At 34.5% G+C, this 122,404-nt stretch overlaps 9 protein-coding genes across 14 annotated transcripts; 5 read left to right on the forward strand and 4 right to left on the reverse strand.

Moving 5' to 3' along the window:
- The first annotated feature begins 4,502 nt into the window (after positions 1 to 4,502).
- LOC121243463 (beta-amyrin 28-monooxygenase-like) lies at positions 4,503 to 7,681 on the forward strand. Its single transcript, XM_041141579.1, has 4 exons — positions 4,503 to 5,115; positions 5,213 to 5,631; positions 6,622 to 6,809; positions 7,092 to 7,681. The coding sequence occupies exons 1-4, from the start codon at positions 4,580 to 4,582 to the stop codon at positions 7,389 to 7,391; spliced, it is 1,443 nt and encodes a 480-aa protein (XP_040997513.1). The 5' UTR covers positions 4,503 to 4,579; the 3' UTR covers positions 7,392 to 7,681.
- Positions 7,682 to 10,279: 2,598 nt separating this feature from the next.
- On the reverse strand, positions 10,280 to 35,478 carry LOC121242548. 3 transcript variants are annotated; one of them, XM_041140424.1, is made up of 28 exons: positions 35,318 to 35,478; positions 34,975 to 35,226; positions 34,579 to 34,638; positions 34,381 to 34,473; positions 33,366 to 33,594; positions 25,759 to 25,865; positions 23,319 to 23,381; positions 22,669 to 22,769; positions 20,509 to 20,603; positions 20,349 to 20,369; positions 19,270 to 19,365; positions 19,063 to 19,183; positions 18,728 to 18,871; positions 18,366 to 18,562; positions 16,892 to 17,163; positions 16,436 to 16,537; positions 15,326 to 15,502; positions 15,023 to 15,211; positions 14,227 to 14,468; positions 13,974 to 14,120; positions 13,482 to 13,698; positions 12,344 to 12,472; positions 12,025 to 12,168; positions 11,547 to 11,621; positions 11,223 to 11,384; positions 11,073 to 11,132; positions 10,855 to 10,877; positions 10,280 to 10,784 (listed from the first exon to the last, which is right to left on the reverse strand). In XM_041140424.1, exons 1-28 carry the CDS (start codon positions 35,321 to 35,323, stop codon positions 10,733 to 10,735), a joined length of 3,576 nt encoding a protein of 1,191 aa, XP_040996358.1. In that variant the 5' UTR covers positions 35,324 to 35,478; the 3' UTR covers positions 10,280 to 10,732. The 3 variants fall into 3 exon arrangements, with proteins under 3 accessions (XP_040996358.1, XP_040996359.1, XP_040996357.1); XM_041140425.1 differs by having other exon boundaries at positions 10,280 to 10,762; positions 10,833 to 10,877; XM_041140423.1 differs by having other exon boundaries at positions 10,280 to 10,717; positions 10,803 to 10,877.
- LOC121242550 lies at positions 31,751 to 33,359 on the reverse strand. Its single transcript, XM_041140426.1, has 2 exons — positions 32,815 to 33,359; positions 31,751 to 32,425 (listed from the first exon to the last, which is right to left on the reverse strand). The coding sequence occupies exons 1-2, from the start codon at positions 32,822 to 32,824 to the stop codon at positions 31,833 to 31,835; spliced, it is 603 nt and encodes a 200-aa protein (XP_040996360.1). The 5' UTR covers positions 32,825 to 33,359; the 3' UTR covers positions 31,751 to 31,832.
- Positions 35,479 to 48,474: 12,996 nt separating the features above from the next.
- Positions 48,475 to 50,397, forward strand: LOC121242445 (putative F-box/LRR-repeat protein At3g18150). The gene is made up of 3 exons (XM_041140299.1): positions 48,475 to 49,647; positions 49,763 to 49,969; positions 50,185 to 50,397. Exons 1-3 carry the CDS (start codon positions 48,475 to 48,477, stop codon positions 50,395 to 50,397), a joined length of 1,593 nt encoding a protein of 530 aa, XP_040996233.1.
- A 2,828-nt stretch (positions 50,398 to 53,225) lies between these two features.
- On the forward strand, positions 53,226 to 57,274 carry LOC121243248 (serine/threonine-protein kinase STY13-like). The gene is made up of 3 exons (XM_041141344.1): positions 53,226 to 53,417; positions 54,321 to 55,321; positions 56,683 to 57,274. The coding sequence occupies exons 2-3, from the start codon at positions 54,411 to 54,413 to the stop codon at positions 57,020 to 57,022; spliced, it is 1,251 nt and encodes a 416-aa protein (XP_040997278.1). The 5' UTR covers positions 53,226 to 53,417; positions 54,321 to 54,410; the 3' UTR covers positions 57,023 to 57,274.
- Positions 57,275 to 58,655: 1,381 nt separating this feature from the next.
- Positions 58,656 to 71,512, reverse strand: LOC121243249 (autophagy-related protein 18b). 3 transcript variants are annotated; one of them, XM_041141346.1, is made up of 12 exons: positions 71,321 to 71,510; positions 71,038 to 71,111; positions 69,320 to 69,393; positions 69,121 to 69,230; positions 67,635 to 67,726; positions 63,990 to 64,097; positions 63,224 to 63,339; positions 62,600 to 62,745; positions 61,366 to 61,479; positions 60,619 to 60,684; positions 59,022 to 59,197; positions 58,656 to 58,868 (listed from the first exon to the last, which is right to left on the reverse strand). In XM_041141346.1, the coding sequence occupies exons 1-11, from the start codon at positions 71,395 to 71,397 to the stop codon at positions 59,059 to 59,061; spliced, it is 1,116 nt and encodes a 371-aa protein (XP_040997280.1). In that variant the 5' UTR covers positions 71,398 to 71,510; the 3' UTR covers positions 58,656 to 58,868; positions 59,022 to 59,058. The 3 variants fall into 3 exon arrangements, with proteins under 3 accessions (XP_040997280.1, XP_040997279.1, XP_040997281.1); XM_041141345.1 differs by having other exon boundaries at positions 63,224 to 63,343; positions 63,985 to 64,097; positions 71,321 to 71,505; XM_041141347.1 differs by lacking the exon at positions 69,121 to 69,230 and having other exon boundaries at positions 63,224 to 63,343; positions 63,985 to 64,097; positions 69,294 to 69,393; positions 71,321 to 71,512.
- A 2,489-nt stretch (positions 71,513 to 74,001) lies between these two features.
- LOC121243247 (probable LRR receptor-like serine/threonine-protein kinase At2g23950) lies at positions 74,002 to 79,496 on the reverse strand. Of its 2 annotated transcripts, XM_041141342.1 has the most exons (11): positions 78,600 to 79,496; positions 78,338 to 78,470; positions 78,170 to 78,241; positions 77,699 to 77,842; positions 77,108 to 77,179; positions 76,873 to 76,932; positions 76,654 to 76,754; positions 76,428 to 76,556; positions 75,992 to 76,333; positions 75,092 to 75,471; positions 74,002 to 74,724 (listed from the first exon to the last, which is right to left on the reverse strand). In XM_041141342.1, the coding sequence occupies exons 1-11, from the start codon at positions 78,700 to 78,702 to the stop codon at positions 74,329 to 74,331; spliced, it is 1,932 nt and encodes a 643-aa protein (XP_040997276.1). In that variant the 5' UTR covers positions 78,703 to 79,496; the 3' UTR covers positions 74,002 to 74,328. The 2 variants fall into 2 exon arrangements, with proteins under 2 accessions (XP_040997276.1, XP_040997277.1); XM_041141343.1 differs by lacking the exon at positions 77,108 to 77,179 and having other exon boundaries at positions 78,600 to 79,050.
- Positions 79,497 to 106,967: 27,471 nt separating this feature from the next.
- LOC121242713 (S-adenosylmethionine decarboxylase proenzyme-like) lies at positions 106,968 to 109,295 on the forward strand. Its single transcript, XM_041140649.1, has 3 exons — positions 106,968 to 107,184; positions 107,465 to 107,618; positions 107,706 to 109,295. The coding sequence occupies exon 3, from the start codon at positions 107,926 to 107,928 to the stop codon at positions 109,081 to 109,083; it is 1,158 nt and encodes a 385-aa protein (XP_040996583.1). The 5' UTR covers positions 106,968 to 107,184; positions 107,465 to 107,618; positions 107,706 to 107,925; the 3' UTR covers positions 109,084 to 109,295.
- Positions 109,296 to 114,803: 5,508 nt separating this feature from the next.
- LOC121243191 (putative GDP-L-fucose synthase 2) lies at positions 114,804 to 116,365 on the forward strand. Its single transcript, XM_041141268.1, has 2 exons — positions 114,804 to 114,964; positions 115,199 to 116,365. The coding sequence occupies exons 1-2, from the start codon at positions 114,946 to 114,948 to the stop codon at positions 116,155 to 116,157; spliced, it is 978 nt and encodes a 325-aa protein (XP_040997202.1). The 5' UTR covers positions 114,804 to 114,945; the 3' UTR covers positions 116,158 to 116,365.
- The last annotated feature ends 6,039 nt before the right edge of the window (positions 116,366 to 122,404 follow it).

Below are 122,404 nucleotides of genomic sequence, written 5' to 3' on the forward strand. Positions count from 1 at the left end.
TGTGAAAATTTTAAAAAATTATAATGATAAAATAAGAAGAGATAAAATATTTTCACTATCAAAACGGGCCAGGTCTTTTAACTACCAAACAACAAAACCATATCTTTCTGATCTGCTTACATATAATAATCTTATATATGATGCCGGATGATTGATTATTTCTTTGATGTGAGATTTTAGCTAATATATAATATGCATGCACCGCAACGAAGATCATGATAATCGATCGATCTGCATTTAACGTCCAATATTTAACTAATTTTGTGCATACTTGCACGAATTAACAGTTAATTACAAACTATCGTTTTCTACACCTACTACTACTTGAACTACCTTCCACGGCACTGCCAAACTCGTGTGTTTTCTTGATCTGCCAAAACTTAATAATTCAGAAAAGATAACATATATATATATATATATAACAATTAATATAATTAATATTAATCATGTAGTACTAGTTCAATGAAAAACCATTTATTGTGCAATGAAAAACCATTTATTGTGCTCAAATTAAAGATTTTTATTTTTGTTTCAAACCCTAATACTCCATGCAAAAAATTATTTTAAGTTATTTTGTTGTTTTAATTATAATTATTTTTAAAATTGACTTCGTCTGCATGCAGCATGCCAGTAGTACTTACTATATATCAGCCATTGAATTTATTAATTTAGAAATAAAAACTAACCTAATGCTTATTAAATAATATTGTCACATGGGTACAGTACTGTGTGATAAAAGCGAGATTAAAATAAATATAGAATTTAGCGTAACTCCATTAATTAATAAAGCTAGCTAGCATATATATAATTTACGCATGTTATATTATAAGTTCTGTTTTGTGTTTTTTTTTTTTTTTTTTTTTTTTAATCTTAGACATGTACAGCAAGTTTCACTGTATTGTCCATTCATCCAAATTAATAGAGAAAGAACTATTTATCTATGACTAGTTATTTTCAGCAAAAATGATTATTTCCTTCTAAAATGAGTCTGTTTTTGTTGCAAATAGTCGTTATCGTCGCAAATAATCCGTCACAAGCATACAAATGCTTATTTTTATTGTAGATAGCTGCATGAACAGAATTTTGGAAAATAAAGTAATTAGTTGTAGTTAGAGCACAACTAATTATATTATAATATATATTATGATTTCCCCTATGAATTAAATTATTAACCACGTTTGGTTGACTCTTATATATAAAATTATAAGCGAGATATTGTATCCCCTTTAAAATACACCTATTATTGCTTAGCAAGCTATATTGATTTGACCGATGATCACAAGATATATATAATTTTTTTTTTTATGCAAAGATATATATATATATATAAATTAAATCTTATTTTTTAAGTAATGTGAATGGTATTAATTTAAAAATAAAATAACATAATCAACAATAAATTATTCTGAACCACATGATCGTATCAGGTTGCAAAATATAAAATTACATATGTAGCATGGCATGCATCTAAAACCATGCATTGCCAGCTAGACCATTTGGTATACATACCTGTCTTTTTAAGTTTTGTTTCATGCACGTACTCCTACATGATGATCATTACTAATGATCCATTTTTTATTTGGGACATCCTAATATTATTAGCTTTTGAATCCCTAATTTATTTATTTGTAAAAAAAAAATATACTCATTTGGCACCCTTTTTGAAAAAAAAAAAATAGATAAATCTAGAATTTACGTAAAAAAATTATTTTTTTAATAATGAATTATTTTTTTTAAAGAGTACGCGAAACTTACATACTTTAAAATTATATCTAGTTTTATTTTTTGGCAAATACAATGGATTGTTACTAATAGAAGTCCTGAATTCAAATCTTGACTTTACATTTCAGTATATTTAATTAAATATTATACGTGTTGAGTTATTTATTGAAGAGAGTCTTACCCGCCTATGAGATTAGAGTATTAAGATGTAAATTAGATAATGAAATTTATATATTCCCATAATTTAAAATTTTTTAGATAAGTGGTGATTCGAAGCATATTTGATTAATATTTACTGGCCATGACCGGCAGACCAGCACATTGTGCATGAGCCACACGTTGTTGCATTAATGTGAAAAATGGTTGTGTCAAAAGTCTTCGAGCTGGTATACTTACTATTATTGTCATTTTTAAGGGTACCTTTAATTAATTAGGTCGATCGATCGGATTTCTTAGTGTAAAATCAAGTAATCACCGACTCTTTTGTATTATTCATGGAAAAAGAAAAGTCATATTATTCAGATATGAATGGGGCTTTGTTTGATCATGTTGAAAGCGGGAGATGGGCCTGACCTTACAAAAGCTAACTAAGCTTGTTCACACATGAGATCCGTTTGACTTTTTCTACTACTCCTTTTGCTTTCTACTACTGCAGCCTAACATAATAGAATAATGAGAATTGACTCAACCAAAAACACAGCCCACGCGAGACCAAGGAAAATAAAAAAAAAAACCACTTGTTTTGGTCAAGATCCACTAAATTCCTACTCCCCCATTCGATAATTAATTAAAGTGGATTGTAAAATCATTTGCTTTTTAATCTATAATGGTCGACGTCGGCCTTATTTGAATTCGTAACTCACCGTAACATATCTCATCTTATCATTATAACCTTTTTAAATTCTAATATAAAATAGAATAAATAATTTAACTTTTTCAAATACCAAAACAATAATAATATTAAAAATAATATTCTAATAATATTTTATTTAACTTATCTAAAATCATCTTAACTCATCTCTGAATCCAAACGGGGGTCATGCCTGATCTATTGATCAATATGTGTTATATATATATATATATATATATATATATGTGTGTGTGTGTATGTATATGTATGCATGTGTGTGTGTGAATGGGCATACGCTTCATCAATTTCATTGATATATTTTCACCTTTTAAAATCATTTTCATAGACGTCGATCATCTTTTAAAATTTTTATTCAAATTTTGAGACTTCACTTGCATTTTTACCAATTAATTGAATGGACCTTAATTATAACGTTTATCAACTATTTAATGTTATTTGATAATATAATTAATGCTCTATATATATATATATATATATATATATATATATAATATAACCCACACATGTGTCTTATTTATCATGCATGCACTCTTCTAGTACCAGATCTAAATTAACCTTAAACTCTAGATCATGATCTAAATTCCATTTTTAACATCCTTATTAATGCTGTTGTTTAATTTCTTTGTTATTGCATATATGCTACTAATATTAATTCTTATGACATCTTATCCTAATTAATCAGTATTTATGACAAGATATAATTATTAATTAAGCAATATTTGATATCACAAGATCACTTCTAATTTCTTTCTTTCTTGGTTCTCCCTTTTGTAGTTTTTTTCTTGGGTTTTTACCTTACTGGCCGGCCAAATATTGCTGAGTCCAATGAATGGTATAAATGTACAAAATCTTACCAGATACATGTTTGTCTTTATCTTATATTAATTTCATTGATTGATACTTTTTCTGGCCTTTTGTGTTCCATGCATGGCTATTGATCAATATTAATGGCCGGCTCCATCATATGATGTGAACCATACCGAATATATATACAGAGGTTCTGTCTTACGCTATATATATATATATATAGCGTAAGACATCCATTAATTAAGCAGCTATCACTAAAGTGACAAGTTTTGGTATATATATAAAGTCCAAAGAGATATTAAATGTACAGGAGACCGCGTAACATCACTGCAAGAAAATTGTTTATTTGTGGCTAGTTATTTCCTGTAAAAATGATTATTTCCTATTAAAATGAGTCTATTTTCATCATAAATAGTCTTTCTCATCGCAAATAATCCGTCACAAAAGTGTGTTTTTCTTGTAGTGTGCATCATTACATATTACCATAATTAATTCATTAAATAGTGCTGCATCATGTAGAGCTAGCGCCTCACATGATCATGTATATGCATGTATATATGTCTCTTTCTAAAATTAGAACATTCAGTTCAATTATACAATCAAATTAAGAAAATAAGTTTAAATAAGTTTTATATGTATTATATATATATATATATATATCTATTTTTAAAATTAGATTATTCAATTTTTAAACTTATGGTTGGTCTTGTTACTTTAGATCATCGTGTAATTTCTTATTTTGTAGGTTTTTGTTTGTGAACATTTTATTATTTTTAATAATTTCTACGTAGTTTTTATGAGATTAGTTTTTGGGATTATTTATGTAATTCAAGTTCCCTCTTGTACAAGGTATATTATTCTTGCATCATCAGTGAATATTATCAATACATGATTGAGATTCCATTAACCCTTCTTCTATATATATACATGTATATATAGATGTATATATATACGTATTGATCCTTTAATCCAAAATTAAACAATTTGGTGGACACCAATGCAATTTACCAACCTAGTATTCAAAGGAGTAAGCCAGCTAATTTGTTTTGACTTTGATATTGCCACTCCTCCATATCAAAGCCTAACCCTTTCAAACTCCAAAACAAACTTGCCTATAAAACGCCATAACCATCTCCACGTTCCCTCAAACATTAACACTGATCTCAACAAACCTACAGCATGGAGCATTTCTATCTCTCCCTTCTCCTCCTCTTTGTTTCCTTCGTCTCCCTCTCGCTCTTTTCCCTCTTCTATAAGCACAGATCCAACTTCACCGGCCCAAACCTCCCGCCGGGCAAGACCGGTTACCCCATGATTGGCGAGAGCCTCGAGTTCTTGTCCTCCGGATGGAAAGGTCATCCGGAAAAGTTCATCTTCGACCGCATGACCAAGTTCTCGTCCGAAGTTTTCAAGACCTCGCTTCTTGGGCAGCCGGCGGCAGTCTTCTGTGGCCCAACATGCAACAAGTTTTTGTTCTCCAACGAGAACAAGCTTGTCACTGCTTGGTGGCCTGAATCGGTTAACAAAGTCTTCCCTAGCTCCACCCAAAGCAGCTCTAACGAAGAGTCAAAGAAGATGAGAAAGATGCTCCCCAATTTCCTCAAGCCCGAAGCTTTGCAAAGGTACATCGGTATCATGGACAACATAGCTGAACGACACTTCGCTTCTGGTTGGGATAACCAAAAGGAAGTCATTGTTTTCCCTCTCGCAAAAAGGTACGCACATACCCAATACTGCTGATATATTCAGATTTTGGTGCATAAATTCATGTTATAGGATCGTGTAAAGTTATTTTCCGGAACGTACGTGCAGGTATACTTTCTGGTTGGCTTGCCGCTTGTTTATCAGTGTTGAGGACCCAAACCATATAGCAACATTTGCAGATCCATTCCAGGCTTTGGCCTCAGGGATCATCTCAATCCCAATTGACTTGCCTGGAACACCATTTAACCGTGCAATCAAGGCCTCAAACTTCATTAGGAAGGAGCTCGTGAAGATCATTAAGCAGAGAAAGATTGATTTGGCTGAAGGAAAAGCAAGCCCTACCCAAGACATATTGTCCCACATGCTCTTGACTTGTGACGAGAATGGACAGTACATGGCTGAGTTGGATATTGCAGACAAGATTCTTGGTTTGTTGATCGGTGGCCATGATACCGCTAGTGCTGCCTGCACTTTCATCGTCAAGTATCTTGCTGAAATTCCTGATGTTTACGAGGGTGTTTACAACGGTAAATATGATTGTCTTTTGCTAATTAACATATTGATCATCTTAAAACCTTTTCTAGGTCTCATGTGTGATCATTATCTCTTCCATTTTCTTTTTTCTATATATAGTGCTCAGACGTTGGTACTGGTTTTCACTGGAAAAGAAAAATCAGACTGGTTATTGGAGAGAATTTTCTAGGCCATCAAACGGAGTTAGAACCATGCCTGACATGCCGTGAAAATGTTGTGACATGAATTTTCTCTGTCCAAAAGGTTTAATTATAGGTATAATTTGGAGTTATTGACCAAGAACCAAATAAAAAACTGCTTTTTAAAAAATAAAAATTTATTTATAAATTTATTTATTGATTTAAACAAAGCAATTAAGTAGTAGAATTCTGCATTAAATGGAGTATATATAGGAAGAGAATTGCTACATATACAAAGAGATTACATAAAATAGATCCACAAATTGATGTGGCTTCATAGAATCTGTTAGATAGATATACTTTACAATAAAAATAACTTTAAAATCTAACGTATCACATCAAGTCACATTAGCTTGTGAGTTTACTTTTGTGTAATTATTTTGTATTTAAAGTATTTTCCACATATATAGAAAGCTAGACACATCAATCTTGCTACAGTAAACTTTCACACATGATATGGGTCGGCTTGCTTATAAACTTCATGCCAACAACCATGTAGGTCCACACACACATGCTACGTACATTTAAGCTGTAAAAAAAGGAATATATATATATATATATATATATATATATATATATCCAAGTCAAAAGCTTTTGCTACGTGCAAGAAATTGGATCGAGGACTCCTGATCTTTTATTTAGTCTCCTCTTTGTTTTGGTTTTTCTTTTGTTTAATTCTCTTGATTAAGTATGCCGGTCGGGAAAGAACCTGTAATATTATTAATTCTATGGGCCGAGAAAATATTGCATGCAATCATTTATTAGATTTTATTTTGATTAGTCTTTGTTTTTGGCTTTGTTCAGAACAAATGGAGATAGCCAAGTCAAAAGCTCCTGGAGAGGTGCTGAATTGGGATGATATTCAAAAGATGAGGTATTCATGGAACGTTGCGTGTGAAGTGATGAGGCTTGCTCCTCCTCTCCAAGGGGGTTTCCGGGAAGCTCTTACTGACTTCGTCTTCAATGGCTTCTCCATTCCAAAGGGCTGGAAGGTACGTATAATATTATTTTTTTTATAATAATATTATATAATAAACAACAAACATTTTCAAATTAATTATAAATCTTATAATATATATATATACACGTACGTATAAACGTCACTACAAGAAAACTATTTATTTATGGCTTGTTATTTCCTATAAAAATTATTATTTCTTATTAAAATGAGTCTATTTTCGTCACAAATAATCATTTTCGTCGCAAATAATATATCACAAATACTCGTTTTAATCGTTTGAAATTATTTAATATAATTAATTTTCTTCATGCAGTTGTACTGGAGTGCAAACTCTACACACAAGAATCCGGACTACTTCCCTGAACCTCAGAAGTTTGATCCCAGCAGGTTTGAAGGACGTGGACCTGCTCCTTACACATATGTTCCATTTGGAGGAGGACCAAGGATGTGCCCCGGAAAAGAGTATGCCCGTTTGGAAATACTTGTTTTCATGCACCATTTGGTGAAAAGGTTCAAGTGGGATAAACTCATTCCTGATGAGAAAATCGTAGTTGATCCCATGCCTATTCCTGCAAAGGGTCTGCCTGTTCGCCTTTTCCCTCACAAAGCTTGATCATGATCTGTTGGGTCAAAAACTCAATATTTTAGGTCATGTTCTTCCTACTTCTACGGCAGAAGCTAGCTATATATATATATATATAGACACACACACACACACACCCATAAGCAGAGACAACCTTGTAATTTGCTCCTTAATTTTTCTCTTTTGTTCTTTTGTTTTCTTTTTGTATTGGTTTGTGTGTTGTGTTGTTTGGTGGATTTACATCAGCCTCTTATATTTCACTAGATGTATGAAAGATATAAAGAAAATGTATAATGGAGAGAGAATAATTGCATATCAAAGTCTTCCACTTGTTGTATTGGTAAAGGGTTTAAGGTTTTTGACATGATATGTGCCAATTAAGAACAATAGATATCATGGCAAACGTGCAAGAAATTGGCTTCCCAATTTCATCTCTTGTCAGAACTTTGGAGTCAAATCTACATTATAAGAACAAGATTGATTTCGTTTGTCGATTAGAGGACCCAGTACATGGCCCTCTTCGTATTCAAACTACCAACCGACCCTACTTTGCACACTACCAAAATTCATCAAAATAAAAACAATAAATAATATTTAACAACTAGGAATGAATTTTTTTACAAAACTGAACCTATAAACTGATATAGATTGATATGATACGTTAGATTGTAAAATTATTTTTATTATAAAATTGATCTTATATCATATGAAGTCATGTCAATTTGTGAATTTATTTTTATAAAATTCTTTTGTGACGGTAGCACTTCTCACAACTCATGATTTAGGCTGCATTTGGATGTTGAGTTGAGCTCTAGTTCTTTATGAATAATAATGAATTGAGTAGTAGAGAGAATTATGCGAGGCCATCTAAACTAAGTTTAAAGTATGTTTGGATGTTAAAATGAATTTAATACTTTTTATGAGAAGTTGAAAAAGGTTGTGAGTCCCACGTATAAAGATGTGTTAAATTGAAAAAGATTGTGAGTCCCACGTGTAAGGAGGTTTTAAGTTGAGATGAATTTAATAATTTGAGAGTTGAATATTTGGATGTTAGACTCAACTTAAAATTAGATTAAGCTCGACTAAGTTCAACTAAGTCTTGTAACCAAACGCAACCTTAATATAGTCACGTATCTAGCTCACTCCCATACTTGAGATAAATTTATCTCAATTTGGAGATGGTAGATTGAGAACATTGAGAAAGGAATTTTTTTTTTTTTTTTTTTTTTTTTTTTTACAGAACCCCAATTTTACTAAAAACCTTTACTATGACAGAGTAAAACCGTGGTTACAATCCAAACAGCCAGGTTTCATCAAACCCAGGCATCAAAAGAAATAAAGATCCAAAACTATTTTGTACAAACCCAATAAAAATTCTATCTTGACCGAATATAAGGTAAACTCCATCTATTAATACGTACAAGACCACGAAATCAATCCTTATCATAACTATCCCCAATAAAATACAAGAACCCCCTGGTATCTTCCTTTGTCAAAAATTCTGCGACCATATTTATTTCGCGAAAGACATGTTGAGCATTAAGCGAGGAGATGATCAGCTCCTGATCAGCATTGAGAATTGATTTGCTATAAATCACCTTTGTCAATCTTGACAAGGACTGCAAATGTGAAATGTCCAGTCTTTTATTATTATTATTTGAGTAAACAGGGTGATGACTTTTTCCACATAGGCGTGCTGTACCAACTTCCAATTTGAATTTGATTGCATCTTTGAATTTGACAACTGAGGAATAACTGTACGTTCTGCCCCAAGCTTGGACTTGGAAAAGCAGTACGAAAAGGATTTTCTGACTACTTCATGGAAGGAATTATACCGAACAATCAATATTATAGTCGTTGTTTGAGGATTGACCCCAACGATAGTGTAAATATTTTTTTTTAAGAAAAATCTAATTACAAGCGATTCTATATATTAATACGTGTATCCATTCAATATGATTGGTCAAAAAATAAATTTTATTAAAAATAGTACTAATTTAAATTTAAAATATGAAGGCAATAATATTAATACGCAGATTGGTACGCAAACTTGCTTGTATATAACAAAACTCTTTTTTTTATTATTGCAAGTCTATTTTCTTGTTTGTTTTCATAATTTTTCTTAACCCATTTCATTTCATTATTATAATTTTTTTGAAATTTTCGTATAAAATAAAATAAACAATTTAACTTTTTTAAATTTTAAAACAAAAATAATATTAAAAATATATATTCTAATAATATTATATTTAATTTTTAACTTTAATCTCAACTTATTTCATCTCATCTATAAAAATAAATGAGGCATTTATCTTCTAATTGATCAAATAAGCAAAGTGATTGCATTTAGATGTTGAACTGAATTGTGTTAAATTGAATTGAGATAATAAAATATTGTTAGAATATTATTTTTTAATATTATTATTATTTTGAGATTTAAAAAAGTTAAATTATTTATTATATTTTATGTTGAAATTTGAAAAAATTGTAATAATAAATTGAGATGAATTAAATTTAATTTAGCTTCCAAACGTACCAATTGGTCGAAAATTTTAAAACTAATCATTTAAGAATTACTCTAAGAACTTGGGATTTTGATAAGCAATGATTGAATTTGACTGTATTGATGATATAGATACAACTCCTTTACAATTCAAGTCATTTTGTGTTAACGTAAGCATGCCACTTCGTTAAATTGAATTTCAATTTTATAAAATTATCTTTCATTTAATATAGTGTTGTAAAAGAGTTTTAAGTTAATCATTTTCCAACTAATTATCAACAAAAGAAATTCTCAAGTTTCATATCTCATTCTTACCATCACTAATATTGTAGGGATTCTTCCAATGATTGAATAATATATATATATATATATATATATATATATATATATATAGTCAAATGAGAGAATCAAGCAATTAAGCAAGAAAAGAAACCTAAAATTCATTCACTAGAAAATCATGGATACTCATTTGTAGTTACACCATCAAAACCTGTATATATATGCTGCAAATCTGGATGCCGTTGGAAAATGTATATGGTACAAATAACCACTATGAACAAAGGAACAACACACTAACTCATTCTCTCAGGAAATTCCACAGCTGAAAAAAGGGTCTGGATGTTTTGTTGTCTCGGATATTTTATATAGCAAAAAGCTGGTATGAAACTTTCAGGAAGCATGCACAAGATCACCACTCAAATAAAGCTCCACCAAGATGCACGATCAATGAAGGTTGGGGATTAAATTGCTGAAGATAATCTCAATAAAGACTTAATGCCGTAGTATTGTCTCCTAAAATGGCGCAGACGGAGAAACAACCAATGAAACCTAGTTGGCAGATATATTGCTGGACACAAGATTGCTGCAATTAAGGTTGATTGACGTATAGGACCGGTACCAGCCCGGCCATCTTGCCATCCCTCACAAGATTGCTGCAATTAAGGTTGATTGACGTATAGGACCGGTACCAGCCCGGCCATCTTGCCATCCCTCCCAGGGCGTTTCTTTTTCACCTGCAACATGAGCAGCAGTACATTAGGCAGAAAGACTAATACTAGTAAAACTAATTTCTTATCTCCAGAAAATAGTAACATCAACAACACATTCCAATCAGTTTTTTTTTTTTTTTTTTTTTTCTTTTGGAAGATTTCTTAGTATAAAAGTTGGTTTTCTTTTTCAATGTTGATCTTCAAACTCTGTACACTTACATAAAACCAGCCATCCACTTCGTCCTCAATCTCCACCTCTTCTCCAGTTGTTAAATTTAACTGCAATGAAAACCACAATTATTACTCATTCACCTAGAAATTTCATCTAAAAACTATTTGTAGATTAAATCAGCAGTGAAGTCAACTAACCTCATCATCTCCACCTGCAGTGAAGTCGTAGAGCGCCGTTCCAAACTTTGGATTTCCAGACGAACTGCGCTCCTCTTCTCGGGACCCAAAACTTTGTGATCCACGCCCAGCTAAGGGGTTCTCAAACGACTCAAATGCATATGACGAAGGCTCTTCTCTTATCTGATGGAACGGAAATCAACGTACAAAAAACATGAAGATTTAGTGATTTAAATCACATTGTACAATCAACAACTAGATATATGTTTTTTCTCTTGATAAGTATAGAACAAGAACTTATAAAAAAAAGTATAGAACAAGAAAGAGAAAGGCAATAAGACTAACCGGAGAACCTATACCCTCATACATTGAGGCACCACCAGTGGATGGATTGCTAAACCTGCTTGCCGCTGACCTCTCCTGTTATATATAATTATGGGAGTCACAACTCAAATTGTCTTTTAAACTAGGAGAATTTATTAATCATGAAAAAAAAAAAAAAGTTTTTAAACTGAAGGGGGCATCTAAAAAATGTCCCATATTGATCTGGTGGCTGTCAACCAGAGATGTCACGTCTGTCTTAAACAGAATCTAATAAGATGGGTCTTGTTCCGTCCAAGTACAATTTCAGTTTAGGCTCAATCTTCTGGGACTTATCTTTCCATATTCATTTACTTTCATTTTCCAATTTCAATTGAACTAATGTAAAATTGAGGAACAATATGCTCAAAGTAGAAAACAGCTTTGTATTAGAAAATGGTTAACATGCAAAAAGAAAAAAAGAAAGAAACAGAGACTGCATCAAAATCATTATTAGTCATACTGAAGTTTGTGAAGCCCCATATGTGTTTGGCCGTGAACTGAACAATGAAGGGTAGCTCATTCCACCAAAGTGGGATGATATAGAAGATTCAACTGATCCTGTTGACTCCGGCGAAGATGTCCCAGATGACCTTGCATCATCTTCCTGTGATCCAAGAAAAAGATTAGTTATATAAGTGATATAGAACTCTGATAACAATGGCTGCCATCGAGCAGTCCTTATGGATACTACCAAGCTCTAAACCAATGCTGAGCCCAACTTCAGTAAGATTTGGGAGAACTCATACCTCCCTTTCGACAAGTTAAGAGAGAACCCTTACCTCTAGTTCTGAAGTCTCTAAAAGAGTCTTTGCCCACATATCATCATAACTAACTGAAGGTCTAGAGATGATGTTCTCCTCCTCAACATCAGGAGCATCAGCTCCCACGCCAGCAAGAAATTCATTAACCTAGCACAAAGTAGAGATAGAATGATCCTCTTGCTAAGCGGATTGAAATCAAATGAAAAAGACATGTACCTACAAACATTTATCAGAAGATGCTAAATTAAATATACAAAATTTAAAGACTACTAGAATCCATATTCCACTCACAAGTTTATGTTCAAATTTAGCCTGGTTTGGTTACCAAGATGAGAAGTCTCATCTCATATAATCATTACAACTTTCCCAAACTCCCACACAAAATATAATAAACAATTCAACTTTTTCAAATCCAAAAAACAAATATTATATTAAAAAATTATATTCTAACAATATTTTATTCAACTTTTAACTTTTATCCCATCTCATCTGTGCAACCAAACGAGTTAGGCCCAATAACTATTCATCAAAACCTACTTAACACAGTTTTCCCATGTAAGGATGAAAGACAAATACATCAAACAAAGTCCACACTGGTAGAGGAAATTATTTATGCAACTAAACAATTAATTTCGTCCTTTTGACTTAATTATCTAGCAAGTAAAAGGTCCTTAATCTATTGACTAATGAAACATGACTTTGTGCATATATTGGTGATGTCAATCTTAGCATGGCAGAGCCCCATGAAAGGTTGTCCCCATTATGTCGTGTTTATGTGTCTGTGTGAAATGTATGTAAAGTTCCCATTACAATGCTGAGAAACATGTAAAAATTCTTTTTAGGAGAGGAAGCTAAGAACAGATCGCTCAACTCTGATGTTTAGGCATTTGCATCTATTATAAAAATTATAAGTACATAGGCATATTAGTATTTTAAGGATAATACAGTGACCACGTTTGGCTTTCTAACTGTTAATAATAATTAAGAGAAAATTCATGTCTATTTCCTAATAAGGGAAAATCAGTTAAGCACAGAGGGCCAGAAGCAAAACGCATGGGAGTGTGCTGAAGAATGCGCAAAATGAAATAGATATACAATACCGCACAAGGCTCAAATTTCCCAATTTATGTTTAATAACCAGACATTAAATTCTTACCCTGTTCATTGCCGGTGCATTGTTTCCCAACAAGTCATCATCACCAAGATTTGCAGCCCAAGCATTTACTAGGTCATCATCGAGAGTATCAGGCTCAGTAGCAGCTGGTTTAGATTCATAGACAAGATCAGAAATTCCAGTGGCAACAGCGGGATCATTGAAACCAGCTGACGCGCTTATATTGTGCCGTGTGCGATAGATGTCAATAAGTTTTACACTGTCATAAGATTTCAAGAAAGAAGGGAGAGGGAGGAAGAAGCAAAGACAATAATGAAAAGAAAATATTAGAAACCATATTCAGCATATAATTACAGAAAGACCAGAAAAAATGAAATACAACTAAATCAATTTGAAGAAGTTCTCATCACAACTTCCATAACAAAATCTATCCCCAGAGCTTGTAGAGAGAAACCACTTTCAATGGCATTTGGAAAAGTTTATCACTATAACTCATTCTTGTGAACATAGCATAAAACAGGATAAATGTAGTACCTTATTGGCCCCAAAGGTAGGTACTTTGCTCTTGGGACGTAACAAAACATGGAAACAAGATCCAGCAACTTCTCATGGGTTTCATACAGTTTCTTAAGTTCTTCATCTGTCCATTCTTTTTTTGTGTTGTCATGATTCCGTATTTCCCTGTTTTTCCACCAAAGAATTTGTACGAGTAAAAAGGAAAGATATTTTTTAACTAAGCAGCAAAACAAAGGTCATAAAAGAACAAATACAAAACTTCATTTCTTACTTTATCAAATCATCTTGTGCTCTGTACATTTCATCAAGAACCTTTATCATAGGACTTATTAGAACTCCAAGGCCAGTGCCACTGGCTCCTTGATCTTCCCCATTACTGAGATGCATCTCTGAAAATTGAGACTGCAACCCACCCTGTGCCAAAGTATGTAAGAATTCATAGATCTGTAGCCTAAAAGGCTCACCAGACCTGATTGCCATGGTTGTAAGAGCTTGAGCAGCAATGATTCGAATCTGCGAGTCCACATAAGAAAAAGGAAAAGAAAAGCAGCAATAAACATTATCTTCGATTTCAAAAAACATCTTGGTAACAAATATGATACCGATCTAGAACATAAAAAACTTATGAAGTTAGGGCAGTTAACATTCCAATTTAAGTTATTGGACACCAGTTCAGAATAGTGCAAGTCATGTTTGCTAAAAGATACAAATTGAAACATATTGACATCTTTTTTTAAATTTATACCTTTGGATAAAATGAAAGGCAACACCTATGGGAAAACAAGTTAATGAAAGCCTTACTACATTCTTTGTGCACAATCATCTATATAGTACAGCAAATTAATGCATGGCAGATTAATGCTCTAAAATCAATTAACCTTTTAGTGTAACAGCAGAAACACTCCATGAATTATTATAACCCTCAATCTTTGATCATGTGAGCCCATATTAGAAGGGTGGTGAGTTCTATCACCCCACCAACCATGTTTAGAATACTCAATTGTGGTCCCAAGATACGTGAAGTAAGAAAGCCACCATTGGATGATTACTCAAGTTTGAGTTTATACCTCCCAGCTGCCACTGAAGGCACACCTTTGAAGCCGAGTCAATGCACCAGCTAGAGTAGGGTTCCGGGAACTGGCAGCAGCGACCATTTTATCTGCATCTAACATCATTAATGCTGTACCAGGTGGGGTTGCAGATTCCCAAGCATATTCAGAAGCAGCATAATTTGCATTTTCTCCAAGAAACCATACCTGCAAGTATATTCATTTCCAAGCATATAAGTCATAACATTGCAAGAACTATAGCCCTATCATGATAGGATTAAAGAGAGCTGAAGAAGTTTATTGGTCAAATAGGAAGCTTACTGCTGCTTGTACTAGCCTCTGTAATGCCAGTGCAGACTTTGGATCAGATGCAGAAACACTGTCCACTGATGTAAGCCCCAACATTGACCCAGGTTGTGGCGGTGGTAGATCAAGTACAATAGTGACTGCCTCCAAAGCTGTGTGTTTTCCATCAGGACCAGCCCCAACAAGGCATGTCTGGAAATGGAATCATAAAGCATATGAATGTCATTTCTGGATAATTTCAAAGAAACTACTATTAAAGCAAAGGGCATTAGGCAAGTAAGAAGGCATGCAAATTGTAAAAAGGAAGAATGATAACAGCAAAGAACAAGAAAAACCACTGGTGTAACTAGAATTTACCAAGGTAATCCTTTGCCATAAGTGAGATTATTTTTAATAAAATTAGAGGTTCTGTCCTCTTTCTTAAAAAAGACTAGAATATACTCCGCTTCAATTTAATTGTATATCAGAGCGATGATGGTTATGATTATAACAACAACGCCACCACCAACGACGAGTTTTGAGGGGAAGAGTTTTTTGCTGCGTTATTTTCTTTGGCAGACACGGATTCCTAATTCTGCCCTATGTCACATAAATCTTGATCCATTTATTAGCGGCAATTGCAAATGCAAGGACAAGATGGGATTTTGAAGAACCAACTGTAAAATGCAAAATTTTGCAGTGGGAAATTTTCAATTGTATTTGGCTGTTCTAAAAACTGAGAGTTCTTCTACTGCTTCACGATGAGGACAACTATCCTCATTTAGAAATATTCAAGCCTACCGTTTTTAGTGTTGCTTGGTCAATTAAACACCTTAACCCTACCCGCACTCAGTAGGCAAAAAAAGGAGAATGAAACTAAATGCATGATCATTTGCCTCGACCAAACAAAATGCTTGATTAAAAAGTTCTCGGGACCAAGGTTTTGAAACATGCAGAATAAACAATAGGTTGCATCATTGATATCTTTCATCAAATTTTTGTCAACATTATCCAAAAATATTCTCAAACAAAGCAAATGCAGGAATATATATCATAAACACATAAAACACTAGAAAAGTGAAAAGAGAATGAAGTCATAAAGACAGGGACTGTATTATTGTAGGTGAAGAATGCACGAAAACCTACTTTCCATAGTAGTTGTAACACATCAGCATCAATCTTCCCAGGAACTTTAGTAGCAAAAACCCTTGCGATCTCAAGAAGAGTGACAGCCATATCTGGAGTTGCCTGATGAAGCAACAATGGATCTTATTACAAAATAAATTTTATAACAAATGGGAACATAGCATCACCTCAGTGCACAACAAAAAAAAGTAACAAAAAAATTCTTTGAGAACCATTGATTGTACAACAGAAGTAACAAACACGGTATTCATAACTAGCCTCCTACTACAACTAGTACTTCTCTAGAATATATTTATAACTTTGTCCCAAGTTTCTACCCCTTGATAAATGTACAATAGCAGAAAACTTCATAAAAATCTAAACTTAATAATATCAAAGAAAATGCAAAGAATAATGGCTTTGAAATGAAATTTTCATACCTTAAGATAATAAGTATGACTTACATCCATTACATACCTTAAAACGAGCATGCAATGTAAGTAAAATATCATTCAATAGTGTTGCTGGCCAAGCTGGATCAGAGAGCTCCGATGCAATAATTGATTCCAGTTCATCAAAGGAATCATGCGGGCTTTGCATCCAGATTAATGCCTTGATTACCATAGCTCGAACATAAACACATTCGCATGCTACAGTTGTACGCACTACTTCCATCAATGAAGCTAATAAGCCTGCAACTGTATCCTTGCCACCTGTTCCATTTGATAGAGAAGATGTTTTTCGGGTATCTATGAGCAAGTAAGAATGAAATGCAATTAGACAATTATCCACCAAATAGCCTAAACAAGCCCATTTAAAAAAATAAATAAATAAATAAATAAAGATTATTCAAATATAACTACTTCAAAATGAATGCAGACTATGGGCCAAACTTCTCGACTAATCCTGGGGGTGTACAGGCCCTCGGTAAAGAGTTTTCCACAAGTACACCTCGGGTAATTCAAAAGGAAAATCCCAACCAGGCCTTTACCACTTAAACCAACCCCTAGGGGTTCAAACTTGTAATTCAAAATAAATTATAATAAAAAACTATTTAATCAACATAAACCAACACTTGTTGGAACTAAAAGATTGCACCGTTTTAAATAGCTAAGAGAGTGAAACTATCACAATTTTTAATTGAAACTATACAGCAATTATGAAAACTGAAAAGATGAACAATTCCAAGTCACTGGTATAGATAACAGTACCCCAATGAACACTGAGTTACCACAAAGTCACTGGCATAGATAACAGTACCCCAATGGACACTGAGTTACCACAAAGATAACAGTACATTCCCTTTAAACCCCAATAAATAGAAAAATATGGATCCTATTTAACCTTGATACTGAAAGCCCATTCAGAACTATATATCTAACTATTTAATAGTGCATTTGCAGATTGCAGAAAGAATAATTCAAACTACATAAGTCCTGCTCATTTATCAATAACAAATTATGCCAAATATATCATCTAAGGTGATCCAATCAGTTGCTCCATATAATTTTCATATAATCATGTGTAATATAAAGAAATACTGAACTAAAGACGAATCTAAACTAAAGATAACATAACCCAAGTGCATATTACACATAGGCTTGATGAAATAATGCTATGGAGGTGGAGAAAATACTAATTTTCAGGAGGATCAGCCTCAGTATTTTCCCCACCTCCATGATATACCATCTGCATCACTTGTGTACAACAGTTAGGGACATCAAACTACCATGAGTAGAATAGAATTAAACAAATTTCAGTAGTAATGTCAACCACTATGGAGGACAAACCAAGTAATCCATATAAAACCAACCTAAAACACTAACAATAATAAACTATGCCCAAGACGCCATATACAGCTTTCACAGGTTAATAATCAGGATCCATTGTGACTTTATATACATAATTGCTATAGAAGAGATGGACCAGAAAGCAAATAATAAAAAATTACTTTCCGGGTGTGAGTTCTCATTAGTATCTGAATCATGCGAGTCAACAGTATCCGCAAATGTATTAACATGAGCTCCTTCATCAATATCCTGCAAACCTAGAGCAAAAGCAGCAGCCCGACTTTTCCCCATCTCCTGCACAACTCTGGATGCTGCATGAAGTACTGGCCTAGAGAAACTACGGAAAGAACTCTCCAATCTGAATCATGGCAGGAACCAAAAAATAAATGAACTTCAATTAAAACAGCCAATGCATGTAAAGGTAGCCACTGACAAGCTATTTCACTAAATTTGAGAACACCTCCAGTAGAACCTTGCAAGATAAAATTTCTAATATCAGATAGAAAAGGGGAGATGTTTCTACCTTCTCATTACAAGTTTTATAAGGGGTTGTGGACGCCTTGTCTTTTGAGATTTATCTTTTTCCTTTGATGACACAGATGGAGCTTCTGGAAACTTGAGGATCTCCCTGGTTAAACGGTACCAACCAGCAGCTCGCTCTTCAGTCCTACATTAAGCAAATGCAAGGAAAAAAAATTACAAAACTTTGACTAGGAGTGACAGTAAGGAAAACATATCCCAGTAAATACTAAAGCAGTGTGACAAAACTCCATGCAATGCTGCTCTAACCCCATGAAAGATGAAAATGTATAACATGGAAATGCAGGAAGAATAATGCTTTGAGATAACAAAACAAACCTTTCTGTGTTATCGTACTTTCCCAGTACACATAATATTGCCTCAAAGCAGACTCTCTCGCTAGGATCCAGGAGGAGTTGATATAGTACCGAGTTGAACTGAGATTTTATATCCGGCCTCTCTATTGACATGATTTCAATAAACCTATCAATTCAAGCATATTGCACAGAAATAATAATTGAGATATAAAAATTTACCATTACTTACCATCTAGTGCTCGAGCTCTTGCTATTGTATGGCACAATTTGGCTAGTGAAACTCTAGCAAGAACGTCATGCAAATGCAAAACATCCTGCAAAGCACCTGCTTCGTACAACATCCAAAAATGGTAACTTTTCACAAGAAGCCGGGCCAAATAACAACTCAAGTAAAAGATGAAATAGAGATAGTTTGCAGACTCCAATTAGACTAGAAATCCATTTACTACAAACGTAACTGTGACACATCTTAGAATAGACTAAGCCCCTAGCAGAAGAATCAATTCATTGAAGCATCAATTTCTCTGAGTCTCAGAAACTTCAAAGAACATAAGAGTCATTGTCCAAGTTATCAATACCATGAATAAACTAAAGGAGGTAGTGTTTAAAAAGTGTGTTTTTTATGTAACAAGAAGTAATATCAAAATACAAGAAGTCTCATTGCACTGGCTGTATACAAAAAAATAAAAAAGGAAAAAATTACAAAATAAAATTAAAGAGGGACAGACCAATACTGTCATATGCACCCAGCCAATCATAGTATCAACTAAAGGAATAATTTGACCGAGTTGATATAAAAGCTCAACAGCATTGCAGATCTGATATTCCCTTTCTCTCCCCAAAGTCCATACGCACCAATCAACATTGAGCAAAAATGTTGATTTAGCCATAACATCATGGCAAAGATATTGATTCACATTTAATTATCATATTCGTACTCATCAAAAAAAAATTATCACATTCAGATCCCTTTCTGTTAAAGGGAAATTTGATGAATTTTCTATATCTATACAGAACTGACACAAAGTGCTGAAGCCAAGGGCTAAATAGTCATGAAAGAGTTTCTTCTTCGCACTCTTGCAACTCGACACCGTATTAACAGTGAGAGAAAGATGCATAGAACTCAAATGAGGAAGAGATCCTTTTATTGTGTATTATGTTTGCTATTGATTTGTATTGCACGGACTCAAAAACCAGAAACTTTAAAAATCTAATGAGGTATTACCATATGTAACTTCAGAAACCAACACTAATCCACAATAATGGTAAGAAGAGGATGCCAAAAGACAACAAAGAATGGGAAAATACCTCCAGGTTGTGCAAGCTTTCCTGCAGAGAGATTATAACAGTACAGAGTCAGAATACATTATAATCACCAAACCTTACTTCCAGCATCATGGAAACAAATATATTTTCATGACAACAGATGCCTTGTGAATGTGAGAGTTTAATAGTCAAGTCAAGTAACCTAAGGCCATCGCAACTGCATAAGTATCTCTTGTAGCTAACTCCGAGAGAATTTCCAATGCATGCCTCACAGCAACAGGATCAGCAAATGAAACTCTGCCAATTTGACACCACTAGTTATTGACAATAGACAAAACATAACAAAACAGGAATGGTTAGATGTACCATAACTATGATGAAATTGGTTAAAATTAAAAGCAGCACAATAAGCATATTAAAGATATTCACACATAGGCTTGCAAGTGGAACAAACAAAAGCAGATCAATGAAACTAGGGTTCCTTGAGCAAGAGATAATTATCCAAAGGACTTGCAGCCACCAATCTACATATATATAGATTAAGCAAAAACACAAAGCATTACCAGACTAAAAAAACCAGGATTTCCAAACTTATATCAAAAGATCTGTAGAGGATTAAAAACAATTATTTATATTTGGTTCACAATATACACAACTCAAATTAAATCATATGAAAGAAAGGACAGAAAGGTTTCGTAAAAAGGAGAAGTGAATTGCAATTATAAACTTCTGCCATGAATGAATCAACAGAGGTTTTAATGGACTAGAAATAAATAACAGATGCTTCAATCTAAAAGTTCTATCAGTGGACAAAAATGAGGTAAATACAAAAAAATATCCATATCTTGGCAGGGCCTAAACATGAAAACAAAAGTTAGAGTAACATGTGCATACATATATTGGCCCCCATACTCATATTGTCAAATTTTAAAGATTCTACGGACTGTAAATGAAGCCTCACAATGCGAGCATGAAACAATAGCTATATACAAACTGAACTGATTTTCTATTTTCAAGGGGACATGGGAAGAAATGTTACTTATCGAAAAAAAAAAAAGGGCAGAAAAGAAGTAGCACATCTCGAACAAATTAAGCAACCATTGTGGGGTTTCAAAATCAATCCTGCCATTGGAAGACCAACAGAGGCCTCCTAGGGAAGTGGCTATGGCTGTATGCCAATGAAAGAGATAGCCAATGGAAAGTGACATGAAATATTGTAGTGCTTTGGGTTGTTGCAACTCTAATGAGGTGAGTAGGTTCTATGTAATGACCAGGGGAAAGGCCATGTCACTTTGGGGCCTATATTCCAAAAGAACGAGTTAATGTTACAATCGAAACCCGTCATAAAAAGAACTTCTCCCTCCTAGAAAATCTAGGATCCCATCCACTACCCTCATTCCTCAATCCAAGGTATTATATTATATCTTATTCTGCCCCCTTAAATTTCTACATCCTCGTCAAGTCATTTTGTTGTATGTGGCGCGACTTAAGTCCCACAATTCTAACTAAGATTGTCTCTGACCCATTTGTAATAACCCAATAAAAACTCAAGCCTTATGGGCCTGTACTCCAAAAGGATTATTCAATGTTATAATTGGCCCCGTGGTAAGATAGCTAACACTATTATACAAGCAGTTTTTTTGTCTCTTTTGCTTAGACTAGGTGATGCTTAGACTGGTGATAATTTTTTTAGCAAGTTGGAAATGAAGACTTGGGAGTGATCACAGCAGGCTCTTGTGGATAATGATTCTAATCTCTTCACTATGGTGCACATGGTGAGAAAGAAACAATCGGAGTTTCAAAAATAGTATAGGCACAATGTAGGAACTCAAAGCTTTATTTTTAATACACATTTTTATTGGATGGAAAGCTTCCCATTTATATTTCTGTAACTTTAACTTCCTATATTTTCTTGATTTCTTTGCTTTCTCTAGTTAGGTGTATCTGATGTATACTCCCTGTGCACTTTGATAGCCGATAGTGCCTTTTTAATCATTAATAAAACTTATCTTACTTACTGAACAAGCATTGAATTAGTTCCTTTTTATGAGTAATACTGCATTTTTTTCCCTTCTTGGGGGGGACGTTCCAAGAATTTATTATAAAAACAAAGAACAAAAATCCAATAATATTTATAAAAGAGAACCCAAAAAGCTAGTGCAACTCTGAAGGACCAAAAAGAAAGGGGGAAAATCGCAACATAAATCAAATCCTAGAGTTTCATGAAAGAACAAAATCCACAAAGAAAAACTTCTGTTCACCATCAAAACCCACTATGTCACTGCTTCAAGTATCCCACCATAACCTTGCAACAGGAAATCCAACACCTTAAAAACAATCAGTGAAAGAATGAACAACTTACCCCTGTACAGCACGATGAAGAAATGCGGGATTTCCAGGATCCAGAGGAAGTCTTCTCAAAGCACTTAGTGCAGCATATTGCAAATTACTCCGAATGACAAACTAACAATTAAAAGAAGTGCATAAAATACCATCCAGTGATCATCTACGAAAACCAAACAGATAAAAGCATATCGTCTAAAGATAAGTATAGAGAATAAACAGAAAGCATAGGATGTCAATGAACAAGTCTGCGAGACAATCAGACATGCATGCATGCAATAACACAGATGGTAAAATTATCAGAAAAAATGTCCCTGACTAAACCAAACCAAAATCCGCTATCCACACACTTAAAGCAAAATTCTGCTAGTAGAAGTCCAACACCTTTGTTAACTCATTGTTGAATTAACACGCTATCAGTAGTAACCCCTTTCCAATGATCATAAGCATCATCAGAAACAAAAATGAAAAGAAACTGGTTCCCAGACTTGGTGCTGGAAATCTCAAGATACTATCATTATACTTTTTTTTTTTTTATCATTATACTTTTTTCCTGGCAAGATATCATATTAATCATTGAGGTACTTAGAAAATCACAAAAAAACATGCAATCCAATGAAATGATAAAACACACAGCAAATAGAGAAACTTATGATGAATTACTATTACCTCCTTATCACCACCTTTAGCCCCAAACACGCCTTTCTTACGTTTTTGTGGGCCATCAGCTACCTGCAAATCCATATATTAACACTAAAAACAAGAGAACTTGAAGCATAATTTCCGTGAAACTACGATAATGTAATGAACATAATAATATGTCATGGAATAAAAACTAACTTAATGAATAGGAACACAATTAAAATGTCTTAACTTATGTCAAAGGTGAGATTATATCAATGTCAAATAATTATCCATGCAACGTGCAACTCATTCACATGTATAGTAACACCAATTGTCAATAGTGTCACTTTCTTCACATCCATGCTAGAGATACATGGAAGTTTTCTGAATTAACCACCCATCATAACTACCAAACATAACTCCTGAAATCCAAAGCATGGCATCAAACCAATTATAACCAGAACCTCCTAGGGCTTCCTAAACAATCGATTTAAACTCATAGTGCAGACAATAGATGAGGGAGCTATTGATACAGAAGCACAAGATATCATCACTTAGAGGGCATGTAGAGGTTTTTTATTTGCTGTCGCTGCTACCTTTTTTTATATGTATTTACTGCTGCTACCTATTCCAAATTGTACCCCATTCTTACACCTTCAGGCATTAGAATGCATTTCAGCATTCTCCATTCAAAAACATAGTAACTTTTTCATCACAAAGTTATCATGGGGCTTTCAGCAGGCTTCCATTTCAGATTTGTTGATTCGTTCTAATGGAGTTGTGCAATGGGATGTTAGTTTTATTAGAGCTGTTCAGGATGGGGAACTTGATGAAGTTGCAGATTTTTTCAGTTTGTTGTATTCTCTGGATATTGGAGGAAATTAGAGGGATCAAATTTACGGAAGCATACAACGAGTAAAAAGTTTTATGTTCGATCATACTATAAGGTGTTGACTGTTCAGCATCACTTTTCTTTTCCGTGGAAGAGTATTTGGAGAGTTTATGTGCCATCCAAGGTTGCCTTTTTTATTTGGACAGCATCACTTGGGAATATTCTGACAATTGATAATTTGAGAAAGCGTGGCATGATTGTTATGGAGTGATGCTCAATGTGTAAGAAATATGGTGAATCGGTGGATCATTTACTTTTACATTGGGAGGTGGCTAAGGTGTAATGGGATGGTGTGTTTAGTAGAGCAGGGCAGGTTTGGATAATGCCTAAAAAAGTGGTTGACTTACTTGCATGTTGGAATAGGCCTCAAAGTTATTCTCAAGTGGCAGCTGCGTGGAAAATGATTCTTTTGTGCATTATGTGGTATATTTGGATGGAAAGGAATGAGCGGTATTTTAACAACAAGGAACGTACTGTAGAGGAAATCTGGAAACTTTTTGTGTCTTCCTTGCCTCAATGGTTTTCATCTATTGTACTTAATGGAGGGACTGTTCATGAGTTTTTGTTTTCATTTCATAATCCTAGAATGTAATTAGGTGTTTCTTTTGTATACTTCCTGTGTACATAGGTTTCGCCTATTTCATTCGATGAATAAATAAATAAATAAAAATCATGGTGCTTTCATTTTCTGCAATTACAAGATGCCATTCATTGTTGTAAGTAATAGACAGACCTAATTAAGCAACGAACTTCCTCTGATCACATCAGACACCTAAGTCATTCACCTTATAATTTATCCAGCAGTGACTGAATCCACTATCCAATTGATCTTCTTAAACTTTATTCTGTTTTCAAAAGAAAACTAAAAAGTGTGCTCCTTTTTCATATAAATTTTAGCAATGATTTTGAATACGCCACCTGATCATAATAAATCTTAGCAATGAGAATACGCCACCTGATCATATAAATCTTAAGTTCTCAACTCAAAAGCTTCTACAATATCTCAATGAAAAAATCAAATGCATTTAATCAATGGGTTTCCATCACCTTTGACACTCATCAAAAGTCTCTAGGTCGCCTCAACTAGATAACAAACCACAAAACGTAAGCATCATCCCCAACAACCAAAAGCATAGTTTGAGTGGAGCGTGATAGACGTTCCCATCACCTTAAGCTTTTCAAACAATTAGTTATCCAACAAGGTATTAAAACCTGGCTGTTTATGTCTTGGTACCCCCCCCCCCCCCCCCCCCCTCTCCTTTCCTTCCACTCATTCAAGGCTCATGATTGTAGGTTTTGCTCTGGGCTCCATGAGCAGCTGGGTGAGTTGCACCCAGGGAGGGTGTGAATGTAAAGTGTGTATTAAGTTTTATATAACCGTCATCTTTTGGGATATTGTTATCCTACACGAAATAGAGGCCAACCTAGCGAAGTACCAAACTATGTTCTTCCAACACAAGACTAAGAATATTTTTATAAAAACTTTTAAGATAATACAACATATAAGCCTCTAGTAATTACAAGTCTACAAAGAATAGTAAAGAGAGTAGCATTCTCGGTACATATTTATAGAAGAAACAAAATCGGACAAACCTTATCAAGTATGCCAAATACAATTTCATACAATCTCGACAAAATGTCAAAGTTGCTTGAAGGAGCATATGTAAGAGCCTTTAAAGCCTGCAATCTCCGTGCATGAACTACAGAAATGATGAAGGAACAAAAGCAAATCATTATCTATAGCCACTTCAAATAGGACTCAAATTTCAACCATAAAAGTAGCAACCAATTACTCTGCATGGAAAGACTAGATGGTGGGGAATAAATCATTTTATTTCCTTTTAGGCAGCAATTCCTTATCTCAAACTGTAAAATAAAATTACACTTACATTACCATTTTTTTTTTTTATCTGTAAACAATTTTTTATTGATCAAAAGAGAGACAAAAATGCCCAAGTATACAGGACATATACATGAGCAAGTTTATGTCTAGTTTAAAGATACAAGGAAATCATGCAAAGGCCTGCCATGAAAATCAATTACAATCGACCAATGAAGTAAAGTGTTGAAAAACAAAATTCTAAGCTTTTCCATTGATCTCTCTTTATCTTCAAAGCATCTTGCGTTCCACTCCCTCCAGATGCACCACCATAGGCAAATAGGTAACATCTTCCATATGGATGCAATTTGAGAGTTGCCCCTAATACCTCTCCAGGAGGCTAAAAAATCATATACCCTTTTCAGCATCACCCACGCTAACCCCAATCGTGCTAAGACTTCAGTCCACAAAGTCTTAGCAATCTCACAATGTAGTAATAGATGGTCAGCAGACTCACCGCTCTTCTTACACATGTAACACCAATTCATAGCTATAATGCCACGTTTCCTTAGGTTATCTATAGTAAGAATCTTCTCCAAATAGGCTGTCCATACAAAAAAAGTTGCCTTTAGAGGTGCCTTTGTCTTCCAAATGCTCTTCCATGGGAACGGGGCTAAGTTGTGCATGTTCAAGGAATGATAGAAAGAGCTGGCCCTAAAAACTCCCTTCTTAGAGGGACGTCAATATATCTTGTCTTCACCTTCCCCCGACTCACGAGTGGAGTACACAAGGTCACAAAAGGCCGAAAAGTCCTCCATCTCCCAATCTTGTGCATCTCTATGGAAAGTGAGGTTCCATTGGGAATGGCCATTGGAAAAGATAATTAAATCTGCTATTAATGCTTCTTTCCTTCTTGCTAAGCTATAAACTTGTGGAAAGACATCCTTGAGTGCCCGATCACCGCACCATAAGTCATGCCAAAATTTTACCTTCACTCCATTGCCGTCTTTGAAGCAAGTATGTGCTGCATAAATGTCCCACCCTCTTCTAATATGTTTCCAAAGCCCAACTCCATACTTCATTAGAACAACACCCTCCCCATGATTCCCTGTGCTTCAAAGCAATGAAGGTTCGCCACAAGGCCTCCCATTCTTGGTGATATCTCCATAACCATTTGCCAAGCAAGGCTTGGTTGAAAGATTTCAAATTCCGTATACCCAATCCTCCTTTGATGGGGGAGCAAATTGTGGTCCATTTCACCAAGTGAAATTTAAACTCATCCTTGAACCCTCTCCAAAGGAAATCACGTTGAAGTTTCTCCATGCGATGAGCCACCTTGGCGGGGAGCGGAAATAATGAGAGGAAATATGTTGTTAAGTCAGAGAGAGTGCTTATTATGAGAGTTACTCGGCCCCCTTTGGATAAGTACGTCCGCTTCCAACCAGCTAATTTCCTCTCCATTTTTTCTAGTATATCATCCCATATGGATTTCGATTTGAACGCCGCGCCCATCAGAAGGCTGAGATATTTCATGGGCAACTGAGATATCTTACACTCCAAGATGGACGCCAGACTCTCCACATTGAGTACATACCCCACTGGAACTACCTCTAATTTAGCCAAATTCATCTTCAACCCTAACACGGCTTCAAAACATAATAATAAAGCCCTCACTGCTCGAATTTGCTCCTGTCTGGCCTCACAAAAGATTAGTGTATCATCAGCAAACAATAGGTGAGAAATGTTAAGCGAACCTGAACTTGCCTCTCCCACTGAGAATCTTGATATGAACCCTCCCTCTACCGCCCTTGAAATCATCTTGTTGAAAGCTTCCATCACAAAAACAAAGAGAAAAGGAGAAAGACGGTCTCCTTGTCACAAACCACGAGAGCTTTTGAAAAAATCTTTTGACTTATTGTTCACCAATACGGAGAAACAAGCCATAGAGATACAATGATGGATCCAGGAACACCATTTAGTGCCAAAGCCGCATCTCTTAAGCATATAAATTAGGAAACTCCAATTGACGTGATCGTATGCTTTCTCCATGTCTAACTTACATAGGAGTCCCGGCTCTCCCGATTTAATACAACTCTCCAGACATTCATTAGCTATAAGTACTGAGTCGAGGATTTGCCTCCCTTGAACAAATGCATTTTGAGGCTTCAAAATCAAGCTTTCCATCACCTTGCTCAATTTGTTAGCCAATACTTTGGATAAAATTTTGTATAGCCCACCCACCAAACTAATGGGATGAAAATCTTTCACTTCTACGGCACCGGGCTTTTTGGGAATGAGTGCTAAGAAAGTTGCATTAAGACTTTTCTCGAACCGCCTGCTTCCATGAAATTCATGGAAAACCTCCATGATATCATGTTTAAGCACTTCCCAACAAGTCTGAAAAAAAGCCATGGAGAAGCCATCGGGACCTAGAGCTTTATCGCCAGCCATACCCTTGACCATCGACCTGACCTCTACCTCCTCAAAAGGCCTTTCAAGACGTTCCACAACCTGCAAGTCAAGAACATCAAAAACCAGCCTATCAAGTCTCGACCTCCACACAAATTGTTCCGAAAACAACTTATCATAGTAATTGATAATGTGGTCTGAGATCTCAATATGGTTGGATGAGACCACCCCATCTATCAACAGAGTATCTATAGCATTGTTCCGCCTATGTGAGTTGGCCACTTGGTGAAAAAACTTGGTGCATCTATCCCCTTCCTTCAACCATAATGCTCGTAATTTCTATCGCCATGATATTTCTTCCAAAAGAGACATCCGTTCGATGTTCGCAATCACTTGGGATTTGTGGGCCCGCTCAGTTTCAGAAAGAACCCTCTCCTCTTCCACACCCTCCAAGCCCTTAAGCTCCTCCATTAGAACAGTTTTCTGACTTTTCACATTACCAAACTCTTGTGTATTCCACTCCTTCAAGTCCTTTTTCAAAGACTTTAATTTGCAAGCTAGCGTATAGCTAGCATTATCATGGAAATGGTAAGAAGACCACCATTGTCTTATTCTGTCCAGAAAACCCTCTGACTTCAACCACATGTTCTCAAAGTTGAAGTACCTTGGGCCTCTTCTAATGCCCCTACAATTCAAAAGAATGGGAAAGTGATATGAACACAACCTGGGTAATCTCTTCTAAATGAGATCCGGATAGCGTACCACCCATTTCGGTGAGATTAGAAATCTATCTATCCTTGACCAAGATGGAAGATCTTGGTTGCTAGACCAAGTGAAGGAACCACCTGCTAGAGGAATATCCTGTAAATTCTGTTCAGAAATGAAGTTAGAAAAATCTACCATGGGTGAGTTGAAACCCGAAACACCCGATCTCTCACTTGGGAAATGAGTGATGTTGAAATCACCTCCAATACACCAAGGTAAGTCCCATATGCTGCTAATATCGGCCAACTCATCCCATAAAGCTTCGTGACTATTCAAGATTAGGCCCATAAACACCTGCAAAAGCCCATTGATAGCCATCCATGACATTCTTAAATGAGCATGCCACCACATAATCCCCCAAGAAATCTTCCATATTTTCCACTACTCCTTTATCCCACATTACTAGTATGCCCTCGGATGCTCTATTGGATGGTAAATAATGCCATCCCACTTGAAAACAACCCCACAAACTCCTAATGATACGAAGAGAAATGACTGCCAGTTTAGTTTCTTGTAGGCAAACAATGTTTACTTTCCAATTCTCTCTCCCCGTACATCCAAGAAAACCCTAAGGAGACCGCCACCATCCCCCATTGCCGGCAAGTGACCCCTCACAGCCGTCATAGACAAAGCCGACAGGCCCCGACGACTTCGCTGAGGGTCGTCCGGCGTCGGTCCTAAGGAGAGAGAAATCCTTACGAAGTGAGAAAACCCTAGATCTGCCGCCACCCACCCTTGCCGGCGAGAGATACCGCACCGTTTCGTCACAGATAAAGCCGACGGACCCCAACGACTTTGCTGAGGGCCGTCCGGCGTCGGTCCACCCTCCGGCGACCTAGATTTCTCTGTGTCGTTTCTCAGAGTACTCCGGCGACCCCCACGACGGCTCCGTTGGTCTTGCCATCGACACAGAACGAGTCGACACTTCTGGCAAGTCTTCTGGGAGTACTCCGGCGTCAAGCAGTGGTCTTCAGCCATGTCCCTGTGTCGCAGATTTAGATTATTTGAGATGACGAATGGTTGTTGAAGGAGGGGAGTTCGTCAGCATGGGTTCTTCTATGGAGTTGGTCATAGAATCTAAATTCTTTATATTGATGAAGGAGGGGAGCATGTTGGTTCTGGGTTTAACAACAGTACAGTGGCTGGCCAAGGCCATGGAAGCGTGCACAAAAGATGAGAAACAAGATTTTTTCTTCATTGTCCGGGAAGGTAGACGCAGTTTCACAGCGCATCGTTGCTCGAATGCTCGAGGATGTTATATGGCGGTGGAGTAGTATGGAGGTGGAGGGAGGAGGAATTTTATTTTCATTCCTGAGGAGGGGAGCAGTAGCTGGAGAAGGATGGGGGAGGTGCTGCGTGATTTTTCCTTCAGCAAGAGAGGGAGTGACGGTTTGGAAGGACAAGGTGCTGTAGGACATGGCTTTGTCAGGGAGCCGCGTAGCAAACATGTGGAGAGGCAGCTCTAAAGACGGGTCAGGCTTCGGGAGTTCAGAGTGAGGAGGGTCTACAAATTATGCCTCAAGACCAGCTTGTCGAGATGCACAATTCTTTAAAAGAGATGGAAACCCAACTTGGCGAGTTGAAGGCAGCGATAACTATATTGTCTAAGAAAATAGACCGGCTTTCAGTTGGAGGCAACAGGATTGTAAGTAACAAGATAGGCCCGAATTCTTTAAACTCAGAAAAAGGAAAATGGAAGATCGGATTCGGCCTTGTCCCTATAATCAAATCCAGGAGAGTATGGCGGGTCAAAAGGAAATCTAGGTTATTTGAAGCGGGGTCTACATCGGGTATCGGCGTAGAGACATCAGTGGAATGTCATTCGCCTCATGTAACACAGGATAGACCGATAGCCGGTATTACACCTTTGGTCCCCGAATAAACTATGGCTCCCTCGTCAGAGTTGAAGGAAAATTGAATACTGCCGAGGTCTAAAGGAGATGTAGGATTCACTATCACCCTAGAGGTGAAGGGACTTGCTGTCACCCCAGAATCTCCAATGGAGAGAACCAATGGAGTTGCTAGAGAACCTATGGGTTTGGCATTGGTGCCTTGTGTAGAGTCAGGAGTGCAATTGGATACTGTGTCTGGGGATAACGTTGCTCCCCTGGTCTCTCTTCCTCCAATAGCAGACTGGATTCTACCTAAAGTTAACAAAATTCAGCAGTTTGTGGGAATCTCACATAGAGGATGTGAAGATCAATTTAAAGACCTAATCACTGCGATTGAGGCAAGCCACGCGCTTGAAACCAAATCAAATTTCAAGAAAAGCAGGGAGTTACAGCATCTTTCTTGAGCAATCAACTACGACGCTAAGGGTGGTAGCTCAACTAGAGGTAAGTCTAAAGGGAGGGCATTGTGAAGACGGGAATCAAGGGGTTGGGGTTGGGTGTTCAGGTAGAGTTTTAGTTCTAGGGGAAACAAGGGGTTGGGGTCAGGTCTGGTGTATTTTGGGTTGTTTTTCCACGGGCTTTTTGGGTCATTAGGGGCTTTTTGGATCATTTTGGGCAAGATGTTTTCTTGTATATATTCAGTGTACTTGGTTTCTCCTTTTGATATATATAATTTTTTACTTATCAAAAAAAAAATGTTTACTTTCCAACTTCGGAGAATGGATCTAATACGTAGGCGTTTATCCACGTCACTGATCCCTCTCACATTCCAAGACAGTATTTTAGGCTTCATTAACAAAAGAAGTGTCCCTTCCTTTTGCTCTATCTCTCCCCGAAGTTCCCTCCTTATTATCATAGTTAATGTAGTATTGCAATCGTTTCAACTCTCTCTCCTTTCTAACAGCTGACTTCATTACTGTAGATCGACCGGCTTCCATGGCTACTAGGAGAGCCATGAATTGGTCTTTATAGTCATCACAGGAAAGTCCCACCCAACCACAAAGCTCTTCTACTTTTTTTAGTACCCAATCTAATGCTTGAGGTGCAATATGAGGTGGGAGCATCTGTAAGGGTGACGGGCTACCCATCTCCTCCTCCTCACTGCCCTCAGAGTCCACAAAAAGACTCAACAAACTGGTACCCTCCCCTATTGGCCTTATCTCCTTTCCCACGACAGAATCCACTCCCGCCATGATAGAATCCACTTCCTCCACTCCCGACACGAAGAACACCTCATTTGACGCACCCATAACTTCCTCAACAGAAATCAAAATTTTCTGCGTCTGGTTCGAAGGCAATGACTTGACAACAGTAACCAGGGCAGCCTCGTATATTTGTCCCAAAACTTCCCCTTCCCCAAAGGGACTGCTCACACCCTTACCACAACTCACAACCATCTCCACAGGCCTTGGCATAGTTGTCTGTGCGCCGGTGACCTCCGTCGTGGTAGTCTATGCAGTTATCGGGCCTTCATGAACATTAGAAACCTCGGAAATCCCTCCTCCATACTCAGATATTGCAACCTCCGCAACGGGACCTCCATCAAAGCCTCTGCAACCTTCGGAAGGGTCGACTGAAGCTTCGCCGTCAACGGTGGCTCAAGCCCACGCATCAACGAGCCACCAACAGCCTGTGATTACTTCCTCCAGAATGGGGAGCACAGAGCGAACTATTCTTATATTACCATTAACTGAGATAAGTGGGCAACCACGGAGATTCATAAGGACACTTTTAGATTCAAAACATGCACAAGCATGATTCTACCAACAATCATTTAAACACAAGACTTGGCAGTTTCAATCACCCTATCCTCCAGGCCTTTAAGTAAAAAATATAAATATGAATAGTTTCAGTTGGTGTCTATTATATTTGCAAGTTGTAAGCATAATTCCTAAATAGAAAAAGTGCTTAGGGGTCACTCTTGTATATGCCTCATGTACTTGGGCTATGCCTATATATCTCATCAATAAAATCCTTGTTTTACTGATAATAAAATCCTAATTAGACAAAGTTCAAATCAAACCGCAACATCTAAAGATTAATTCATTACATTATTTTGCATTTAGCACAGATAAATCTCTAACCAAGCACAGAAAGGAAGATTATAACATATTAATTTGTTCTTGCGTAGTTACTTACAAAGAAAAATTTGTTCTTAGGAAATGACAAAAACTAAATCCTCTCTAAACAGAACTATACAGGTGTTAAGTTTTCAAAGAATCTTATAAACAATAATAAAATGGAGATGTAATGGTTAGGGAAACCAGAAGCTGGAAATGAATTCATATGAAATGTTAACTAAGAAATGACTTTACACTCAGCATCAGCACTGGATGCCTCTGCTGTAAGCTGTTCAACTATTCGCGGTACAACATCAGCTCTTGTCACCCCTCCAACAGCATCAATGTCAGCTAGAGCATCCCAATTTGGAGTAGGGATCCCACCACCTGTGCCTAAACCTTGTGCTCCAGTATCCGATAAAATTCTGGCCAAGTAATAATATACGTACCGTAGAACACTCCTATCTTCACACTGCTGATTGAGCTGCAGAAAAGGGAAAATACAAAAAGAGAGATAAATACATAAATCATAAATGCAAAATGTTAAAGTTGTTACTACATAAACTCAATAAAAAGATCTACAACTAGTGTGGCATACACTCAAATCAATACCTACACAGCCTCCACCAAGTTTAATATTCTCAAAGAAGCTATCAGGAAAAAGATGTTAAAACAGTCACTTTAAGATGCATGCTAACTATAATTAAAAGCTCTACAATGGAAACAGAAGCTCCCTACACATACAGTAACAAGATACAACAGCAAAATCTTCACTCCCAAATAATCTCAAACTAAGATACATGGTGCAAAGTTGGTTATTTTCAACATAAAAAATAACAATTTGGGATCTACAGAAGTTGATGTCCCGAGTACCCTCCATGCAAGCTGAGGTAGAATAGAATAAAGGAGGAGCATGATCTCATTTCTATGTCCATTTAATCACTAGCACCCAATTCCCAAACCTATTGAATTAAAACAACTAGAAAACCAAATGTCATGAGATTAATGCAAAGGCAAACTCAAGGTATTACAATTATCCATTCCATAAATTTCATATAGAGATCTCCAAACCAATAAATGGTCAAACGTACCAAGGCACCTAAAACTGTGGTTCATTGTGAATCATATGTTTCAACAATATCGCATCACGCAACAGAAGATGAAACAGGCAATTGAAGAAACTGTACTCGACCTAAGTTATGCCAAAAGATAAAAATTATATGCTTGAAAAAAATAATTGCAACAGAAAGAAACAAGGAATTACTCATACCATGAGAAGAGATGGTGCCAATGAAGGGTCGACTGAATTGTACACAGCAAGTTTGGGAAATACATGATGCACCAACTGCTTCTGAGAGCTTTTCTACACACAAATTTGTCACGGTAAACGAAGAAAACAATAACAAACTCAGGAATCTCCAAGCCAAAGAAAAATCAGCTTAAGAAATATTAGGAGAGTGATATTTACTTGATCAGATGTTGCAGCCAATTCGTGAATACTCCTCGCCAGTTGTGAATACGAAACAGGCTATAAAGATGAAGCAAACTGCATTAAGCACCAATTCAATCCAACCAAAAAGAAAATTTCACTAACAAGAGAAATCTGCAATCAGTTAACCTGTGATATTTCAAAGATCTTAGTTCTTTTTTCCGATAAGTAACAAGTGCAAGAAATCCAGTTATCCAGCATTTTTTTTTTAGTGATTAAACAGAGCGTAAAAGTACAGAATAGGCAAAGAAAGAATTTAAACAAGAGCAATTCAACGTTCCACGGAATTCGGCATAAACTATGACACATTTCGATTTTCCACACTTTCTCAGCTACCAGCGAGGGCGAGAGTAAGAGAGATGAAAAAGGGATCACCTTTTTCTTCTGCTTCTGGGGCATGATGTTGGTGCGGACGGGATTAAGAGCGGCCTTGGCAACGGAAACGGTGTCGTTGTGGATCTGCATGAGCGTAGCTCTCTTGGACTTCTTCTCCGTGGCCGGCTTCCCCAGCGCCGTGGGTTGAGCCGAAGAAGGACCCGGAGTCGGAGCAGCTGGCGCACCGGAAGAAGCCGGAGCAGGAGTAGGGTCCGCCGTTATCAGATCCATCAGCGTCGTCCCCGTCGAATCCTGCCACAACGGCAGATCAAAGTAAAATAAAAAATTCTCAAAAAAAAAGAGAAATGGGAATATGATTTTGGGATCTGAGGAAGCTAATTACCGCCATAGTAGTTCTCTGTGAGAGCTTGTGATCGGAGAATAGGAAGAATCTATTATATGTCTGTGGGTAAGCAGTCAAGCGGAGAGGAACGAACACGAACAACCATTTTCTGCCAACGGCATTTTCTCGAGCATTAAAAAAATCGTCGTTTTGATTTCGTAAACGAACGTTGTTTTGAGTTTTTAATTATTATTGTTTATAACTAAATTAATTTCGGATCAATTAACTTCATCTTTAATTTTGAAATAAAATGTAAAACAATGTTGCAAGGTTAAAAAACACAACATTAAGGGTGAGTTTGGTTACCAAACTCACCTCAACTCATCTCAATTTATCATTACAACTTTTTTAAATCTCAATACAAAATATAATAAACAATTCAATTTTTTTAAATTTTAAAATAATAATAATATTAAAAAATAATATTCTAACAATATTTTATCATCACAACTCAACTTAACTCAACTCACTTTAACATCCACACACACCCTAACACTTAAACTATCTACAAATATTACTTGAAGAAAAATTATATTCTTAAGTCAGTATATAGAATATATCTAATAAAATATATCTAATAAAATATTTACTTGACATAATTTGATTTAGAAAATAAATTTTAAAATTTAAATCTTATATATCAATTTTTTTCATTTAAGTGCATGTTTAGGATTACGGTAAAAATATAGTTTATAGTTATAAGGCTTATAGCTTATAACTTAAGTAATAAATTTTATTATTTAAAAGTTATATATTGTTTAGTAACCATATGTTTAAAACACTTTCAAGCATGTTATGTTTATTTGGAAACAAATTAAAAAAATGTTTTTTAAAGTAAAAATAACAATCATTTTATATTTTTAAAGATTATGAACATATCCATAAAAGTTTAAAAATTATAATTATCTTAAAGTTGTACGGATATTTTTACCAATTTCTGTATTTTTAAAATTAGAACTACATTCCCCATTATCTAAAAAAGTACGTTTTTTGAGGAAAAGTACCAAAATAATAACATGTTTTTTAACTTATTTGAAATTAAAAAGTACTTTAATATGTAACACGTAAACAACTTAATTTTTTCAATAAAAAGCTTTTAAAGCTATTTAAACATTTTTTAAGACTCCTAACGCAACCTCAAACATGTCATAAGTAATGTGAATTGTATACTCTACACACCGATTTTATAATAAAATAAATCATATAGATACATGAGAAATGATTTGACCACAAAGGAATTTTCACAAAAATAAACTTATAAACTCGCGTAACTTGATGAGATACGTCAGATTGTAAAATTACTTTTATTGTAAAGTAAATCTAATATATCACATGAAACTATATTAGTTTATGAATTTACTTTTATAAATTACTTTGTGATTGTAGAACTTCCACATACATATATAAATATATATATATATATATATATTACGATTCGAATTACACTCTTCAAAGTTTTATGGACCTAAATGATAAAAGTTTGATTGTCCAATAAGAAAAAAAGTTTGAATCATCTAAACAGAGAGAATTTATCGAGCATTTGATAAATAACAATAAACATCATAAGGTTTACTCCTATCCAAATATTCACATCAATAGCGATAAATACAAAGTGTAATACTATTAGCAATAACTCTAAATACTTCAGCAGAAACGAAAAGATAAAACTAGTATGGTATTTCTAGGGCTCTCACTTTACTTCTAGGGCCTCAAGTTTAAACAAAAGCTCCAAAAAAATTATAAAAAAATGACTCCAATTAGCTTATAGAATGACCTCATCATTGAAGACATTGCTTTGTTTTTTTAAGATAAATTTGTATTAATTAAAAAAAAATCTATTCATTATCCTAACTCTCATCATCTTCACATCATCTCATGATATGACACTTTGAGTAGGAGCCCAACAGTAACCTCATTACAAAAGAGTAATGTTATTATACCTCTTAATTTATATTATTCATTTTGTCCCTTGACTTGACACCAAAAAATTTAAAAAACTAAAAATAAAACTCAATATAAAAAGAGTATAGGGAATCTAGGATCTTCATCTTCATCTTTTTTATGTTTCAGGCATCATTTTGGTTTTAATATATATTTTTTTAATAAGCCACGTGTGGTGCCACGTCAAGGGACAAAATGAGTAGTATAAATTAGGAGCATGGTAGCATCACTCAAAAATAAAATAAATGGAAAATGAAGCCAAATTATGGTCTAGTCCTATGTTTTCTTATTTGATTAGGTATCAAGAAAAGGATTATCATTAAAAATATTGATTTAATTGTCTAAAATATTATGGAAGTCATAGTTTTTCACTTTAGTAATTCCCTTTAGTAAAAGTATAAGAGCTCTAAATTTTTTGAAAAGCAACAACATATTGTGATAATGCACAGTGCAAAGATCAAACTTTCAAAGAACTTAATTCAAAGGGAATTACGTTGTTTTATAAACGAGTGGACCTCGCACCCCAGGGATTATGGACGATGATGGTTGAAATGGGTAGATCGACAATCAAGGAATACAAGAGTAAGGTGGGCATGGGCGATGGAGCGACAAAGGTGTAGTGGCACGTAGATCCCAAGCAAGACATGGGTAGCAACCACGACACAAAAGGCCCATGCATGACTTGAAATAGAACATAAGCGGCTTCTGATACATCAACAACTAGTGAAGACAATGGTGGAGCATGGGCAACTCTTTGGGATCTCGAAAACTGTAGATGGCCCATCCACCATTGAGAAAAGAGAAAAAATTAAATTTTTTTAGTAATGCTAAATAAGTCCTAGAGTATGTAAATATCACGCATTACTTTGGAAAAAAAAGGGTGCCAATAAACAGATGAAGAGACCTAAGGAAAGAGACCTACACATGTCACAAGGACCCATTATATTAGGGTTTCACCCAACCCACTTCCTATTGACAAGATGGTGTGAGTTTTGATTGAGTGGGAAAAGAAAATGCACACGCCACCCCCATAGTCTACGCCACTTGGCAACTCTGTGCTAGTGGGTCAATAACTCTATAAGTTCCCAAGAGGAAACAATGATAAGAGAGAGGGAGGAGTGATTCGACTACCATAGGGATGGCGCCACATGACACCTATACACAGGGTGCCTCTTGAGTTTCAAGGGAACAATGATGAAGGGAGTAAGAGTGGGCAAAGACTTCGGCAACTCTGGCACTTGCTCCAATTTCGACTCTGACTCCAACTGTGTCAGTGTTGAAAAGTTCAAAGTTCAAAGTCGAAGATCGAAATTGAACAATACTCCAATGAGAGCGCCTACAGACCGGTCGGGTGTTTTCCTTCAATTTACACCCACAAATTACAAGCTGCCACGTAGACAGTTCAACAAAATTCATCATACACTTACACAAAAGTGAAAATTTTTTTTTTTACAGCTCTTCACTCCCTCTCTTCCCCCACCCCTACCTGTTCTCCCTCTACCTTCCTTCACTTTTTTTTTTTTTTACAGCAAAATACGATCTGTGTAAAGGCTTCTCTTTTCTTGCTTCGAAAGAAGGGAGAATCAAGCACTGAGAGATCTGTGTAGAGGGGAGAACCGCATGCATTTATACATATCTGTATAGAGGTTTACTCTGAAAAATCTCCCATATATGTGTGGCTTGCTCCCCTGCGGCCATTGCCTTGGAAATGTTTAAAAAATGAAAAAAAATCAGCTCCTTAATACCTTTCTATGAAACTGTGCTACAAGGTCAAATATAGTTTATCTGGATCAAGTCTGTTGGTAGAACAAACAGAATATAAGATATCATAAGATACATATCTTTAGATGCAAAATAAACAAATAAACAACTTACAAATCAAGTGGATTCGAGTGGGTTCTAGATCAATGGGTTTGACGGAGATGGGTTTGAAGAACAATGGGTTTGACGGAGACAGGTTCAAAGAAAAATGGGTTCGAGGGAGATGAAAATGGCCTCTGCTGAAGCTCTGAAAATGGCCTGGGTTTGAGGGAGATGAAAATGTTCTTTGGTGAAGCTTTGAAAATTACCTTTGTTCAAGGGAGACAAAAATGGCTTGGGTTCGAGGGAGACGAAAATGTGCTCAGTTGAAGGAGAGGAAAATAGATGTGAGAAGAGAGACAGGGGAAGAGAGAAGGGAGAAGAGAGAAGGGAGAAGAGAGAAGAGATATGGTAGAATGGATGTACACTGTAATTTCAATAAGTCCCCTACGTGTTAGAACTTTACTAGCAGGTGTAAAAGTTAAATAGACACCCGACTAGTTTGAAGTCAATCTCTACTCCAATTAATACACTTAATATATTTTATATTGTAACGTATATGATAGAAGGCTGAGTAGCCTAACAGTTGGGGTATTATTTTGTAAACCCACATGACGCATTCAAGCCCCCACAACCACAAGACCGAATTCATTCAACCTTTTTAAGAAAGTTTTAAAACAATGTCGCTTTTCTTTTCCTATATGTTCATCTTTTACCTTTTCGTTAACCCAAACCCTAATCATTTCGTTCTCCTCAATATCTTCCTCTTCTTTTTCGACTCACTTCTTCTTTCAAATCAGCATCAGAGATTTTACATCGTGTCTGTTCGTAATCTTTGCCATCCCTAGTCTTAGTTTTGTCTTCCTTGTTGTTCTTGGACTTCACCGATATTGGAACGCAATTGTTTGAGTAAGAGTACACAAAGTGCACCATAAAGATATCTAGGGTGTCCACTTGTGAGTAAATATTGCTCTTCTTCTCTTTAAGATCATTCAAAGGTGCTAAAAACTTGTCAAGCCCATGATTGGAATATGGGTTCTTACTGTTCTTGTTATCACTCCTGTTCTTTCTTGATTTTGTTGGTGATGAACAAGGACTACTGCTCCATAGTTCTCCTTGATCTTCTTCATGATGAAAAGTACTACCACCCCTATCACAAATTAAAAGATTCAGCATCTGGAAAAGGGAGTGGGGGCCAGATGGTTTTGAGAAACAACTTGGATTTTTTATTTGTTGATGAATGGGGAGAAAGAGAGTCATAGGTATTTATTGTAGGGTATGCTTAAATGGAAGAAACCCAGATTCAAGAAAGTTACAAATAAAAATGTTTGAAAACAAAGAAACCTTAGTCATAGAAGCTTCCTCACATTATACATGTGATCTAGGCATTGTGTAGATTTCGGATGAATATTTGGTGAAATTTTAATTCCCATTAAGCTTCCTATCTCTCTATGTCTCTCTTCTTCTATGGCTCTAATGCCAACTCTAGCTCCGACAACTTCGATCGAAGTCAGAATTCGCTTCGATTGGGAGTTATTGGCTGGCCTCTAACTTTGGTCAAAGTTTGAGCTCAAAGTTGGGCATTCGGAGTCAAAGCTCAGTCCTAGAATGGAGGATTAGGGTTTTGATAATAGCAAATACTTGTTGCTTGGCACCATTTGTATAACAAACTCTTAGGTTCCCGAAGGAATAATTTAGAAGATGACATAAGGAAGTTTCAGTTAGTGCCACTTGGCATACATGCAAGATGATTCTTAAGTTCTTTGTCTTAAGTTCTCAAAGAAGAATAATTATGAGGAAGAAGAAGTGAGATTCAGTTTCTTAAAAGTCCACATCACTTGGCATTCATGCAAGAAGACTTTTAGGATTTCTAGAAGGCAATGATGAGAAGAGAAAGAAGAATGTTTCGGTTTTTTAAGGGCCAATGCCATTAGCATTCATGCAAAAAAAATTTTAGGGCTTCTAGAAGGCAATCATAAGAAGAAGAAGAAGAAGAAGAAGAAAAAGTGCACAGTTTAGACAAGGGTCATGCCACATGGAATCCATGCCATGGTTCCTAGGGTTTAAAATAGAAATGAGGAGGGAAAAACAAACAAATGAGGTTTTCGATAGATGGGCTTGTGATTTCAAAAATATCCAACAACGAATGAAAGAGAGGGCATGACGCATGGCACACATGCAAATAGACTCTTAATATTCACTAGGTAAATAATCATAAGGATGTAAGAGAGAAAGAACCGGTGGGTGAGAGGGTATTTAGGGGGAAAACATTTATGGCTCATGGTTACACCCCTAAGAAGAAACCAAATGGCCATTATGTCATTCATAAGATTTTTCTCCTCTCCTCCTCCACTCTCACTTAAGCCTCCAAAGGAAGAACCCTAGTTGATTCTTCCACGCATCCAACTGACACACGCGCTTCACTTACTAGAAGAATCGGTGTAGAAAGATAATAGCATTTCATGGAGCCTAGCACAATAAGGAAACTCAAAACCCTACTCCTTCTAATGCACATCATAAAAAAATCTCAAAGGGGAATAAGTCTAGAGGTTTTGCATTGTGAGAGTAAGAAGTGGTTGATGTGATTTCATGTGTTGTAAGAAGCACGAAAGGAGAAATGAATGATATTGTGATTTCGGCCATAAGAGAATGGGTCATGCTTGATGAGGCAACCAATTTAAGTATAGTCTTGCCTCTAGGGTTTCTTAAAACCAATTGAAGAAAAATAGTTTGAAGAAAACCCTTTGCATGCATGAGTGATAGTCGACCATCACTAGGATTTCATGGAATATTTCCATTGAGTTAACAAGTGAGAATACAAGACCTAGAATGTTGTGTAAACTCCTAGTACATCCAGCCATTAGGGTTTCACACAAGTATGATTTGTTACACATTCGGCTATTAGGATTTTGTCAATTTCAAAGATGAAGCTTGGTGACAAGTTTATTGTCATTCGGCGCCTCACTAAGGCCTCTTGCCGTGGGTATGTATATATGTGAACCAAAAAAAAAAAAGCAAAAACAAAAGAGGAGATTGGAAGGTCGAATGGCCCTTAAAAGCGAACTAGGGTTAGGACTTTTGATCCTTTAGTGCACGGGTTAAATGCTTAGATTTTAGAATTTTTTTTTTTCCCTTCAAGAATCTAATCCTTAGAACATATGTTACAACTTGCTTGTTCATTTGCATTATTCTTAAATTTCAGGACTTTATAAGTTAGCCTCTAACTTACCATTGGATAATGTTATCATATTTTTGTGTAAAAGCTACATATGTGTTGTTTGTATCAATTCATGATTGTAAGCCATTACATGTTACATTGTATGTTCGATTTCATGCCATATTAACGCATGCACATGTTTGGTTATCATGATATGTCTAATTATATGCTTGTTGGAATTTCACCTATATGACATGTTTGGCCATTGTAAATTTTGTTAAATGTCATGTTGAATCATCATATGTTATGCCCATGTGTTATATGTCCTAATGTTCTAACTGTTTCAAGTCATTCACATGTTGAATTCACTTAATATTGAGTATGATTACATGCTATAATCATATGTCATGCCATGATTATATGTTAAGTTCACACGCCACATCATGATAACATGTTATGTTTTGAGTGTTCATTTAATACGTTTTGACATGACTTTAATGTTAGGATGAGGAAATATTCTAATAGAACTCTCATGCCCACTCTACAGTGATTAAAGTAGAGTGGTAACTCTTAAGTTGACAAAATACAGTCAACGAACGTCAAATGAATTCATTTTAAAGAATTTTGGAATGAAATAGTAGCGTCTAACGCTAGTGGATACAACACATTGAAAGTATGACGAAGGTGAATTGTGAACTGTCATATCATATTGTAAGTTCATGGCGAAGGCATTTTGATTTGCCTAAGCATCTCTATAATGATGTATTCACAGCTGGTCAAAGGCCATTGACATAGTGCAATAACTAGCACGAAAGCCACGGTTCATAAGGGTAGCCATGAGGTATCCATACATTGTAATATTGAACAAGACCTTAAATGATTAAAAAATAATTAGCAAATTGTTACGTGTTACAAGTTTAGTATTTTTGACAAACATAATCTAGATTGGAGCATGTTTTGATAAAATTGCATGATCATGCTCATACATCTATGTTCATGTTTACTTTATACATGCTTATGTTATCTCTGTGTACGTCTTTTAACTTGTTGAGATTTCTTGAAATCTTATTATAGTAGTTTTTGCTACCATTACCCTTGGAATGATATATGTCATAGAAGGTATAGAAAACCGTGATTTGAGGAAAGTATAAGCGCAAAGAGGCCCCAATAGTTAAGGAAAGCCCAAAGAGTCCCATGAGATCTGCGGAACTGTCCTAGTAGATCGGCTCAAGGCAGTCGAAAAATTTATAAGTGATGTTTTGAAACTTTTTCAGGACATTCAGAAGATACTAAGAAGAAAGACAAGTGAAACTTCTAGATTATGAAAAACAATATTTTTGAAGTTTTTATGAAGGGGCAAGGCTTTAAGACCCTCATTTTGTATGAATTTTTTTTGAACTACTTTTAGGATTAATATTACTTGTTTTGGTACTTTAAAATCATTACTAGTTTAATTATTCCGTTGCGAATATTACATACTGCTAGAAATATGCTGGGTGCATTGCATGTTACTGTCATGTATGAGGAATGTATAACCTTGTATTGCATGTCTCAACACTTCAGACACCATCCAATCCCAAGTGGAATCTGAGGGCGTCACACTTTAGAACTGTAAGTACCATTTCTCATTTTTTTTTGGGTTGATCTCATGGTCAAATCAAACCCTATCTACACATATAATCTATTACTCATTAAGAAACCAAGCATTGCCTTAAAAGTATACTAATATTTTTTATTGTTATTGCATCCAAAAGAAAAAGAAATACAAAATGAGAGATGTTTGTTAGAAGGTTTGAATGATAAGCCACTCCAATTCCTTACACAATATTAAAAATTAAGATTAGTCATTCATGTCATTTAATTAAATATTTTCTATTCACATAGCTTATAACAAAGTAAAAGGGGTCATTGTAGAACTATTAAAGGATTAAGATTCCCTCAAATTCATGTTTATACTTTGTATATCTATATCTTGTACCTTAAATCTTTAAATTAATACAAAGATTTCAGGAAAACTTTTCCCTCTCTTATAAAGGTGAAGAGAGAGATAGATAAAGGGGGAGGAAAAGAGATTTTCCTTAATGATTACAATTACGATTGGCAAATACTTTCAAACCATTACTAGTTTAATTGTTCCGCTGTGATTATTACATACTGTTAGAAACATGCTAAGTGCATTGCATGTTAGCTGTCATATACGAGGGGCATGTAACCTTGTGTTGCATGTCTCAACGCTTCAGACACCATCCAATCCCAAGCGAAGTCTAGGAGCGTCACACTTTAGAACTGCAAGTATCATTTTTCATTTTTTTGGGTTGATCTCATGGTCAAATCAAACCCTATCTACACAACTCGTTAAGAAACCAAGCATTGCCTTAAAAATAGACTAATATTTATTATTATTATTATTACTACATCCAAAAAGATAAAGAAATACAAAATGAGAGATATTTGTTAGAAAGTCTGAATAATAAATCACTCCAATTCTTTACACAATATTAAAAATTAAGATTAGTCATCCATATCATCTAATTAAATATTTTCTATTCACACAGCTTATAACAAAGTTAAATGGGTCGTTTTAGAACTATTAAAGGATTAAGATTCCCTCAAATTCATGTGTATACTTTGTATATCTATATCTTGTACTTTAAATATTTAAATTAATGCAAAGATTTCAGGAAAACTTTTTCCCTCTCCTATAAAGGTGAAGCGAGAGATAGATAAAAAGGGAAGGAAAAAAGATATCCCTTAATGACTACAACTACAATTGGCAAAACACCTTATGTTAATTGTCATGAAGCTTGGTTCCACTTATAATAAACCACTTTTATTATATGAATTCAGCTCTAACATATGATTCATACCTTATCATATGAGGATTAATCTCTGGCACTCGATTCTTTAGTTCCACCCAATAATATGAACTGACTGAGATGTATGAGAATCATACAATTTGAAAGGATTTCTGAGTCATAAGAATTTTTTTAACAAATCATGAAATTATAAATTATAAATCATAAATCATAAACTTCTTTTGGAATCCAAGAGATGGGTCATGTAAATCTAGTATTTTTTTAAAAAATAAAAAAAAGGTGAGATTTTAAATTAATTCACATCCTTCCCAAAAGAGTGGACTCCGAGTGCATATCACCTTGCAAAAGATGGTGACCTTCGCATGTTGCTGCAAAACGAAATAGTCCCAATTATTGGCCCATTGGGACTAGAACAAGCATGCATGAAGACGATTGCCCTCCAAATAAGAGCTCATACATCCAATGTCAAAAGAGCCAAATCCAATTAGCAATTGTTGTTCATTTCGCACTATTTGTAGTTGAGAAATGATATTTATAGTTTTAATATGTGTAAATCTTGTGCATCTCTTTTAAAAAAAGTGAATAAATTTGAGATCCAAATGAAAAAATTATTTTTTTAATGATAGACCTTACCTTTTCTCAAAGAGAATGTGCAAGACTTGCGTATCCTAAAACTGTATCTAGCATTATTCTGCTTCATTTTCTTCACTTAAATATTGTTGACTAAATGACCATATTTGTTTCATGGGTAAAGCTTCTTTGCCCACTAGTTTGACCACTCTAATTGACTGCTGGTCAATTTTTTTTTTTTTTTTTACTTAGTGATTAAAGAAGTAGTTTTAAATGTATTGATATATTTTTTTACTTTTTAAAAATATTTAAATATATTAAAAAAATGTGAAAATAAAATAAAAACACTCATTTAGCGGTCAAGTTGAGCGCCCAAATAGCCCGACTCTTGTTTCATTATTGTTTCTTTCATTTTTTGGAATCTTTTATTTTCAAGAGATCGTTCAAAAGTTAAGAGGGCGTGGCCCATACATGCTGTGGCAAAGCTGTGGAATGTATATTAATAATTTAGAGGCTAAAATTGTAAACTTTTCAGAAGAGTTCTTTTAATAACATTTTTCAGAAGAAAAATACTACAAAAAAACCTTACACTACATACATCTAACAAACATATAATTTGTCATTTTTTTTCCATTTATTTAAATACACACATATTTAAACATTAAAATAGAGGATAAAAATGACAAATTACATACCATATATATGATGTGCGGTGTAAAAACTTTCAAATAAAATTATTCTTTCAATAAATGTATATTTGTTTTCGAAACTTACGATGTAAACAGTTTCGGTTATTTGTTGTTTAACTTCAAATCTGATTTTCTTGTTGATTATACGATAATATCTCTGAACTGTTTTTATCATATATGAACAAATCATCTCTAGATATTTGAGTATTAGATGGTTCAATATAAAGAAATAGATACAATATTAAAGACTAATTAAGGCAATTGAATAGGTCCTCTATGTGGAAAAAGATGGCCACATACAACTATAAAACCGTATTTGAGCTTTCTAACAACTAACTCTACATATCTTAAACAAACGAGATTTGTTATTTGTCATTTCACACACCACGTACTACATATATTTTTTTTATTCCTATTAAATTAATTGAGTTATTTTACTCATCATTTTTACACCACATATTTAATAAGAGAAAAAAATAATAAAAAAAAACATATGTGGTGATTGTTGTAGATAATATAGATATGATGAGTATAATTTTTCTAAACATATTGAAAGGTATATATGTTTAAGATATGTGTGAAATTTTGTGAAACTTCTTATAATTTTTCCAAGAAAGAAGAATTTAGTATTAAATGAGTTTTTTCGATACTTAAATCAATCAGGAATCAAGAAGATTTTAATGCATCATTGATGATTACTCGTAACGTATCTGTGACCATTGGACGAATTATGAGGAAATAGGGTGATGATGGTGAAATACTATAAGAAAGATACTATATATACTTATAATTTTACTCGCACAACGATAGGTAGGTGTCAACTCTTAAAATGGTGAAAATTTTGTAAATCCAAAATTCAAAATTTAAATTAAAAAAAAAATTTTGATAAAATGTAATAGATACTCAATTAGTATATATACCTAAAGTTATATATACATGTAGCACTACTCAAATGTATAAATTCAAAAAAAAAAAAAAAAAAATCTTATCTATACTTGTGATTTTATTTATATAACCTTAATTAAAAAAAATACTGATAAAATGTGACTATTAAAACGTAGATGTAACACCACTCAAAAGGTATTTCAAAAAAAAAAAAACTACTCAGAAGGAAGACGTGCATGTATCTCAATCCAACTAGTTAGGTAGAAATCCCGCTCTTTAACAAAGATTCCTGATAGAGTAATATTAAAGATAAGTCATTGTAGCAATACACAATTTGCATTTACTATATAACTATTTTTAATTGATTATTTCCAATACTTATTTGAAGAGATGTGTGGTCTAAATGATGTCACATCATATATGTAAAATAGATATTTTCAATAATAACTTCTATCTATATTTATTCTTCCTGATATGATAGAATTCTATTGCAAAGGAGACTCTCTTTCTCACCCTATATATATATAAGCTCTCGAAGGAGCAAATTTCTTTTGGGTTTTGCGTTTGCCACCATTCCAAGAATTTCATAAAACCGTGTACTGTTCTTGCTGCTGGTTCATGGTCCTGTTCTCCAAGGTATTTTATTATCCTGCAACCTAAAAGCTTACTCTTGGCTCCTATATAATGGTAGAATGTCTTTTTTTTTGCCTTTTGGTTCCCAAGTTCAGTACTTTTGGCCTCCCATCTAATCTTGAGAAGTGTTGCGTCTGTAAAGAGAATTACCAAAAGAAAGTTTGCATCTTTTGATGTGGTACTTAATAAAAAAGAGTTTTACAATCATGAACCTATAAAATCAAATCACATCAAACTTTTCTCCACTTTTTGTTCATAAATTCTGTACTTTTGGGTCTCCTCTCTCGTTTTGTTTTTCCTTTTTCGTAGATAGATTCAGAGCTATGAAATTCTGATAAACTCTACAAAAAAAAAATGTTTTTACTTCAATTGTTTATTAGAAATGATATTTGCAGACTTAGGATGTGCAGCGTATCCTAAAACTGTGTCTATTACTCTGTTTATTCCTGAGTACATTGTTGTTGGTGTCATTATCAGATTATGTCTTTGATGGAATCTAACAAACTTTTGTCTCTGGTAGAAAGAGGTTATAAAAAAAATGCTGAAGCCTATTTTTCTGTGTATGATATATTGAAAATTCTAAATTTAGAGAGGCACATGTAAATAGAGAAACTGATGAGCAACAGTCCTTGTGCAGGGAAGCAAATTTTGTTCTAAATTATCATAATGGAGGAGGAACTCGACAGAATATCCGCATTGCCGGAACCTATTCTGCAGCACATTCTCTCGTTCATTCCTTTTAAGCAAATAGCTCAATCTAGTATAGTGTCCAAGACATGGAATATGGCCTGGACTTCATTCCCATTTCTGAAATTTGACAGAGAATTGTTTCATGATACAGAACCCAAGCAACAGAGAATCGAGGAATTATATAATTCTGTTGAGAGAACTGTACTCAACCGCCATAGACAGGAGCTATATATACAAAAGTTTGAACTTTACATATCCTTACAAACCTTACATCAACAAGGACTCTTGGCTCTTGTGAACAGTTGCATTGGTCATGTACTTGAGCTTAATGTCAAAGAGTTGAACCTTCACACTGAATCAGGGTATTCTCCTCACTATAACTTGCACCAGAGTGTTCTAGTTTCAAAATCCATAACCAAATTGTGTTTATATGGCTGCAACTTGAAGTTAATTAATTCTGGAGATATCAACTTACCCAATTTGAAAAAGTTGGTATTTGACACAATTCCTGTAAGGGATAAAATAATCCAAAATCTAGTTGATGGTTGTCCTGTGGTGGAAGACATGAGATTTTCAGCTTGTAATGGTTTAGAAAGCATCAAACTCTCTGGGATTCCTAAACTCAGGGCCCTTGAGCTAGGATTCAATCGTAATCTTAAGACTGTTGTTCTTCAAGCATCAAGACTTCAATCTTTGATAATCAAGAGCAGTCTTAGCTTTCCTGAGCCATGGCAGATCTTCAACATAGTGACTTGCAAAAATCTAAAGAAGTTACTGCTATTTTCAACAAATGCTGTAACAGATAGGTGGTTGCATAAACTTCTTTCTGAACTTCTACTGGTTGAAGAACTATGCTTACTTCGTTGCTTCATGTTGGAAAGGATTAAGATTTCAGGTCATTGTATGAAGAGCTTGTCTTTTCACCGCTGCCAGAATCTTGTTGAAGTTGACATTGACACTCCTAATTTAGAAAATCTTTCCTATAATGGCCAGATTATATCATTTTCTTTGAAGGCTTTGAAAGTATTGAAAGTTTGCCTCACTTTTGTTGGTTCAATCCCCGAGACAGCCTCGCATGATAAAATGATCGAGTTCCTCAGAAAATTAAGCGATCCAAAATCATTGACATTGGATATTAGCACTGCCAAGGTATCTTCCGGTTCCTATTATTTGATTCTCTCATTGATTTCTTTAATTTGTTTGGTTTTTTTCTTTTCTTTTCTTTCTCACATGCTAAATGTTTTTTGTTCAATGTGCCAATTAGGATTCAATTATTCCAAAAGAACTGAGGCAAACCCTACCTTCCCCATCATATAATGTCAAGCAATTGAAGCTACAACTAGACGAGCCACCTATTATGTCAAGAATGAACAAACTTGTGGATGTATTGCTTTGGATTTCTCCTCTTCTTGATAGTTTAATAATAGAGTGGGGGGAGGCAACAAGCTACATAGACAACATATCTTTCAAGGTATTGTATAATAGATACAGTTTTAGAGTATACAAGTCCTGCTCACTCCCTTTGAAAAAAAGTGAGGTCCACCATTAAAAAAAATAATTTTTTCATATGGATCTCAAATTTATTCATTTTTTCCAAAGGGAATGCACGAGACTTACAAATCATATGACTGCAAATATCATTTTTCATTTTGATAACTATTAACTGTACATGTGCTCTACTTACAGTTCTCCTATAAAAAGCCTATTTATAAGGTGGAGAATACCAACTGTTGCAAACTTCTACCATTTCCATGTTGGCGGCATTGCCTGAAGACTGTCCAGATTGAAAGCTTAAGAGGATCTGCAGATAAAAAGAGTCTAAAGAAATATTTCTATGAGAATGCAGAAATCTTGAAGAGATTTCAATATGTTGGTCGACCTTCATTACCTAAAGGCTAGCTGCTACGTAATTACATAAAATATTCTAGCAAATTTTGCATCTTGGTGGACCTCATTATTTCAACTCATCTTTTAGAATGTTATTGATACCAATTTTTTTTAGAAATTATTTTTTATAATAAAATTACTGATAAATTCAACTGAAAACAGAAGCATTGAATGAGATGTATAGACATATATGTAGACATAACCAAATTTTATTCATGCTCTTGTATAGAGAAACCCTTACAAGAGCAATAACCATATGAAAATTATTTGCTGACATTGCATATTCTAGTAAAAAAAAACATGCTACTTAATTTAAGTTAATTAACCATAACATTACTATTTAATTGTTGTAGAAGATTGGTCCCCTCCCCCGTTGTAATCATCATCATCATCATCATCATCATTATCATCCTCGTTCGGTTCTTGTTTTTCTACACACTTCAAATAATTTCGGAGTGGTGGACGACCGGATTCGATTAACTCAATGTCCTCAACAAGATGTTTGTAGTGTAAGCTTATTTGAGCAGTGGTTTTGGTTGGGATTAATAGAGCAATTTTCTCCCATAGTTGTTCCCGTAGTTGTTCTTCATCAAGGTAATCCAAGTAAGTTCCAATAGCGTTCTCGAAAACTTCATTTTCTTCCATGGTCCATTTGTCATCACTTGGCTCTGACATGGAGTTCAAGATAGCTAGACGAACAAGAAAAATTAAGGGTGAGATTTATAAGGCTTGGCGACAGAATTCACTGATTTTAGAGGCATGAGTCATGCGATTTGTAAGGGATTTCTATATGATCATGAATTTCTTGAACAAATTAGTTAGGAGTCATGCATATAATTTTTAACTGAATTAAGAAGTCATGTAATTGTTGTTATTGAATCCAAGAGTCGAGTAGTCTCATGTTTTTTTAATTAAGAAGAATGTTACGTGGCATTCAAAAATTGTGAGGTTTAGATTTACTTACTCGTGTAATGCCTATATACATGCAGTTCTAGGATATGTAAGTCCTACATATTTTCTTTGGGGAAAAAAAAAAAAAAGTGAAATCCACAATTAAAAAAATAATTTTTTCATATACATCCCAAATTTAGTAACTTTTTCATAATAAGGATACGAAACTTATACACTCAAAAACTATAAATATCATTTCTTTATAGCCAATAATGGCTACCAAGAAAACCCACCAAGGAGGCAAGGACAGTGTGATTTTTTCTTTTTTTAAAGCATTTTTTATGCTTTTTTTAAATCCAAAAAAAAAAAAATAAACACAAATCCTTTTAAAAAAAGCCTAATCGATACAAATGATAGGTATATTTGTTGGTGTATCTATCACTTTCCTTTCTCTATTTACTCATCGAGCCACCTCAGCATTTCCAAAATTACACTATGCCATGTAGTATATATTATTTAAACCTATGAACTCTTTATACATAATGTAAACGAGTGGATTTTGAATGAGTTTAGTTAGTCATGTTACATGTAGTAGATATTATTTAAACCTATGAACTCTTTATACATATATCTATTTATAACCAATGTATATCATGTATATGTATACAAAAATTCTATTTGCATTTAATTTTGCATACTTCTTTGTGCAATCTAATAATGTGATTGACTACGTCACTTTTATATATATATATATATATATATATATATATATAATAACTGAATTGGTTAATCATATCAGTAAAATGCACAAGAAGTACGTAAAAGTGACTGTATATTATAGAACTCATATGTATAATATGCATCCTTAATGATTATACGTAGATAGTATATCCGTAAACAAACAAACAAGCAAAGTTTTGCACGAGAATATACTTCATAAACAGTATAAGTATTCAAGTCATGAATTTTATATGAATTTATGAGTATTGAGAAGAAGAGTACAGAAATTTGTGTTAAGTGATTATAATTTTTTTTGTTTACCATGAACTCTTTAAATAACATAAGATACTGAAGTTTATTTGAATTGAGATTTATTTAATAAATGATATTTATAGTTTTAAGGTTTGCAAATCATGTCACCCATTTTATAAAAAACAAGTAAATTTGATATTCACGTAAAAAAATTATTTTTTTAATAATAAACTCTATTTTTTTCAAAAGAAATGCGTCAAACTTGATCTTAATACTATATCTAATATTAGTCTTACTTACTTACTAACCTTTGATCTAATTGAGTTGGTTTTAAAAAACTTTAGACTAATCCTCAAACTAGCTAAGCTCAATCAAATTTGGTCAGATCTAAACCAAGAAGTTCAGACTTGGCCTGAAAATAAACATCCTTAATCCAATTTTCTTTTCTTTTTATCAATCATGGAATCACTGGCTTGATAAACATAGCTAATCCATGCAATTAATTAATAAAATCAAACCTAATATTTGATACCCAAAATGAGTATGGAATTGTATGAATTCTCCTTAAAGAGAATGGATTGCGAAATCTCATCCATGTCTCCCACAAATTGGCTTTTGTGTTGAACTTTACCACTGTGGACAGAAAAAATAAGCCTAATTTTTCCCATTCCAATAGAATTCTTAGTTGGGTATTTTAATTTTTAAAATAATTAAAGGATAAATTTTCTCACCCATATTTGTGTAATAAAAATGTATAAATTATGTGAATTTAAGAGAAAAAAATCAAAAGTCTGATCTCCTGATGGCATATGATCTGGTTTTTCAAATAAAAAAGAAGAAGGAATAGGAAAAAAAAAAAAAAAAAAAGAAAAAGAGGGGGGTAAGAAGAAAGGAGTTGGAGCAGTAAAAACAGAAGCGGAGGAAAGCAATGGCCAATGCCTAAACAAAAAGTAATTAATTAATTAAAATTAGAAGTGATAAAACCCCTCACCCCCCTCTTTGTTTTCCTGTTGGTCGCTCGGTCTTCGTCTTCTACATTCTCACACGCAGATATAGATAGAGACAGAGATAGAGAGGGTCTTAGGCGCAATCTTGACCGTCCATCGTTGGGTTCTCTCTCTCCGATTCGATCGGAATCGGAGTCGCAAGGCCCAGCGCTCTTGATCGAGGTAAGTTTCGCGAGTATTCGTCGATTGAAGCTCTAAGTTAAATAGGCACAACAAACAGAAGAAATAAAATGAATCTTTGGTTTTTGGGGTTATTTTCTGTTATTGGGTTTTTTTTTTAAATCTCAATTTCTGTTCTTTCCTGTTTCTCGGGTGCTTTGGCTGAAGAAAATTGTCGCATTTTTTTTTGGGGATATACTTTTTTGAGCTGTGTAATTTCCGTCATACTCGGTGAGTTGAATTTTAATTACAATAAATGTTAATATTCCGATATTCCGCTGTGTGATTTTGTTGGGGTTTGTTGAGAATTCGGCTCCGTTTTGGGGATTTCAGATGCTCTTTAGGGTTTATATATTTATTTCCATCCGAGTAGTTTCGTTTTTCGTTTCGTGTTTTGAGAATTTAGTGGGAAAATTCAGTTGAGCCCAACATGTGGCTAAAATCTGGCCGTTCCGTAGGAGATTGTTTGTTTTGAGCTAATTGTTCCCCTTTTCTTGTAAATTGTTCCGTTCTGTTATTTATTTATTTATTTTCTAGCTATATACTTATAAACTGCTAAGGAAACCAATTATAGGAAGGGAATATGGAAGTTTGACTCTTAGGCTTCATGTTGTTTCGTTTATCAAGAATTAAACTCATAGCTGATCTTCTCAAACCATATTTAGTAAGCGCAGTTCGAATGTTAGGTGGAGGTGCTTTATTCGAACTTTTTTTTTTTTTTGTTTTTCCTCCTCTTTTTTTTTTCCTGTCCAGCAATCAAATGAAGTGTTCTTTGTTTTGTGGAAATTTAAATTTTCCGAAGACAGCGATAATTTAGAAGACCTTTAAACCGTAAGTCACACATGATGTAAGTGTTTTGTTTATTAAATTCATGGCTTGATGTTGAAATCTTGTGGAATGTTGTAGTTTTAAGGTGTTGCTGAGGGTGTTTTGAGTTTGGGATTTCTAATGTTGAAGAAATAAGAGACTTGAAGGTTTTGCTGCCCCGAAAGGAAAATGTTGGAAGGTGGTCCAAAATTCACTGGAATAATAGGCCTGAACAAGCATGACAATAACTATGATGATTTTTCGCAAGGATTTTACCATAAACTTGGTGAGGGTTCCAACATGTCCATTGACAGTTCTGGAAGCCTGCAAACAAGCAACGGTGGAGGCTCTGTTGCTATGTCTATAGATAACAGCAGTGTAGGTTCAAATGGCTCCCACACTCGCATTTTAAACCACCAAGGGTTACGGCGGCGTGCTACTGACAATCATTCTGTTGCATTAAGTGTTAATCGAAGAGGAAGAGTAACACATGCATTGAGTGATGATGCACTGGCCCAAGCATTAATGGATAGCAATTCACCTACTTTGGGGCTTGAGAACTTTGATGAGTGGACTATTGATTTAAGGAATCTCAACATGGGAGCACCTTTTGCTCAAGGGGCTTTTGGTAAACTCTACAGAGGTACTTATAATGGTGAGGATGTTGCTATCAAGATCTTGGAGAGGCCAGAAAATAATCCAGAAAAGGCTCAGTTGATGGAGCAACAATTTCAGCAAGAGGTTATGATGCTGGCCACATTGAAGCATCTAAATATAGTTCGATTTATTGGTGGCTGTAGGAAACCCATGGTATGGTGCATTGTGACAGAGTATGCAAAAGGGGGTTCTGTCCGGCAGTTTTTGACGAAGCGACATAATCGAGCTGTTCCATTGAAACTTGCAGTCAAACAGGCCTTGGATGTTGCAAGGGGGATGGCATATGTGCATGGGCTTGGATTGATTCACAGGGATTTGAAATCTGACAATCTGTTGATTAATGCAGATAAATCCATTAAGATTGCAGATTTTGGAGTTGCCCGGATTGAGGTGCAGACTGAAGGAATGACACCAGAGACAGGGACATACCGCTGGATGGCTCCGTAAGACTTCTGACCCTTTAGCTGTCTAAACTAACTCTCTCTCTCTCTCTCTCTCTCTCTCTCTCTCTCTCTCATTGATACTTATCAATCTGTTTTTGACTTCCTCAGTGTTCTGGTTGGTGTTGTATCATTACGTAGGTAATTTTTAATTTTTGTATCCTTGTATTAGATGATGCTTCTAAAGTGTTCTGGCACTTAAAAGTCCACAGTAGTTCAATTTTCTATAAATATTGTAATAACCTTTTTCAGTAATGAATTAATTGGCATCCGTTACATGAATGTTTATTTTCCCTTTTACTTTTTACTCACTCAATTCTGATAGGTTTGTATAATTAATATCGTCATCCTATATTTCAACTGCCAATACCCATCAAAGTTTTACATCTTTTCTGGAGATAGAAATGCTGTGCTTCTTTTTTTTTTTTCATAAGTAAATAAGTAGCTTTATTGAATAGAATGAAACTAGGCAATGCCCAAGTACGCAGGAAGTATACAAAGGTTACAACATAGGTACCAATATAAGCTCTCTGTCTGACATTTTCTACGGCTAAAAGGTTATACATATTCTTGTGATTTTTAAATATGTTTTTTGTTCAGTAGTGCCATATGTAGGTTTGTGGTCAGCTGATATGGATCTGATGCCTGAAATTTTTTTTGGTTTAGTCGTGATTGTTTTAACTTTGAAATTATGTAAGATTATTCACTCAATAGCCCTGGAGCTAGATCTGATTTTCTTGTGAGAACCATACGAAGAACTTAATGCATTCTTCATTGGTTACAACATTAAGATTACAGCAATGTTCATAGCTGGTTAGATATGATTTTTCAAAATTAGTGCAAAGCACGCATATTCATATGTCTTGGAAGGTTGGTGTGAAGATGGTGACGCAGCCTCTTAACCATGCATAAACTTTAAGGTTCTTGGGTTTGGTTAGGCAATTAAGGTCTGGAATTGAACCTTTCCAATAGAATTTCTATCTTGTCTGGAAAAGTATAGCGGGTTTGTTAATGTTATCAGCATGATTTTCAACTTGGCTATGTTTGAAATCATGTACGGTTATGAAATTCTTGACAATCTGGCTTTCATAATTGACATGATTTTAGTCTACAACAAACTTGTGTTGGGATTTTATCATATTTTTAGAGCCGCAGAGAATGTACTCTGCTTAGAACCTAATTGTTGTTTGGTGAGCCTACAATGCCAAAGATTTCAATTGATCAGGTTGACCGATTGGGGGCTCCATTGGATGCTAGCTTAGTTGTATCCGGAGCTGATTATGATATATTATTTCTTATTTGTGCTTCTTTAAATATTCATATTTATAATGTGGTCTACTTGCCTTTTTTATGTGACTCTGCAGGGAGATGATCCAGCATAGGCCTTACACACAGAAAGTAGATGTCTATAGCTTTGGGATTGTTCTCTGGGAACTCATAACTGGACTGCTTCCGTTCCAGAACATGACGGCAGTGCAGGCAGCATTTGCAGTTGTCAACAAAGGTGTCCGACCAGTCATCCCAAATGACTGCTTACCCATTCTAAGTGAGATCATGACTAGATGCTGGGATGCCAACCCCGATGTCAGGCCACCCTTCACCGAAGTTGTCAGGATGCTTGAAAATGCGGAGAATGAGATCATGACAACAGTCCGCAAGGCCCGTTTTAGGTGTTGTATGGTCCAACCAATGACTGCAGATTGATCCCAAGAAAATGATTGAACAAAACAACAGCTACAAGATCAGAAACAAGCGAAGAAATGGACAATTTGGAAGAAGGGAAGGAGCAAAATGATTTGTATGTTAGCCTTGTGTATTTATCACGTTCAAGAACTGTTATTAAGATAAGAACTGTTGGTTTTGGTTTTCTTTTTTTAACGGATTCTGTTGCTGAACTAGTAATAGACAAGAATGACTGTGTAATGCGTATGTATACCTCACATTTGGAGTGTTGAACTGCCTTGTTTTATGTTTTACCAATTACATTTCCTCCAAATATTTGCAATTTACTCCAATGTATGGGATCTTAAAACACCCTTAAAATTTAAAATTATTTAAATTTATTATCATTCAATGCATGAATAGATGAAATGACTCGACACAAATAAAGCAATTGTATGACTCGACACAAATAAGAGAAATGGGAGTTGTAGTAATGAGTACGTAAATGCCGTGTAATCACTTTGAAAAAATTGAATAAATACGAGATTCACATGAAAAAAATTAATTTGTTAATAGTGGATTGCACTCTTTTTCAAAGCGATTGTACGGTTTTTACACATTTCACAATTGTATATAGCATTATTCCACAACAAATAATACCTTGGTGCTTCTGTTATGTCTAGAACCCTGCTTATCTTTTGCCAAAAAAGAGTAGTTCCTGTACATCCTTCGATTTTCCATATTCTGAACTTTTCTTGCATGGTACGTATATCATCCACAAAGGCATACTTTTTTATTTTATTACTTTCGGGGCAACCACCAAGACCAATAGTACTTCATACTCTTCAATAGAAGAGTATGTGCGCACCATTATATTGATATATACATACATATACATACTTCCGGTCTCTCATCTATAAGGGGAAGAATGTGATTCCCTATACTAAATATTGATAATTACTCATATAAGGAGCACACAATGGCGGAGCTACAAAATTTTTTTATGCGCACTTTAATGCTTTGGTTTTCAACCATTGTACTTGATGGAAACAATGTCCATGACTTTATTTCCTTAACCTTGAATGTATTTAAATGTTCTTCTGTATACTTCCTATGCACACGGATTATGCCTATTTCATTTATATGAATAAAATCTACTAATTACTTACCAAAAAAAAAAAAGATTATGTTATAACAATTACTATTTGAAAACCTTTAAAAATTAGGCATCGTTTGCATTCAAAACCCACCTCAACTCATCTCATCATTACAATTTCCCTAAATTCTCATACAAAATATATTAAATAATTCTACTTTTTCAAATCTCAAAACAACATTTCCAAATTCTCATACAAAATATAATAAATAATTCAACTTTTATTTTACTATTCACAAATCATCTCAACTCATCTCTGAATCCAAACTACTCCTTAATGTTTAATGTACTTGTGTGTCATTGTCTTAATTTGTGGGTTGAAATAGGTTTCTATACCATAATATTGCAGGAGTCTTGCATGTTCATAATTTCTGAATTTTCAGATTCCAAATATCTGCAACTATTGCCCATTTAAAATGTGAATAAGCTGACACATTCTGTTTCTTCTCAATCCGAACAGAGTCAATAACAAGGAAATATCACACTGCTTCAATTTCACAAAAGCCAAAGAATAAGAAGTAAATGATAACGAGGGTACATAAAATTATCATAGAATGAGTGTGAAAGTAATATTTACAAGGATAATCTTTAGATTGAATTCCTACTTCTGCACAAAGTTAGGGCTAACAAACCAATATCTTAACCAAAGGAGAAGTACAATGTAACCATATCAACATATGTGGCATAATCGTTTCTTGAAGTCTTTGTCATCCATCACGGTTTCTCGCCATACTGCAGGAGAATTTTAGCAACAGTTCTTTTTTTTTAGTCACAATCAATGGTATTTGCCATGTAAGCAGGAGTAGATATTAAACAAAAACAAGAAAGATGAAACATTCATTCTATATAAGGGGGATAGCATATGGTAACATGTGTGCACTTTACCAAGCTTTGAGCATAGATGTGTCTGTGTGACATTTGATCACGAGCTGGCATTATCTGAGACTGGTGATAAAAGATTAAATTCATGCTCCAAAGTCCACAAAGGCTCATTTTGATAGTTCAGCCTAAAGCTGTATTCCTGGAAGTACCCATTGTAGGTTATTATAGATATCGTAGCCCTGGAGAATCCAAAACAGAAAGAACGTAAGACGATAGGATGATTCCTACAATAAATTCAGCAGACCATAGACAGAATTCTGCAGTATATCCAGGAGGCTAGAGAAATTGTTCGTCTTTATTACATCAAAATCCATTTGGAAGCTCATAGCAAACAAATAATCATGGACTTCACTAAAGTTAATTCTTTGGATATCATTTCATTGGCTCAGGAAAAAAAAAATCAATATCATTGCATAATTTAAAACAGACTTCACAATTTACATAACCATTGCATACTACGATAAATTAGACCAATAGATGTGAAGGTGATGAAATATGGTAAGACTAACAAAGACGACCTCTCTATGTTCAGGTCCAATTTCAAAATTCCTTTCGAAATTAGCAGTGGTAACATTGGTGCCCAATCAGCGTATGGACAGTAGGATGGGGTATAGGAGCTGGGTATGGTTGCATGGGGAAGGGGTGAGTGAAAAATATACCAATCCCTGCTCTACAAATATATCTAGAGCAGGGATGAACCTTCATAAAACAAACAAATATACACTGATAAAAACAAAATAAAACGAACAAACATACACTCACATGACATGAACACCACACTTGTATGACCAAGTGCAAGCAATATAGAATGATGACATATCAAACAATTCATCTTCACCAACAATCACCGTATGGTAATAATGTCATGAACACCACACTTGTATGACCAAGTGCAAGCAATATAGAATGATGACATATCAAACAATTCATCTTCACCAACAATCACCGTATGGTAATAATGTCATCAACACCACACTTGTATGACCAAGTGCAAGCAATTTAGAATGATGACATATCAAACAATTCATCTTCACCAACAATCACCGTATGGTAATAATGTAAAGGGATGCTAAGGGGACACATTGATGTATATCAGTCTCAGCACAACCACCAGTAGCTTCAATTGTTGACATTGAAAACAAAATACAGCATCAACTTGCTAACAAAACTGTGATAATATAAAAGTTGTCAACGGCAGCATCTGAAAAATCACAATAACATGGATCTAGGAAATCGCCAGAAGCACCAAGTGATAGGGTTGAAGTTATCAGCTTAAGGCACCACGGGACACATTTAACATTCATCACAATTGATACTCTGAAACCACTGGCATCAGTTTGAGGTGGGCTTTGAGCAATGGTGAGGCAACAACCATACAGGAGGTTTTTTAGCACAGGGTACACACCTTTTGCTAGGGGAATTGATGAATTTCATGGTTCTTTTTTTATTCAGAAAAAATGGTATTAAAATACATAGGCAACAGCTCAAATCCTATCTTGCTCAAAAACAAAAAACAAGCACAAAATCCAACCTCTGGGAAGAAAAACACAAAAACACCCTAAAGAGACATTTTTAAGAACTTGCATGTCAGAAAACTCACTTGCAAGATGCAATTCCAGGTGTAGATGCATCGGCAACCTTGTCAACTTTGCGAATCACTGCATTGCTGTACCATAAAACTGATTGCATAAGTAAATGGGCTAAAACAATATTAAAAGAAAAAGAATTATATAACTTGCAAAAACAAATTTCTATATAAAAATGACATTAACAAATGAATACATCCTAAAAATCTACTAGTAAAGTTTTCTTTCGTTTTTTATTCTTTTTCATGGAAATAAATCAGGAGTCGTGCTAGTGTGCCGCTCAGCTTTGACCGCTAGCACAAAGTTGCTTTTTATTTTTATCTTCTTTTCTTTTTTACATTTTTTAATATATTTAAATATTTTTTTTTAAAAATATATATATCAATAAAATAAAAATCACTTTCTTAATCATTAAGTAAAAAAAAAATTAAAATAAATTTAAATACATGAGCGGTCAAAATGAGGGGACAAACTCAGGCGGCATACTAGCATTTTCCCATATATCAGATATAAATCAGAATGTCCTAGGCCTACTAAATTACTAATCCACTTATTTTTTTATTTATTTAGTTTATCTGAAGATATTGATTAGAAGGAAAGGTAGAACATGAAAAAGTACATATTTTGTTGAATCTCAGCCAAGCAGAAGGCTCAACATGGATCTCAAATCAGAACTGAATAATTATATAGTGCTATAATTTTACTATGTCAGTCATCTAATCCACTAAAGTGTACATTACATCGGTTACAAGCTGCTTCACCTTTTGACTCCCGCTGTAACAGCACTATGAAGTACATGACGGTGAGCTGGATCCAGTACATCAGTAATGGAGTCGGGAATTATTGATCCAAGAATAGTACTTGATTTCCTGCTTCTGTTAAGAGTGAGAGTCACAGAGAAAACAAGATCAGAAGTTTTTGCAAATAGAAAAGAATGCATTTCTAGTGTAATATGAAAATAATATAATATGCGAGACTTTGTGAAAGAGAAGGATTGTGTTCGTTAGAAGATAAGGGAAATAAACTACCTTCCAAAGTTTCTAACCATTGCAAGACATTCCCTATACGTTTTTGGAATTTCCCTCAATGCTTATTCTTCATTTGGATATCCCTCCATTGGTTGACTATCCATAAATGACGGAAAATGACTCCGACCTCATGAACCTTGCTCACATTTTTTCTTCCCTCTCTTCCTTTTATGGGCACTGAATATTCATAATTAACCACCTCTAGTGGTGGTTGGTTGGGCTAAGAGAGAGAAGAGAAGCAGAAAGAAGCAAAGGAGCTTTGGGTTGAGTTAAGGCCAGGCAAAAGGTCAGGACCAATGGGTCTGGGTAAACCATGTTTGAGCTGTATCTGCGTCCAACCTTGATACTCCAGGGCTTTGAAGTATTATTGCTTGATAGCGGTAAGCAGACAAAAAACTTATTAATGAAATTGGATTTTATTTTCAGCTAAAGCAAATTTCAATAAAAGGCATAATCCTTCCACCAACAAGACAATAAGATTCTTTTTGGGTGAAGAAATACTAAATAGACCTTTACATAAACTAATCAAGAAAAAAAAAAAAAACCTACTTGATTTGTAATATGAAATGAAATAAATTTTTCTATCCAGATGGCAAAGTCCTAAAACTCCATATAATCTATTGTAAAATTTAAGTTGTTAGTCAACCCTTTCTCAAATCACTTTTAGCAACAGTGACAGTCAACTCTCCACTTTTTAGTTGGCAGCTTTGACCCAATAGTTTGGATTCTCCCTCTAGCAACATAATACACTATAAAGCTTTTTAAAAAGAAATAGAAAAACTATTTTTAAAGCAACCATAAAGCACACTGACAAAAAAGTTGGAAGTCTTCCTGCCTGTTTGATCTCATAAAACACGTGTATAACAAAATATTAAAAGTTACGTCCTACAAAATTTGGCTATTAACATATTCCATTTGTAATTGTAAAAGTAGAAAGGAGAAAACAACACTAGGTCATAGTCCTCACCTTTGATTTAAAGCAAACCCCAAAGAGAAAACATGAAGAGAACCTGACGAACTTGTGGCCACAAGAATATCAGGGATTTGCATAGATGGTGCAAATGACAAGGAAAATATTGTTGATGGGTATCTCCCCCTTCGAAAACTATATGACTGCCAAAGAAAGACGAGTTAGATTCCAACCCAACATAAGATATTAATCAGTGATAGTGGTATTGTATAGCTTCCAGGAATCTAGTTTATTTTGAGTAAAGGGCTAAAGGGAAATCTCAGGCACAATTGATCACAAGTCATAAATAATATTGAGAGACTGCATCAAGCCACAAAAAGGTTGGTTTCCCCATTTGATGGATTCACTTTTAAGATTTATTTGCTGATTTAGAAAATTATATTTCACAGCAGGAACAAAATAATTATTTTAACCTCGAAAGCCTCTCTAGGTTAAAGAATTTTCAGTAGTTAATTTTCTTATGAGCTCTAAAGTGAGGGCCACATAGGATTCAAAGTGCTTTCTGCCTTTCTTGTGGACCATCTGTAATGGCAGCCTCTGAAAACCAGCTTTAAATAGATAAATCAAGTACCATAGATACATGTATGAAGTACTAATGAATGGATGCTGTGCCACTCCCACCTTAGTTGCATCAGAAACCAAATGGACTCTGATTATGGTTCCCTGTTCAGAAGCAGTTGCTATGTGCATCCCATTGGAACATAGGACAATTGCAGCCAGAGGTGCGCGATGAGCATCTATCTGAAATTCAATTTGATTAAGAATATAAATGAAATGAACTAGATAGTGCATAAGGAAAAAAATTTGTTTCAAATTTAATAACGAGCAAATAAATGCACAAAAGGCAGAAAATCTGCTCCTTCATGAATATAATAAGATTAACTCAAATCATTATCCACAATTATAATGAGAGATTTTTCCTAAAGCTCACCACATTTCATGCCTCAAGGCAATTAATACTGCTGGCCCACTAGTCCTAAAATGCATCAAGACTGCAAAAATAAGATCTTGCATGTCCTAAGGCTTATAATAGCTCATGTGACTGCTGTCCTGAACGTTCAAAATTTTGAAAACAACAGCACAAGTATGCATTAAGAGACAGAAGAAAGGAGGGGAACAAGGGGAGGGGGAGAGAGAGAGAGAGAGAGAGAGAGAGAGAGAGAGAGAGAAAAGGTCGATCCTAGATTATTATGTTGCCCATTTCAAGGCTACAAACACAAAAGCTGCACTTTTAGAAAGTTCCCTCTCATCATGTCATAAAAAGGAGAGAATGGTGACAACTAAAAAAAGCATTTGATCATGATAGTTAAATATACTGAGGTGGAGTCCAGGTTTTTTAATTTATTTCATCACTCATAAGGGAGAAATATTAGCTATGTAACCTCACAATGTGATTGGAGCTCCATGACATTGTACAACAACACAGACCCCTTGGTGATGCTGGCAGGAAGAGCTAAGAAGCAACCATCTAAACTGGGAGAGAACCCACAGAGCCCTGCAAAATAAAGATAAAAGGGGGAAAACAACATTTAGAAATTTAAGCATCTAACATGATGTCAGGTCTGCAGAACTCAAAATTTTAGTGTGACATATAATTTGATACCCCATATTTACGTGTATTATGACTAAGTAATTATTGCATTTCTTAGGATTATGGCTTTCTTGTTTTAAATTTTAGATAATTTACATGGTATTATTTTATGACTTTTAAGTGTGAAATTTAATTCAATGTGTTTTATTGTTATTAATTATTGTTCATTATTTAAAATGATCTTCATTTTAAATTAGTTTATTATTGGATTTTATTATTTTATTTTACTTAGTCACTGTGTTTAAATTAGTTTTATTTAAATTGCCGTTTTGAAATCATTTTCTTTGGATCAATTTTGAGACCACGAGTTGAAAGACTGGATCTCATTTCTTTCTCTCACTTTCTCTTTTTCCCTTTTTCTTTTTTCTCCTCTTTTTCTTTTTCCTCCTTTCCTTTTCTCCTTTCTTTTTCCCCTGCCTTTCTCTTCCCGCTCGCAAGCCCCTCCCCTCTCCCCGTCCGTTTTCTTCGTCCGCCCACAGCGCCGTCCGTGGCCACCACTGCCCCTCCCATTTTCTTCCCTTCCGGCCAGCGACCACCCCCTTTGTTTTCAACCCCTCCCGCGCCGCCAATCTCCTCCACGCACAACTTCAAGCCGAGTGGTTTTGTGCTCCAGCGCCGCTGTCATGCCGCCATTGGCCAACATATTTTCACCACAGCACCGGCGCAGCTACCTAACTCACCCATCCTCAGCTCCGATCTGCCACCGGTGAATCTCCTCTATCTCCATTTCTGATTTGGGTGTTTTAGCCTCCAACCACCGCCAACGGCGCCACCCACGGCTAACGACCACCACTACTAGCCTCACCAACACCTCTAAGCCATTCCCTAGCCATCCCAAGTCTTAGTTTGTCCCCATTTGAAATTGGGTTTTTGAGACCCACGGCCATAGTCCAAAATACATTGTTTTGTTGCTATGCTGCCACTTCTAGCATCTCCTTGATCCTTCGAAAAGTATATTATAATGTTGTAAGTATATTTCCAAGGAACTTTTGAGATTTAAATGTATTTTTCCGCTAACTCATATTTACTGTGAATTAGTTGGTTGTACCGGACTGAGTCCGAAGAGTAAGAAGGTCGGTTGGATTGTAGGATAAAGTTGTTTGTGTGATTGGATTATGTTGGGATTTGTTGGTTGTTGGATATTTGTGTCGTGTCGTGTCGTGTACATTGCATAATTGCACACATGTTCATTTTTGTAAATGAAAACTGGATTTTTGCATAATTGCATACATGTTTATGTGTATATTTGAAAACTAAGTTTTCATGTGAGAAATGGTTATTGGGTGCGTGTGTATCACGACCCCAAGCCGAAATGGGACATTATCTCGGTGGAGCTCCTCTAGTCACTAGGGAGCAGAATATACTGAGTGACATCCCCTGGGCTGTCGCTGAGCGACAACAAGATCGGACAGGATGGTAACGCTCTCATGCCAACTCTATGGCCCCTCTTGCTGGCGGGGGTTAGAAGATGCTTGGCCACAAACACGCTGGGCGCAGAACTGGGCGTTGCTCGTTATGAAGTCACTCGCACGGTCGTTACCTGTGGTGTGACGAAGGGAGCTAGGGTGTGCGGATGATCCCTAAGGGAGATCATGGTGAATAAGGTTAAATTAGATACTTGGACTATTTTCTGGGAAAATGACGGTTCTTGATAAATGGATACGTGGACCATTTTCCCAGAAAATGGTGGATTTCTACGTGGGCCCTTTTTTGGGAAAATGACGAGTTTTGGATAAAGGATTTTATGTGAACCATTTTCTGGGAAAATAGTGGATTATTTTTTTGAGCCATTTTCAGGAAAAATGGAAGGAAATGTTTTGGGCCAAAATGGGATTTTGGTGTGCGTTGAAAAATAATCATTTTTAGGAAAAATGATTTTTTGGATCTCATGCATATTTCATCATATGCATGCATAATTGTTGGTTGCATTAATGCATTTTTATCTCTTGGGTTGCTTAGTTGATTACTTGCTAAGACTCATAATCCCACGATATTCAATACCCTGCGGTACCGTTCTATGGTATCGTAGATTTTGTTGCAAATGATGCTGATGTTGAACCTGAGGATTTGGCTCTGCCGGAGGAGTGATATGGGATCACTCACTCGGGTTTGGGATTTGTTTCCCACTTGTTGAATTGTGTATTTTGATATTATAATGTTTTATGGGATAACTGTTTTGCTTTCTGAAATGCTTTGGTTTAAGTGGATTTGTATTAAACAATTCTAGTACTTAGTCGACTTATCCAAATTATCTGCTACTTTGTTTTTGTTGTACATTGTTGCATGTACACACACTTGGCACTTATTATTGGGATGCGTGACCGTGTTGTCATCATCCGGGCATCTCAATTCCAGAGTTTCCGTACGTGGGGGCAGGGGCGCCACATATAAAGTTCTAGCGATTCTATTTTATGTGACCATTAGATGCTTTTAGGTGCATCTCCTATACATTCATGTGTATTTGGATAGCACCCTTATAGCTTTTCTTTAATAATTACATTAACTTACTTATCAAAAAACTGTGACTATTAATGGCTATGAAATATAAGTATTTGATGAAGAGGTATGATTTTGTTTCCGAAATTACAAAATCAATTGTATTAAAAAGAAAGAAAGTGAGAAATGTATGCCTTTGTTCCTAATAGTCATGACCACAGAAAATGACATAGCACGAGGACTTATTTTAAAAATAAGAAGGCTTACAGGAAGAGTAACCTAAATTACAAGTGTTATATATGCTTCATGATAGATGCAGTATACCAGAATAGGCCCGTATTATTTCAGTCTATACAATATTCAATCAACTCCAAAATAAATATTGAAGGAATTGTTAAACGAAACATGTGAAAGATACCACAGATAAATATTCTCTCCAAGTCTCTACAGAAATTACTCTTGTCCCTATAGAACTAATGAATGGTAATTTGATAAAAAAAATCATTTCCAGATTTTATTTACAGTTTTGAGTTTATGACCTATATAGTTTTTGAAGCATTTTTTTTTACTCTAGTTGAACCACTTCATCATTTTCCTAATTATCTTAATTTTTTCACCCTTATATCGGTTACTTAATTTTATTATTCTCTTAACGACAATGCCAAGATTTTCACTGCACCCATTGTGATCATTCACTAACCCATCTCTTACACTACCCCTACAATTTAAATGACCATTTGTTGCATAAAAGATCCTTCGATTTTTAACTCCTAGAGGACCTTTTGATATCCACCTCCCAAAAGACTCTTCAGGTTGGGTTCCACTTCAATTGTAGTTACCAAACAAAAATCAGAAACTTAAAAAAAAAAAAAAAAAAAAAAAAAAAAAAAAAAAAAAAAGTGAAGACAAAGATAAACAATGACCAGAATTCTATGAAAAAAATTATAAATGATGAACAATTTATGAATGACATTATAGGAACAAAAGAAAGTATTGTCAACCAACCTTTTAGATTTGGCACTGTATCAATAGCGTCCAATATTTTTACTTTATTTATGTCATACACATACGTTTTATCTTGTAAAATGACAATGAGCCTGCATTTACCAAGATTGCATATCAATATAAACATTGAAAAACAAAACAAATTTAGAGCTCTTTTCATGAAAGTGTAAAAATGTCTAATCACAAAGCTAGATTTATATTAACTAAAAAATGTTTAATGGCAAAGATCAGAAACAAGAGTCCTGACTCTCAATAACCTAATAAATTCTAACTTTGAATACAATAATGTTACACAACATAAACAGATCACCTCTAACATTGTTTTGTACCTATACACCACTTAAGTCTAACTAAATTAGATAAATGGAAAATTCTAAGAAAATACAACTGAGGTTAAGCGTCCTTGAGTAAGAAGCACACAGAGCTAGAGTCCAAAAGTGTGAAGATAACATATTGGAAACATGGTGAACCAAAGGGAATAACCACATAATATTATTATTGGAACCACTTTGGTTTCCAGTTTGAAAAGAAGGATTGAATATATCCAAATAGACCATGAAAATATATTGATTAATTGTCACTAACTCTGAAAGTTAAGTGGATAAGAATAGTTAATTCTAATACTCCCCTTCACATATGGGCAAAAACTCTCCCCTCAATGCTAACATTTTGAAGTTCTTAACCATAGCAGAAGCTATTGAACAGAGATAAGGCTCATCAACGATCACATGCTTCATATCATGCAAATTACTATATTTATAAATGCTTAGGTTTATATGAAATAGTCAATTTCTTATTCTAATAAAGCTTCTAATTTAAAAATCCCAGCAATGACCAACTCACCTCTAATTTAGGTCACATATTCAAGTTCCTCATCTACTTCAAAGTTTCAAATGCCAACACAATTGAGATTAAGTACCCCCATACAAATTGCGTATTTAGGCAATATCGACATCTCTTTATATTTTTTTATCAATGTGTCTTTCTTAATTTACTATGTTTTTCATGCATCAAGAAGAATCAAAAGAGCAAAAGAACAAAGAAAAACCTGTCTGGAATTATACTCCTAAAAAAAAGGGCACTATAACATTGCTCCTGTACAAGCATGTATTGAAGAGATGCTGACAAGGCAAATAAATCCAAACAGGTGTTATAAATGTGAAGAAGTGTCTAAGATGCCAATTTTTAGGCAGAACCATTTCGAAAATCTGAGCACATCATTATTAGTGCTCCATCTAAGGAGAAGATCAATTATCTGTGACAGCCATGATTTATGTTGTTTTAAAAATAACCCTAAGTTATCCAGGCCACTATCGAGCACATTAGCTTCATACATCAAACCCCGCACCCCCCCCCCCCAGAAAAACCTCTTTTAATAATTAACATCAATAAAAATTATCAGAATTATTATTGCCATGAAACATGGAAACAGAACATCAAAACAATAATCTCCAACATAATTCAGATTCTATCTAAGATCTTTTACCTTTCCTTATTCATGCGAACAGCAAGTATTGAAGTTAAAAAATTCAATTCTCGGAGAGCAGTTCCAGTTGTTATATTGAACAAACAAAGACGACGGGGTGATAAAGATGGCTGTTGAAGTCAGAAACAACCAAAGTAAGTAACAAGAAAGTAAGACAACAGATACGGTACAACCTCTGTAAGTAACATGGCCCAAGCACCTGTTCACCAGCTCCAACAATCGCAAGAAGACTGGAGGTAAACAGCATTTCGACAACAATGAAGGCTCCAATAGCTAGCAAAAGAAAATAGAATGTTTGCAATGACTATAGAATTTCAATTAAGCTTATGATATCCAAATTTCAAGTGTAGACATAATATTACTTAAAAGTGCTTATAAAGGAAAGGCAACAACAAATCATGTGGCAAAAATATTGACTGCACCCTCTCTCTCTCTACATACGCGTACATGGCTGGTGGTTGATTGAACAAAGACTCACACATGGAACCCACATTGTGCATGTGTTTTATACAACACAAAAGGGGTGGGACTAACATCTAAATGCAGACCAATCACAGTGCCATGGTAGCAACTATATGAATATATTGTATTGAATGAGAAGCTGGTGGGCCAAGAGGTTCTTGTTGATCATTCACAAAGCAATAGCAGCAGCTGCTTGAATTTTTCTATCTACATCTATATGTACAGTGTGTGTTTGTGCATGCATGCTAACTACTTAGCAACAAAAGTCTACCTCAAAGCACCAGAATACACGTGTGTGAGAGAGAGAGAGAGAGAGAGAACCGGCTAGCGATGGTCACTTGCCAAAGAAATTGCTCGCCAATTTGTGATTTATATACATGTACATGTGGGCCGCCCAAGTGCTTCTCAATATAAAGTAGCCCAATGGTGTTGTGAGTTTACAAGGGCCTCATGGAATTACTTTCTCAATAAAATGGAATTCTCATGGGTTATGTCGGGAAGGGTGGTTGACCTACTAGATAGCTGGAGAGGGATCAAGGGGATACCACAAATTGCAGCTGTGTGGAAGATGGCTCATATTTGTCTACTGTGGTGCATTTGGAGGGAAAGGAATGACCGAGATTTTGAGGATCGAGAGTGTTCTTTGGAAGAGTTTAAGCGGTTTTTTTTTTTTGGAAGACTTTATTTAATGGTCTCAACTTTCATGATTTCCTTGTATTCGTTTCAAGTTGCTAACTAGGTGTAATCTCATGTATACTTCCTATGTACTTGAATTATGCCTACTTTAATATCAATAAAATAGCTTCTTACTTATCAAAAAAAAAAAAAAAAGTAGCAAGATGGTGTTGTTCAAAAGTTATATTTCACAAGGCTTACATCAGCGGCAACACTTAATAAATATGAACCTACCAAGGCAGCCCTTCTTCATGCACCTAATAATGTGAAATCCATTATTTAAGGAAGGTTATGCCGTAGAATTCACTTTTCTCCAAATACAGCTTGGAGTAAGCTCCGCAATCAAAAACATGTTTTTTCTGAACTTTGAAGTTCTTTTCAGGATAGATGATGGACAAGGCAACGGTTTACAATCTAGCTCTGACACAAGCAGCCAAAATAGCTGCTTGGTCTAAAAATTCTAAACAAGCTAAATCCTCCCCTGAGTGTTATAGTTTTGGAAAGAAATAAATATCTTTTCTTTACATACGGTCATCACATGTTAAAAGCAAACTCCAAAGAGAGAATGTTTGAGTTCATTCTACCAATTCCAGGAACCATTCTAACAGAAAGTAATTCGGGATTCAATCTTCTGTTCCTTTGCTTTACAAGCAAACAAACATAGAGTAGAATTCACATAAGTTTTAAGAAAAAAATAATAATAACTGCAAAGTGAAACATACTCAAATAATATAAACAAACGCTTAAAAAGACAGTAAGATTTTTGGTCAGAGAACTCACCTCGCTCGTAACAAAGCCTCCCTGTATTCGAATCAAATACTTTAAAACCTTCCCTTGTGCCTATCACAAAGTGACTAAAAATTTCCAAAAGAAAAAAAAAATAGTAACTTTATCATTCTTTTTCGTATCCATAGTATTTCGCTGTAAGTTATCCAAGAAAACTGTCACCGGGAAATATCTTCCGTGAAAAAAAATCCCAAAGCTCAGGAATTTCCCAGATTGAATGGAAAGCTACGGAATTCGTGATGAGAAATAGAAAAAACAATAATAATTGCAAAAGTACCTGGCGTCCTGATTGAAGGAAGCGCAGAGGATTGGGTAGGAGGAGGAGGAGGAAGAGGAGGAGGACTGATTGGCCATGAAGGAAGGAAGGAAGATGAGCTCGACGGCTTGCTTCCCGAGGTTTATTTGGAACTTCGAAGGCTTCGATGGTAGAGCTTGTTTCGGAAAACAATGGAAAAAGATGGACGTTGTAAGACCTCTATGTGGGTCCCGCCAAAAGATTCTGACGTGGACGGTCCAGATTTGACTATGTACCAACTGCCATTTTTTTATTTATTTGAATGTATATTAGAGAGATTAAGTCCAATTTAATAATGAGTTGAGCAGAGGTGATTTTAAATAAAAATTAAAAAAATATTATTTATATTATTATTATTTTAGAATTTGAAAATATTAAATTAAGATTTAAAAAAATTGAATTATTTATTATATTTTATATAAAAATTTAAGAAAGTTATAATAATGAGATGAGTTGAGATAATTTCTCAATCTAAACGAACCTAAATCGGTATACGTTTAGTTATTAGACTATTTCACTTTATTTAATTTAAAGAAAATACTCTAGTCATAAAGTGATTACACAAAAACAATCACACAAACTAATATGGTTTGATATGGTCCGTCAAATTGTAAAATTACTTTTATTATAAAGTAGATCTAACAGATAGCATGAATTCATGTCAGTTTGTGTAATTATTTTGTAAATGTAGCAATACTCTTAATTTAAGGATAAAATTAAATAATAAATGTGATGAGATTTCTGAATTCAAGTTAAAATCTAAAACAAAAATCAAAATTTCATTATTTCTAGGATAATTATTTTCAAATCTAAATTAAGCCCGATTACATAGATGAAACTATTTCATCTCATATAATTATTACAATTTTTTTTAGAGGTGATACCCGCATGGTGTGGGGCAAGGTAGACCCTTCCTCACACCATGCTGGATAAGGGTTTTCAACCCTGCTCCCGGGAGGCAAGGGATGGGATCGAAACCGCACCCTACCCAAGCCACACAAACCATTGGGTCTAAAAACTATTTTTTGGTCTAAAAAAAAATTTTGGATCCAAATTATAATATAATTAAAATTTATAAATACAAAAAGAATTTAAACTCATTAGAATTGTATTTTGCATTTAAGTCTCATATTTCTTAAGTATGACTATTACATTTTCTTGGCCTCCTATATAAAAATTAGCTTAGGAGGCTAAAGCAATCCAGTAAATTGAATACAATTTCAAGTTTTCAACAAATTGTATATATACACAATATATTTATTTCATAAATATTTATATAAATATTTAAAATTTGATTTTTTTATATATAGGGTAGGCGGAGCAGGGGGGCCCACTGGGGTCAGCCCGGCCCCGCTGGGTATTCTCCCTATAGGGCGGATGGGGGTGGGGTAGCACACCCCTAATTTTTTTCAAATTTCCACACAAAATATAATAAACAATTCAATTTTTTCAAATTCTAAAACAAAAATTATATTAAAAAATTATATTTTAACAATATTTTATTCAATTTTCAATTTTTATCTCATCTCATATGATTTGTGTAACCAAACGAGATCTTAGAATTTATTATGAAAACATTTAGGCCACAAACTATCCCATCTCATTTAATTATTATATATTTCTCAAACTCTCAAATAAAATACAAAAAATAGTTCAACTTTTTCAAATCTAAAAATAAAAATTATATAAAAAAATTATATTCTAACAATATTTTATTTAATTTTTAGCTTTTATCTCATCTAATCAGTGTAACCATTTTCTACCAAATTTCTAATAGATAAAAGTGCAATTAGGATTCGAGTAATGCTAATTATAATTGTGCAAGCATCTACATTCATTTAAAAAAATATATATAGTTTATTATTAAAAAATTAATTTTTTTTTACTAATTTTTTTTTTCTAAAGAATACGTGGCGTTTGTGCATTGTATGACTATAAATATTATTTCTATTATCCAATATTCAAATTTCATATGATACTAGTGTTTATCTTATCAGAAGGGCTTGTTGACCTTCATAATACAAGAGGATGGTCTAAGTAGATAAATCATATCTATCCAACGATCTTATAAAAATAAATTTATAATCTGTGACTTGATATAAGACATCAGCTTATAAAAAAAAAATCATTTGATAAAATATCTCTAACATCTTAGATCAAATCCATCAATTTATAAGCGTATTTTTATATGATTTGAGTAAATTTAACATTTCTCTTATCAAGAGTAGAATAGAGTAATTTTTATTTTAACTTTTTTGGCTAAATGAGAGATTAAGGGAATATTTTGATTAGATAATAATAGGCTGACTATTTCCTACACCTCTTTACTGTATTTGAAATTTTTATTTTTTATTATTTTCTTTTAAGTATTTTTTTTAACATCCTTAATTATTAAAAAAATTTTAAAAATATATAATTTCATTGATAAATAATTCTTTAACTATTAAATAAAAATAATAAAAAAGTGATTGATTTATCAAAAAGAGAAACCCAAGACAAAAGTGGTGGCGTGACCCTGCAAAAGCATCAAAAGAAAAGGACCCCCACCTTACACAGCTCACACTTTTAGAAACCACCACCCTTCACTTCACTTCAATTCAATTCACTTGACAGTTTAACTCTCCCCATCAGCAGCTAAGGAAAAACAGTGAAAACCTGATATTCCAACTTTCAGTCAAAACCGTCAAAATCAACATGTTGAAAGACTTTGGGAGCAGAGCATCTTATGATGATGGACTCTCACGTAGTCATACTTCTGTTTCCCTATACATCCACACTGTATATACCGTACCAAATAGACCTAAAACAAAAGAAAAGCAAGTACTTTTTACATTGCAAGCTCAGACTCAGAGAGCCCAGAAATCGCAGCTAGGACAAAGTTTATGAAACAGTAAACCAAAACAAAGATATCTTGACTAGTGGAACTAAGGCAAAGAATTTTTTTTTTTTTTTTTTTTTCCAAATCTGTTTTCTTCTTTTTACTTTCTTTTCTATCTTGGGCCAGAGAGTTCCATGGCAAAGGAATCCAAAGAATGTTCATCATCATCCTCATCCATGGTTGTGCCAAACAAGCTTGATCGATCATTTCCATCATCATCATGTTTTGATGCAGTGGTAGGGCGGGACGACATACTTTTGTTAGCATTAGTGTGAGAGTGATTCATACTGGGATTGGTATTATTATGTGAGGCTGCCCACTTCTCGGCTAAGCCATCACCTTCGAGCATCCGGACCACTTCCGACATCTTGGGGCGGTGGGCTGGCAAGTATTGAGTGCATAGCAAAGCTACCTGCAGCATCTCCCCTACCTCTATCCGGTCGTAGTTGCTCACAAGCTCTCTGTCCACCAAGACTTCCACGTTCTTCTCCTGCTGAACTTTTTTTACCTGTTACCAACGTTATAAACTTTAATTCTTTAGTTTGTACATGAGAATGCTAGGCTTTTGTGTTAGATCTACATCTTTTTGGAGAAAAAGTAAAGTTCCAAGACCAACTAAACATATAATTTGTTAAAAAAGAAAAAAAAAACAATTTAACGGCTAGTATCATATGGGGTGCACAAGAACGGCCATTTTAGTCCTTTTACGAGATCCTTTATTATTTAAATAAGCATTATGGTCAAACAAATCTATATGCATTCGTCAAAAAGAAAATATTAAGGATGCATTGGTTTTAAGCTTTTGGCATACGTTTCATTTGCTTGTAAACTTATAGATACAACTTTAGCTTGCAATAGTTTAAGAGGAAACGTACCCACTCAAGCATGGCTCCTTTCTGATTAACCGTTTTGCCAAAGTCAAGAGCTCGCATTCCAGTTATTAGCTCTAACAAGAGAATGCCAAATCCAAATACATCCGTTTTCTCAGATGACTGGCCGGTTGAGAGATATTCCGGTGCAATATGCCCAACAGTGCCACGAACAGCAGTGGTAACATGGGAGTCTTCATGGTCAAGGAGCTTTGCAAGGCCAAAATCACCAACCACTGCCTCATAGTAATCATCAAGGAGAACATTAGCAGCCTTTACATCTCTGTGAATTATCTTCGGATCACATTGCTCGTGTAGATAAAGAAGGCCCCTAGCAGCTCCAATCGCTATCCTCTTTCTTGTGTTCCAATCAAGTACTGGCTTTCCTATCACAAGAAACAGGATATTGGGCCATTGGCTGTTTATCAAAACATACGGTAGAGTGGCTATAAGAACAGTTGTTTGCATTTAACAGAAAAGGTAAGTTCGAATTGACTAAAGTCACTAAACATTGAGGCCTCAGAAAAAATATTTTTTTTTTGTGGGGGGGGGGGAGCATAGCTCTAAAAACTACTGTCAAAGGAAGATCATTCTGCAACTGCTCTCATTTTCCCCTTTTTCTGTTCGAATCACAAGATTTTACCAAACGCAGAATACATCAAGATTAACTTCTCACACCATGTTCATCAGAAAAATTATTAATCAGGGTGGTCTTATGATCAGTGCTGTTGCTATCTATTTAGTACTTGTAGGTGGATAATCCCAGATTGGGAATCAGCATCTTAAGACCTTCTACCCCGTTTGCCTCTTCATTTTGATCAAATAGTAATAAGATCACAATAAAAATTAATCTTCTACCATGAAACTTTAGTGACAGCATTTGCAGCAAAGTAAGATATGACCAACCTCTAAGCCTGGAGGCCACACTTCCATTAGCCATGTAAGGATACACCAGGAGCCTCTCGTTAGGAGTTGCACAATATCCAGTGAGTCGAAGCAGGTTCCGGTGAACTGCCAAGCTGATCATCTCCAGTTCTGTTCGAAACTGTGATTCCCCGGTGGTTCCAGTCACGTCTTTCAGCCGCTTCACTGCCACCATGATTCCATCTCCTAGCTTTCCCTTATATACATTCCCAAAACCTCCAGCACCAAGGATGTTCTTAGAGCTAAAATTGTCAGTTGCTGATTGAAGCTCCTTGAAAGTGAACTTTCTTAGGTTGCCCAAGCGCATCAGTCCTTCTTGGTTGTCTGCAACAAATATCAAAGACCAGTTTGAAGTTATTATCAGTTGTTGTAGTTGTTTACTATAGGAATTTTTTAATTGAATTCTGAAGCTACAAACCATTGATGTGTAGGATGGTTTGCTTTTTCTGTCTCTTTCTGCACCATAGTCCAAGTGCCAAGCATATGAGAAAGATAGAACTGAAAGTGACTCCAAGTGCAATTGCTAGTTTCCTGGACTTGTGTTTTCCTGTGAACAAAAAATACAAATCTTGTTTTGAGGAAAAAAAAAGTAAGAAAAAGAAAGGGATGGATTAAACCAGAGGATTGAGGTTTAGAGCTTTGACCAGATGATGATTTCAGAGAGAAGGAAGGGGGGACAAGAGTGACTGATCCAGCGCAACTTTCAGTGGAGCTGCTTCCACAAATCAATGGGTTTCCCACGATACTAGGGAAGACAATTTTGAAACAGAAAGCTAAATCAGGTCATATGTACTAATTAACCACAGAGAGAGAGAGAGAGAGAGAGAGAGAGAGAGAGAGAGAGAGAGGTAGAGCAACCATACTTGAAGGACCTGGCTGGAAATTTGGGCACTGGTCCACTCAGATTGTTATAAGACAAGTCCCTGAGTGATGTGATTATCATGAACAGAACCAATTGATCAGATTTTGAACAAAAGCTTCTACAAATTAGAAATAAAACACATTGCACACTTGTTTCTATTTCCAAGACATACTGATATCAAACAAATTTGAGGAAGAGAAAATAAGAAACAAACGAAAGAGAAAACCCATACTCACAAGAAAGTAAGCTGAGAGATCTTAGCTAAAGACACGGGAAAAGGCCCAGACAAGCTATTGTTGTTCAGCCTCCTAGTATCATTACATGACAAAAGAACACACCATCAATATCTTATATCTAAAAAACAAAGGCGAATAATGCAGTCAAATTTAACTGCTCAGAAGGCAAGGAAATAGTAGAAGAGAAACCATTATATTTTATTTAGCTCCCTTCACTTTCACAAAATTTTTCATCTCATATCATTTCATTTAATCATTACAATTTTTCAAATTTCCATTTAAAATAAAATAAAAAATTCAACTTTTTCAAATTTTAAAATAAAAATAATATTAAAAAAATATATTTTAACAATATTTATTCAACTTTTAACTTTTATCGTAACTCAACCAAAACAAACGACGCCATGTACATATGTAACCTTATATTTCACCTAGAAGACTATCACAACAGTATGGCTGTGCGTCTGAGGATTAAATTTCGCTTTTCAACAAGGACAGCAGAAAACAATAAAAGACCAGATCACGCTTCATCGACTTTCTTGACAACCGAATAGGGGATAATAAGGAGACAAACTGAAACTGCATACTCACAGATATTGGAGAGTATTCAACTGGCCCAGAGACTCGGGGACGACACTCGATAATCGGTTGTTAGAGAGATCCAACGTCTGAAGTTTTGGAAGCATGCCGAGCTCCGGTGGGATTTTTCCAGAGATATTATTGTTTTGCAGCAATCTACAAGTTCGCCCAGACACAGTGAGACATATAAAATCAGAATCCAAAGTGGGTTGGTAACATTCTTATGCTCTCTTTCGTTGCAGAAGAGTGTAGGAAATGAAAAGGATAAACATGAAAACATTCAACAAGACTGTGCCTTGTTCAACTACCTGGCCCGGTAGACTTGTTTCTTTCACTCTTTTCAAAAAGGCAAAGCAACAGAAAATTGAGGCTCAGAATTTCATTTTCTTTTCTTGGCAACCAAGCGGAAAAGAAAAAAAAAAGAAAAAAAAAAAGAAAAGGAAAAGGTGTTGCGAAAAGCCAAAATATACTCATTTTTCTTACACTTGTCTAAGATTTGTGAGATTTGCAATGGCTCCAGATAAAGTGCCAGATAGAGATTGGCTTGGCGCTCCCCTGTGAAACCCAGAAACGAAAATGGACATTTTAGCTCAGTAATCAAATCCTGTTTTAGTTAATGAAATTACAAAATAATGAAGAATACAAACTCACAGGCCTATGACAAGGTTTTCAGGAGAGCAGGTAATCATGGCCCAGCTACAAGGATCCACAGAGTCTTCGTCCCAGTTGTTCAACACTCCATGTGGATCATTCAGGCCTGTTCTTATGTTTATCAACGCTTCCACTACACCAAATAAAAAAACAAACAAACAAAACCCAGAAAAAAAATTTTCAAACTTTGTACGCATCAGAAATTATCATATTCAGGCAAAATAGAAAAGAGGACTGGTTGTTCACAACGTTTCGTGCCTACCTTCATGATTGCGAGGCTCATAGGATAAACAGAGTGTAGCAGAAGAGAGAAGGAGAAGAAGAGGAGGAAGAAGAAGGTCAAAGAGATTTGAAGCCATGGTCATAGGATGGTGGTGATGAACATGTTCCACTCAGACCACGAAAATGTTAAACACACACACTCTCTCTCTCTCTCTCTCTCTCTCTGTCTCGCCTTCTCTTACTTGAGTCTTTCCACAGCGTTTCTTTTTCAGTCACCAACCTTTGCTTTACAAAAGACGAGAGAGAAAAGAAGCTACATTGTTTACAAAATATATACAAAAGGGAGAACAAGTCTGCTTTTTTCGTGTGATTGAGAGAGAGTGAGAGAGGCGAATCAGGTGAGTGATATGAGTTGTCTAGAAGCGAGGGGTGCGTCTTTGTGAATGTGTGTGCAGAAACTGAGAGGGACGTGGGTGGGGTACCGAGTCTGAGATTGTAAGTTGGTCTGACTGGGGGCTTGAACACGCGCCACCCTGCCTCACTGCCTCTCCCTGAATCTTTACTTGTTACAGCTTATAAACATGGAGAGGGTGAGCCCCAAATTGCCAGAGAGAATTAAGACCCCATAAATGGATGTGTTTATGCTGATTTGATTTTAGACCTTTCACTCTCTGATTTCTGATCTCTGGGTGGCTACCACCTATCTTCTTTTTTTATAGTCTATTGGTCTATCAAGAGGTGCTCCTCAGCATTCCATTATTATGGAACCAGTGGTTCGAGGATAGTATACTGAACTTCCTCACATGATTTCGTGCATTTTACTATCCATCTCAAATTCTGTGCATCTATTTTCCGAAAATTTGGTAGAATTTTGACAAATAACCATTATTTGGTGGAAACTTGAAAAATAACCATAGAATGAAACTGAATGGAGCCACGAGGATCTTCAAAATGATTCAAAACTTGTACAAAAGTTTTGAGTCATGCATTTTTGTTGTTAATACGAAGTGGTTGATCTAGAAATGTTCACGACTTCTGTGCTGGCAGATATCTCATCCGTTTTAGACTTATAAAAAATAATTTAAAAATATGATTAATCACATCAAATCATGTCAATTTATAAAATTATTTTTATGTAATTTTTGTATAGCAAAAATATTGAATAATATTTATCAATATTCTTCGTTTAAAAAAAACAAAACCAAAATGATACAAAATATTGCTTCAAATCAGCATTTCTCTGTTTGAGGTTCAGATCCAAAGATTTGGCTGATGAATAAAAAAAAAAAATACAAATGTTCTTGATACGTGTAGATACTTTGTCATAGTGTTGCATCCAATTGTTACGATTATACCAATATTCTCATGCGGAGACCCAAAAAGCTGGAACCTGTTCGATCCCTGCCTATACAAATGACGAATATATAGATACATATCTCTTTATATATATAAAGCCTCTATGAGACAGAAATTCTTGTTTTAACATTTTTTATTTTTTTTGCCCCATTAAGTAGAATTGCCCTCGCCTGATCGCAGAGCATCTTCACATCTGCCTCCAGCAATGGCTTGCACTCCATCATATGCTCGATCTGATGGCCCAAATTCGCGTTCGAGGGCATCGTTTAAGCCTCTCTCTACCTGTTCCCTTTCCGATCCACACTGCCGAGATCACCGATTTCAAGGATCGAAAGCCACAAAGAGAAAACCGACCAAGTTGATCTCCGAGTTTTCTTAATTCAGTATAAATTTTATCCTCTGGAATTAGTAATGTTGAAGGAAGGAAGAAAGGAAGCAAAAGAGTCAAAAAAATAATAATAAAAGAAAAATGTTTCGAAATAAAATAGACATATACCTCTCTTGCTCCAACTCTCTGGGCTCATCATAGGTAGCTTGCATGTGTAGTTGGACGATGGAATAGAGGACATGCGAAAGTTTTCTTCCTCTCGGTTTGCTTGAGGCTGGCGGCCAGTGGTGATGCGCAGGAGGTGGCGCTGTTGTTGCACGATGGATGTTCAGAGGGCTGCATCGTTGTGGCTGGACAGTGGCTCGGAGTATGGAAAAACTTTCGGTGCTCTGTTTTGTAATAGAAAAACAGAGGAAGAGTTGGCTGTGGTGGTGCAGGTTGCGTACATTGTTTACGGCGATGCTGTTGTGTGTGGACGGTGATGCATGCATGGAGTGGTGGTGTTGTGTATGGCTAAGCTTTTACGGGCAGATGCACAGTTGCTGAATTGCAGTGGTGGGCTGAAGTAAGGTTAAAAATGAGACATGAGAGATATTGGGAGCGCCATATCTATAACATCACTTAGGAGAATCCCTCTTATGATGATTCGAATGAGATGTCTGAAGAAGGAATTAGGTATGCACCACTTCCACAGGGTGTTCTTCTCACTCTTCTGTACATGCATATTAAGCTACAGGTCGAATTAAACTAAAGCTGTCAACTACTACTTCATCTTCTATAAAAAGAATTCTTAGTTTCTGTAAATTTTGTTCTTTAGAAAGTGGTTGTGTACATAAGCTGTTTTTGTTATAAAAATCTAGTAGGAGCTGGTTTGACAAATAGAAGGTACAAAAATTGCAGACTGGACATTGATATTTTTGGATCAAAATGTTGGATGCTATTTAGATCTTTGGTTTTTCCAGTTGTTGTATTTCGGACTTCAGGCTTCGAAAGCGAAAGATGCATTTGAAAATAAAAAGTTAGACACTTGAGGACTGGAAAGTTTGGATCTAAACTCATCTCAATTTATTTTATTTAATTATTATAATTTTTTTAAATTTCAACAAAAAATATAATAAATAATTCAATTTTTTTAAATTCTAAAATAATAATAATATTAAAAAATAATATTTTATTCAAATTTTAACTTTCATCTCAACTCAACTCAAGTCAGGTTAACCTTCAAATGCAACCTAAGGGTAGGTTAGACACTTTAGGTTTCCACTTTCCATTTGCTATATCACGTGAGGAGTTTAAGGGTAAGTTTTTTGTACGTTTTCTTTAAGTAAAAAAAGCATTTCTCAACTCAAAATACAAATTAAAATATCATGTTTCTTGGCTACCTAGCACCATTTCATTGGATTAATAAAGAATGATCACTTGTATCAATGATGATACAGGAATAATTTGTTAGTAAGAATTCTGATGTCGTTGAGTTGATAAAAAGTTTGTAATTAATGGAGGTAAAATCTTATTATTACTAGCAAATTAAAATATTTATACAATCACTTAATTTAAAAATGTGTTTCTAATGTAATGTAGAAAACAAAATTTTGGATAAAGGCAAAGATAATGGTGGTTGACTTGCGCCAGTTATATTTTTACATGACATGTATTGACTGTAAAAAAAAAAAACTGGTCATGATTATAATGATAACTTCCTTTGTTACCATTATAAAAACCAAAATATTTCCCAACCACGGTATGTATCTTTGACACAAAATGATGAATCATGATACAAACATCAAATGACACATATTTTGAACTACTATTTTTGTTAGACTTTTATTAAATTTATCGCAGGAAGCTTTGCTAAAATTATGGATGTTATAAACATGTATTGGATTGTATGATATTTTGAACTAATATTTTTATTTTCTCTACTATGCCTTAAATTATTAAGTGAAATCAATCATTTTTATAAAATATATATTATTTTTTACAAATAACCATTTTATAAACTTAGACAAACGTGCTTTGCACGTTGCTTCTGCCTAGTATATTTATATATATAGCAGAAAAATTCTTATAATCAGTTACTATTCATTAACTCATACTCTATATCTTATGAAAAATATCTCTACACTCTATAAAAAAATTATAGGTGTGAGAATTAATAATAACTGATGCATAACATTTCTTTATTATAATTATAAAAGAATAAAAGTTATAAATTAAAGCAGTGATTAAAGAACAAAAAATACAGCTAAAAATAACTGAAAAAAACTGCAACAAAATACTAAAAAGCTCGGCTTCCGTGGGGCCTCTTTCTTAGAAGATGCAAAAAAGCTGTCATGGGAATACAACTTTTCCAATAAAAATTCTGTGCCATCATCTGAGGGGCCACCTCTATCCCAGCTGCTCCAAGGTTTCAAATTAAAATTCCCAGATGAAAAACATCTCTTTTAGGGCTTCAAATCATCACATTATCTTTTTGTTATTAAATAGTATTCTCACAGTGAAATGAGTGAATGACATGATGAGCGGTGAGCACAAGCATATATGGTTAAGGAATGGGGAAAAAAAGATATTTTCTGAAACAATTACAAGCTGTGGGTGAGGGCATATTCTCTGATGCAAATTCCATAAATGGAGGGTTGATTGTTCAGCTTGTTTTTTTATCATTTTTTTAGGGTTTTCTGCTCATGATACCTTGTGCAATTTGCTCATTGTTGAAAGGATCATTTTGTTCTTTTTTGCCATCTCTCTACTAATGAAAAAGGATGGTTGCTACACCCTCCGATGGTATAGTCTGAAAGATTCTCTCGATAAGACTATTTGATTTTTTTTAAAATATTTTTTTATATTATTAATTATTTAAAAAATAATATTATTAAAAAATATTTTCTTAATCACTAAGTAAAAAAATGAGATTTACTACCCATAGCATTAAATGTCTCAATCATTTACCAAAATCGAAACTAATTAATGTGATGCTTGACAATACACCATGTTAATGTTTGTTGATTTCTTTTATTTAGTTTCTTCTCCATAGAGTTATGTGCATTGCCCTTTTGTGGCCATATATATTCATCATAATCCTCAATATATATGAAGAAAGTCATCCTTCTTGCGGTCCTGGTCACTGACATTATGCTTTATTAGCAGGAACAGGCCAGAGATAATGATATTTCATAAGAATCATTTCATCATTATCCATTCATTCAAAGGCCAGTACTTGAAAGATGAACGTATCATCAACAGGAGTTTTTTTATTCCAGGCCGGCTATCACAACAAGTAAGCACAAACCCTTTTTTGACCAACTTGTTCCAATATTCTCATTTGTCAATTTCAAAACCCACCTTCAATTTTAACTGAGATCAAATCCTTCTCATGGCTATCATAAACCAAATGGCATAGATTAAAGATTAAAGTTTGTGGAAGAACACACTCATTCCTGCAAAAAAAATAAAAATCTATTCGTCATTTTTTTAACTATATCTTAATTCTATCATTTTCTAAGGTAACATAAAACAATAAATAGTTTTCGATTATATTAATGTCATGTTAGATAGTTATAGTTAAAATAATGATGAATTGTGATATTTCATATGATAATGATAAGGGTAGATAGTGAATGAGATTCTATATTACTTAAAAATGAAAAGTTCTTGTTCTTTATAAAATTTTAATAAAGTTTCAATTGTATTATTGACTAGTTCTTTTGAATTATACGCCATGTGATTTGAACCTTTTATTAATACATTAAATGATGGTGGTGTAATAGTTCCAAACATTCTAATGAATCCAAGGGATTTCATGGTTTCATAGAATGATATATATATTTTGCTTAACAAGATCATTGGTCAGGTTTTTAATTTATTGATCGAGGACAGAATAACTATGATTGGAAGATGTTCTACATCTCTTTTTTTTTTTTAAAAACAATCATATTTTTCTGCATATTTTATAGTAACGAGTGTACCAACTATATGATGTTAAGCTAGAAATGCTCACACACCCAAATCTTCGTTGGAGTGCGTTTATTCTTCCATGCGGTTGGAATTGATTCTTCCACGTTGGCTTTTCTTGATCTTTTTCCTCTTTCTCAGAGCTTTTAAGATAAAATAAAAAAAAAAAACAAAAAATTGAAAATAAAAGTGCATGGCAAAAGCCATAAAGCTCTTTAGAATGGTGAAAAAAGCAAAAGGGGGGAGGGGGCAGTACCCGTGCCATACACTTTTCTCAGCTTTTGGGACCCTCATGATATGTGTGTTTGTGTGCAGAGTGCAGTCAGTACAGAAACCATGCCATTTCGAGAGCCCATAGCTGGATCTGTTTCTTTTATGGGATTTTCACCTTGCTTGCTGTTTTGGTACCGTTTACACCCACTCCAGGTAGGGCATCAGCGTGATTGCTGGAGATGGGCCTGCACTGCTGAATATACAGCATGGAAATACTCAGTTGGCGTAGGTTTGTTATTTGAATATACAGTATTAAAGTGCGTAAATTTATACATTCTCTTTAAAAAAAAAATGAATCTAATGTTAAAAAAATATTTCTTCATAAGAATTTTAAATTTTTTCAAACAGAGTGCACGGAAGGAAGTTGCACTACTTAAAACTGAAAATAATATTTCTCTTGTTATTTACAAGCAATAATATATATTTCTATTTATTTTTATCTATCGAAAAAAGGAGAATGAATTTCCTATTATTTCATTTTTTTTAATATTGTATTCCATTTCAATTATTAAATGAATTGATGCATCAACATATACTTGTTATGAGACTAACGCCTAGTTTGGTTACATAGTTTAATTTATCTCATCTCATATAATTATTATAATTTTTTCGAACTCTAACACAAAATATAATAAACAATTTAACTTTTTTAAATCTCAAAATAAAAATTATATTCTAATAATATTTTTCTGTGAGCAATGATTTGTATGGTTCGAGAGTGTGTCACTAAAAAAGTGAATCCTATAAAAAGTCTTTTTCATAATGGATTCTATTTTTTTTCTTAAGGTTGTGCACTTTTTTTGCATACCCTAAACATGTAGACAACAATACTCATTTGGGTAGTGCTAGTGGGTCATCCAGCTTTGACAACTGGCGTGCCCAATAGTACAAATTTCACTTTTTGTTTTTTTTTTTACATTTTTTAACATATTCAAATATTTTTTAAAAATAAAAAAATATAATAATAGTCATTTTCTTAATCATTAAATAAAAGAAAAAAATTAAAAAGAAATTAAATGCATAAGCGGTCAAAACGAGAGAGCAAAATAAGGCGGCATAATAACATCATTATACTCATTTTTCATTATTATTGCACCCACTTCAATGGTTTTTGAGGTTCAAAAACCAAGTTTGCAAATATATTTTTTTCTAAACTTCTCCATTTTATAGTCCTGTCTCATATGGCACAAAACAATTGTATTCCATATAAACTTTATTTCAGTACATGCTACATTTTCACGTAAGAAAAATGTCTTAGCTATAAAAAAAATCACACAAAAATAAACTCATAAATTGACGTGACTTGATATGGTACAGTAGATTATAAAATTATTTTATTGTAAAGTGAATCTATAGCATTGGAACATAATAATCTCATAACACTCTAACATCTTTCTTATATATAGTTTTCATTTGTTAAATTTAGACGAAAGCCCTCAAAAAATGAGCTCCACTACAGTTGTTGGTCACATTTACATTTAGCTAGATGTCATGTGACACGCACCATTATATAAAAAATACAAAAGTAGTATATATCTCCCTTTCTTTCATATTTTTTTATTTATTGCTTTTCATTTTTATACACATGATTTTTATTTCTTGGTCTCAAATACTACTTTCGGCTCTCTCTTTTCCTAACATTTAAAAGTCATTTGTTAAAAAAATACAACCATGCAGAAAGAAATAGGAAAAAATTACTTTGTCTCTTAAGTTGTACCGCTTTATTTAACCGCTCGGTAAAAAAAAAATTATTTTTTTATTTACTTAATGATTAAGGACGTGATTTTAAGTGTATTGATGTATTTTTTTATTTTTTAAAAAATATTTAAATATATTAAAAAATATGAATAAAAAAATAAAAAAAAATAACAAAAACAACTAGTGGTCAAAGTGAGCGAGAGTAGCCCTCTCTCAAAGAAATAATAAATAAAAAATAAATTGTAGAAAAAGAATAAAGAAAGTATTTATTCAAAGCAAAAAAGTAAATTGATTTTCTCTTAGAAATTATTTATCATAAATCATTAAGCTATTGGTTTTTTCCTTTCCTTTGCTCTCCTTGCAAGTAGTAGGAGTACAGCAGAATTTCCTGTTTGATTTGATTTTGCCTTCGCCTGCAAATCATCGTGCTTGCAAGTTGGACAAGCATTAACGAATGGATAGCGTGGAGAATTGGGTACGTAAGTCTTCGTCTCTATTTTCTACTGTATTTCCGAGCAAAACAGAGTACTTGACAACACAATGATAAAAAAATAAAATAAATAAATAAAACGCAGAAAGTAAAGCTTGGATTGACAGATGAAGACGAGGACACTGTGCTATGCATGGTCGAATCTTCACTTGAGTAAGATGCTCTTTTCTTGTTTTCAGGACTGACCGTCTGCAGATTGCCTTGAAGATATTGAGTTTGAGAAAGAGTTGGGTTATTGAGCGTACAAAAATGGTGCTTCTTATTGAGCAATAATATCACATTATCTACAGATAAGATATTAGATATGTTTATAAAAAATAAACAATTATATCTTATAGAATCGATTTTATAAGATGAGTCAGGTCTATTAATTTCTTCATGATATATGAATGGCAGGTATGGCTTGGAGTCCTGAAAACAACCCATACTTGTTAACGTGGGATATTCGAAGTAGTTTTATATGTCTACTACTTAAATGAACAGCAACATATGTGATTAGGAATGACCTGACCAAAGAATATCCAATCTTTATGTATATGCTATTTCACAACCAAGTGAACATGGTAAAGCATAAAGGAGTATGAAATCATTCTCTAATCTTCAATTTCTCACTGTATAAGCCATGGCTTAATTAGTGAGAACTTGAACACCTAGTACAATGCTTATTGCACATTCACTTTCAAAATAAATTTTAGCAAACAGACACAGATTTTGCAGACATGATTGGGTCCCAGACAACCCTAAAGTTGCAATCAGGATCTCCAAAATCATATCAAAATGATATTCAGCTTAATCTTTACACCAATTTACATCCTGTTGAGTTTGGGAAAGAATAAAGTTGCACCCAAGATCCCACAATGATGTCCAAATCATTATGAAAGTCTTGGTATTTTCGTACCACTTTCTCTTGTCTTTTGATTCCACTTCACTGATTGTGTTCAAACCAGATTCTAAATCTGTGGTTTAGACTTGTAATCTCTATAGCATGACTAATGATTGAGGCATAAGGAAATGGCTAATGTAATCTCTCTGCCCATCCATTTGTCTGTACCCAATTGGCCAAATGGAGGTGGGACTCCCATACTAGTACTGATGCATGAATATGTGTCTGAGATGGCTCAAAACTTTAAGGCCTAACACCAATTTGTTGTTCATGCCTTTTTTTTTTCTGTTGTTTTCCTCGTGCTTTTATAACATACCAAGATAAATCATATCACTAAACTCAAAACACAGTTCAAGCCATGGATGGCGATGGCATTGTCGCTTGTCTTCTCAAGTTGTAAAATCTGCATGCTCCTCCCATATTGTATCAAATTTTTTAACAATTTGATCGGAAATCCGGACCGTATCTCGATCCTATTAGAGTAGTGTTTTTTCAAGACCTGATTAAAAACATAACTTTTTTGATATATTCTCAGATATTCTCAAACTATTTCATTACTATTCATAAATATCTTTATTCTTAATATCCAAACGAGTACTTAGTATCTAAAATTAGAACCAAAAGTGTTAGCAAGAGGAAAGGAGGGACGCCCATGTGGGCTGACCCCCCTCCCTTCATGCCTAGAGTAACGTATGGCATTAAGCCATACATTACTTGACTTGTAACGGATGGCTTAATGCCAAACGTTACAAGTTGTTGCAACTTGCAACGGCTGCAATTTGATTGCAGTGTAATGGCTGACCTTCGAGGCCAGCCGTGTGTTGGTGGACTATAAATAGTCCACCTCAATTTGGTCTTGGCGTCATCTGAAATATACAAAAGCTCTCTTTCTTTTTGTTATCTCTTGATAAGATATTTAGGCTGTGGATTTGTTAAGTGTTACTCTAGTTTTATACTACGTAGTACACTTCGCCATTAAGAGGAAATGCTTGGAATTTGTCAATCTGGAGAAACTTGTGGAATAATTTAATAAGCTGAGCTTGAGGTATTTTTTCGCTGTGCATTCTTACATTGGTATCAGAGCTTTTTTAAAGTTGCTTCCAGTTTATAATTTTTCTCACTTATGCTTGAAATTTATCTGGGTGTCATTTTTTATCCTATTGTTTTTATCTAGTTTAAAAAAAAAATCCATTGGAGGTGCTGTGCGCACCTTGGGGGTGCCGCTCCGCGCGCACCGTGTGGAGCAGCCCACAGCATTCAGAGCACTTCGGTGAGTGCTCTGCCGTCCAGCCCAGTCACGATGGCACACTGTCACGGTGGCTTCAAGCCACTCTGTTTTTGTGGTACTGTTCACATGAACAATACCAATTCTGAAGGTTGAAAAAGACAATGGTCTTCTATTTTTCTTTTCACGGGTTGGGCTTGGGCCCTTTGGCCCACTTTTTTTTTTTTAAAGAAATATGGGTTGGGCCATTTGGTCCTTCTGTGTTTATTAAAAAAAAAAAGTCTGGGCCATTTTCGAAGCCCAACCTTGTTTCAGCCCATTTTTTTAAACACAAAATTAAAATAATAGGATGAAAATGGCACCCCTGAGACTCGAACCCAAGACCACCGGTCAAAGGCAGCGCGCACAACTGGGTTGTGACTTACCTTTGGTTTAGGTGAGGGTTTTAAATGTATTTGTTATACATTTATTTCGTTTCTATTAAGAAAAAAGTTGTTTGCACGATTTAATATATGCTTAGATATATTGTTATATTACATGTGATCTTTTATTTAACATTTTAGATTAAATGTGATTACATGTGAATATATGGTTATATTCATGCTATTTCTTTTATTCCATTATGTTATAACATGTGATCTTTTAATTAATTTTTTAGATTAAATGTGATTACATGTATATGTGAATTGAACATGTGGATTTGTGATTATTTTATCATCTATGAATGTTAGGCATGAATATTTATACATTAGTCTTTAATGACAAAATAGAATAATTACCACTAAGTAGTTTTAGTTAGAATTGTCAGTGTAAATGATAAGCTGAAAGAATTGCAGTGACCTCAGTAAGAATTGTAAATGTATTGTATAGCCAAAAGACCATCGTGGCCCCAGTAAGAATTGTAAATGCACTGATGGAACAAAAAAAATGGATTGTAACGGTCTTATATGAACCAACTTTGTAGACTGGCCCAACAGGTTGCTGTGGTTGGAGTAGCTGTCCTTGTAGACTGGCCCAACAGGTTACTGCGATTTTAGTAGGTTATGTCTTTACATGTGACTAGGGCTAGATGACTACTTAAGATAGTGAGAGTATGATTGAGATTTATAATGATTAATTCTCCAATATTTTTTTAAAATTTATGCGGAAATTAGGTTAGAAATTTAATAATTAGATATTGTAGAACGAGAGATGATTCTGAAGCCTAGCGATTTTTCGATCTTGCGACATATCTAAATTATTCTTCTTCTAGCTTGGATGAATGCGGCATATTTCTTAGGTGTGTGTAATATCCCTTCTTTGCGTATTATAGTGAAATGACATCCAAGAGTATAGTTGCCGATTTAAATAAAGGGAATAAATTGGATGAGGAGAACTATGACATTTGGCATCGGAAGATCCAATATGTCCTAGATGAGCAAAAAGTCTTGGAGGCCTTATCTCACTCCCTTACTGAGCCCGGGGAAGGGACCTCGGAATAACACAAAATAGATCAACTAGCCTATACTCAATGGGCTAAGAAAAGTCTGTGCGCGCGCATAATAATGTTAAGCAACATGCACAATGATCTAATGTGTGAGTTTGAGATCTATGACACTGCCCAAAACATGTGAGAAGCTTTGAAGTTGAAGTTTGGTGGAACTTCAGCCACTAGGTTACGTGGATTAACCATGAGGTTTGACTCCTATAAGATGGCTCTGACCACATGATGAAGCAGCATCTAAGGGCTATGTCAACCATGATCCGCGAACATAAGTCGGCAGGAAACAACCTGACTGATGAACAACAAGTCCAGGCAGTGATAAGATTACTGCCGAATTCTTCGGAGAATATAAGCCAGAACCTGTCGCATAACGAGAATATCAAAAACTTTGATGATGTCTCGCGTCACTTGGAATTGGAGGCTGAGCACCTAGAGGCTGCTAAGCCCAATCATACGGCCTATGTGGCTGATTCTGGTTCTCGTAAGGCATCAAGACCTAAGCACAAGAAGTCCAAGAATGGGATAGCTATTGGACAAATTAAAAATGTGTCAGGAACTTCTCAACGTAGCAAGAGGGGCAAGCGCGTGAACAACAAGTCAAAATTAGAGTGCTTCAAGTGTGGAAAGAATGGTCACTTCGCTCGTGACTGCACTGAGCCGAAGAAGGTACACTCTGACTTTTCTCGCATTGTTTTTGTAACTAGCCATGTGATGGTCGCTCACTCCTATCCTGTATGGACTGTTGATTCAGGAGCGACCGAACACATAGCGCGAGACAGAGTCGGATTTGTGGAGTATCGCCGGATTCCAACTGGGAGCAATGATATCAAGGTGGGGAATGGAGCTAGTGTGGAGGTACTGGGACTTGGTACCTACAAGTTGGACTTGCGGGGTGGCCGCACTCTTTTTCTCCACAATGGGCTATACGCTTCCGAGATCCGACGAAACTTACTTTCTGTAGTCACTCTATTAAGACTTGGTTTTCGAATTGTATTTGAAAACAATTATGTTTCCTTTTATTTGGATCATGTGTTTTATGGCAATGATTTTCTTCAAGACGATTTCATGATATTGAATTTGGATTATTCAAATATAAATGAGTCTATTGTTTTTATTTCTACATCTAATAATTTGGATTCATATAAATGACATGCTAGGCTTGGCCATATAGGGCAAGAAAGAATGGCTCGGTTAGTTAGAGAATGCCTTATAGGCAATCTCACTAAGGTCATCTTGCCCACATGTCAACATTGTCTAATGGAAAAAGTTAAGAAAAAACTGTTTGGAAAAGCCATTAGGGCATCTTTTCCGCTGCAACTAGTCAACTCAGACATCTATGGTCCAATGAGTGTGAGGACAAGACACGAAAGTGTCTACTTCATCACATTTATATATGATATTTCACGTTACGGTCATGTCTACTTAATCTCTCATAAGCATTGGAATGTTATAGGCAATATCTAAGAATGGTTGAGAACCAGTTAGACAAGAATTTAAAAACTCTAAGAACTGACCGAGGACGAGAATATCTCTCTGAGCAATTTAAAAGGTTATGTGATGAAAAATAAATCAAAAGACAGTTGACGATGCCAAGTACGCCATAACAAAATGGTGTGGCAGAAAGGAGAAATCGAACAATGCTTGAGATGGTTAGGTCAATGATAACTTGCGGCCATGAGGTTCAACGAGTTTTGTTTACGATCTTTCTCAAAAGCATGGGAAGTTAGGCCCTAGAGGGAAGAAGTGTATCCTTATAAAGTACTCAGAACACTCTAAAGGGTATGTGTTAATAAGTGAATAATCTAATGGAAGTGTGATTGAGATTGAGTCACGAGATATGGATTTCATTGAAGATGAGTTTCCAAGTAGAGGTGAGGTTGATAGGAGTTTAAAACTTCATGAGATTATGGAATAAGAGGAAAGTGCTCCAAGGAATTTAGTTGAGAATGAGGAAGAAATTCTTCAAACTCCTACAAATTATAAAAAGGATTTGAATTTGAATGGAAGCACACCACTTGTCAATCAATCACAACAACTTCAGCCGCGTAGAAGCACACGTGAAAGTATTCCCCGTTGTCGTTTTGAGATTGAAGGGGAAGCTTTTATGGTAGCTACGAATGATAATGACAAGCCTAAGACAATTCATGAGGCTCTCTCATCTTTTACTAAAGATGAGTGGATGAAAGCTCTTAATGATGAGATTGAGTCTATGAAGACTAATTAGGTCTGGGATCTGGTTGATCTACCACAGGGCATAAGACTATTGGGAACAAATGGGTTCTTAAGGTCAAACGCAAGTTGGATGGATCAATAGATAAGTACAAAGCTCGCTTAGTGACGAAAGGATATACTCAATAAGAGGTTATAGACTATGAGGAAATATTTTCACCAGTGGTGAGGTTTGCCTCAATTCGTTTGATTCTAGCTATAGTAGCAAACATGGATTTGGAACTCTACCAGATAGACATTAAGACAACATTTTTCAATGGAGAACTAGATGAAGAGATCTATATGGATCAACCAACGGGTTTTGTGGTCAAAGGTCAAGAGCGCAAAATGTGCAAACTCAAACGATCTATATATGGCCTAAATCAATCATCTAGACAATGGTACCTTAGATTCCATCGAGCCATTCTCGCGAATGGGTTTACGATGATCACAGATGATCATTGTGTCTATGTCAAAAGGTCTAAAAAGAGTTTCATTATGCTGTCATTGTATATTGACGACATACTACTAGTTAGAAATTATAAAGGGTTGATAGCCACCATAAAAAAGTAGTTATCTTTCAATTTTGAGATGAAGGATATGGGTGAGACAGAATACATTCTGGGAGTTAAAATCTATAGAGATCGCTCAAAGAGACTTTTGTGTTTGTCCCAACAGACTCACATAAAGAAAGTCATCGAGCGCTTCTTAATGAATAGATGTAAACCCATTGACACCCATGTTGCAAGAAGTGAGAACTTGTCTAAAGAGTTGTGTCCTAAGACTCAAAGAGAAAAGGAAAAGATGGCATGTGTCCCTTATGCTAATGTTGTGGGTAGTCTGATGCATGCAATGATGTGTACTCGACCTGACATATACTATGCAGTTGGCTTAGTGAGTAGATTCCAATTTAACCCCGGACTGGCTCACTGGAAAGTGGTCAAAAGGATTATGCGATATCTCAAGAGAACTACGGACTATGTATTGTGCTATTAGGGTTCAGATTTGCAGCTAAGAGGTTACAATGATGCCGATTGGGGAAACGACCTAGATGATCGCAAATCAACCACTAGGTATGTCTTTCTGCTCCACAAAGGCACCATTACATGGAGTAGTAAGAAACAACCCTACATAGCTTTATCCACCATGGAGGCAGAATACATAACTTGTTCTGCAGCAGTTCAAAAAGCTATTTGGTTACGGAGGTTCCTCAAGCATTTAGACATTGGCATGGATACTTCAGATTCGGTGACGATATTCTGCGATAGCATGGCAGCTCTCGTATATGCTAAGGACTCAAAGTATCATGGAAGAACCAAACATATAGATATCATATATCACTACATCAGAGACATGATAGCGCAAAAGCAAGTGGTTCTGAAACACCTTTCTACGAGTCGCATGGTTGCTGATCCCTTAACGAAACCTATAGCAAGAGATGTCTTTGAGGCTCATGTTAGGAATCTAGGACTGCGTAGACTGTAAATGTAATTTGTATTTCAAATGACATTAAGATATAACCTTTCCTTTAGGATATTAATACAATATGATTCAGTTCTTTATCGTATTGTTTTTTCTAATACATACACAAGATATGTTAACAGGCTAAAATCGGCTCACTCACACGAGCAATCGCCTCTAGCGCTTGAGTAGTAAGTAAAGATGAGACATTGTGTCTCTAGGTACTTGTCCAAAGGAATAAGTTGGTTGACACAAACATATGTCGCCTTAGTGAGAGCTAAGATGAGGTCTATTGAGAGGACTATGTATGGGTTACCCACCATCCATGTAGCCTGTAGTTAGCCGGATGCGAGATCCTCTTTGACGCCTTGGAGGCATGCAAATAGAGGAATTTGGGTTAGCCGCTTAAGGAGCCACTAAATTAATATCTGTACGGTATTGATATAAATATATGCTCTTTGAGAAAGAGAAATCTACCGTAACATGTGTTTCATACTACATGTGCTTATACGACCATATGAGTAAGTGAGTAAAAGGTTCCCCTCTTGCTCACTGTGTGAGTCTTATTTTTTTTAAAATGTCCTTTACTTTTGACTATGTCATGAGATGGAGGTTGTGATATCTACTACTTTGGCATGCTGTCTATGACTATGATTGATACAGTCTAAAGAGGCATTGTTGGGAAAGCGGTTTGACCAAAATTTAGTAATATAAGTGCAAAGGGAAGACTCTTCGATATTATATCTTCGATAGTGTTTGCTGACATCAAACTATAACGCTACATTTTAGTAGCGGCTAAAGGTTATGAACAAATTGAAATGATTTGGAGGTGGTCAGTCATTGTTCTGTGTTTTTTAACTCAAGATGATTCGAAAATACTTTATCTTAATGCGATCGAATGAGTTTAGGACATGACCAGATACTTTAGGGATGTTACTATGCTGGTCTTCTCTGTGAGAGATTTGGTATATTTACTCCCACATTTCTACATATGTGCTTGGTAGTCGCACGACTTATTTACTTATATGAACAAGATTGAGAATATTAAAAAAATGCAGACCTAGGGTCATACCCACTGCGTGTGAGTGGGAGATATTTGAAAGAGGAAAGGAGGGGCACCCACGTGGGCTGACCCCCTCCCTTCATGCCTAGAGTAACGTATGGCTTAAGCCATACGTTACTTGACTTGTAACGGATGGCTTAATGCCAAACGTTACAAGCTGTTGTAGCTTGCAATGGCTGCAATTGGATTGCAGTGTAATGGCTGGCCTTCAAGGCCAGCCGTGTGTTGGTGGACTATAAATAGTCCACCTCAGTTTGGTTTTGACATCATCTGAAATACACAAAAGCTCTCTCTTTTTTTGTTCTCTCTTGATAATATATTTAGGTTGTGGATTTGTTAAGTGTTACTCTAGTTTTATACTACGTAGTGTACTTCACCACTAAGAGAAAACGCTTGAGATTTATCAATCTGGAGAAACTTGTGGAATAATTTTATAAGCTGAGCTTGAGGTATTTTTCCGCTATGTATTCTTACAAAAAAGAGTAACAACTGACCCTCAACAATGGATGCCATCAAGGTAAGACTGGTAATCACGATTCAAGCAAATGGACAGATTGATCACCATGGCTCACTGCTTCAAGTTCAAGTCATTGAGATGGGAGGCCTAAGATTGATTCCAAAGAGAAAAATTAATTGGGGCTTTTGTACTACTACTACCTAAACAGTGAAGTGCTGGCCCAAGAGAAAACAGATCTCCTGAATAGCTTTATGATCCTATCTGATCCTTTGGAGCCCCCTAGAGTCCATCATTCTCCTCCTTTCTAGCTCCCCTTCTTTTCTCAGTTTGATTCATTTTGTGGAAAACCTATATCCCTTACCGGGTCCCTTTGTTGGTGGGCAAACACATTACTTATCGAAGAATGTTTATGTCAAGAGAAATACTTAGCTATATAGAGTGATTACACAAATGTAAATTTATAATTTGATGTAGTTTGATATAATACGTCAAATTGTAAAATTATTTTTATTATAAAATAAATTAAAAAGATCACATAAAATTATGTTAATTTATAGATTTATAGATTTATTTTTTGTGTATTATTTTTATATGTATAATCTTCTCTTTTATTTGAAAGTTGAAAGAGAGAGTTCTAGAAAAAAAATTGCATGGAAGTGTTCCAGTGTTGATAGGCCCCTACCAATCAATAAGTAACCTTTCAAATGCAAACAAACTAAAGCAAGAAAAAGCCAAGGTTGATATGGATAGATCCCCTACCTAGCTTAGCTTGTTTTTAGTGTTTTACGGTGGATGTGGAAAAGCATTCCAATTTCTGCATTGCTGACTCCTGAGAGCTTCTGTATTGAGTGTGAATTCATGGGTTGCAGCTGTATGAAAAGGACACAAGAGAGGAAAAGTTAGGCCCCACAACCTTCCCTTTCAGCAACTGAATCCCACAACCTCCATACATGATACAATCCCAAGCGATTGCTACGTTTTGTAGGCAAAAGCTAGCTGCAGTCCAAGGACAATAGGACAATTTCAACTTATTTCCCTTTAATTTTATTTAAAATAGGATAATGCTAGATATAGTATTAAATATATAAATTTTATATATTATTTTTTAAAAAGTAAGATTTATTATAAAAAAATGTTATTTTTTTCACACGAAATCCATATTTTTCATACTTTATTCAAAAATAGTTCACATAATTTATATTTTAAGATTGTATAAATAATTTTTCTTTAAAGTTTGTTATTTAACTAACATTTATTATGTATATTTAGATTGAGAAATATACTCTTATCCTTGTTGCATACATAGCTCGTATACTCAAATAGATAAAATATATGAAAAATATATTCTTGATAAAATTAGAGAATGATAAATGACACCACACAATTGAATGGTAATCGGATGTTAAAAGAATAATAATACACATTGTAATATTTGAGTAATTTGTGAAATATGACATGAAAATTTGTCTATAATTTAGATTATATATTATAAAAGGGACGATGGATGAAAGAAATTTTATCAAATACTTATATTTAGGATCGATTTATACTCATCTCTTTGGTATGATTTTTTCTTTCTTTCTTCTTCTTTCTTAACCTCGTTTATATATGAGAAATTATTTGTATAGTTTTCGTATATAAGTCTCGCACAATCTTTTAAAAAAATAGATAAATACAAAACTCACATGTATATGATTTTTGCATATCATAAGACTATATTTAACATTACTCTTTATATATTTATCCGATAAAACAAAAAAGGCACTCGATTATATATTTGAACAACAACAACCAAAAAAAAAAAAGGGTACCGAAACAGAAGGAAAAGGCTGCATAAAATTATTTGCGTATGGCACCTTTTGTAATGCATGCCTAGAGCATGATTGGAGTTGGATAAACTACAAGAACAGGCACATCAAAATGGTTCCAGCAAAAATTGGAGCCTTTTTAGTGGTCACTCCCTTTTGATTGGCTACAAAAACTGAATGGAGAATATATATATATATATAGTAATTCTATATACAATTATGAAGTGTAAAAATGTCGCGTAATCGTTTTGAAAAAAAAGTGAAATACACTATTAGACAATTAGTTTTTTCATGTAGATCTTATGTTTTATTTATTTTTTTCAAATCGATTACGCGGTGGTTGCACAATTTACGTTTGTAAATATCTTTTCTCATATATAATATATATATATATATATATATATATATATATATATGGTCTCATATATTACCAAATTCTCCCAATTTATGTGGATATGCAACTCAAAAACAAGATTATGGTCATTTTTCTTTTCTTACTCCAATGTTTCCAATTTTAAAAAATATACATTGGGGGGATTTGATAATATATGATAAGAAATTATATTTACAGTCTTAAGGTATGCAAGTCATGCACACTCCCATTAAAAAAATAAGTACATGAAAAAATTATCTTTTTAACAATGAATAGTGAACACTACTTTTTTTTAAAGAGAGTGCATATAGATAACATATTGTAGAACTATATCTAATATTACTCATATATGATACCATAATGGCCAAATGGTTGGTTACTCAGATGATAAGAAAAAATGGAATTCATTACTTTATAAAGTTAGAAAATGTACTAAACAAATGCATAATTTTATATGCATGTCATTGCTCTCCCTTATCCCTAATCATTCAATAAGTTAAAAAGTACTATATTTTTTAATTTTTCCAAATAGAGCACAATACATACATCTATGGTTTGGATAATGAGATGAGATGATATCGTTTTAGATGAAAGTTTAAAATTAAATAAAATATTATTAAAATATTATTTTTTAATATTATTATTATTTTAAAATTTAAAAAAATTGAATTACTTATTATATTTTGTTTAGTAATTAAAAAAAATTATAATAATGAGATGAAATAAGATGAAATATTTTTACTATCCATACAAAGTATTGCAAAAAAATGCACTGAAAGTACTAAAAACATGTACTCTTCATCCATTCCTTTTATTCCCCCAACGTCAGTGTTCTTTTCAGATTATGTAGTGGGTGCTGAGTCCTTGCCCAGGAGGATGGCATTATATATGAATAATTTAACAAGCAGCTAGCTAAACAAGAATACAACACAGAGTTGGCAATCTTAGCTTTTATCATAATTATATATATATATATATATAATATGTTAAAAACAAATATATTAAAAACAAGAAAAAAAAAGTTATGGTAGAAAATTGTTTTATTCACATGAATCCAAATTTGTTTGTATTTTAGGGAGACATTGCTTGTGATCTTTTGCTAATCTGATAAACTTTTATATTTTTATAATGCTTAATAATGACAAACCATTTTCTTATGGTTTCTTTTTCTTTTTTTTTTTATTTTTGTTCCTTGATTACATCCCCCAAAATCTTGCAGATCTTGAGAAAACTTGCAAGTTCTTCTTTGACTCAAAAACAAAGTTTTTTTTTTTATATTGTAACCTCCCCTTTCATATGGACAGTACATGTCTCCTTTATTATATCCTTTAATTTATACAAACATAAAAAGGTAGAAGAAATCTAAGGTTTTAGTTTTCCTATTTGTGTTTTCGAGCGTTATTTTATTTTGCAATACAAAAATTAATTTTATGGTATCACGTCAAATGGGCAAAGTGAGTGGTATAAATTATGAGGCATAGTAGCATTACTCATATATATTTATATTCATTAATTTTCTAGGCTAAAATATCGTTGTATACTATGAAATTTTATTTAGATAATTGACATATAAACTCGATTATAACGTACTTATATTAATATGTGATTAAGCTATAAAATTTAAAATAAAAATACATTAATTAAAAACATTGACATAGGGAAGCATTGTGCCCAAATTGACTAGCTTTATCCATATAGTTTGTTTTATATGGAGAAGTGCATAAGGTGTAAAGGCAAAAATATAGATATATAGTGATTCTAATAGGTCAATTATTACTTTATTTTATTAATTTGATTGGCACTATTAGGAGCATAGCTCCATGACAATGCATTACACGATGCTTTAGAGGCAAATAACATAATAGGATCCACATGTACTCTTCTTAATTGGCCACTTTAATCTATTCCTCAAATACTACTGATGATTCCTATACCATATATATATATATATATATATATATATTCTTATCAAGTATGTGGTGTAGAGATGATGAGTAAAAAAATTCAATTAATTTAATAAAAAAATTAAAAAATAAAACAACAGTGGATTGCGGTGTAGGCAAATGTATAGAAGGACCATATTATATATATATATATATATATATATATATATATATATATATAGTACGTGCATTCCAAGGCATGAAATCATAGTCGAGGTTTACAAGTGGGGCTTTCAATAAGACTCGTATATATCTTTATTGTAAGTTGGATATGATTGTGATTTCTTATAATTTTATGTCTTTAATACATTTTATAATTAGTAGACTTTAAAATATTTAATGTTCATCCTATAAATAAATAGCATCTAACATATGTTGAATACATTTCTCTTTAATTTATAGAACTATAATAAAAAACTATAATAAAAAACTATGATAAATTTTCGTATTAATATATGTACGCCTCCACGCTTGTGCATATATATATATATATATATATATATATATATATATTATTGTTAGAGACAATTTTAAAATGTGCAATTATCACACATTCTTTTCGTAAAAGTAAGATGTATTATTATAAAACTAATTTTATTTATGCAGATCTCAAATTTATTCATATTTTGTAAAATAAGTGTGCGACACTTGTATATCAAATATTATTTCTTATATATATATATATATATATATATTAATTAGAAGAAAATAACAACATTACTAACAATCTAGGAAATAATCTTTTACATAATCCTAGACACAACTAGTGTATTACCTAAAAATTTGTTGAAGATTCCCTATGTCTAGGTCACATTATGCATTACTATTTATATATTCTCTAGTAATTATCTTTCCAGCTGTACGTCTTCAGATTATAGCCAAAATCCATGAAGTTAGCTGCATATGTTCCTTAGATTATATGAAGTTTTGTAATTAATCTGTGATCATAACCATCAAATGTAAAAATGATGGAATATTTGTTTTATTTAACAGCTTTAAATTAGAAGTACTAACTTTTCTTTTAGAAATTATTACACTCGAGAATTTCAAGTTGAGTAATAAATAAGAAAAATCTTATTCTCAAGTCCGTGTGTAGAGCGCACACATGATAAAATGCTTATATGAAATAATTTGATTTGGAAAATAAATTTTAAAATTTAAATATTACAAATCAAATCTTACTATTTAAGTGATGTGGATAATGTACTCTACACAATGTTCTGAGAATAGAATAAATTGATAAATAAACATATAATTTATTACTCAACATGATCAAATGCATCAGTGGTAGAAGACTATAAGGCAGCACATCAGAAGGATACAACAAAAAATGTGATTGCCAGGCAGGCAGTAAACAAATATACAGCTCCTCCATCCAACATGCTTAATGTTAACTGGGATGTAGCAGTGGATTGCACTAATTTTAAAGTGGGGATAAAGGTAATCATCAGAGATCATGAATGGTAGGTGGTAGCATCTCTACAGTCCAACAGAGATTTATTTCCTAATGCAAAACTAGCTGAGGCCGTAGCAGAACTCAAAGCAGTAATTCTTTGTGATCAATTGAAGCTACAAAATGTGATTCTAGAAGGTGATGCGCAGAATGTGGTGATTCTAGAAGGTGATGCTCAGTTGGCATTATCATTCAAGATATCAAAGTGATGCTTAATAAGTTGCAACACTAGAAAGTGAAATTTGTTATTTCAATAATTTAGCTTATTAGCTTGCTAAGGATGCATTAAAACTCTATGAGGAGAGTATTATTTTAGAGGCAGTCCCTCCTTATATCCATCATTTGATGCAATAAGTTGAATAAAGATCATTCTTCTTCTAAAAAAAATGATCAAATGCACAGTATCACTCCAAGTAATTTTGGTCTCATATCTTCAAAATCTATCACTTTCCATATCCTTTATATTGGTACGTACTAATAAGAAGACATAAGAAATCTTGTCTTTTAGATCTAAACTATCCATCTATATCTTTGTATTCTTTAAATATAAATAAGGAGATAAGAAATGAGAAGAATTATAACCGTAATTTTTTAATCAATCTGATGTATTAGTTCTGTGGTCCAATGTTTTTTTTTTTTTTTTAAAAAATTATTAATGAACCGATCATTATAGAACTCATGACACAAATGAATTTTGATATACATGAGAAATATATTAAAAGAAAAATTATACTCAGCAATTTTACATCACACACTTGTTTTAAATTTTTACCTTTTTTTTCTTTTTGGCTTAACAGTTATATAGTGCATGATGAGCAGAAGAATTCTATATCAAAAATCTATAATTTAAAAAGGGACGTTACTCATCATTCCAAACTATATACTTTCTATATTTTAAATTATTTTTATTTTTATTTTATTTTATTTATTTTTTATTAAATTAATTGAGTTGTTTTATTTATTATTTATATATCATGTGAAAAATTGATGTAATTTTTGAGATGATAAATAGAATTTTTGATAATTCAATAACAAAGTTATGAATTGGAAACAATATTCCGATGAAGAATGAGAAATCATTGGCCTCGAGACTCGCATATCTTCTTAAAACAGTGAGGAAAGGAATCCCAATACGATCATCTTATGTTTGACTTCAACATGTCTTGCTGTCTTCTATCAACTGCATATTTATTATTTACAGCCATTTTACTTGCAGACGACACTTTCTGCAGACAGCAAACGCAAATTCTCGTACATACTCAGTGCATCAAACCCTTAGACAATTTTCTTTTTTGTTTTATTTAGCCTCTGGATGATAGGCTTTGGCATTGCACCAAGTTTAATAGTTTGGTATTATCAAAGGCGTTGGTTTAATGTTAATTGAATTATGTCTAAGTGATTTGACATATATTGAGTCTTGGATTTGAATTTGACTATGTATTTAACTTAAATTTAAGTATTTATCAGATTTTCTAGTGAATTTGAAATTTAGGTGAGATTTGTATAATGAGATTAGATAAAATGATTTTAGATAAAAGCATCGTGTATAAACCAGTGTAAACGAATTTTGAAAATTAAATAAAATATTGTTAGAATTTTTTTTAATATTATTATTGTTTTGAGATTTGAAAATACTAAATTGTTTATTATATTTTATGTAAGAATTTATAAAAATTGTAATAATGAGATGAGATAGATTGAGATGATTTTGGTATCCAAACTGAGCATTTAAACTATGGATCAAACTCGACTTTTTTTTTATAGGAAATTGACTTCATTAATTCATCAGAGAAAAGTTACATCCATGACTAGGATACATACAAGAAAATTTCTAAATCACAAGCCAACTACTGCATTGGAGTTCTATCAATATATAAATTCTTTTGTAACTGATATAGTCTTAACTATTATTGTAGTCCTCTGCAGACAAATTGTTTAGGAGAGTATTTAGAATATCTGTTCTTTTATATTCAGAGATGAGATGAGATAAATTAAAATGATCTATAAAATAATAATAAATTTTTTAATTAAAAGAAAAAGAGATGAAATGGTCTGAAATGATTTATCTCTCTTACCCGAATCCAACTAATAGAATGCTATTATATTCATGCTCGAATAATCGAATATAAAAGTCACTTCTGATTGATCCCTTTTACCTTTTTATCATAAAAATTAAAAAAAAAAAAAAAAAGTTGAGTTTAGCATATTTAGGTTGGGGAAGATTAACGAAAAAAGACAAAAAAAGGTTCAAGAAAATTAGAAAAAATAAAAAATAAAAGTAGCTTTTTACTAACAAACAAAAAGTAATAGAGAGATATAGCCACAGATCTCGATACACCAATGGAGACAAAAGGCAATAATAATAATAATAATAATAATAATAATAATAATAATAATAATAATAATAATAATGTAAAACAAATAAGGGGTTTGAAACCACAAACGAAAAGCAAACAGATCTGATTGTATTGCTGCAGCACTGGCACAAGCATAGTCCTTTCTATCTTTAATCATAGTTTATTTGGCGTCTTTCCGACTAAGTCCACCCAACTTGAATTCTAGATACCCCAAAAAAGGAAAAAAAAATAAGTGTTTTAACAATTATTTAATCCTAAATTCTACTCTTTACATGCATATTCATGTTCATGATTCTAATAATGATGCCTCACACTAAATACCACTAGTAAATTGTTGACACGAGTTTAAAATCAAGTTGACTCAGTTCCACATGTAAATATTTATCTGGTCAAGCATTTGAAGAAACAATTATAACAATTTTTTTTTTAAAAAAAAAAGTAAAGAAATTAAAGTGTTAAAACATACGAATAGGGAATGGATCCTACGACTTACGAGACCTACACCTAATGTAGAAAGAAAAATACTATAAACACAAAAAGATCTCACAAAAGAATCTCACACATTGATGTGGCACACTCATCTCCCATCTCCTTTTTTTCTCTTTTTTTTTTCTCTCCCTCTCCTATGCATCTCTCCTCTCTTCCTCCCTTTTTTTCTCTCTGTCTCTACCTTCCCTGTGCTCCATGGTGGTTGGGGACTATTTCAGAGTCGATAGACATCTTGACAAGCTCACGACACTTGCATGTCTATGCCGGATGGTGTCGCTTGGACTACCAGTGACTTCTGCAGGTCCTGAGGTGGTCCCCAACCACCATGGCGGGCATAGGGAGGGCAAAGACAGGGAGGGAAAGGGGGAGGAGGAGAAGGGAGACGCACCAGAGAGTGAGAGAAAAAAGAAAGGAAAAAAAAGTGGGGGGGGCGTGGCACAATGTGTCCACATTAGTGTGTGAGATCCATTGGTATCTGTAGCAGCCCCATGTAGAAAACAATAATGAGAAGTGCTATAATTACAAAAGGATTTCATAAAAATAGACATGCAAATTGATGAAACTTTATGTTTTTTTTTTTTTTTTTTACTTGGAGTTTGATTAAATGAAGAGCGATCATGCCTAGGAGCTATGAAAAAAAAATTATTTATATTATATCTTTTATAACTTTATCTACAACTTTTCATAAACAAATGTTGAGTTATTATAAATATCTTTATATAGTTTATATATAAATATATTCATAAGGATTTAAGCAACCCGCATATATATACCATGAACATTATTTGTTCTTATCTTTTCAAATATGTTAGATGTTCTCGTTATAAAGTTAAAGATAATATTAATTATAAATACCAACTTATTCAAGTTTTATTTAGGTTTATGTGAATTGAGCGGAATTTTATACTAATTATTTCTTTAAACAATCAATATGATTTTATATTTATAAATTGCTTATAGAAGTGAATTGAATTGATTTAATTCTTTTATAAATAGTAGTGATTTAGATGGTGAAATTAATTTCATGAGACCCATCTAATCAATTGATCCATTTGTTGAAAAAAAGTAAACTTGGCGATGTGAAGTTGGACAATGAATATGAGCCCGAAGCTATAATATTTAACCCTTCTCGTTTTGAGTATTAGCAATGAGAACTTTGTACGAATGCATCTATCTCTACTTTTGTAACTTTTATTTACTTTTAATGTATCTTTATTTAAAAATAACAATAATAATAACAATAATAATACTAAAAGATGAAACTCTCAAAAACAAAAAAAAAAAAAAAATTAGAAAAAAGGAAAATTCAATTAGGAAAAAAATATTATTTTTTAATTTTATTATTATTTTAAAATTAGAAAAAATTAAATTATGTATTGTATTTTGTATGATAATTTATGAAAAATATAATAATGAGATGAGATTAGATGAGATGAGTTGAGAGCCCCTCTCAATTCAAACCGAGCGTTAAAATCTCGTTTATTTTTATAACTCTTCTCAACTCATCTCATTTAATTATTATAATTTTTCTAAATTTTTATATAAAATAAAATAAAAATTTTAATTTTTTTAAATCTTAAAATAAAAATAATATTAAAAAAATATATTTTAATAATATTTTATTTAATTTTTAATTTTAATCTTAACTCATTTTATTTTATTTTAATTTGTGGAGGCAAAACACGCGTCAAAAAGTTTAACGGAAAAACAACCCCCCTCCCCCCGAAAACACGTGTAAGAACTACATTAAAGTTGGCAAATAGATACCTATGGCCCGCTGCAGGGCTGGCCAGTTGAGTGGCCACGGACGACCTTAATCCACGCATGTATAATTTTCTATAATGTTTTTTTTAATTTCCTATATAATTATGTTTTAAATTAATAATATTATTATTTTTATAAAAAAAAAAAATACATGTCAATGGTTGTCTAAAAGACTTTTGGTGAAAAGAGTCCAATGTATATAATTTTTTATTTCTTTTTAATGTTATTTTAGGAGATACTCCACGCCTTGTTAGCATTGGAAAATTTTACCCGTTTTTTAAATTTAATTAAATAAACTAAATTTAAAATACCATATTTTTATCGTATTTTCTGAACTTAGTAAATATTATCTAAAATAAAATTTATAGAACATTATATTTTATTTTTAAATATTATTATTATTTTACGATTTGAAAAAGTTGAATTATTTATTATTTTTTATATAAAAATTTTAAAAAATTATAATAATGAGATAAGATGAGTTAAAAGTATTTCTGTATTGAAATGAGATCTTAATAATACCTTATTCTTCGCTTTAAATGACTTCAATATTAATAAAAAATTATTGATGTGATATATTTTACATAATTTTATATGCATATTATTGAATGGATAATCACTTCAAATATGTGGTATCAAATATAATTAAAATGAAAAATAAACAACATTATTCTCATTCTTATTATTGAGAAAGATGTTATTATTTATTTTAAATTTATTATTTTGATATATTTAAGTGAATATTATTCAAGTGGTTTATAATAAAGCCAAATGTGTCAGGATTTAGTTACAGAGTTGAGATGAATTGAATAAAATATTATTATAATCTTATTTTTTAATATTACTATTATTTTATATTTTGAAAACGTTAAATTTTTTTTTTATACTTTATGTGAAAATTTAAAAAAATTATAATAATAAGATGAGATGAAATAAGTTGATATCACTTATTAATCCAAATGGAGCCTTAAGATAAAAAAATATATATTATCTTCATTTAGATAATAAATTTTAAAGAGTTACTCTGCCGTCTGAGTAGTACCGTTCTAAGTGATCGCTTAGTTAAATTGGTCTTTTTATTTTTTTAATTGTTTTATTCATATTTTTTATCATTTTATAATATTTTAAAAAATATAAAAAAATATCAATACATTAATAATCAATTTATTTAACTATTAAGTAAAGAAAAAATTAAAAAAAAAATATGAGATATCAGAAGTTAAATAGATAAAGTAATATTTTTCAATTCTAAAAATAAATATTGCATACAGCCAAAGAAAAGGCTTCGCCGCTTCCGTTGTGAACGATCAGACGTCATTGCAGAATCCGTTCCTTTCTGCGCTATTTTTTACCACAACACGCCTACTCTCACATTTTGATCCCCTATAGGCTATAAATACCCTCTTTGGGTTCCCCTCTCTCCTTCACTCACAACCTTGCGCCTCCCTTTCTCTGTCGTCTTTTCCTGCATCCCTACTCCCATTGCGGTTTCAATTATAAGAAAAACAAGTTTTAGAGCGATTCGTTCGGTTTTCCCATCAACCGATTAATCCAAAGGAAAAGTGAGTGTTTTCTATCTGTTTTTTGTTTTTTTTTTTTGGCTTACATAGCTTCTTTGTTCATTTTATGTTTCTTGTGCTTTCGTTGTTATCTGCATGTACGGTTGTTTCTCTGGAATCGTTGATCTGGGTATTGAGGATTTACCTCTCCAATGATCTGAAAGTTATAGTATTGATGCTTTTTCTGCGATAAAGATTTGTGGGGTTTGCTGTATATGTTCTCGATTTTATGTTTTTTGGAGGAAAAAATGGTTGAAATCTTGATGGTTGTTATTGATTTCAGAAGCGTGGATGTTTTAATGGAGACCAAAGGTGGGAAGAAGAAGTCTAGTAGTAGTAGTGGCTCCAAACAGTACGAAGCTCCCCTTGGTTACATTATTGAAGACGTTCGTCCCAACGGTGGCATCGAGAAGTTCAGATCTGCTGCTTACTCCAACGTAAGATCACTCTTCTCAATCCCATTACCAGCTACCTCTGATATTCGTTCATTTTGCTAATTATTTTTTGGGTGATTTTGTATGCAGTGCTTGAGGAAGCCATCCTGATACGTTTCCAGAAATGCCTCCTTCGGTAGACTAGAATTCCATTTCCCAAATCCTCTCTTTTCTCCCGTTTTTCTCTAATTTGCATAACAAAATCAATAATCTGTTGTTGTAAAACGAAACCCAGAAAAATAGAGTCTGTTTCATTCTCTCCTTTGTTGATTAGTTTTCAGTGATATCAGAAAAAAAATCCTATCAAGCAATGACCACCGACCGTCAACCACCACCACCGCCGCCTTCACCAATCGGGTTCGAAGGCTTCGAGAAGAGGCTCGAGGTGGCATTCTCGGAGCCACCCATTTTCAAGGACCCAGAGGGGCTCGGTCTCCGAGCCCTGACTCGACCCCAGCTCGACTCCATTCTCGAGCCAGCTAGCTGCACCATCGTGTCCCAACTCGCTAACTCTGAGTTCGATTCCTACGTTCTCTCCGAGTCCAGCCTCTTCGTCTATCCATTCAAAATCGTTCTCAAGACATGTGGGACCACCAAGCTGCTCTTGTCTGTCGCACCGATTCTCCGACTTGCCGAGTCTCTCTCGCTCGCCGTCAACTCCGTTAAATACTCTCGGGGAAGTTTCATTTTTCCAAATTACCAACCTGCCCCTCACCGGAGCTTCGGCGAAGAAGTCGCCGTGTTGAACGAGTTCTTCGGGCATATGCACGGTAAGGCCTTTGTGATCAGCGATCCCAGCGCCCCAAATCGTAACTGGTACATTTACTCGGCGATTAAGGAGGGTGAGAAATCGGTGACGGCTAATCGGACGAACGAGATCACTCTTGAGATGTGCATGACCGGCTTGGACCGCGAGAAGGCGGCCGTATTTTTCAAGAAATCGGACTTTGTGGCTCGTAAAATGACCAAATTGTCCGGGATATCAGAGATCATTCCTTCGCACGTGATCTGTGACTTTGACTTTGACCCGTGCGGGTACTCGATGAATGGGATTGACGGTCTAGCATACTCGACGGTGCACGTGACCCCAGAGGACGGCTTCAGTTACGCGAGCTACGAGGCCTTGGGGTTCGACCCGGAGTCGATCCGGTTCGAGCCACTAGTGAAGAGGGTGCTGAGCTGTTTCGGACCTACCGAGTTCTCCGTTGCGGTCACGTGCCGCGGAGGTTGGGTCCATCAATGGGCGGTAGCCGACGTGGAGGGATACACGTGTAACAGTTTGGTGAAACAGGAGCTTCCAGGTGGGGGTACCGTAGTGTACGTGTCGTACTCGGCGAAGGCCAAGGGTGTGTGCGCACCGCGCACACCTTGCGCACCTACCAAGGCTGTCATGCAGTGCTGGAAGGAGGCGGTGGCGGTGACGGATGAAGAGGAGGTCAAGGCGTGTCCTTGGATTTGGTCAGCGTAGGCCAGCCGGCCAATTAGAGTGACCGGTTGTCAGTCTCATCGGTCACTGACAGTCAGTTTGTTGAGTGGCGTTTTGGTGATTATGTTGGGTTGCTAATGTTGGCATTTTGGCTATTCTATGGTTATTTTGTTTCGTTTCGTGTTTTTTTTTTTTTAAGGTAGTCGTGTAATGGGTCTTTGGTCTAAGATTTGGAATAAATTGAGGTTTGGGTATGGTCGCTGTTGTTTGTGGGGTTGTGGGTCATATGTTAGGGTCATCATTGCAATGGACTTTTTGTAAGGATTCCAACACATATGGAAAGTATTCGATAGAAAAATTATTTGAAGAGTAATGCTGCTGTTACAAAAGATTTATATAAAAATAATCTCACATGATTTCATCTAATCTGTTAGATTTATTTTATAATAAAAATAATTTTATAATATGACGAATCACATTAAATTACGTCAATTTATAAAATTATTTTTATCTAATCTCTTCATTGAGTAGAATATTTCTCTTATTTTAACTTATCTTATATCATCTAATTATCATCATGTTAAGTATTTAAACATTTATAGGTTGTTTGTATATTGCATGGGGACATAAGTTCTGTAGATCACGTCTGTTTTGGTCAACAATAACGTGGGGATGGAAATGATGGACAAATTTCAAAGGAATTTTCTTGCCCATTTAAAGAGATTGTTGCAAACTCCAAGTCTTGTTCACGTGAATTAAGAAAATTAAGATGAAGAAGTAGGAAATCTAACATCTTGATTGGCTGATGGAGTCATCAAATGTATACCATGTGTGAGCTGCATGGCATGGCTAAGGTCAGATTGAATATTCAATTTTATCAAAGTTTCGAAGAAATAAATAGGCATTGGATTGGAAGGGAGACTTTGAAAATGGAATTAATACAACAATCAAATAGGAGTTGTTGGTGCAATGAAAACAAAATGAAAGTACTCATACTAGTGCAGGTCGGCTTTGGTGCAGTTCTACTCTAATATTATTATTATTTTAACCACATTTTCAACTTCCAAATCGTGGTCAAGAAAGTGATTAATTTATGAATACAGGGTGTGATCTCTAAAATATGTTGTAAAAAAAATACTGCCTTGACAAAAAGATTTCACACGAGTAATGCTATCTACGAGTTTCAAAAAGATAAATTCCATTCAGACATTTAAATGTGGGTCCCACTAAAAAAAATGTTTTTTTTTTTTTTTTTAACTTTTTCATGGTTTGGTCTACTTTCTTACAAAGGGCCTATAGGGGGCTTGCATAAATAATTTCTTATTTCACAAAAGTAAACTCGAGACAAAATGAGTAAATTTATGTGATATGTTAGATTTACTTTATACTAATAACTTTATAATATGACGAATCATATTAATCCACATTAATTTGAAAGTTTATTTTTGTGAAATTTATAAATTATTTCTCTATATTATATAATGCTCTATTAATTAAATGATTCAGTTAAATTTATTGATCAAGATAAATTTTTATTTTTTTCTCCGCAAACCTATTATTTTATGCAAAAACTTTTTGGAAACATGAACTGGTTGTTAATATTCTCTATTTTTATAAATATATTATCGCTTATCACTAGTCCAGAAATATTCTACCTTTTTAGAGGATCATCACTTACCACTAATCCACAATATCATTCAATATAAATCACGACGACGAAATTAAAAAATGAAAGAACAATATTTTTATAACGTGAATGAATTTTGTTAATGTATGACATGACCGATCTCTTCACTAATTAAATTAGAGTTTTGTTACATATAGTCATTTTTACGTAATACTCTTTTATGCTCTCTATTAATGTGATTCTCCAAAACAAATATTTTGTATTAAAAGAAAGTAACGCAATCAATCATATTAATAGAGTGTACAACAAGTATGTAAAAGTAACTTCATACAAAAATTTTGATTAAAATAATGATCGAATGAATAGTATTTCTGCATGCTTCCTGAAAATGGGGTTGTTGGATCAAGCAAAAACTCAGAAGGTTCTGATCCACACATTAGTTGGCACGTAAAAAATTAAACTGGTCGTGGAAGGCACATATCCTTGTTCATAGCTCTGAGGATGTTCATGCATGACAAAGGGTGAGTTCACCATCGCAGTCACAGACTGATCACGATGACAAATCCCAAAAGAACCAAAAAGCAGAGCAATCTCTTTTGAAGTTATTTGATTGATGCAGCTTATCTCTCACCCTTTTTCCCTTGGGTAGAGACAAGAAGGATGGGCCCTGATCTAGACCTTTAAAATATGTGCACGATGCCATCGATAAAGGGTGGGTGGGGGCAAAAAAATAGAGAGAAAAAATGAAAGAAAAGCAAAAAAATAAGAAAAAAAAAGTTCATTTTTCCCTTCTGGGTTCTCTTCCATAGACATTACTGGTCTTGCTCACCATTCCTTTCTGTGGATGGATCAGCCAGATAGATTCAGGGACAAGGAATTTTAGGCTTGTTATCTCTCCTCTTAAGAACCTCACGTTTCAAATCTCTTTTTGGTTTAAAGCTGATAATGATGTTCTTTTGCACATTCTTGTGGATCTTACGATAATTTAATTTAGTACTGTTTTCTTTTGGTGTATTATTCTGGTTCCTTCTCGGCTGTGGGGGCCCCTCGATCGAGAAGCAAGATCCTTGGCTACGGATCCTTGGTTCAGGCCTCCAAGCCATCCACCTTGTGACTGACAGACAGACATTGATACTCGATCGGACAAAAAGATTTGATTTGTGGGGCTCTTTGTACCCACAAAAAGCATGAAAGACTGAAGCAACTATGTTTGGTAAGTGAAGTAGTATGAGATAGTAAGTGAAACTACTCTACTATTCACAAACTACTAGTTATTATTTTGTCAGTACTATCTACAGATCATCTAAAATCACAACAACATTCAAATGCAGGAATTCTCTTGGAAGAGGCTTTCAAAGGAGAGGCATCTCCTGCAGAGAGATTTGCTCTGAAAAGGATCCCTCCCCATGAGAAGCGTGTTCCGAGGGGATAACTTCTGCAATATATACACTCTTGAATAAACACCCCGCCATGCATGTAAGATATATACTAGACCTATTCGAACATATTATCAAAAAAATTCTAATATTATTTTTTAACTCAAGCATAGGAGACATCCTCTGTTGGGATCACCTAACTTGTCTTCTTTGTTTTCACAGGTTAGTTTCGACGGATCGAGCTCATGGTATTGCCAAGCTTACGTGGAACTGTCTCCAACACCACGTTCATAAAATTTCTCTAAGGTCTTGTTTCGATTTAGAGTTGAGATGATTTATAAATAATAGTAAGATTTATTAGTTGAAATTTATAAATAATAATGAGATGATCCAAACGGATCCTAAATCTTTAAAACTTTCAATCAAAGTTGCATTCAAACATGTAGGAGGGAGAGTAGGAGTTACGGTGGGGTTCTCCCTAGTTGCACCTGACTAGAATACCTCTCTAGCCTGTCAGAGGGTGTGCTTTGTTCCCTGCCTAGCCGCGATCATTGTATTGAATTTTCTCGTCGCCATCCTCCCTTTCTTGGGTATCATTTAAGAGTTATTTTACTTAGTAGTCCTGCACTACATACAGTCCTACACCACATTCTTGCTGAGTAGAAGAACTCTTTTTTTTTTTTTCCCCAATGCATGGATTTTATCAAGTTTTTTAAAATTTTGCAGTATCCATTACTATGGTTTGTTGGGGAGTACAGAAATTTTCAGATTATTTCATTATTGTTCATAAACTATTCATTATTATTCTCGTTACTATTTACAAATAATTTGAAATACTTTTATTATCCAAACTTAGCATAGTCTTCATTTAATCGAGTTTTTGTTCGGATTTAAAAAAATGCTGGGATATATTAAAAATATATTTGGGAACAAATTCTTGTGAAAATTACTTGTATTTTTGTGTCTTATGAAACCGGGATGGTAGGTTTGGGAAATAAGATGAGAATTTTACATTTTGTTTGAAAGTTTAAAATATTATGTTTTAATATTATTATTTTTTTAGAATTTGAAAAAATTAAATTATTTATTATATTTTGTATGAAAATTTTATATTTTATCTTGTGTTATAAACCTTAGTTTGACTAGATTCTTGGGTTCTCAGAAGAGAGAGAGGGCATTGTGCTGCCTCGGGTTTGGGCCCAGTCCTAAGTTTGGAGTCCAAGAAATAAGATGTTTGATAATAGGCTTGGGCTCGAGCTTGTATTTTGTTAACTTGAGCTCACTGCCTAGAATAATAGAGAACAGAACTTGGGCACAATTGTTGGATAAAAAATGAAATGGGTTCAGTCTATTGGAAGTTTAAGAGAGAGAGAGAGAAAAAAAAAGAGATAATACTAGGGCTGAGCACCAAGTCACCGACAATGTCGGAGTCGGAGTACTCTACCTTTGATTTCGACTCCAATTTTGTCGAAGGTCAAATCCAACCTTCAACTCTGATCCAACTTGTCAAAACAGAGTTCGATTTGGATTTTTTTATTGGGCTTTTTTTCTTAGCCCATTTGAAATTTCAATTTGACAATTTTGAGTTCTCACTAATCGGATTTGGGCTTTCAGATTTCAATTTTTTTTTAAAAGAAATATTTTTTCAAATTCAATTTTATTAAAACATAACCAAAATTGAAAAATAAATCATTATACAAATTAATGTTATTATACATTAGTATTATATGTTATTATATGTTAATGTTTATACATTAGTATTACATGTTATTATAAATTAACACTAATGTTATTTGTTATTACATGTTATTTGTGTTTATACATAATATATTAGTATTAAATGTTATTATACATTTGTTATTATATAAATAGTATTACATGTTATTATACATTAGTATTTCTAAACCACATAAATATATATATTTATCTCTTTATTTATATTTTATACGATTTATTTATTATTTATTTCTTGAACCACCATCCGAGCACTGTATAAATGCCTAAACAATGATTGTGGACCATTCAACCGTATTATTGGGCTTCGGCCGCGTCTGAAAAATTGCATCAACAACAATAAAAATAGTTGTTTGTTTAGCAAACGAACAAAGAGAAAGAAAGATTACTCACTAGACCTCACGTTTTCTACACATGCTTTTATTTCTCAAACGGTTGTAAACAACATGTTATTCTCAATCTCTTGGAACTTCGGTTTGTAGGAGCAGTTCAAAAGGTTTGAAAATCAATGCTGTGACAGAGTATTCAAAAGATTATGAAAAATCGTGTAGTTAAATTGGGTTAACCTAAAGAGCAATGATATGTAGAAATTTCAGATAGACAAGTTCTGCGTTGTCTTTTTATAAAAAAATAGATTATACCGTGAAAAAATATATAAAAAAAAAAAATCTATTTTTTTTAGTGGGACTCACTTTTTTACAAAAAAATCTGTACAAAACTTGTTTATTTAAAATTTATATCTAACAATACTCCAACCTAAAATTATAGAATAAAGTCTCGTTTGTTTTTATTGATGCGATAAGATGAGGTGAGATAAAAGTTGAAAATTGAATAAAATATTTTTAAAATATATTTTTTAATATTATTTTTATTTTAAAATTTAAAAAAGTTAAATTTTTTATTTTATTTTATATAAAAATTTAAAAAAATTATAATAATTATGAAAATAAACGAAACCTAATTATAAAATTACTATATTTTGCCGAGGCGAAGAAAGAAAGCCCAACACTTTACAACAAATGTGAGCCCAACCCAATGCCATTCACAGTTTAACAGTCAAATTCCTCCGCTACCATTTCCAGACTTTCAGTTCCAAAACCTTCCAGCAAAGCGTCGGTAGTTGGAGACTTGGAGTTACTGCTCTCAGCAAAACGTCAATCCCCAGCAATGGCAGACACCTCCAACGGTACTCTCTCTCGTTGAATTTACGTGTTTGTTACCCGAGAAAAATGTATGAAATGAGGAATTGAAATGACACTTCCCAGAACAACCGCAACTTCAATTTCGTTCTTCTTAAGATCTGAATCTCTTTCATTTTGTATGTTTTTTTTTTGTCAAATTTGCTCCGCACCCAAACACTTATAATGCCTATCAGATCCCTACGAGTCTAATCCAGGTCTTGCTTTCTTTATTTCAACAGGAAAGACCACCTTCTCTTCCTTCCGTGCCGATAAAACGGCGAAAATCTGCGTGCTTGGTCACCGAGGCTTAGTCGGCTCCGCCATAGTCCGCAAGCTCCGGGAAATCGGATTAACCAACCTTCTCCTCCGCACCCACTCCGAGCTCGATCTCACTCGCCAAAACGACGTGGAATCCTTCTTCGCCTCCGAGAAGCCCCGGTTCGTTATCCTCGCCGCGGCCAAGGTTGGCGGCATCCACGCCAACAACACCTACCCCGCCGACTTCATCGCCATCAATCTCCAGATCCAGACCAACGTAATCGACTCCTCCTACCGCCATGGTGTCCAGAAGCTCCTATTCCTCGGCTCCTCTTGCATATACCCCAAGTTCGCACCACAGCCGATCCCCGAGCACGCTTTGCTCACTGGCCCACTGGAGCCAACCAACGAATGGTACGCTGTCGCCAAGATCGCGGGTATCAAAATGTGCCAGGCCTACCGAATTCAATACGGATGGGACGCGATTTCTGCGATGCCCACGAACCTTTACGGTCCGAACGACAATTTCCATCCCGAGAACTCGCACGTCTTGCCGGCGTTGATGAGGAGGTTCCACGAGGCCAAGGTGAATGGGGCGAAGGAGGTGGTGGTGTGGGGGACGGGTAGTCCCCTGAGGGAGTTCCTGCACGTCGACGATTTGGCCGACGCAGTTGTGTTCTTAATGGAGAGCTACAGTGGATTGGTGCACGTGAATGTGGGAAGTGGAAAGGAGGTGACCATCAAGGAGTTGGCTGAGCTCGTGAAGGAGGTGGTGGGGTTCGAGGGGCAGCTCATTTGGGACTCGTCCAAGCCCGATGGGACTCCGAGGAAGCTGATGGATAGCTCGAAGCTCGCCGAATTGGGATGGACCCCCAAGGTTTCACTCAAGGATGGGCTTGTTGATACCTATAAGTGGTACTTGGATAATGTCAAGCAATAGTTCAGGTGATAGCTCGTCATGATTTTCCTTTTTGAAGTATATATATATAGTGGATCATTGACGTCCATTGTACCAATAATTTGGAATAACTATTTGTGATGTTTTATTATCTGATATCATTCATCTCTATTTGATTTTGAGAGTTAAGGCCACCGAGCTGTTGTTTAGAACTTCGCAGGTGTTGTTATATATTATTTGAATTGCAGTTTATTGAGTTCATTATTAATAATTGTGGTTGATTAATGTTCAGTTGTTATGCATTGTAGTTGGAGTAAGGGTGAAGCCATGGCTTCAATTTTGCACCGGTCTGGTTGTGTTTATCTCTAAGAAAGATGGATTTGCATGAATTCGGGTATGGCATGGTAATAAGTCTTGCATAATATATATATTCATTATCCAAAATTGGGTCCAGGTGCGATTCTTCTAGAGGTTTTGGATCTAGTACAAATGGTAGAGGTGTTGGCCATTTAGTTGTTTACAGGCTTCTCCCCTCTATTTGCCACCTCTACCATGTTTTATGTTTTGAGTCAACCAGTTTACAGGCGTTTGACTCTAGGCCCTAGAAGGGAATGACTCTAGGTATTTGACTGAGGGGATACATGGTACTAGGATGGTTGCGCATTGACTGGCTTGGGAAGCACAGTAAAACCTGGATACTGAAGATTCACCCCTGAACCTTCAAATAGAGGGGAGAAGCCTGCAAACAACTAAATGGCCAACACCTCTACCATGTTTTATGTTTTGAGTCAACCAGTTTACAGGCGTTTGACTCTAGGCCCTAGAATGGAATGACTCTAGGTATTTGACTGAGTGGATACATGGTACTAGGATGGTTGCGCATTGACTGGCTTGGGAAGCACAGTAAAACCTGGATACTGAAGATTCACCCCTGAACCTTGCTCTGTTTTCATTCCCTCTTATATTCTCTCATGGAATTCTTCTGCTACTTCGTGAAGCACTGCGCGGAGAATTATGTGATATGTCACTTTACAGTTGAGCTTTGCATGATGCGAGCTAATTTGTTTTGCTTACCTGGTTGACTTAATTATATTTGTATTAGTCAGGTTCTTCACTGAAAAATGCGGATGTTAGTCATCAATTCAACAGTTTTTTAAACAATTAGATCAAAATCTTTGAGTTGTGTTATGAATCTCTCATATAAAGTGTTTCCCTTCTATAATGGTTGTTTGTAATCAATTGATTACTGGTTTTTGGCCACTTCCTTATGTTCATGGTTCAAGGATACTAAGGATGTCTTCTTGCTTATTAGGTGATTAGTATTCTACAACCCCACCATCAGAGGTTTGTGGTTCTTCCATTGTTTGACATTAACACATGTACATTAACATATTGATAGAGTAAAAGAAATGTGTTCCATAAAGAAGGCAAATTTCCAAATTAGTAAATTTGTGGTGGGTTACCTTTTACCTGTTTATCCTTTGCTAGAGTAGTTATATTCAAATCATGGCGTGATACCTGTTTTAGTGCTAATGATTCATAGAGCCCGAAATTCTCAAGTTTATCTGATTGCTAGCTCTTAAATTTGTAAGGTTCAAAATAGATTCGTACAAGTCCAAAATTTGCGTAATGTGTGGGAAGGTAGATTTTTTACTCCTGTAAGGAAAGATTAAAATGTGAGTCATGGATATTAGTATTCATTGGTCGGTTGTAATTGATTTTAACAGCATGAATATGCATCATGCATAGGTGGTGCTCTTGTATATGTCTCGTGTACTTGGGCTCTTGCCCATTCTGAACAAAAAACAGATGCTAGTATTCAAATGCTTCTGTATCTCTTTGAAGTGAATGTTTCCTACATGTGTGGTATGTGAATGTGAGTATTCTGATTGGAATATTTTTTTGGAGTCGAATTGAAATATCCATCACGGTATGAAATTATTCTTGTTGCTTAGCGGCTAGTAGTAATATTTGCATGCTTCCTAACAGCAGCAAGGAAATGTCTAACAATTTTGCCCTTTTGAGCTCATATCAGCGATCAGCTTTGCTTGAGCTTGAGCTTTAGTAGCTAAATTCAGCAAGCTGTGATGGACTTGAGCATGATTTGGATCCTATTTTGTAGGATTTTTGTTTGCGATACTCGTTTACCTTTTGTTTATATCTTTCAAAGTCGGAAAGAAGAATGTGAAACTATATTTGTGTTGTCTTCGTGTTTGATCTTCACCTGCACCCCATTCCATATTCCTTACTTCAAAGATATGGCAATCTAAAGTAGATAAGTGAATTCTCCTTTTTTTCTTTGATTTCTATTTGGTGAATGCTGTGGCTTTGTTTGTTTTCCTCCGATCTGTGGCCGAAACGCTAAGGTGTAATGGATTCATGGCATATGAGGAGACATATAATGCAGGCAATGCTGAAGGAGAAATGCCAAAAGTGATGAAAATCTGAAGAGATAATATTAGAAAAGAGACCGAACTGATTAGTTTTATACTTGTTTAAAAGTGGTCGAAATCGGCCAGTTAAGGGGGAGAAAACCGGCATGCTTGGTTTTGGCATGATTCTGGTTAGTTCGTCGGTGGCGCGATGAGAGATAGTACCAAGAGAATAGAAGTTGAGTCGTTGCGATGAGAGAGAGAGAGAGAGAGAGAGAGATGAGCGGTAGACGGCGGTGTACTGTATGTGAGAGGAGAATCAAGAGAAGAAGAGGGGAGGGGTATTAAACCTTAAATCCAAACGATGCCGTTTGGTTTATAAAGCCAAATGATGTCATTTCATTCTTTTCTTTTTTTTTTTCCCTAACGGTAAGTGTAAAATGACGTCGTTAAATGAAACAATCTCGTTTTACCTAATATATATATATATATACACAATATAGATATATATTATATCGACCAGCTTGGCAGTTTGAACTAGGTTCAAATTGGAACCAAACCAGCTGATGTTGTTTTTATCAATTTCCTACCGTCGGCCGACCGGTTCTTATCGGTGACAGTTAGTTCCATCAATTTCTGTACAAAACTACTTGAAGGAGTGTACCAAGTAGGGATATCTGCTTGAAGAAGTGTTCCAAATAGGGAGATCAATCCATTATCCTTTTCGTCCATGACCGAAAAGGAAAAAAAAAAAAAAAAGTTACATTTTCATTCTCTAACCAATACGTGTTTTGGAATACGCACGTAGATTATTTAAATTGACACATGACATCTTTAAACTATTTTTGGCTGTTAAAGAGCACTTAACAGCAGAGTACTTGGATTTTAACGAAGGGTGCACGTCAAATAGCAATTCCATCTAATTCTAGCATGTTATGATTTTTTCTATAGCTGGATGATGCAACTTGTTAATTTTGATAATTTGTCATTCACATTTTAAAATACATTTTAAGTACAGGGGTATAAGGTGATATTTTTTCTGCCAGATATTGGTGTGAAATCCTTCCTTATATGGCATTCCTTGGCAAAATAAACAGAAAAATGTAATCAGAACTTGTTATGAACCCATTAGGTAAAACTTATTTTTGAAAGTCGGTTTACAAGGAAATAGTACTTAGGGGCTAATAAACTACCAACCAATCACATACTTAGTCGATGTGGAATGGTAACAACCACCACGCTTCATAGCCGACGTCCACGGCGGTCCCAGCTCTTATACGGGCTAGCTGTGTGCTAGGTCTTTCTTAGTCCCGGACGAATACTGTCATGCCGACATCACCTCCCGTGCCACACGATTGCAATCTTGCCAACATGAACTACATACGTGAAGTGACTCTAATACCATTTATTATGAACCTACTAGATAGAATTCACCCTTAAAAACCGGCTTACAAATGAATGGTACCTAAAAATTTATAAACTAACCAATCTCATTCTTAATCAATTCAAAATCATAACAAAACCCCAGACCCTCCTATAAGACTTGGAGGATGCTGTACTTGGCTGGTTACGGAAGCCTATTTTCTTTCTTGTTGGAAAAGTAAAATGCTTATCCTTCTATAGAAATGGAATAAATGATTGGTTCCAAAACTTGATTACTTGGGTCTGATTGATAGTCGGGTCTGTGATTGATAACAAGGGGCCATTCTAAATGATGTTATATATATAATTGATTACTCTAATTCTGCAGGACTTAGCTTCTGCTACTCTCCATTTTCAGAGACAGGAGGTTGTGGCCGGCCAGGGCGTACTATCTGATGCAACTCTTCTGAACCAAAGAACAAAAAAGAAAAAAGGTGCAACCCCATTAAGGTTTGTTTGTTTCCGATACAGAAGAACATCAACTAATTTTTTTTTTTTATTTTTTTTTTAATTTTGTTAAATTTCACACATATGTGAGTGGAGGTAAGTTTGGCTTTCCATTATTGGTACTCTGAAGCAGACACTGTGACATAATGGTAGGTACGGCTCCAACTCTTTTGTGGGAAAATAGAACCAACTTCTTTAGTTGAACCTACATTACAGCTTTTTTAGGCTTTCCAACAAAATACAGAGCCTTTCTACACCATGTTTTTGTTACATGAAAGTGAAGTGAGTGTTTTACCCTTGTTTTTTTGTTTTTTTTTTTTGCTCTAATCAAGCATATTATAGATTGAGCAAAATATAAGAATTTAAGTTGGGTTTTTCCCACTATCAATATAAAAAAAATATCTTAAAAATTTATCTAAGGGTAAGCATCCAAAAGCAACATTGGTTGCTGTCATTGCGCTACTGAATGCGCACATTAATTTTGAGATTGATAAATTTTTGTTAGTTTTCATCTATTTTGATTTCGTATCTGCAATAATGGGATAGATTTGCAAGAATAGATTTCTTCCCTTTTTTTTCTCAATTGTTATTCCTGTTAGTACTTGTGTCAACTCCATTGATATTTTATAATAGTTAGAATGATTGAGTTAGAAGGAAAGTAGCACTTCCATGGGTTTATTTTGTTTTAGCTTCGCTATCAGACCTAAAACCAAGACAATTCGTTTCAACTGTTGTTTGCATGCAGTTTTCATGGCTTCTTTTTCTTTTCTTTTGCTGTTACTGTTTGTTTTTCTTAGACTTAGGGTGAGTTTGGATGTTGAAGTGAGTTGAGTTGAGTTGAGTTGAGATAATAAAATATTGTTAGAATATTATTTTTTAATATTATTATTGTTTTAGAATTTGAAAAAGTTAAATTGTTTATTATATTTTGTGTTAGGATTTAAAAAAGTTATAATGATGAGTTGAGATGAGTTGAGAGTAATTCATGTTCCAAACGAAGCCTTAGATGAATAAGAAGTAGATTGTTAGAAGTAGATTGTTGTGTCAACTCCATCTCTATTAGAATATGGCTTTTAGGATGATTGAATAAGAAGAGAAGTATCATCCCGTTAGGTTGGATTATGGCTTCTCTAGTAAGCCTATGAGGCTATGAACATGAAGAATATTCTGCAACTAGGATGGGATGTTTGATTGATTTTCCCTTATTCTCTTATTTCATTGTACATAACAATTAGTATCAGAACTGGCTATCCATGGACAAGCAATGGTGGTGTTATTTTTTTGAAATGGAGCTAAAAAAAGATGGAAAAATAGGAGAAATATTCTGAGTATTATGCAGAAAGTTTGACTAGTAAGACAGCCGCCGGGGGGGGGGGGGCAAGAAAACCTTCAATGCATTCTGAAGATGTGGAGGAGAATTCAGAACTAGATACTCATACAGTTTGATCTGTACCTTATAATGAGAAGACCAAATCGGAAGTTCAAGGCAAGTGGCCGTCGAGAAAAACCGCGGCCAATCGCCATATGCGACCACTATAATAAACACACTAGTTTGTTTTATCTCCTTGTTTTGGTAAGTCTGGCTTCGTATTTTTCCAAGTAGCTGGGTTCATATCTTCAAGAGCGCAAAGAAGCGATACATTTGGGTACAAAATGTGAATATATATATATATATATATATATATATATATATATTAAGAGGGTAAATAAAACAAGAGAAAAAAACAAACTATATAAACTATATTCTAAATTCAGTTACTATTACGTACTTTTTAGGCATTCTATTGAAATAATTGATTAAAATAATTATTTTATATTAAAAAAAATATGCAACCAATCATAAAATTATTTTTTCCATTATAAATATGCCAAAACTTTTAAAATCAACCTCCTTCCTCGAAATTGCCATTATTTCCAGGTCCCACCAAAGATATCAAAACTTCGAAAATGGCCTGTATAAAGCTAATAAACAAAGCCATGTTTTCACATGCACACAAAAACCAAAAAGGCAGGAAGAGAACCCAAAATTGCAGTGCAAAAAATTGATA

The sequence above is a fragment of the Juglans microcarpa x Juglans regia genome, chromosome 8D (assembly GCF_004785595.1).
Source record: "Juglans microcarpa x Juglans regia isolate MS1-56 chromosome 8D, Jm3101_v1.0, whole genome shotgun sequence".
Classification (NCBI taxonomy): Eukaryota; Viridiplantae; Streptophyta; class Magnoliopsida; order Fagales; family Juglandaceae; genus Juglans; species Juglans microcarpa x Juglans regia.

Coding starts and splice junctions, on each gene's coding strand:
- LOC121242713 (XM_041140649.1), top strand. CDS start 107,926: ATGACCACCGACCGTCAACCACCACCACCGCCGCCTTCACCAATCGGG.
- LOC121243463 (XM_041141579.1), top strand. CDS start 4,580: ATGGAGCATTTCTATCTCTCCCTTCTCCTCCTCTTTGTTTCCTTCGTC. Junction 5,632..6,621: donor TTACGAGGGTGTTTACAACG/GTAAATATGATT, acceptor GGCTTTGTTCAG/AACAAATGGAGATAGCCAAG. Junction 6,810..7,091: donor CCATTCCAAAGGGCTGGAAG/GTACGTATAATA, acceptor TTCTTCATGCAG/TTGTACTGGAGTGCAAACTC.
- LOC121243247 (XM_041141342.1), bottom strand. CDS start 78,702: ATGACCATGGCTTCAAATCTCTTTGACCTTCTTCTTCCTCCTCTTCTT. Junction 77,180..77,698: donor TTGAATACTCTCCAATATCT/GTGAGTATGCAG, acceptor TAATGATACTAG/GAGGCTGAACAACAATAGCT. Junction 74,725..75,091: donor AAGGAGCCATGCTTGAGTGG/GTACGTTTCCTC, acceptor CGTTGGTAACAG/GTAAAAAAAGTTCAGCAGGA.
- LOC121243249 (XM_041141345.1), bottom strand. CDS start 71,397: ATGGCCAATCAGTCCTCCTCCTCTTCCTCCTCCTCCTCCTACCCAATC. Junction 67,727..69,120: donor GTTCGCATGAATAAGGAAAG/GTAAAAGATCTT, acceptor TGGTAAATGCAG/GCTCATTGTCATTTTACAAG. Junction 61,480..62,599: donor GGGTTTGCTTTAAATCAAAG/GTGAGGACTATG, acceptor CACTCTTAACAG/AAGCAGGAAATCAAGTACTA.
- LOC121242548 (XM_041140424.1), bottom strand. Junction 25,866..33,365: donor ATCCAGTGCTGATGCTGAGT/GTAAAGTCATTT, acceptor TCATTTCTGTAG/TTCATGCACGGAGATTGCAG. Junction 14,469..15,022: donor CCTTCAGTGGCAGCTGGGAG/GTATAAACTCAA, acceptor GTGGACTCGCAG/ATTCGAATCATTGCTGCTCA.
- LOC121243248 (XM_041141344.1), top strand. CDS start 54,411: ATGTTGGAAGGTGGTCCAAAATTCACTGGAATAATAGGCCTGAACAAG. Junction 55,322..56,682: donor ACATACCGCTGGATGGCTCC/GTAAGACTTCTG, acceptor GTGACTCTGCAG/GGAGATGATCCAGCATAGGC.
- LOC121242445 (XM_041140299.1), top strand. CDS start 48,475: ATGGAGGAGGAACTCGACAGAATATCCGCATTGCCGGAACCTATTCTG. Junction 49,648..49,762: donor TGGATATTAGCACTGCCAAG/GTATCTTCCGGT, acceptor TGTGCCAATTAG/GATTCAATTATTCCAAAAGA. Junction 49,970..50,184: donor TAGACAACATATCTTTCAAG/GTATTGTATAAT, acceptor CTCTACTTACAG/TTCTCCTATAAAAAGCCTAT.